Here is a 144,179-nt window from a genome sequence, read left to right as displayed (position 1 = left end):
GTAAACACCATGGCATGCTAATTACAGCATATCCAGCTGAACTGTATGTTAATCAACCGATCCAACACAGTGGAGCTATTCAACAAGCTATAAAGCAACCGTGTAGACTCAGTGCTGGTTTTCCCTGTGAATTCCAAAACCTATTGGAATATAACCATGGAAAGGAGTCTACATGGAAGGAATGTTTGGGGCTGCTGCTGCTTTAATTCATTTGTATGTACAACAGGCTGAAGCCTATGCTGCTGCCAATTGACCTAGTCCAAGAAGGAGAAGAGTTCTCAGGCCCCATTTAACGTTTTACAACCTACATGATGTAGAAATTGTAGAGTGCTACAGGGTAGATTGGGACATACTGCAGGAACTCTGTAACCGTCATCCTCAACTCAAAGCCAGGACCAGCCAAGGGTAACCCATCGCAGTGGAGACAAAGAGATGTGTACCACTTAGAATCTTAGCTACAGGTATCATTCAGAGATTAACAGAGGACATGCTGAGGGTATCTGAGACATCAGTATCCAGGATCCTCCATCAGTTTCTGAATGCTATGCTCCAACATGCCAGTGACCACATATATTTCTCCTGTACCCCTGAGGAGAGGGCCAGAAATATGTAGGAGTTCTACCATGTAGCACACTACCCTGAAGTACTGGATGCCATAGACAGCACACATATATCAATTAAGGCACCACCTGGGGAACAATGTAGGCTCTACATAAACAGAAAGGGCCATCACTCTATTAACTGACAAGTCATGTTTAATGCGAAGGGAAACATCTTGAATGCATGTTCTGGCAACCCTGACAGTTACCACACCTCAGATATCTGGCACCTCTCAACTGTACCAGATGTTTGCTAAGGGGGATATCCCACAGGGTCATCTACTGGGGGGGGGTACATGTCTCACACTAGAACCATGGCTGATGACACCCATCAGAAATGCACACACACCCACTGAAGCACACCATAATGAAGCACATGCTCAAACCAGAACTATCATCGAACATGTGTTTAGGCTGCTGAAGTCATGGTTTCGGTGCCTAGATACATCTGGGGAGCCCTGCAGTACAATCCACAGACATGTACTGAAATATTCACAGTATGTGCCATGCTGCACAACATCATTCTGAGAAAACAGCTTCAGGAGGATCAGCAAGGGGAAGGAAAACACATCCCACCACCAATGCCAAGGTCACCACAGCCACAGAAAGATGAGGAGTCAGAGGGGGAATCACCAACAACTGTGGATGTAGGTAGGTGCAGGCGTGCTCAATATGCCCTCACATTGGCTAAGAGACAATGCACAGCACACTCATTTACCACCTAGGGCCTAAAACCATTCTCCTACACACATACATATAGGAACATTGGTGCTAGGCAACTCTCACAACCTTTACCTTCCCATCTACTGACTGTGTACTGCTTGCATCAGATAGTCAGCCCTGAACTAAAACTGTGGCAACTGTTGCATTTACAAGGTAAGTCTTAAACCTGGAGTGTATTGTGTAACAATGTGAATGAGTGTAATATCCTTGTACTTCATTATTTGGTATTGTAAGCAAATAAAAGTGGGAGATTTGTACAGATATCACATTACAATGTGTCCATTATTAATTAGTAGGCCTCAGGCATTAAAGAGTCACATGGTCATACCTCTCAAAAGTACTGATGATCACTGCATGCTCTCAGTTTAGCACCATATGTTTGTACTGGAAAATCATTAAAAATAGAAGTTAGAAAGTAATGATACAAATTGCATTTTCTGACTTCACAACCCTCACAAGATCATTCACAATAAATCTGTGAAATTGTGATGCTATCAGCTGCCTAACTTTCCAAGGCCAATATAAGTCAAAGGTGCAATTACCAGTTCAGCACCACAAATGCAGATATACTAAACAATAAGTCAGCTATACACCCTGAGCATCAGACAAAAAGCTTATGTATCCCTGAATCCAAAAGGTAGAAAACAGGGATATGGCACAGTTATCATCACTTGAAGAGGGTGTTGTGCTGGGGGGCAGAAAACCCAGGCTGACACAAAATGTCAGTAAATGTGTGTGAGTAAGAAAGAGAAGCAGGCAGACATTTGGATTAACCAACAAATGGCCAGTGAGTCAAAATTAGTTTAAGCTGTACAACTGAACCATGTAATGGTTGTGTGTGCCTACAGGGGTCCCCCAGGTTAAACTGGTGTGTGAGTATCTGCATGAACACAGCCAAGCTCTGTGCTAGCTCTACATCTTGGTCTGTTGGACAGGTGTGAGCCATGCATGGTAGAGGTGGCAGTTCATTGTTGTTGTCCTGAGTACAAGAACTGACTCTGCCAGGAGTTGCACTGGCATATTTACTCCCATGGTCAGATGCACTGCTGCCACTTGAATGTGACTTATGTCTGCTGGGAGAGTTCTCTTCAGGGGGATGCCCAGGACCATGATCCCATGGCCTGCCATGTCAAGGTGTGGACAACTCACCCAGTGATGGAGCAGTGCAAGTACTGCCACTATGAGGGAGTTATCGGGCACAGCCATGTTGGATAACAGCAGATAATGTGGCTGATCTATGCCCATGAGGATGCCGTTCCCCACCCAGCATACATTCCATCACAGACAATGCTCATTCCGTCACAGACACCATACATTTTAACATCATCCAATCCATTGAATCTGCAACATGGTGGAGGCAGTCAAGCATGTCAGCCTGTGCCACATCTACAACCCTGATCATTTGTCTGTAGCAGCTATGGGAATGTGCCTGTGCCTCTATGATGGCCCTAAACATATGTTGAGTGACACAGGAAGAGACACCTGGATCAGGTGGAGGAGGGACAGCAGGCCTACTCTGATCACTCTTAACAACCTTCCCGCATGGCACCTTGCCCACACTTTGGATACAGCCAGTGTCAACAGGCACTGAAGCCACAGTAACCACACTTCCTTGATTGATTGTCTCACCCTCCATCTGAAGAATATATGTGGGCTTACTGGAATGGGTAGGCATAGGACAAGAGGATGTGTCAGATGGAATTGTAAGGGATGGCTCTATATCATCCTCAGTGTGAGATTCAACCTCTGCACCCCCTGACTGTGCCTCTGTCTGTCCATCATCATCATCAGGGTATGCTGATATACTGAAATCAGATGGCAGAAGACCCGCTCGTCCACTGTCATGATCACCTGTGATGAAAAGCAATAAATACATGAAAAAATAATACCTACACTAGTATAGTCCAACATATGCTAACATACTAACAGTGGTGCCACTATTAGAGACAGTACAGCAGTACACACAACAGGCCTGACATCAACATCAGTAACATAAACATGTTTGGCTTATCATCTGCAGATGGTATTCTCCTCTGTAAGCCAGATGGTCCCGGAAAAAGCTAATCATCACAATCAGCAATAACACAAGGGGTAATACCCTATATATGTCAATTAACTATACTTTCAACTAGAACTTGGCTGACAACTCCAAACTAATCCAATCAATCAAAACGTGTTATTAACTGTAGCAATCTTCAATCCACCCCAAAAAATTCTTGTGACACAGAAGTAATGTATTGATTTCAATTGTTTTACTATACAGCAGTATTCAACTGTTGAAATCCAAAAGCTTACCTGGAAGCTCCTCCTGGGACATGCTTGCAGTCCCTGACACTGTGGAACCAATGTCCAGTACATGCTATTCTGCACTCTCCTGGGAGCTGTCTGGATCCCTGACAGTGGCCAGAAACTTTTAATTTGTTGTTAGTGGTGGCTGCTTAGCAGACACCTCCCAGTTTCCAGTTGGTCATGGCCCACTGCAGCTGCTCTCCTCCATACAGATGTGATCATGTCAGTAGCTGTGTGGTGGATCTGCTCATTTGTCCTGCTGTGGCCACCCACAGCATTCACATCATCCACAATGTGGCACTAAATTTGCATTCTGCATGCCATATCTCCCAGTCAATTTTCAAGCAGGAAGGTGCCATATTTCCTAAAGGCATCCACTATCACCTATTTCTCAGCATCGCTGAAGGGAAGTCTCCAATGATTGACACATCTGGGTGGCATATTCCTAGTTGTCCTAAAAGACAGCAGAAGGGTAATAGACATAAGTATCACATAACTACAAAATAAATGTTCCCAGATTAAACAGTAAACATAGTCTCTCAGTTTTACCCACTGGAGAAAGATAAAACAGTCTAGAGATGTGAAATACAAACAGGCTGGATGCAAAAAAGGGGGTCTATATTAGAACATCAAAGTGTCAGAACTTCGAATATTCTAATATCGAACCCAATTCAGTGAATGTTGACAACATCGAACATTCCGAACATTCCGAAACACATACACACAACACAAGCACACCAAACAGCAATCCACACACATACACCTAAAAATCTTACATCTAACCCTACACTAAACTGTACATACACCACTAACTATCCACTTACCTTAACCCAATCCCTAACCCTAAGGTCTGTCCCTATCGCACACTCATCTCACCCGTGCCCTAACCCTAACTCACCTTCCCTGCCCTAACCCTCATGTCCACACAATCGCAAACTTACCTGACCAGCTCCCTAACCCTAACTCACCTAACCCACCCAAAGCTTCACGTCCACACAATAGCACTTACCTGAACCCGACTCATAACATTCCACCACAGCGCTAAAAATAGCGAAGCAACAGAAATGGACAACCAAATTCTTTCCCTGGGAAAAATATTTGGTTTCTGCAGCTTCGCTATTTTCAGCGTTCGCTGAATAGGGTTCGATATTAGAACATTTGATGTTCTGAAACATTGATGTTCTAATATAGACCCCAAAAAAGGAGAGGTGCAATAGCAACATATCCTTGTTTGTGCCATAACAGTAACTCAGCTTTGCTCCTCCCCAAAAAATAGCAGGCAGATTATATATTTTGTTAACAAACCATCTTTGAAATGCTAAAAGTGCTATCAAATGAACTGTCCCTGATATATTTGTACATATTTTTCACAGAGCATTCCATTTTAATGTATCAGCAATCATGTCACCCATGAAATGCCTCGACAAACCTGCCATGGCATCAGTACACTTCTTAGTAATGCATGCATATATAAGTGTAACAACCTTTGTTCAGATTTTTCTTAAGCACATTCCAGCATATGCAGTTTGTAGATGACAAAATGCAGCATATCTTCAGATGTTCAGTAAACTTCTGTGCAGATATATCACAAAGAAATAGCATATGTTCAGTCTTCTCCACATAAGCAAGTCTCCCCACCATCAGTTTGCCTAGCTACATGTTTGCCTTTTTATAATGGTGTAGATTCAGGGATTTTAGCATGGTGAAGATGCAAATGAAGTGTGAACTGATTAAAATTGCTGAATCCCAAATACTTGGATCCATGTAGGAGATGTAAACATAGTGCATGCGCTCTCTCAGTGTTTCTTTTTAATGGGTTGAAACTTTGAATGATTACTGGTTGGGAGATGAAAAACATAACAGCAGTGTAGGTTGCCTTACATCCAATGGATATGTCAAGTTAGATCTACTAAGTGTTAGATGTAAGGTTGGAAATGTAAGTAAGCAGCATACACTTCACAGCTTGGGTTCCTTAATATGCATCTTGCCTCTTTATTGGTTGGCAACTGTATATGTTATTATTTCCAGTTAATATCATCACACATTTTAATTTTTAAGGCCAGTGATATAGAATGTCTTGCAGACTGCATGTCATTACAGGTCAGATAATTGAAGATTGACCAACAAACACAGAGAGGTAATACAGAGCTGTATATTTGCAAGCAGTAATCATAAAAGGTTGTGTGATCACTAAGTGCACTACATCCAAAAATAATAAATGCACCAATAACAGTTGTATGGTTTAAAATTACTATAGATGCTGCAGGTGGTTGTGTGCAGGATGATTTGAATTCCCAGCTGCAAAGCTGTTTGTGTAGCAAAGAGAGATAAGACACACATCCTCTGTTGTGAAGGTTCATTGGAGTGAGAGTTCAAATTCAGATCTATGTAGACATATCTCATGTGAACCATCACTTTCTAGTCTTTATGTCATAGACTGAGTCTTCCTAATTTCAACTACTTGTCCTTTTTCCCCTTTCTGTCTTGCTTGTTTTAGTTATTTTTCTTCTTCTTCTTTTTTTTTTTTTTTTTTTGTGGCCAGTGTTTGCACGATGTGGAGAGTAGTGCAATTGTGGGAATGGAGGAAATGAAATGAATGGCAGGTTTGGGTGTGCTTATCTCATTTGTGCAAAAAGCAGCAGTGTACAAACAGGACAACTGGACCACTCATGAAGCAGACAGGACCCAGACAGCCAAAAAAAGAAACTAGATGCATTCAATTAATTCTATTGGGCACTACGTAAACCCACTAAGTGGCATTTCACAGTAGTTAACAGAGAGAGCTTAAGAATGATTATTAAATTATGGAATGTCATGCAACTAGTCCTTGGGCAGCAGGTGTAAGTTTAGGGCTGAAGTACAGTTAGTCCTGGGTTCTAGTGTGGGTGTGCAACCTTTTTTTTACTGTTGTGATATTGCAGGTGATAGCAATGAACTGAAACATGAACAACTGTCATTTCAACTTTTTTGTGACAACAGGTGTAAATGTAGGAATGCCATACACATGGTCCTGGGTTCTAATACAGAATATTCCATACACATTACTGTTGTTCCACTTCCCATTATATTCACTCTCAGTTATAACACTTTAGACAGTGGAGCTGATCTTAATTATATGTATGAGGGGTGAGACACTATTATTGTTTTATCAGATTAATCTTCCAATTGCCATTATTTCATTCCTTGCTGCTTGGAACTGCTGATTTCTGCTTACCATCACACAAACACATTGCTTGGGTGGGCACACTCTGGAAAACACGATAACTGAAATTGGTAGGAAAGCGTCAGTCTGCATTGCTCTAGATCTGCTGGGAGACAGAGCTGGAATTAGTGAGGAAGGTGCCAGGTTTAGTGCACAGAGATGGGGTGTCCAGGAGTCCAGGATATTTACTGGACTTCTAGTAAAGCACCACAGCCAAAAACTTTTACAGGGGGACTATTCTGGCTCCAAGTACAAGTCTGAGGCATGGAATAGTTAGCCCAGACTGTACTGAATGCCACTAGTATCCTGTGCACTGAAGAGCAATGTAGGCATCATTTTAATGACCTAGAGAGGAGGAAGGGGGATATTCTTGACCACTGGTTGGAGGAATTTAGGATTGAGGACATCCCACATCTGTGTATGTATCAACTACTGAGAGTATTTGTAAGACCTAAAAAAATGAATATAGGCAAGACTTGTATGTATAATGATCTTCTGTTTTATTCTGTTTTTCCCCAGCTGCCAGTGATTTGGATTTCAATATCCGGCCTCGTGGAGCTAGATTGACGAGACTGAGGGGAGCAAGTGGTATGTATGCAGCAGAAGAGAAGTGTAATTGTAGCATTAAAAGTTAACTATAGCTTTTTTGGTATTTTCTAGAGTTTTATCAAACTGAACATGTATATCCCAACTGTAAAAATAAGTATGCTTGCATTAGTCTGTAGCACAAACCAGTTGTATGAGTCCAATATTAGACTTTAGTCAGAGGTTGTGGGTTCAAGTACCACAATTCACAACTATACCATACTGTTATTTCTTCAATAATATTTACATTAAATTAAAACCTCTATACCAGTGGCACAAATGCCCTGCAATAAACTGTAATCTCTATAAGTGGAACATGCATATGTGCAATATATGTACATTTCAAGGATAAATTGCAGCAATCAGTAGTATAGTGTGTATCTGTTAGCAAGTGGACTTAAATGTAAAACGTAAAATAATAGAGTTGCAAAATTGTATTAATGCATTATATGTCAAATATGAATGTACTAATCTTATCTTTTTTTTCTCTCACCCGAACCCTTAGCACTCTTTATTTTTTCTTTGTTTTTATTTCATTTTTTTATTTTTAAAAATATTATTTTATTTTTATTTTATTTTATTTGATTTGATTTTAAAAATATTTTATGTTATTTTATTTCATTTTATTCTATTGTTAAAATGATTTTTTATTTTATTTTTTATTTTATTATGTGTCTTCAAAAATGTGTCCACATCATCCATGTGTACTTCATCACGAAATGCTCCACAGCACATTGAGGTAGGCCAGTCCCATTGAATCAGCCTGCCCCTGATCCACCAGCTGCAGTATCAATGGTCAGCACATCTGGAAGCCAAACTGGCAGCAATGCCTCTGCTGTCCCTGCATTACCTGGACCCTCAGGTAGTCCTGCCCTAGAGGTTGGTCCTCTGGTACCCTCTGGGAGCAGTGGCAGAGGTGATTTTATCATCCACAACAAGTTGGAGAGAGATGGTGCATAGTGTAGTGCACCACACCATTGGTGCACACTTTTGCCGAATGGAGAGGCTGTTCTTCCTCATGTTCCAAGGAAGTGGAGGAGGAGGAAACATCATGAACTACAGCCACCTGTGGAATAAAGTGATAGTGATGACAGTCTGATCAGTGAGGACTTGATTCTCACTGTCACCAAGCTTGACAGCATCATCTGGGGTTATTCCCACCATCATCCAATCATGGTTTCCCCCAACCTTTTGTATCCATCACTGTCCCTGTCTCTTGTCTTTTTGTCTTGTCTGTCTGCAGTTGCTTCCATACCTACCCAACTTACCTGACCCAGGCATACCTACATCCCTTTACCAACATTCTTCTCTCTCTCAAATAAAAAAGGAAATGGGTACCTGTCCCGGAAAAAAAAATTGTCCCATACATAGCTCTCAATTTCACATGTGTCTTCTTGACACACTTGATTTGGTCCAATTGGCTATACAATATGAATACATTGTGATCTCCCCTGTGTCTGGAGGTGGCAGTCCAAATTCAGTTAATATTCTGCACATATTTTCAGTTTATACTGTTAAAAAAATGGATAGCTATGTTTTTTCTTATCTCTCTCCTGCACATTCTTGTCCTTTTTTCCCTTTGTTCCTCTCCCTGCTTGCTCCCAATTTCACCACTTTCCTATGTACCCCATTTTCAATACTTTAATCTGGTCAAAAAATAGAATCACACAAAACACACATAAGTTGTTGCAAAAGCAATACATCCCTTCACTATTTGGACTCCATGTTTGCGTGGAGTTGTGCATTGTGCACCAATGCGCAGCAATGGTGAATGCGGTAAAATGAAAAATTATACAGTTGCTTCATACAATGCTGCTTAACCCCACTGTGCTATGCCAACACACAGCAACACATGCACTATAAAGAATTTGTGTTATTGCATTATCAATGTTTAAATAAAAGTATTTACAAGTATTAGACTTGGATTCGAACACAGTACTATCTGGGCCAAAAAGGAATGTATCGGTTCATTAACACATGCTGACACAGAGTCATTTAAGCAAGAGTTATTTTGCATATACTCAATACTAACTGTCAGAGTTTAGTACTGCAGCTTCCATTTGAGCACTGCATAGCTATGTGCAACCATGTGTGCCTGCATGCATATACACTTTGCCAACCATCGCACAAACCTGCTGCTCACTGTGCTATGGAAAAGTAAATATTATTATGTATTACTGCTGTTTACTGTCCATTTCCTGTCTATAACATGAAATTACATGTGGAAATATTACAACATGAAGGCCTGATCTAACAATATGTCACATATTTACAATACAGCCATCTGTTGCCTCCCACCAAGCACTGCAACCCTGATGTCTCAGTACTTTTTCCGCACATATATTACCTACACTACACTAAGTAATATCAAATGTCATGTGATATGCAATGCATATCAATCTGGTAACATGCAGAACTACAGCTATTGACCCATAAGCTTAAAAAGCTTTATTTGCAAGGCTAGGGAAGGAAACAGCATGGACCTTATCCGCAGGGACATAGGTGACCTTCAACACACTTGACCTGACATATTCTGATTTTTGTCAAGGCTGGATCTTTCATACTGAATCCTGTAGACTTATGTGATACTGACCCCAAAGACCTGGATGAGGGTAACAGGACATACCACCTATGCTGAGATATCCAAGGCCTTTGACACTATCCCCCATTTATGTCTCATAGTAAAGATCTTCCATCTGGGAATTAAGCCATACAGTACTAGATATATAGCCAACTGGCTCACTAACAGAACAAATGGTCTCAAAGTTGGGGACTGCACCTCCTCCACTAGCCCACTTACTAGTGGGGTTGGGAGGATAACCTAAATAGTTAGGTGTTTTGCCTACAAACACAAGGTGGGTTTGAGTCTGGAGTTGTGGGTACAGCTTAAGCTGGCCCAGCATGGCCCACAAGGCAATAGTACTAATCTATGAACCTATGAATACCAGAAGGATTTGTGCTGGGCCTGCAACTAATCACAAACTACTTCCCCAAAGCAAAAATAACAGTAGATGGCCTGTGGTTTACCAAATTTGCAGATGACTGTTATCTGGACGTACACATACAGAGTCTGCCAATAATGGTAAGATATAACAAAAGGGGCTGACACAGACAAATGATTGGTGCCAAACTCACAGACTGAAGCTTAAAGCAAACAATGCCTCATTGTCCCCTTTGTCAGTGAAGTACCCCTGCTAATTATGATATCAACAGCACCATTCTAAGCTCAAACACAGTGTTGTGAGACTTGGGAAAACATGTTAATAGCAATCTACACTTTCATCATGATGTGTCCATAGTCATGAGACATGCATTCTGCATTGCACACCTCATATATATGGACATCACATCCAAGACCAGAGAGGTCATAGCTCTGTTGTGCTCTATACTTATCAGACCACTAACTGAGTACCTTTATCAGACCACTAATTGTGTGCAATGCTCCCTTCTGTCTGTACCTCACCAGACACCTGCAGTAATTGGAGAAAACACAGATTTTTGACTGTGAGAATCCAGGGCTTCCAAACATGACATATATGGCAAGACTGAAGACCTGTCAGTGTACTCAGTATCATGCAGCCTGCTGAGAGTTGACCTATGGCTGGCCTACAGAGCAGTCTCAAACCTTGCCCTGCTGGAAATGTTGGACATCTGCAAATAAAATGGGACAGGAATAACTTCGTCCAGGATTCTCTACCTAACCTGTGACATAAATAGAACATGCTGAGGACACAGATACATCTCCCAACGATTGACACTCTTCAGTAATAGGCTCCCACTGTGTGAAGCAGTGCTCCTCACTGACCTGTTCAGCAGCAACCTTGACAGTTTTTTTGGTGATTGTAAAGTCACCTCTGAGATGGCACATTTGTCCCTCATGGACAGGACCAGTTGGTGCTGCTCACAAAATTGCTCTGCTAACAATGACCATCTAACTACCCCCAAAAAGAGTACTTGTATTTTCACGCAGCTAGGCTTGTAAACAACCTAGGGCCATTAGACTAGTAGCTTCCTATGAATCTATGAAGCTATGAATCTATGCAGGTCTCCCAACATCTTGTCTCCCACACGGCTTGCTAATGTCATCTAGTATAAATTGACCAGCACTCTTGTAAAAATCAAACTTGTGCTGTAGTGCTTGTGTAAAGTACTGTGTTATGTTACTATATATATATACATTCTATTTTCAATGCAGTTGTGTGTGTGTGTGTGTGTGTGTGTGTGTGTGTGTGTGTGTGTGTGTGTGTGTGTGTGTGCTCTTGCTTGACATTACAGAGATCATTTTATACCAGCATGTAGGACACTGCTATTAGCATATTCTCTTCAACAGACACTGCTGATGTTATCAGTTAATCAAATTTGTGGATATGCAATACTCCCGTAAAGCCAGGGTCAGAGACTTGCCTGGAGGCCAGGCAGCTGTCCCCTCATCCTATGTGAGACATTTTACAGTGCCTTTACTTTTAATCTATCCACATACATCATGGCATGGTTTATAGGCCCTGTGTTTTCTTGATGAGAAAGCCCCATGGTCTCTCCATCTGTTGTATGTCTGATGAGGTACATGCAAAAGAGAACATTATACTCTTTAGAGTTCCGATGAGGTTTGAGTACAGTGCTATCATACAATCCTATGATCTGAATATGCTGGCATGACTTTTGATGTGCACAACACAGACTTTCAATTCCAGCGTGGATGCTTGGTCAATGTTCAGATTGCTATCTACATGTGTTCCCAGTGCTTCCAGCACTGTGTTTTGGCATAGCAGGATTGTTGTCAATGCTGTGATTAACAGGGAATTCCATTTTTCAGGCAGACAATATAAAAAGACACATTTCTGCATTTAGTGTAGATTGTGTGCCTTTGTCACCAACAATTTGTCAGTGTTAGCTCCTCCTGTACTATGTTATCATCATTGGTGAACTCAATGATTGCATCCAATATGCAAAAATCAGCAAATTTGACAAGCCAAAAGCCATATACTTTAGCCTGAGCTGTGGAGAATTAGAATCCAGACACTGAATGGTAAAGCACAGATCCCTGGGGTTTGGCAAGGGTGACAACTCTGCTAGTATAGGTTGATTCACCAACGTTCACATTATGTGTTCTGTTGATGAACCAATTGGTTACACATATAGTGACATAAGGCTTAAGCCCCAGCTAGGAGGGTTTCTCAATGATACCTGCATGCAGAATTGTGTCAAAACCCTAGGCCAGATTACCATCATCCAGGCCTATCACATGGAATCAATGGGCTGTGACAACATCACAGATCACATATGGTGCGACTCAGGGCATACACCTTCCTGATAAGGTTAAATGCACACTTCAACACACCCTCTACATGGGCTATGTTTCCAGAGAAGGCTGTACATCAACATGTATCCATTTGAGTTGCAGGGACAGCACCTGATGCATGCATGTATAGAGAAATCCTGACTCTCGTTAACTGTGAGGTAGACCAGCATATCATGGACCTCGTCTTAAGGGACACTAGTAATATTTCAGCTGTGTGCAATAGACCTGTGTGAGTTGTTAATTCTATATTATGTCTGTTACATCTGATAGATGCCCACAAAGAGGTCAAGGGCATGCATGATGACTGCAGTATCATCTTGTGGAACTTGACCAGGTCAAGGCATTTGACACAAATCTACACTGCTGTGTTCAATCAACACTGTCATGTGTGGCCATAAACAGCTATGTCACCAAGTGGGTAGTCCAGCGTATCACATTGGAGACTCCATCATAAAACACACTGATGTCCCTCTCACCAGGCTGAGTAAGGAGAAAGTCATGGTCAGTTGCTTATCAGTGGATAGGATCCACCACATTACACACACACTCAGGTCATTAGACCTACCAATATGATTCAGTCTTAGTCTATGCGGGAGTAATTTACCTGAGATGTACCTAAACTATATGAAAAGAGACATCATGGAACTCTCAGAATATGTATCTCAGGCTGGTATGAGCCTAGCATAGAGTAGCAGTTCACTGTCTCCAAGGATGATGCCACAATGCAAACAAAAGATGATTGACTTTAATAATTGCCCTAGTTTCTGATGTTATTCTAAGGGGGTGCAATACATCTCAGCATGGAAGGAGATGGTCAACAGCCCATGCTGCTTTACTAGAGAGAGTCTGCACCTGTCCCCTCTAGGCTTTCAAATATTAGCTAAAACATTGTCTTCCCCCGTACTGCCTTTTTTAGGCAATGCCAAATGGAAAGTACTTCCAGCATAGCAAATCAAAACCAAGAAAATCAAAAGGTATAATTGCTCAGTACTAGGAGTCTAAACAATAAACTCCACTCTCTAGAAGTTATCTTCACCCTAGAGAATGCTGATGTCTGTTTGGTCACTGAGACATGGTTTAAAGCCATGGAGAGCACACCAACAGTGCAAGGTTATAATGTCTTCCACACATTTAGACCAGCTATTTCACAGGCAGGGACTAAAGGAGGAATTGTCTCTATTTACATCAAAAATAAATGCATTTCAAGGCTGGTCAAACAGGACAATGCACTTGAGCTGCTCCATGCTCAAATCACCATAGGCAAAATCCATTAGGACTTCCTTGCATGCTATAGGTCCCCCTCTATGACCCAGGAAACCCATTCCATGTATTTAAACTTACGATGAACAAGCAAGGCAGGCAAGTCCAAGTACTCCAGAACAAAGCAAAAAGTCGTTAACGTATTTTAATAAGAACGTTTTCGCTCCTGACCAAAACCAAGAGCTTCTTCAGACAGTAATAAAAAAGCGCCAAATCACTTTTATACAGACCCATTCATGATGTCATATCCTTAACAGCTATCAAGTTAAACCAGTAATTATACATTTTTAAAACCTAAATTTTTTAAAAAATAACATAGAAAAATGTCATTACACAGTCTCTTAAACAAGGCGTCCCGAAAAAAGTACCAAATAAAACCTAAACCTCAATCAGAGGCATACAGTTGAAGTTAACCACACATAATACAAACCATAACAAGACATACGTTTGTACTTTCAAATACTTTCAAATACCTAAAGCATTTAAAAAAAGTATCTTCTCAATAGATAGTTAAGACAGTGTCTTTGTATAAAAATAAAACCATATACCCAAACAAATAAGGTGAACTAGCTGTACGCATGGGAACCTAAGATGTTAGAAAGTCCTTAACAACCCTTTACCCTAAAAGTTCCCGACCAGGGGCTTTTTGTATACATACAGTTTCCTAGGAAAATTAATGTTACATTAGACCTAGAACCTAGTGTCAGTTTCTGAGATAACTTTTATATTTTAAAATAACAGAAATGTTACACAGTTCATTTAGGCCAGGTGGAGAGAAAGCATTTAGTAGTAACTGCCATTCCAGTTCTTTTAGTTCAAGTAGGAGCGGTTGGGGACCCCCCCTAACCCCAACCCTCACTGCATCAATTCCCATAAAGGAAAAGCTGTGCCCTACATTATCCAACACATGTTTAGAAAGGGCGTTGTCCGTTTTTTTATTTTTTATGGCATAGTTATGTTGGTAAACACGGTCTCGCAATCTGCGGTCCGTTTTACCAACATAAAATGCCGGGCAACAGTTACAAAGTGCAATATAAATAATTGATCTAGAGTCACAAAAGAACCTCTGTCTGATGTAATATTTTTCACCTCTAATCGTGAATGAGTTCCCTGTTTTTAATAATCTACACCAGTTACAGAACCCACACAGGAAAGTACCAGTCTGTCTAGACAACACAGGGTGTGGGTCCTCAATTTGTAAAAATTCTTTAAAATTCTTACCTCTCTTAAATACAAAACCAGGGGAAACACCCAAAATTTCGAGTAGGTGGGCATTATTTGTAATAAACTCCCAATTTTTCTTAACAATACAACACATACTAAAGATGTGTTTGTTATGTGTAAGAATCTTGAAATCTGAACCCTGGTCTGTGGTAGTGTGTTCAGTCAAAGGGTGATTGACAACATTCCTACTTAAATCAATCTCCAATTCTATGGACGTTTGGGGGTTTTGCTGAAGGGATCCCTGTAATAATGGTTGATAGAACCCTGAATTTCTTTTGAACGAGACCTCATCTATAAGGTTGTCCAATAGTTCCGTGGGGTAACCTCTGTTTTGAAACATGTTTTTAAGAGTATTCAAAGTCAACAAGGGTGCTACACATACGTGTTGCTCTCACTAGTTGACCTTTGAAGATGGACTTCTTTTGTTTCCAAGGGTGGTTGCTGGAAAAGTGGAGGAAGGCATTGCAGTAGGTGTTCTTCCTAAAGATCTTAGAGCGGAAACAATTGTTTTGAACATCTTTAACAAGTTTAACATCTAAGTACTCAATATCACTCGTTGAAAAGTGGTGAGTAAATGTTAAAAAAGAGCATGTTTCATTCATATACTTCACTAGGTTGGTAACGGTGTCAGAGTTCCCCTCGAAAAGGACAAATACATCATCTAAAAACCGGGTGTAAAATTTTGAAGCCTCTTTAAAAAGTGGATATTCAAACAAAAAGTTCTTTTCCCAATAGGCCACCACAAGGTTCGCCACACTACCTCCACATGGCGAACCCATAGCTATACCCCTTTTCTGTAGGTAATGCTCATTATTAAAAATGAAAAAATTGGATGACAAAATAATGTCAAGAAGAGTGGTGACCACATAAATCTCATCCTTTGGTGCCTTCATATCTACCAGCATAAGTTCCACCCATTCCACAGCTTCAAGATGTGGAATGGAAGTATATAAATCCACCACATCGATGGTTAAGAAGCTGTAGGAAGGGCTGAACGGAATGTTGTTGATAGATTTTAAGAAGGACCACGAATCTTTACAAATCTGAGGGAGTGTCTTAAGGTATTTACTTAAAATGTGGTCAACCACCTTGGCACTTGGGTGAGTGATACAACATCTCCCGTCCACTAGAGCCCGCATAGGGGGATCCTCTAAGTTTTTATGGATCTTAGGGATCCCGAACATAGTTGGAACTCTAGGGAAGGATATGTTAATAAAATCAAATGTATCAATGTCAATCTTCCCTTCAATGAAGAGGTCTCTAAAGTAACCTTTAATTCTATTGTACTGACATGTAGTCTCGTTCACAGAAGAACTTTCATAAGCTGGAGAGTCAAGAATTTTAAGCATTTTTAAAATGTAATCATCCTTATCCAAGATGACCAAGCCCCCACCCTTATCTGGCTTGATCACTCTAATAGGTAAATTACACAGATTTTTCAAACAGGTTCTCTGTTCCAGTGTAATATTACTGTTAGAGTCAAACCATCCAATATTCTTAAACAGGTGTCTAAAATCCAATTCACAAGCATACTCAAAAGTTTGCAAGGTAGGGTGGAGAGGAGGGTTAAAGACACTTAACAGCTTAAAGGGGGGTTTTTGATTACATATTTCACCATTAAACAATACTTTGAGGTTCAAACCCCGTACAAAACATTTAAGGTCCATGAGTAGTTTAGGTAAACTAATCCTCTGGTCAGGGACAAAAGTTAGCCCAAAGGCCAAGAGTTCAATCAAGTCTTGTTCAATTTTGATGTCGGAAAAATTGTAAACAAAGAAATCACCTTTAATATTAGTCAAAATTACAGGCTTCTGAAGTGGAGGAGGAGCTTCAGAAGAAAAGGTAGCCTCAATTAAACTTTCTTCGAGTTCTTCTGCTGTTGAAAGTTCTTCCGCCCTAAAAAAGGTTTTGACTGACCTTTATAATTAGGGCGGTATCCCTGGTTGTTATAGAAGGTTTTAATTCTGTTACTTCTTCTCGGTTGATGAGAAGATGGACCCTCATCTCCATCATCAAGTTCCTGATCAGTTTCGTCAAAGGTGTTTAATGGGGGTCCTCCATTACTATTACTGTATTTGTGGTCTTTATTGTGACTTTCCACTTGATTTTTAAGCCCGTTAAGGTTTTTAACCAAGTTAGGGTAGGCTAACTCTTTACAGTATGCTAGTCGATCTCTTACAAGTTTTTTGTTTTTGTTAGATTTTAATTTAACAAGGAGCCCATGTATTTAAACTTATTAGAAACACTAACCTTCCAACCCAATACCATATTCATGGGTGACTTTAATTACCCCACTATTAACAGGAAAGTCTATGTGATACCAAATGTATAGGCACAGTGATTCCTGGATTTTGTAAACACAAATTCCCTGGAAGAGATAGTTCACCAACCAGCAGTGGAACCATACTGGATCTGGTCCTCACTAATATATGAAAGTGATGCACACCCCTTACTGTACTGTCTTCCCTGGTAAGGTCAGACCACAGAAGATCTCCTTTGAAGTAAAAATAAAACCTGGACTCCCAGCTAAACACTGAATATTTAGAAACTACTCTAAGGCTAACCTCCTGCTATTAAGTGATAACCTGGCAACATTTTAAGCCCTTATAAACCCAGAGACCACTGCTGCCTATGCAGGACTGTTCACAGAAACCCTGTACAAGCATGTTAGTAGCTTCATAGATGCAGCTGTATTCACCAGAAAGAAGTACAGAACTAACTCAAAAAACAAGCCACCCTGGTGGAATCACAAAATCAATAGGCTGTATAACAGAAGGAAGAAAATCATGTCAAAAATTAGGAGGCACAACACCCAGAAGGATAAAAGCACTGTCATAAAACTAAACAAACAACTCAGAGGACAAATAAAGTCTACCAAAGCTAAATTTTAGGTAAGTTTGGCCTCCCAGGGCAAAGACAACCACACAGCATTCTTTAGCTGTGTCTGCAACCTCAAATGCAATATACAATTGCGTGCAGAGCTCATTGTAAAGGGAGCCACCAGTACTGACCCATAAGGAATAGAAAACCTCCTAGCTGAAAAATTCAGCTCCAACTTGACACATCTTTCCCCCTCAACCTTCCCTCAGGACATACCATCAAATATAACTCCCCCTACTATCACTAGGGAAAAGATCTTTAATGCTCTCTCTAAGACCAGGAACACTGTATCAATGTACCCAGACAATATCCCAGGATGCCTTCTAAATAGCATGAAACATGACCTATCAGGGTCCCTAGAATTATTATTTAACTGTAGCTTCCAAACAGGCTTCAGGCCTCATGAATGGAGAACAGCAACAGTCATCCCTCTGCACAAAGATGGGCAATCTACAGACCCTGGAAGCTACAGACCCATAAGACTAATCAGTCTTATATGTAAAGCCATGGAAAGAAGTATCATGGAAATGATCAATAATGCTATAGTAAACCTCCATACACTGGAGCCAACCCAGTTTGGTTTTGTCGAGGGGCAGATCATGCCTACTCAACCTGGTGGACTTCTTTGAGAAAGTAACCAAAGCAATGGATGAGGGAAAAATGGTTCATACTGCCTACTTTGATCTGGCCAAGACATTTGATGCAATACCCCACTGGGGCATTCTTGCAAACTCAAGAGGTTAGGTACAAACTCATATGTCACCCGGTGGATAGCCAACTGGCACACAGACAGGAACCAGGAAGTTAGAATTGTGGAGTCCACCTCTACAAAGAGGCCAGTCACAAGTGGAATCCCTAAAGGATTTTCCCTTGGACTGCTCCCTTTGGCATTTACTTCTCTAAATTCAAGGCTACTGTCAGTGGTCTCTGGCTGACTAAATTTGTAGATGATTGCAAATTAGGAGCAGTCATTGAATCCCACACTGACACAAATGTTCTCCAGGAGGGGCTGACACAGACAAACAACTGGTGTCAGAGCCATGGACTAAAACTAAATGCCAAGTAATGCATAATAGTATCCTTTGGGAAGTCATCCACCCCTGGTAACTATCATACTGACAACACACCCCTTAGAGCTGACCCAGTATTTAGGGACTTAGGGACACACATAGCTAATAATCTAGCCTTTGACCATCACATGTGTACAGTAGTGAGGAAATCATTCTATGTTGTGCAACCTATAAGCAGAGGTATAGCATCTAAGTCAAATGAAGTCATTGTTCCACTGTATATGGCATTCATCAGACCTATCATTGAAAACAATGCCCCCTTTGGTGTGTACCTACCCAGGCATATCCATCAATTGGAAAGTCCACAGAGGTTGCCCACTAAAAGAATAAAGGGCATAAGTAAAATGTCCTCAAGGCCCTATCCCTGTATTCTGTCTCCTACAGGATTTGGAGGGGAGATCTATGCCTTGCATACAGGGCATTGTCAGACCCCACTCTGAAGGACCTCCTGTTTATCCACAAAACAAACAACACCAGAATTACCCATTCTAAAGACTTAAACCTTGCCTGTGATATAAATAGGATCTGCTGGAGAGACAGGTATGTATCCCAAAGACTGTCCTGTCTATGGAACAGGCTCCCCATCCATGCAAAACAGAGTTCCTCCCTAATGCGATTCAAGGCAACTTGGACAATTGGATGGGGTAAAGGAAATTCATCCCTGGTTTGGCACCTATGTCTGTAATGGACTCTGGCAACCTGTAAATGGTTCATTTCCCAGGACCCTGCTTGTAAATGTTTCATCCCCAAAACCCCTGCTTACATTTATCAAGGGTATCAGAACTTGTCAGAGATTTGGGATGCATAGCTAGGCTTAAAAAGGCCGTTGTGGTCATTAGCCTAGTAAATACCTGTGAACCTATACACATACGTAGCATCTCACTATGTTGACGTGTGAAGGGACATCTATCTCCGGTCCAGTGATCAGGTGCATACACCAGGGCTGTCTGCTAGACCCTCTCCTGTTCATTATTTAAGTGATGGACATCACAAATTACATAAACATCCTGTTTCTAAACAGCTACCTGAAGGCCTACAGATTGTGAGCAATCATTGACTCCAAATGTGATATTAAAATAATGCAGACAGTATAAACATATAACAAAAATTGCTGGTACAGCCACGACAAAACCTGCAATGACAAGAAAACATGGGGAGACTTTTTAAGTCAGGAAAACAAACACACAACTTAAGTATAATGTGGACATCGTACCCTATAATCAGACCAATAGTTATTTGACCCATGTCCTGGTGTAGAGGGGAAGTGGAATGTCCACCAGCATGCAGGCACAGTGCTGACTACTCCCTTGAATGTAATGCAAGTACTGGGTATTTGAAGGGCATCTACATCAAAGGCCATAATACCTTCATAGTTCCCTGCCTTTATCACACCCATAACTCAGTACAATACACCATTTTTCATGTACCTCCCTACACATCTTCCAAATGTATAACTGAAGTGTACCATCTTTGTTACAGTGAGCTGTCACACAGCTGATGTCCATACGTAGGTATTCTTTTTGTGGAATACACCAGATGCATGTGTGCTACCTGTTCTGCTGATGCACATACTACATACATACAGTAGGTGTTTGACAACATTAATGGCATGTATACCATTCGTAACAGAGTGGATTGTGGCATATATATGCCATGCACACCAGTCAGCTAGTCTGTATTGATCATGACTATGGTAGTGTATTTACAGAATCAGGAAGCTCGCCAAAAGAATATCAAATACACTCTATGTCACAGATAACATAATCCAAAAAAGCATCAGTATCTCTCAGGAGTAAAACTAAGCAAAAATTGAAATTAATAGAATGTTTTGGTATGCTTAAGAAGCAATTAAAGCAAAAATGATTATAATGGCTATTGTTATATATCAAGGTAGTATCCACTTATGTATAGATCCACAAATCAGAATAATGAAGTTTCCATGAAACCCTGGGAAAGTCCTTGATCACTTACTGTAGGCAACAAACAATGTATTACAGGCCTGTCATCCCTATAAATTAGCATTTCAAGTATTTATTTTTTTATTTGTTTATTAGCAGGCATTCATTTCTTTACCTGGAAAGTCTGACTGAGCAATGCCATTCTTCAGCAGAGACCCGGGGAGAAAAGCTCCATTATGCAAACATCATGGACATAATTTGCATTATTTCATCATTTGCATTCAGTTTCAGTCATGAGCAACAGTTCCATTATTCAGACATCCTTGACATCAGATAATTTATTAACAGTTTTGATTAAAAATGACACTTGCATGGGTAGTATATAAATATATATTTTTTAATACAGGGAGGTATATGCAGTGACATTTCAAAAGTATATGTAGAATTTCAGATTTTCTGTAAGAACATTTATAACAAAATGACTTGTTCAAAAACTAGGACATAGGAACATAAGACAAACAATTTGAAATGCATAATAGCATCCTTCGGGAAGTCATCCACCCCTGAGAACTATCATACTGACAACACACACCTAAGAGTTAACCCATAGTGAGACACTTTGGAACACACATAGACAGGATCTAGCCTTTGACCATCACATGTCTACAGTAGTGAAGAAGTCATTCCATGTAGTACAATTGTAAACAAAAGTATAACATCTAGGTTCAAGGAAGTCATTGTTCTCCTCTATTTCTATTTGGCATTCATCAGACCTGTCACTGAGTACAATGCCCACTTTAGCATGTACATAACTAAGTATATCCAACAATTGAAATGTCCACAGAGGTCCCTCAATAGAAGAATACAAGGTATAAGTAACATATCTTATGCAGACCACCTAATGGCGCTATCCCTATTTTATGTCTCCTACAGGCTATTGAGGGGAGGTCTATGCCTAGCATACAAGGCATTGTCAGAGCCCATCTTGATGGACCTCCTACATATCTCCAAAACAAACAGCACCAGAATTACTCATTCTAAAGACCTGAACCTTGCCTGTGATATAAATATTACCTGCTGGAGAGGCAGGTATGCATTCCAGAGACTATACCGTCTCTGGAACATGCTCCCCATCCATGTGAAGCAGAGCTCCTCCCTAACCCAATTTAAGTGCAACTTGGACAGTTGGGTGAGGAACAGGAAATTCATTCCTTGTTTGGCACCTATGTCTCTAATGAACACAAGCAGTCTGTAAATGTTTCATCTCCAAGGCCCCTACTTGTAAATATTTCACCTGCCAAGCCCCTGCTTAAACTTTTCAAGGGTACAAGAACTTGTCAGAGACTTGGGATCCATGGCTAGGCTTAAAAAGGCCCTTGTGGTCATTAGCCTAGTAACACCTATGAACCTATTAAGCAGCACAAAGAAAGGAAGGAGGTAAAGAGGCACAAGAACGATAAAGGAGATGAAATGAGATGATAGAGGACAGTGTAGATGTGATAACAGTGCATTATGTTTTGTGCAGCAGAGAGTTATGGCACAAGCTCATATTGCTACATTAGTACGAATATAACCATGGGTAGCACAGGTACAGAGCTATTTATCTGTCAGATGTTGTTTCATTTGGTATTTAAAGTCTTTCAGGTTGCAGCCTGTTCTCAATTGGAGTGGGGTGGTATTTGATTAGCAACACAGTGTGAATACAAGGAGTACCCTGCTCTGTTGATAGGTTCAGTTATGGAGAGTAATGATTTGTCAGTGGAGCATAGGGGTCTCTTAATAGTGTAGGGTTGACTCATGGAGTAAAGAAAATTGGGAATTTTTCATGGTTATGCAATAGTTTGAAGATTGTAATTAGTTGTGAGTATGGTAGAAAATTATTTAGTTTGAGACAGTGTAGATGTTTTATAGAGAACTGCAGCAACATGATCTATATTGTGGGTTGTGAATTTGGTTGCATTGTTCTAGTTTCACTGACAGAGAGGAGTTGAGATTGGTTGAGAGTGGTTAGGATAAGAGAAGCACATAATAAGGTGGGAAGTAGAAAAGAAGTGGCTATGTTTTGTCTAGTAAAGTCAGTAAGGCAGTGTTTTTCTCTGTAGAGGTAGCCTAGCTTTAGGTGTTTCTTATTTGTGCTTGTTGAAGGTGTAGATCAAATCTCAGGTGACCATCAATAATCACATCTAATAGTTAAGTGTGGGATAAAAGTTCTTTATTGGTTTTGTTGGATGACAGCATATTAAAAGTAGTTTTTTTTTGGAGGAGAGAAAATGTTGGGGGTGAACAGTAGTTTTTTTTTTTTTTTTTTTTGGTTCAGGAGTTGTGAGCTGTTGAGCCAAGTTTCTATGTAGAAGGATTTTGGATGAGTGTTTAGAGTAGGGGCAGTGTCCTAGCAGCACATATTAGAATTAAGTCATCATTATATTTTACTATGTTGGCTTCTGTGGCTGCTTTGTTTAGATTGTTGATAAATAAATTACACAGTAGTGTTCCTAGGATGGAGTCTTGTTAGATTCAGATAAATATAGGAAAGAAAGAAAGAGGAGAAATCATCATGCCATTTCACTGCTTGGGACCTATTAGTGAAACAACTAAGAAACAATTTACGAGAGGAGGATGATAGCCCATAGGATGAAAGTTTAGTTAGCAGAATTCAATGACTGATAATGTTGAATGCCTTGGAAACATCCAGAAATAAGGCTGAGGTTAGAAGACCTGAATTTCTATTGTGATTTATTATATCTGTGAACCTTACAAGGGCAGTGGTTGTACCGTGATTGACATTGAAACCATGCTGTGAGGGAGAGACAATATGAGAAGTTATCTATGTAGTAAGTTGAAAGTGAGTACATCTTTCCAAGATTTTGTATAAGGTTGAGAGAGATAGAAAGAGCGTTATTGGTTCCTGGCCTATAGTTTGTGAACTCAACTGATCAGCCACCTTTATGGAAGGATATTATATAAGATTTTTTCCATAAGGTGGAGGACATCATTTTTTGAATAGAGTGGTTTGCTAGAATTGAAACAGCATATGCAAAGCTATCAGCAGTAGGTTTGAGGTTTACAGATGGAAGCTGACTGGGGCTGATGGCTGTTGTCTTAATAGTGCATAGGTATTTTTTACATGCAGACGTTGGCACTGGAGTGAGTGTGAAGGTATTGTGGTTTCAACGATTGGAGTGGTACGGATGGATTTGTAGTAGCTTTGCAGGAGGGAAGAAGACTGCTGTGTTTATAAAATGTGAGTTAAACTATGAAGCAGTGCTTTGGGAGTTATTGGTTGGGGATGGGCTTGGTCGGGTTGATTTTCAATGCCTGGGTAATGTATTTATTGGTTTCTAGAAGTTTTTTGGATTGTGTAAGGATGAATGCTCAGTGTGGCTATAATAAGATCTTCTGTACTGGTGTATTGTTTGTTGTGGTTTCTTAACTGCCTATATTGTTGCAGGGAAGTTTTGAGACTTGGTTTGTAGCCATGATTTTCAGGCTTTATTCCTAAGTCGCATGAGTTAATTGTTTTTTTTTTAATTAACAAAGGGGCTGGTTTGTTTTTAACACTTGTGGTTCTTAACAGTACTTTCTCTGCCAGGATATTTAGAAATATTGTATTAAATGTGTCTTCTGCTTCATTAAGTGGGAAAGTTTTAAGTGATGCTCAGCTGATCTAGAGCAGGCTGGATGCAAAATGTCTTTATTGAAGTTATTGATGTTTTTGACTTTGTTATAGTGATGAATTTTGTGGGGATCTTTGGAGTGTCTGATAATGTGGTTTGGCTGGTGGTCACTTAGGCTATTGGGTATGATAACACTTGTGCCAGTGTTGTTTGGTGGTGAGTGTTATAATACAGTCTAAGATGAATTATTTAAATCTGACCTTGTTAATTCTTGATTAATTGAGAAAAGCCTTATAGCTGAATTGAATTTGTTGAGTTTTCTTCTGCTGTCTTGCCAGTTGATGTTACTGTCTCCTAGCAAGATGGTTTCCATTTTTATATTGGCTGATATCCAGGAGAAGATCTTTACCAGGATGGGAATGTTGTTTCCAGGTGGTATATATAGATCTGTGATGACTAGAGATCTATGAATATTCATTTGGAAGGGTGAGATGAGAAGTTCAGTGTTCTTGAAAATGGGTATAGTACCATGGTAAGTGGACAGATCTAAAACATTTCTGTAGAAAACAGCAACTCCACCTGATGTTGTTGGTTTGATTTAGTCTGAGTATACTGTAACCAGGTGGGAGTATTTCTGTATTTTTGATAATTGGCTTTAGCCAGGTTTCTGTGACTTTGAAAAGATCAGGGGATTAGTGAGCTATACAGACATGAACTTTTGTGATTTTGTTATAGAGACTTCTTAGGCATCTAGGTAGTATTTTAAGTCCTAGGTGGTTGGAGAAATAGCCTGTTGTTCTTTATGGATGTGTTGGGGATGCTTTGGTGGGGTCTGGCATTAGATGAGAAGGTATGGGATTGGTATGTACATCCCCTCCCAGGATTATCATTCAGTTAGCAATGTAGCTATTGAAGAATCCACTTATATTTGGGCATGAGTTTATACACAATTTTAAATTATGATGGAGAATGTGCTGCTTGCTTGTATTTCAGAGTGATAGTGTAATTAATGAAAAATAGCCTAGAAGAGATATAAGAGAAATGTGTTGTGGTATTTTTTATGTATTGTTGTAGCTGTAGGTAAGTAACAGTGGGAGAGAGAGTGAGACTTTTGATAGTTGAGAATGTGAACATATTGAGAAATGCTAGCGATAGAAGATGAAGTAGTGGCATATTTGGGATTTGGAAGGATGTATGGACAGGTAATAGTATGCGTAGTGAAAGGATTGTGGAGGGATGCAGTTATAACTAGTAGAGATTAATGGGAAGAGTTAAGTAGAATAAGATGATAGGTAGGTATAGTGATTGATAGGTAGGATTGATAGGTAGGTATAGGGACTGATAGGTAGGTATAGGGAAATATTGATATGAATGAGCATAAGTACAATGAAGAAAGCAGATCCTTACCACAGCATACTTCAAGGTTATTTGATTGGTTTCCATTCATAATTATTTTGTAACCCTTACCTTTGTTTCCATTTAGTTTGGCCTCACATAACATCAATATTGAATAACTGATGTTTAAAAAGCATACTTTTTTCAGATATGCTCAATCCTCCCCTAAAATATACAGAAACCTCATCACGCAGCTTTAAGGATAACAGATAATGTAATAGTAAGGGATCGGACTCACGGAGAGCAATACAGGAGATTGATGTAGCTGTCAAACAGATTTTGTCAACATAATTTCATGATGCATAAAAAATATATATAATAAGAGTGTGAGTGTTAGCTGTGACATGTATTCATATTCTGGTTTTAGGAGACGCAATTCTTGTACAGAAAAATAATTATGCTTGTCTCAAAGCCAGAAGATAAGCAATCATCATTAAAAGATTCAAAGAGTGATTTAGTCATTTTCAACTTTTCTAACAAATATTTATGAGACAACTAGCCTCTATAAAAGCTGGTAGCAAATTAAAACTTGTGTGTGGAATCATTAATGGAAAAACTGTTTCGATGACCACAAGAAATTTAGCTATGTTAAATAAATTAGTTATTAATAAAATCAGCTTTAAAATACTATGATGTGAATAAACCAGTTGCTTTGGAGGTAAGTGTCAGTAAAATAGTTATATAAGCTGGGACTAGACAAGAGAATAAACATGTTTTTATGGGCCCAAAACATTTACTGGTGAACAGAAGAGTCTTCATATAGGAAAGGAATGGTTATCAATGGAATATGGATATGTTTGGGAATGACTCTTTGCTGGAAACAGGCCAGAGAGCTTTAGCAATGCATTCAAAAAGTATTTATAAAAATGTTCCTAGACTGCAGGTATGCTGCTTAATTTATATTAGTATGATCTAAAATTGAAACACGTATGACACTAAAATTATTGAATAAAGCATAAGAGAAAAATGGCAAAATAATAGATGAAGAAAAAGTATTACTCTATTAATAGCAATGCTACATAGAACAAAAAAGTTAAATAATTGAACAGATGTGCTGACATTGACTTTCAAATGATATTACTATACGGAGTTACACCGAGAAAAAAGTTATCAGCAAGATTAGAAAGTCAACGTCATTTTTTATCAAAGCAGAAACAAACTGTATCTTCTACTCGATGTTCAAAACTGACAAAATAGTATTCCCAATCAAGTGAGAAGAAAAATGCTTATGACAGCAAACATATCACTAGTGATTATAACTTGCAAATAAAAGAGCAAGGATTGCATTTTATTGTCAATGGAATTTAGCTCATATAAATAAGGACTGCAGAGTTGTGCCAGATGCAATGCCTACAATAATAAAACTGCAAAAAATATGTCATTAATTTATGTATTCCATGTATATCCTGTAAGGAGAAGGAAAAGTTTTTTGATGTATCGGAGTAGGCACAATCTTATTTAATTTCTCACAAGCCATGTGTCTCATATGCATGAATTATTATTAATATTCCATGTACCCTGAAATAATCAAAATGACAAAATAAAAATGAGTTCATTGGTGCATTAAAATTTATATCCTTGAGAAAAGGATATCTGTTATTTTCATGTCTGATAATGGGCCAAATATAGAAGCCAAAAATCAGAATATATGCATATGAATGGGAATTTAAGCACTCATCACATTCTAACTGACGATTTAAGGGAAATATCCCAACAGAGAAATGTCATGAGAGTGATAATTAAAAACTATTTGAAGAGTGTTATTTCACAGTGTTGGAATATTAGGATAATGAATTCAAAAGACTCAGAGTCTCAGAGCCTCAGTTGTTGATGAGCAGAATGTTCAAAGGAAATTTTTTAATTCAAATACATAGAATACCTGATAACTATTAAAAAGTAAAATACTTGGGAAATAAATCAGCAGAGATAGAAACATTTTATGACAGAAAATGTAGCAAACTAAGAGATTTACAGTATGGGGTTATAGTAACAATATATAAGACATTGGAAGATCCATTTAGTTAAGATAATGTAGTTCCTGAAGCAACTAATCCAAGGTTCTGTTCATACTACAGATAGGCAGACATATAGTAAGAATTGCAGATATCTTTGTAAGACAAACACATTGAATTCCAATCAAGAATAGGAAACATAATACTCCACTAGTATTATCCTGCGGAAATACATACTGTGGGAACTGATAGCAAAGAGCTGCAGAGAAAGTAACCTCAAGTGACTTCATTAATAAATCTTACCATCCAGAAGGAAATCTTAAATGTCAAAACTAGATAGACCTATTGAATTCTCTGTGTTTAGATGTCCACTGAAGAGACATGCAGTTCTAGTCAGTCTTGATACTAGAATCAGGAAGGCTGCATCCAAAACAATCCCCCGGATTTGCAAAGCCCTGTAGAGCGTGCAGGATTAGTCTAAGAGCTATTTTCGGTAATATGGCTGACATGCGATCCAGGAACAAGCTCCCAGGAAGTGCATGTGAGCTCTTAGACTAATCCTGCATGGGCCGAACTTCTGTAAGTAAGTTACCCTCATTTGCGGTGAAAACCACACAAATGAGGGTAATTTGTGATCCAGGAAGCCAGCAGCTGTCAGTGCAGTCTGCAGAAATGTACTCGGTTAGTAACCAAGTACATTTCTGCAAACTACAAAACGGAGCTATGACAGCTCTAAATAAAGGCGGCATATTATTGAGGAAGCATGCCAATGGCCAAGTAGAAGGCCATTGGCATTGCAAACTGTTTAAAAAATAAAGAAAAACAACTTTTATTTTTTTAAGTCGATCTCGTCTGTTTAAGCATAGGGCAGTGGCGTGCAAACGGTATCGGAGGAATAATAAAATAAACCTAAAATAAGCATTCTAACTAAAAGCAGTATTCTGCCATGCAAGTCAGTGGCAGGCATAAGATAACCTGACCAGTGAGTAATGGTTGGTAAGGGGGGAGGCTCAGTGTGGGACATGTAACTATGGATTAGCAGGCAATCCTATGCAAATGAGGGGAAGGATTATGAATCCCAGATTTACCCAGAGTGTGAGGCAGGTCTGAAGAGTATAACAGCATAAATAGCTGGGTGCAAGACTAGGATATAGGTGACATCATGGGGGGGGGGTCAGGCATACTGTAAGTGGATTGGAGCCCTGTGGCTCGAGATTGCTTCTAGCTTAGCACAGCTAAGCTAGGGGTGTGTCCAAACCTGCCTACCACTCTTTATAAAGTGTAAGCAGGTGTGCGCGCCACACACCGGGTTTTACAGGATGAAAAAGGAAGTTAAACCAGGAAATAGCAGCTCTGTGCACATTTGAACACTCCATTTGTATGGCGTGCACACAGGCTTAAACAGAGAGGTAATGGGAAGGGAAAACAGCAGTAGGAAGGTAATCATATAGAACTAGCTTAGCTGGCAGGTGAAATGTATCAGTATCAGCCAATTACACAGACAGTAGACCAGCCCAGCCCAGAACACAACTATAAACTAAGCAAACACCTTCCCCTCTGGTTTTTTGAATGCTGCCGAACAACCCACAGTGAGGAGGCAGAGAAGAGTGTACAGACCCAGGGTAACCTACCAGGGGCTACATGAGCTGGGGATAGTGGAGCACTATAGGGTGGACAGAGACCCCCTACAGCAAATTGTTGAGCTGTGCCGTCCACACCTGACACACCAAACTTGCCGAGGGGAATCCATCCCAGTGGATACCAAGGTATGTGTAGGCCTAGGGGGTATACTAGCCACAGATACCTCCCAAAGAACAACTGGGGATATCATGGGGATCTCACAGGCATCAGCATCCAGAGTATTCCACCAGTTCTTGGATGCCATGTCAGCAAATGCCAGTGAGCACGTATATTTCCTCAACACACATGAAGTGTTGACCAGCAATATGCGTCTCTTCCACCAAATAGCAGAATACCCTGGGGTAGTGGGTGCTATAGACTGCATGCACATATGCATCAAAGCACCACCCGGTGAGCAGGGTAGGGCCTACATCAACCACAGGGGCATCTCCTCCATCAATTGCCAGGTCATATGTGATGCCCAGGGCATTATAATGAATGTGTGTGCTGGCTGCCTTGGAAGCTATGACGATTCACACATATGGCATCTGACGTAGCTGTACCAGACATTTGCCAATGTGGACATCCCCTACGGTCACCTAGTGGGGATGCTGGGTACCCACTGGAGCCGTGGCTGATGACACCCATCAGAAATGCACACACACCTGAACAACAACGCCATAATGAGGCACACACACAGGTCAGACATATAATAGAGAGTGCGTTTGGGATGCTCAGGTCATGGTTCCAGTGTCTGGACACATCCGGTAGAGCCTTGCAGTATTCACCAGCTACATGTCCCCAAATTGTTATGGTATGTGCTATGCTACACAATATGATCTTGTGGAAACAGCTACAGCAGGAACAGCATGGGGCAGGGCCACACAACCCCCCACCAGTGCCAAGGCCTGTACAGGCACAGAGTGACTCAGAGGAGGAACAACCTGAGCCTGCCCCAGTAGGCAGAAGGAGGCATGCTCAGTATGCCCTGGCCTTGACAAAGAGGCAATGCATAGCACATGCACTGACACAGTAGGGACCCAGGGAATGACACCTCTCTCTGACTCATGCAGACAATAAAAGGGATGCCAAACATGACACTACCTGTGCTCAACCATGTATAGGGAGTGTACTATGTGCATCCAGCATAGGCAGCCCTCCAGCACCATCCTCAAGTCTGGCACTCCCTCAAGGTAAGTCAATCAACCTACCAATTGCCAAATGGAGTAGAATGTGTTGGTACCTGTAGCAATGGTATGGATGTGAGCATGCAAGGTAATTGGATGGCCAAATGTTATGGCAGCAGACAGTAGACATCCATAGTGGCACCATGACATCTGTAATACATACGGGTGTCAGCATAGTAGCCAGTACTACACAGGGTGACAAAACCCACTGCAGGAAATGGTCTGAGTGACATGTGTGTGCATAAGACCCACACATGCCAGTCAGGAAGGTTCACATACCCAACAACAGTCTCAGCCAGCAGGACAGGTGTAGACAAACACAAACAAATGCTGTACTACGGCCTCTGAATGAGCCCTATTGGTAACCCCTCCCCCAGGCCTACACAGACAGACTACAGCACACCAGGCAGTTGGATGTAAGTTGAGAAGGCTAAGAAGTCAGAAATTAATATGTAGGTAATTAAAGCTAAGATCTGAAGTACACTGTCATGCCTCTAGCCAGCATGATAGGTAAGACTACAGACTGAAATGAAGGACCTGATATATCAGTACAGTACTAGCAAATGTGTACAAGTGTCAGGTGTGCCCCCCATCCTATGTACACTTATCGTAACAGTCAGGTGTGCCCTCCCCCACTCCTGTGTAGAAATGTAAAAACAGTCAGGTGCTCCCCCCCCCCGCTATGCAGAAATGTAGCAACAGTCAATGCCAAATGACCGATGGATACCTGCAGACACAGCATGCTACCTGTCAGTGTACAACACAAAGGTCAGCACCGCAGTACAAACTACCTGGACTTGATCCACACATGCAATACAGATGGCCATACTGGGCATGCTCACACACTTAGAGGAATGAAAGCAATGTCAGTCAACAACATACTGAAAGCTCATACTGGGCATGCTAACATATGTAAACACATAAAGGCCATGTCTGCAAACACCAGTGGACCAGACATATCTGGCAGTCGTAGTTCTTAGTGCAGACACATGTCAATATGCACCACTCCTGCCTTTCACACACAGTGGATAGGAATACAGACACATATGTAAGGACAACACACTACAATAAGCCAAAGGTAGATGGACATAAATGTGTGGAAGAGGGTGACCTTGACAAGGTGCAATCCAGGCCTGTCCCACCCAGCACACAGCCAAAGAGCCCCAAACACATGAGGTGCAGATGTCACTCACTGCAGATACTATCCACCAGTATCTGTCAATATGACAGAATATGTGGTGCACGTGCCAGCTGTGCAACATGACTGTACAAGGAAGTAGTCATCTAGTAGTTGTATACATGTACCGGTGACATATGACCCCATGTGTGCCCGCATGTGACATGTCAACCTCTACATGAATGGGTTATGGCCCATGCACACACCACCCTCCCCATAGCAGTATTATGACAAGTCTGCTGAGGTCATCCAATGTGAAATACACCTTTGGGAGAGCTGTAGCTCAGTAATCTCCATGGCTCGTCCCATAACTGCGTACTACTGTACTGGTAAACTAGTTGGGTAGTAGTTCTAACCTCAGACTTGGCAATTGTGTGAGTGTGTGTTTGTGTGTGCATCTGACTGTGTAGAAAGAAATGCCTTTTAGGCTACTCACACTCCATACAATTCATATATTCAACTTTGGCAAGGCTGCTGATGTCAGTCACCTAGGAAATACACCTCTGAGAAAGTCATAGCCTTGTAATCTCTGTAGCATGTCCAGTAACTGTGTACTGCTGTAGTGTGATAAAGTAGTCAGGTAGATGTTCTAACCCCAGACCTGGTAACTGTTTGTGTGTGAATCTGTGTGTGTTTGACTGAGTAGAGAACAATGCCTTTTTAGGCTACTCACACTCTGTACAAATCATATTCTCAACTTTGGCAAGGCTGCTGATATCACTCACCTAGAAATACACCTCTGGGAAAGTCATAACCCACAAATCTCTGTAGTGTGTCCTGTAACTGTGTACGGCTGTAGTGTGATAAAGTAGTTCGATAGGTGTTATAACCCCAGGCTTGCCAACTGTGTTTGTGTGTGAATGTGTGTGTGTCTGACTGAGTAAAGAACAATGCTTTTTAGGCTACCCACACTCCGTACAATACATATACTCAACTGTGGCAAGGCTGCTGATGTCACCCATCTAGAAATACACCTCTGGGAAGGCTGTAGCCCAGTAATCTCTGTAGTGCGTCCTGTAACTGTGTACTGCTGTAGTGTGATCTAGAACTGTGGTAGGGTTCCATCTACACACATGGCAGTTCTGGATGCTTTGTGTGTGTTCCAATGTCTGTGTATGGAGCAATGCATTATAGGCTACTCACTTGCAGTACATGTCAAATGCGCTACTTTGGCAAGCCTGCTGATGTCATTCATTCTGAAATACAACTTTGTGGAAAACGTTCTGTGGTATAAATAACTACTCCATGCTGTATTGTGATATAGGCCTTGGTCAGGGGTTCAATACCCACACATGTCAGTTGTGGATGTTTTGTGTGTGTCTCACTGTCTGTGTAGGGAGCAATGCATTTTAGGCTAGTCACTCGCAGTACAGTTGAAATGGCCTTCTTTGGTAATCCCGCTGATGTCATTCAATGTGAAATACACCTTTGGGGAAAAAGTGCTTCAGTAACATCTGTGGTGCGTACTATAACTGTGTAGTGCTGTAATGTATTAAGCTAGTTAGATAGTTAGTTAGGTAGGGGTTCAACTCCCAGACATGACAGGTGTGTGCGATTGTAAATTCAAATCCTGTATGGAGGGAGTTGTGAGTGTGTGACACCTGTGGGCAATGTGGAGGGGCTTTTGCTTATTTCTTTTATGGTGGCCCTACTGTATATCACAGTGTCAACCATACAGGGATAACAGATGTAAATTAGTTGAGAGGCTGGGGTGCAAAGCTATACCCATAAATGTGACATCAAGGCTAGTCAATCACAGTTAGCAACCCCAATACTACCCAGAGCACACACTCAGCCCATGTGTCATATGCACACACATGCCTAGGCAACAGCCAATATGTGGGTAGTACACTGCATAGTGGCAACTGATAGTAACTATGCAGTGATAGCAATTGGCTACAGAGGACATGTCACCCTGCCCATCTGTCCAATATGCACATACATGCAGGCAGTGCACCTCCACCATGTTCCCCAATGGACACCTGCACCAGCTATGGTGCCTTCACATGTGACTCACAACGGACATACCATGCCTGACAACATGCCCTGTATGGACAGATGACACTGACATCAGGGAATGCTGTTAGCATGCTATCAATGTAGGTGCAGGGTAAGCCTGCTGCCCATTACCAGTTCCTGCCACAGGTGGGCAAGACTTGCACATCTGATGATAATCTGTGTTCACAACATGGGCCAGACACTCCAGGTACAGTAGCACATGTCACTGTACATGCATATGGGAGGTGTGCACATCCCAGACACCATCCATGTCATGGACTAAGGAACACATACATGGCAAGTGATGCACAGCATTGGCCACACACAATAGTCACCCAGGTGACTGGATGGGGGATGCAATACCCACCTGTGTGGGCAAATGCAAAAACTATAGTCCTAAGCTACAATGCAGACCATTGTCATGTGGTCTGCTTCCAAGGTATATTCATAACCTACCCTTGTACAGCCTGCTGGCACACCACACACCTGTGGAGACATGCACCCATGCATGTCAGAAATGGCACCCTGTGTGTTCGTATGTGTGTTGTATGGTGCGTATGTCCACATCCACACTCACTACAACCTCCCAGGGCATACTGAAGCATGCTGTCTGATGTCTGACACCTCCTCATACTCTTTGCCCATACAACCTCCATATGGCCCATGTGGTGCATGTGATACCTGCGCATTGATGTGTTGTGGCAATCTGACTAATGATGAGTTGCACTCCTGGCCCTGCTCAATGTCTTACTGGGGCTGGTCAGGGAGTTGTTTGCATCCTTGGATTATCCTTTTTTTCTTCAACAGTGTCTACCTTCTGTTGGATACACTGTTAATGGCAGGAGACCACCAGACTGGCTTGCTTATTTGGGAGGTGAGCATTGTTGTTCTATGTGGGATGACAGGAATCATGCTCAAGTGGATGTGCTCATACAGTGCCTTAGTGCAGGATTCATCAGTTGAACTGTCAGATCCTGTCTCCATGGATGTCACAAACATTTTCACTTCTGCCTTGAGTAGCATGAAGTTGGCTTTGGAGAGGTCTTTCATGGACAACTGTATATACATTCCTTTCACATGTTCAGTTTGATTAGCCTATGGTGGAATTACTTTGGTGGAACTACAATCTCATGTAGTGGTGTAATGGCTTAGTGGTTAGTTATTGTGACTGTAATGTATAGGGCCCTGGGTTCGCGACTTGCACAGGCAGGTTATTTTTGTTCTGGCCAGAACAGTGGTTAATGCATACAGACTAATTAGGGAAATTTAGGTTAGTCACACTCAATACAATTCAAATGCCCTACTTTGGCAATCCTGCTGATATTAATCACTGTGAAGTACACCTTTGGAGAAAGACAACTCCAGCAATCTCTGTGGTGTGTGTTATGACAGCGTAATGCTGTAGTGTGATACAGAACTCTGGAAGGGGTTCTATTCTCACACATGGGAGTTGTTTACACTTTTGTGTCTGTTCTTATGCCTGTGTAGAGAGCAATGCATGTTTGGCTAGTCACACTCATTACAATTCATTTGCCTATTGTGGCAATCCTGCTGATGTCACTCACTGTGAAATAAACCTTTGGGGAAAGAGTACTCTCTGTGGCGTGTTGTATAATTGCATAGTGCTGTAGTGTAATTAGTTAGGTAGAGGTTATAATCCAAAATGTGTGTGTCTTAATGTGTTGGTGGTGGTGAATGTGTAACAACTGGACTCAATGTTAAGTGGGTTTTTAAATTTTCTTATATGGTGACCCTAGCATAAATCACAATATCCACCATACAGGGATAACAGATGTAATATCAGTACATAGTCAGTCAGGTGTTCAATACCCTGGACTGGTAGGTGTGTGACACAAACATGCTTACCTTTTACTATCCCAACCCACCCTGACTTATCTTTGCCTCTGTCTGCCTCTCTCACTCCCACTCTGGTGGATGTGGAGACTTACACCTGCTTTGCTTAGGCAGCGGCATGTGTATTGTCAGTGATGCTCATGATCAGTTGATGGCCTCTGCACAGATTACAGCCCTCCTCTAGCTGATTGCATGTGGAGCAGCTGTGGTAACATTCCCATAGCCAATTGCATGGAAGCACACTCCAATATCTAGAAACATCATGTTGGTATTGGGCCTTTTCATTCACTGTGAGCATGAACTTGATCTGTTATTTGGCAAACAGCATCACATATGGATTGGGGACTTATCTCTGACAACATACACTGTGGAAACAGGCCAACACACAGGAGGGGGATGTGCCTGTCCTGACTACAGACTGTAAGTGCTGCTATACTGCATTTGGGGTAATATTGGATTAACAGGGTGTGTGTGGATATGACTGTCCTACATATTTTAATACTTGTCATGTCAGTGCTATGTTTATGAGGAATCCCCATCTGTAGGGTCATCTGCAGACCGGGCAGTGTCTGGTGCTTTGTGTTTCTTGTGTTACCCACAGAGCACCTATCTCTCAACTGCAGAAGGTAGTGTGAGGATTGCAGTCAGTAGATGGTGACAGCCGGGAGAGTTACTGACATCATATCCCTCATAGGACATATGTTGCATCAAACCCTGTTTCAAGAGAAAATGTATGAGGTTATCACAATGACATATCAATATTGGCTCTGTTTTTGCGCCTCCAGCCATAACTCTGTCAACCTTTGTACATATGTCATGCAGTAGAGGGTACATATGTTCTGTACATCATATTAATTGGCAGCATATCTGATAACAAGTCAGTGAGATATCAGACTGCTACACATGTTATGTATAGCAGGGGTTATATTTGAGGACATAGCCTGGGCATTCTGTGGTTGTGTGTACAGTACTGAGGTATGTGTAAGTCTGGTAATTGTTGACAGTGTGTGTATAGTGCATATGTACCTTGGCCTGTGTAGAGACTGTGGTAGATGTCATTGTTCTTGGTCCTGTTCTATTTGATGTTACATGCTGCTCCACTGTATGTCACCCTATCAGCTTACATATTTGTAGGGGCGAACACACACATGTCCCAAACCACAGACAGCCATCAGACCACATTGTGTAGCAGCCCAGTATATGTAGGGTTGTTGTGTGAGTGGCTCATATGAGGATGGTGTACATCAGATAGTCCATATACTGTAATAGTACGCTAGCTTACCATATGTGGCTGTGGCTGTGTTCACACTGGTTGTGGTTATGCACTTTCACACAGGTGTTTGACACTCTGTGATGTGACATGCCTGTAGAGCCTGCTGTATATGCAGGTACATGTGTATTCCCACATAGGAGATGTAGCCCAGTCTTAAGTCAGTCTGCCTGTAGCCTGCGCTGTGCTTTGTTACATGCCTAGCAGCTTACTGTACTTATCCAGTGAGATGTCATGTCCAGATTATAACCTTTTTGGGCTTTCAGTTCTAGGTCTTGTGATACGGAAGCATGAGGGGCTTTACGGATAAATAACAACGACTCATTTGACTTGTATATTGCATTACCAATTGGTTTAAATTACCAGGTTGAGCTATTATTAAGTGTTAAGGTTTTCTTTTAAACACTTATGTGTGTGCAATGTAATTTGAAATACCGTTTGGTTTTAGTCACTTTCTCTGGCCTAAAAATTTATATACTATATTAGGACCGAATATTTATATGGTGACGTGTATGGCATTTATACACAAATCAGGTATTCTGGGTTACATTTACAAGTCTGTATGGGGTTCATTAATGCTTGCGTCCTTTACACTAGGCACAAGTGTTTTGGTATACTTTTTGTACTCATTTGAGTACAAGATAACGTGGTGACTGTGCTTCTGTTGTTATTACACTTCTAGACGTACCCAGATTTCTATATGATGGTGGTTGGTCTTTGTTTGATTATACAAGTTTTGTGATAATCTACCATCAGATTTGCATGTAGGCCATTTTGGGTTTTATGGTATACCCTGAATTGTGTTGGTGTGTGGTCCCTACCAGATGTTTTGGTGGGATTATATTAACACTATTTAGGGCATTTCATACAAATTTAGAGTTTAGATCATTTATCTACAAGTTTTTCTAATTAATGGCATACAGGGCCAAATTATGGTTATAATTCTGTCTATATAATCATAAGCTTATTTTTAGGGGTATTTTTGTACCCTTTTGGCATTATCTTATGATTTGTTAACTTGTGTTTGAGAATCGGCTGGTCTGTGGCCCTTTGATTTGCAAATTGTCTACATTATATCGGATAGATTTTTTGTGATATCTAAGTGATTGTTTGGATGATGATGATGCCATATAGTTGGATTTCTACTTTGGTAGGGTCCAAGGAGGCCCTTGTAGTGTAATAATATTTGATTTGATATCACCCTTACAGGGTGTGTCATATATCTATGATTAGACTATGGATATGTAGGTGTGGCTGATAATATAATATCATATAGGTATTTTTTATGCCTTTTGATTTCTATGATATTGGTACAATATATTATTATCAGTCTTATTACAAATATTAAGATATAAGACTGTATCTTTTTTTACTTGACACCAATATTTTGGATCTTTTGCATTACCTATATTCTATTGTTTATTTTGTTAATACTCATACTATGTTCTTATGAACTATCAGATGGGAGTGGTTAGCTGATTTTTTGAACTGAATTTATTTTCAGTCATCTGGGCATTGTGATATAAGACTGTATCTTTTATTAGACATTTATATTCTGTACACTTTTTGTATTATCTATATTCTGCAGGTCTGAGATTGTTTATCTTGCTAATGTTTAGACTAGGTTCCTAAAAACTATTTGATTGGATTTGTCATACAATTTTTTGAACTGAATCTACTCATTAGTTATTATTATTATTCATTTATTGGCCATTTTGTAGGTCCTAAGAGGTGCTTTATTTACCTTGGATTTTGTGTCATTTGGCCAACATTGGTTTTGGGATTTAGCTGGACTTAGTGTTGCTGGTGGTTCCCCTGAGTTACTGGTATTTTTATATCTAATTGATTCCATTCTAATTGGATATAATTTATTCCTGCCTGATTCTGGCAGAGGTTCTTAGAGGTTGTTTCCAGTTTTGGCACCACGTTCTTTCCTTTTTGGTTTTTTCCTTTTGGGTTTTGCTGGGACAGTTATTATGAATCTGGATAGTATATTGCAGGGTATGTGTGCTGATAGAGAAGATATCCATGTCTTTGGACTGGAATCAATCTCAAGCAATAGTACTATGGATCAACAGACCACTCTTTCTAGTGATGGATGCCAATTTGCATTTTGTAATTTGGAGAAAGCCCTTAAGGGGCTGAGAGCAAACATTTGGCATCTACGCCTTTTTAAGGCTTATTTACATAAAAAATTAGTACCACGTGGACTTAGAATTAAGTTAAAGCCCATGGTCAGCAGATCTGAAGAGGCTGACCAATGAGTGGTTTGAGGCAGTTCAAGAGGGATCCATGAAGTTTGTACAAATATTGACAGACTATTATGAAAGGACAATAGACTCAAATATTGTTGAGATTAAAGAGTTAAGCAATACTTGTAAACAATTTGAATCCAACACCAATTATGGTACGCTTGTTGCCAATTTATCAAAGGAACTGACCCAGTATGACAAATTGACGAAAGATAGAAAAATTAAAAAATTTCATAGGGACGTTAATGATTATGCCAGGGGACGTCCTTTTGAGCTTCAGAAATCAGTGAGATTTAAAGATATGTCGGTGGGTAAGAGTGGTGCCAGAACTAGGAAACGACCTAGACCAATTCTTAAAAATAGGGAACAGACATATACCAGCACCTCAGGTGATGAGTCTTCCCCCACTGATAGTGAGGGGATTACCTCTGACCTCTCACCTTATAAGAAATGAAGCAACATACCTACCCCTTTTGGGGTAAGAAGAAACGACGCGGGGGGAGGAAACACCGTAATAGGTTCAGATCTGGAATCAATGGATGGAATAGTGCAAGCTCTTCTAAAATAGATGTAACTACTTCCAATACAGATGAAACTACTTTTCAAAATGTGCTTAATTTGTCTAAGGTTGAATTAACATTGGAACAAGAAAAAATATTGAATAAAGGCTTAGGGTTTGTACCTGGATTTTTTTGTGATCAATATCAAACTGTAAATGATATTTTGGAATTTTGCCGTCGTTTAAACCTTAAGATATTTTTTTCAGATCAGACAAATAATACAGCTCAAAGATCTACTGACTTTAGGTTTCTCAAATCAACATTTCAACCTCCTGCTAATATGCATGTTACAGCCTTTCAACAGGCAGTACTTAGGGATCTACATTTTCCGCCATATGGCTTTAATATTTTGTCAGATAATATTCAGCAGACTGAAAGACAGGCACTTGAGGAATTAAAAAATAATAATGACATTGCTATTGTCAAGGCTGATAAAGGTGGGGCAGTAGTGGTTTTGGATATGGATTATTACACACAGGAAGGATTAAGACAATTATCAGACCGCAAATGTTATATGAAAATGGACATTGATCCGACCACTACATTTAAAAAGGAGATTGATGAGTTCCTGAGTAGTGCAGTTGAAAATGGTATTTTGTCCAATACTATTGTGAAACATTTGACAGTTAAGGATCCTAACAAACAGATACTTTATCTATTGCCAAAAATACACAAATCCCTGACTTCCCCACCTGGCCGTCCAATTGTGTCTGGTCATGGTTCCTTGACGGAACCACTTTCAGTGTTTTTGACTGAATATTTAAAACCCTTGTTAACTCAGGTAAGAGCTAGAATTAAGGATACCACACAATTTTTACAAATCATAGCAGAGATGGAACTTGAACCAAATTGGTTACTTTGCACTTTGGATGTAAAATCTTTATACACAAGTATCCCCCATCGGGCGGGTCTTCAAGCATTACAATACTGGCTTGAGAAATCCAACTTATATCGGCCTGGATTTAATACTCTTTTGATTTGTATGTGTGAGCACGTTTTGAATAAAAATGTATTCTTTTTTCAAGGCGACTGCTATTGGCAGTTACAAGGCACTGCCATGGGGGCATCTTTTGCCCCCATATACGCAGATTTATTCATGGCGTACCTAGAAGAATACCTAATTTATGATACATCTCACAATATTTACATCATTGAAATAGATATCTGGCGCAGATATCTTGATGATTGTTGGATGGTGTGGCGGGCGGATGCGGAATATCTTAAAGAATTTGTGGACTACCTTAATAGTAATCCTTGGGGCATCGAATTTACTATTAATAGCAGTAGGTCCAGTATTGAATTCTTGGATGTTAGTGTATATAGGAAACAAGATAACACACTAGGCACAAAAATATATAGGAAATATCCCGAATATAATACACTGCTACATGCCTCGAGCATGCACCCCCGCCACACTGTCCGCAACATCCCGAAATCTCAATTCTGCAGGATCAAAAGAATCAATTCCAGTCAGGAAGACTATGAGATAGCCAGTTTGGATCTTGTCAACAGATTCTATGATAGAGGGTATGCTGTGTTTGATATTAAATCTGCTAAATATTGGTCTGACAAAAAAACTAGGGACCAGCTTTTACAATATCAGGACCATCATCAAGACAAAAAAGGGGATGAGGTCTTGAGATTGGTCACTACATATGGCAGGAATAATCAGGTTATTAGAGGAGTGGTGGATAGAAATTGGAATATCTTGATGGCTAATGACATTCTTAGACAACACCTTGGGACACGTTGTCAATTTTCTTATAGAAAGGGTAAAACTTTAGGCTCCATGTTTTCACATTTCAAACATCATGGCAGTGGAGGGGCACGGTACAAACAGCTCACCATTATGGGCAAAGAACTGATTGGCACTTTCCCTTGTGGACATTGTACGTCCTGTTTAGATATCAATAAATCTAAATCTTTCAGTAGTGCTAACACTAGTAAAGTCTATGACTTAAAATTTTTTGGTAATTGCTCGATGAGTTGGGTTATATATCTTGCCACTTGTCAATGCTCAGCATTTTATGTGGGCAAGACCTCCAGGCCTCTTAGAATCAGAATTGGGGAACATAGGAGTAACATCAAAAATAAAAAATCCACTAATGCCCTTTATTTACACACTGTTAAACATCCAATGGCAAAATTTAAGTTCACTATTATTGACAGGATTGTTGGTGATAGAAGTCATCAACAAGGTTGGGAAAATATTTTGACACAAAAAGAGAAATATTGGATCATACATTTGGGTGCATTATTTCCGCCAGGTATTAATGATCATCTATAGTACATTTATTGGGTTATATATCCCTATATTGTTATGATAGATATGATCTTGTACAGTACCAGATTATCATATAACTATTTATCAATGTTATATTTATGTAGATCTATAACTACTTTTGCTGATTATGTAATACACTATTTATCATTTTGTTTTATATATATTCAGATTTGTGTCTTATTATGTGATGGATATTCCTGAACACTTTATTTTTATTTTTATTTTTATTTTTATTTTTATTTGTTTTTATTTTAGGTGTGTATATATATTATTTTTGATGTATTCAGGCAGGTTATTGTACCATGCCTATATTTGTTTATATAACAATTTGTTTTTTCACAATATGGGGTGCTGGTCCCACTCAATACCAAGAACTTCTTTTTGGATTTTGATTGGTTGACTGTGTTGACTGACACTATAAAATGGTATCAGATGTTGTGTTTGGCTTTCTACACATTTTTCAACGCTCCACTGAAGAAGGGTAACCGAAACCGGTTTGGAGCAGGATATATTCTTATATCCTATGTATATTTTTCAATAAAATGCTTTTGGAGCAGAACTTGCTGGTCGTTGTGTAATTTGCATAGTTTGGTTGGCCGTGCATCGCTCCACGTGAGAGGTTTGGCGTGTTTGGATGTCCAGATACTTGCCAGATGTACTGCTGCTGGGCCAGCATAGCAGTCATGTATGTCAGACAAAGCAGTGGGATGCTGTTCAGATGTATGTCACTAACTAGTGGATAGTATGTGGCCATGGCACCTCTGTACCAGTGGTTATTATGTGTCAGGACAGACAAGGGTGTATGAATGCATAACCTATGGGGGCAAATGTATACCAGTATGTACATGTTATACCCATCTATATGGCTGTTAACATCCACATTGACAGGCCTGGTCCACATGTCTTGCATGAAGGGGTTCTGTGTATACCCCTGGACTGACTAGAGTGTGACAGACTGTCCACATATATTAGACATATCACAGCTGTAGTCCACAGGGGCGTTACTGTGCAAGCATTGGTACTATACTATGCTGACCTTAGGATGTCGGTAAGTAGCCAATGTCGCACATGTTAACAGCAAATGTGGCCTCCCACACGGACCATTTATGTGAAGACAATCCCTATTACAGTAGCAACAGTCTACAAATATACCTGCACTACATACATGACATCCCCTTGCACTGAGAGGTTAGGACTATTGGGGCTGAGGTAAGGCTCCACTCCATGTTCCAGACATATGGTGAACATATATGTATATATAAGTATACATATATCCATATAGATATATACACATATACATATCTTGCTTACTGTATGACAGCAGTTTTACACATATGAGACTGTGTTCCAGCCTCTGTCCTCCACTTACATACCAGGCTTTGCACATATGACATGCTGTCAGGGGCCATTACGTTGTGGGCTCTGTGTATGTCATGCTGTCATTCCTGCCATCACTCCACTGCTGCTGTGTCCCCCACACATACTGAGGGGCCATATATGTGTGGGCTTCATCTACACAATATATGTGTGCCCTAATGTACTCCAGAGGCCAGTGTATGTAACAGTGGTATATGGCCCAGTATTAGTGAGTGTAGGGGGTGCACCATGACTAACCTAGGCTGTTACAACATGTGTGCATATCTGGGATAAGCTGCCTTAAGGTATTAGGCTGTACTTTACCATGCAATCCACCTTGGGTAAATGCAGGCTTACTGCCTCCTGCCATACGCAATGTTCTGTTTGTCAGTGTGATTGTGATGGTGTCAGGTAACCCTTGTTGTGTAACAGATACATCCCATTGTGTCAACAGGGGTCTGTACCCCCTAGGTATTGAGTACAGAGTGTAGATAGAGGTTGCTAAACTATACATCTGCATTACATACTGTTGATTGTCTGGTATGCTGTGGCCTAGTCTGTCATAACTATTGCACTACTTGAAGGCCTCGGCCTGGACAGCAACATATGTCAACCATTCCAGACTACTGTCTTAGTATAACTGTTTCACAGTTGCATTACACTGTCCATGTGGATGTCAGTATCTAAACAGCTATATGATATGGCATATACAACTGTCATAGTACACAAATAAAGCTTTCACATTCATTTATGCACACCTGTGTGTGGTGTTATACCCTTTGATATCTCTGTGGGTATATGTTGCAAGCTATGAATGTTATTTGTATGGATGGCTCATACAGTTTCCAGTTGTTAAAGTGGTGACTGTAGGAATACTGGCTGCTCCATATTGTGTGCACATACTACATATGTATCTTACTGTACATATATATATATATATATATATATTTACCTGCTGACATATATATAACCTACCATATATATTTAGTCATGTAGATGTGGTAATATATATCTATACATGTAGGCATTTGCATGTTTATATGTTCATATAGATTTATAGATTTATATATATATATATATATATATATATATATATATATATATATATATATATATATACATATATCAATATGTTGCACCTGTTTAGACATTAATATATTTACTCACACACATACATCTACATGTTGAAATACATTATCTGTACTGTTGAATGACTGGGCTGGATATGTTTGTGAATACATCAAAGGTATATATATATCTGAGATGACTTAGTGAAAGCTCACTGTGGTGCGCAGGGTCCTGTGTTTGATCCTAGCAGAGGCTGTTTATTTTGTTTCTAGGCAGAACAAGGGACATTAGATACAGTGTGATTAAGGCACTTTTGAGCAGTTGTAAGCGGGTTTGCGTGGGTTTGCGTGACAGTAAGCACTGCTAAGTTGTGGTTACTGTTTCTTCTACTCAGTTAGCTCCTGAATTGCTTAATCTGTGTAGGCATTGCTTACACCCGTGCAAACAGATTTATTCCCACTTCCTGCTGCTTAAAAGTGCTTACTCCAGCTTACCCCCTCACTAATTCCTTTAAAAGAAAAGAAAAAGGGGTTGATAGGAAAGTGGTGAAGAAAGGGGCACAAAGAGGGAAAGACAGTAGGGAAAATAGCTAGGGGATGTGCAGGAAGGGTGTAGGGAAGGTACATAACTGCCCATTTCTTCTACAGCATCAGCTGTGCATATACACTGCATATGGAGGTAGATTTGGACACTTGAACCCCTGGGAGAAGGGTGAGGTCAAAAATAATTAATTGTGATGCCATTTAGACTAGATTACATGTGTCCTGTGGACACGTGTGAAATGGACAGCTATGTATGGGGTGAGATTTTTTTGTGGGAACAGATTGACCTTTTTTTTCAGGAGGGAGTGGGATGTTGGGGAGGGGTAGTAGGTATATTTGGGGAGGTAGGTTGGGCAGGTTAACAGACAAGACACACAAGATGCATACAGGGGCAGTATATGACACATGTGGGGGGGAAACACCTTGATGGTTAAGGGTGTTGGGATATCGGAAGCCCACAAGCCCCCTAGTGGTAACAGTGGGACTGAGGTCTCCACCCATGGGCAGTCACCACTGTACCTTCACAGCCCTGAAGATGGCCAGACTGACTCTCTAATTGTGACACGTGGCCCTCAAGCTGGTGTAGAAGATCACCGACCTGGTCGTTGATCGCTCTATGCACCACAAACCTGACCTGGCCACAGGTACCTGTCCGTGCCCACTCTTGGGGGGGTAGGCCCCATCCCCTAAGGTGGTTCCACCCGAAGGTGGTGCAGGACCAACAGACAGGGAGATGCGGGGTTGGGCCCCAGACATGCTGGTGCCCGGTGCCTCGGTCAGCTGAGGTGGGACAGGTGGGTCCACTGGGACCGGCCTTCCCAAGCGTCCTATAGTGTTTAGATTTCAACATCATATATGGGTTAGTTATAGTCAACACATATCAGGGTTAGGTATAACAGCATGCATAGATATTCCCATTAACCCAGATGACAGATATAAACATAGCAAACAGAACACATGCATATATGGGACCACAGTGGTAATACGAACAGCATACAGGTACGTTGATGGCACCGTGCCAACAATGTTGGAGTAATTCAATATGGCACATGCATGGGAACCGATAGAATATTTCTCAAATGACTGGCCATTATCAGAGTCAGTACATACCAGTTGGGGTGGTTATGTTGATTATTGTTGGAGATAAGGTGGGGAGAGAAAGTTGTCAATTAACAAGTAGTATATTCCTTTACTCCACATTACTTTCCTAGTCAGTGCTATCTATACCTTACAAGTGTTACTACACTACCCTATAGACCTATATTGGAGACTGATATGGCTTTCAACATCATTACACATGAACCGGTTTTACCTGCAGTATAGACCTCTTACCTGGTTTACCTGTGGAGGGAATGTTTGTTAACACTGACTAACTGTTTGTACACATACGGTGGGATTCCGGGTTGATGTTTTGCACTATCCTATCCAACTCTTTCTGCACAGACTCTGGCCATGTGTTGCCCACATGCTGGCATGCCTGTACATATCTAGACTATTGCCGTCTTCTACCTTTAGTGACCTGACACACACGTGTGCATGCTTTCCTACACCATTATATTATGTAGCACAGTTTAGCTGACAGTGACCACTGATACTTTATTATTCAGAGAAACTGCAACACTCACAATCCCCTACAATACCAAGATGGACGGTACCAGTACAGGTTATATTGGTCTGTATTTCACAGCACAGTGTTTGTATCCAACGTACCTGTGGGAGCAATGCTTGTTAGCACTACCTGATTGTTGCCACGCAAGGTTCAAGATTACACATTAGCATTATGCACATACATCTCACTCTGTTGCTGTACACACTCTGACCACAGCTTAACAGGTTGGGGTGTTAATGGGACATACGTGGCTTCTTAGTCACATAAGGTATTGGGGAGTTGCTAGTGTGCCAGGTTTGTTGTCATAGATGTGTGTCAATCAGTTGTATTTCCTGTTTGCTGCCTATACGTCTGAGATCATCCCACTGATTTCCCAGGGGAACATGTTAATACGCATTCGATATGGGCTCCTTTAATAAGAAAGTCTGGACATGTCTGTACAGTCATGGCGTATAATTCTGTATGCAGACTACTACCACTGGCAGGATTCAAACTGTGGCTGTGTGTGCTAATAAAACAACAGTTCACATATCAGTCGCATGTGCTATTCAGGTTTTGCTGTCTGCAGTTCCCCTGTTTACTGTCTATGTGTCTGTCAGTTGTACTAAATGACCTCTGGGGATTACACCTGTCATATACATGCATTCCTACACATTCACATTATGGTGCATGGCGTGGGTAACAGTGCTTAATACTACAGTAGTACTACATGATTGCAAATCTACATTACCATATGATATCAGAATATACGCATACAGTCCAGCTGTTAGACCTGCTGTGTCAGGGTATTACACTTTTATTGCCATACTAACAATAATAGACTCTTCCTGCCATATTCTCTAGTGTATGCAGTACTTGTCTTGAACAATACAGGTTTAATACTAGCAATTACTTTACTACTACTTTTAATTTTAATTCCTATGACAGTAAAAGCATGAGTATTACTGACCTGCCTCGCATCGCAACCGCGCCAGGTGGCAGATGTGGGCCTCCTGGTTCACAGCCTACTCCATTGCAGCTGTGGGAGACATAAGAGGAATATTTAGCCATACCTATCCATGATATACCTGAGCTGGCCATTATTAAACAGGTAGTGGACTGATACTTACACACAGCTGGGACATCCCCTGATGCTCTAGCCTCTTGGAGCCACTTCAGGTGGGCAAAGTGGTGTCTGACCTGCTTACCAGCTCAGGGTATGCCAGTGGCACTGGTGAGATTGTGAGCGAGATGGTCCTAGGCATCCGCCTTATATTGGGAGCCCTGGTACTGGTCCTGCAGCAGTCTCTGTGCATGGTCTTTAACTCGGAGTCCAGCCATGGCCTTGGACTCCTGGATGCACCAGCACTGCACCCGGAAGCGCACTCCTTCTCCCCTTACTGCCATAGTGTCTGCAAGGGGAAGCTCCAACCACTTTTCCATGATTGGCTGGTTTTGAAAAGACTAAGCTATGGGCAAACCTGCTTACCTAAGGTTGACATTGTTTAAAGAGGTATACCACTGGACAGATTGAATTGGTTTCCCTACACATTGCTTACACATACTATGTTGAGCTGTGCTGCGGTTAGCATTGCTTAATAGTTAATTAGCACTATATTTGCCTTTTGCAGTGATTTATTATTCATTGTAGGTTATATATGAGTTTGGTATCCGTGATTCATGTGTACATACACTGTATGGGGACCTGGGGACTTCTAGACTTTATTACAATGACACCTCAAATCTATGCTTATTGCAGTACTCCAGTTCACATATTTATGTTCTGTGGCAGGTTATACAACATCACACTGTACATAGATTCAGTTCACATGTTTGATTTGATTTTCCTGTAGTGAGGATTAGTTTGTTGATACCTTATTTATATGTATTGCTATGATGGCTTAGTGGTTAACTACTGTGACTGTGGTATACAGGGTGCTGAGTTTGTGCCTTGCAGAAGCTGTTTATTTTGTTGCTGGGCAGAACACGGGCTGTTGGATACACAGTGATTAAGGCACTTTAAAGCAGTTGTAAGTGGGTGTGTGCGGGTTTGCTCGGAGCTAAGCAATGCTAACCTCCGGTTACAGTTTCTTGCATTCAGTTAGCTTCTACTTTGCTTAATCTGTGTAGGCAATGCTTACCCCCAAGCAAATGCACTTAAACACGGTTACTAGTGCTTATATATGCTTACTACTGCTTATTTGTGCTTAAAGCTGCTTACTAGTGCCTTATTCATTATGACACTGATGCTTCACATGTGCATTTAATGCAGTATTCCAGTTCACATTTAAATGTTATTTAGTAGGTTATACTGCAAAAGAATGTCAAAAAATGTTCATATACAGATTACAGATAGAAAATGGAATGTACTGCAGTGGGACTCGAACAGGGAATGCCTGTTTGTTGGGCAGATGCTCTGACCACTACACTATTACTGTGCTGTTTCATTTGCATATATCTTCCTTGTTATCCTCTTCAGCCTTTTAAACTGCTTTAACCATAGTTAAATGATGGGCAAACCCACGCACCTATGGTTAGCTGTACTTGGGGTTTTAAAAAAAAAATAAAAGGGTTTCTTTATTTTATTTATATGTACTGTATCTGTTGTACACATGGGGAACTGTTAGTGGGGAAATGCGGACACCTATGAGCTGTCTCGCTCATTTATTTACAGTTTCTGCTGTTCTACTTTGCAGGGACGTGTTTATTCTAAGAGCTCTGCTCTCAGACACGCCCCCTGCACTTGTCCACACTCCGTGTAGGATTAGGAGGTCAGGCCGCGTGCCTTCATTAATATGCATGGCGCGCTGTCATCCTCCTCCTAAACTGCTGCTTGATTAGTAAATCCAGGGGAATGCCTTTTGAATGTGCATATTAATAAATACAATAATTCCATGTTTTGCAGAGAGTATATATATATATATATATATATATATATATATATATATATATATATATATATATATATATATATATATACATATACATATATATCTGTTTCAGTAGATCGAACATATTACAAGTTCGAACCAAGTATGGCCGAGACCAAATGTTCAAACTTGTAATAGTTCGAACACTGAAGGAAAAAAAGAAAAAACAAAATTAAACTGCTGTAGCTGGGGGCTACGCCCCCCCCTGCACCCCTCACAACCCCCCTTACTTAAATATACCAACTCCGAAATTGCACTAAATTGCAGAAATGGGAAATCTTCCCATTCTGCTCTGACCGTGGATCTCTATTCATTCCGTTCGGACTTTTAAATGTTCGAAGTTATGTTCTCAGCCATATCGTCTTCGAAGATTTAAAAGTTCGATCTACCGAAGGGGACCCATAGATATATATATATAGAGAGAGAGAGAGAGAGAGAGAGAATGAGAGAGAGAAAGAGAGAGTTATATCAGACATTTAGCTTTAAATATGCTAACACTGATGCAGGAAGGTACATGTCATATGGTGCAAATGCCTTCTACAAGGCAGTCAGAACATATGCCTCAAGGAGTTTGAAACAACTACACAGTGTACATGTTGCATAAGGAGCATTTTGACAAGTTTTCAGATGTTACTACAAGTATCATTTTAAATCAGCATGAAATGGTAGATTGGAACTGAAGAATTTTAGGTTCAAACAACTTATTCTTTCTGTTTTAAAACTGTTAAATATTTAGCTGTTGCATCTAATGTGCAGATGAAATATTTACCTTAAATTAATGTTTTAGAAATAAATCCAAATGAAGTTGAAATTTAGGCAACATGCTATTTAGCATGCAGTTTCACTTTTCCCTCTGTTGTATTGCAACAGGATAAGGCTGGCTAATCTATAGCTTGTTAGTATGGAAACAAAGCCCTGCAACTTATGCCAGTGATTATACTTGATATCCCACCATCCAATGAGATTTTAGTAAAAGAAGGAGGAGGCCGGATCTTCAAGAACAGCCTTCTATTGCAGTTTAAAGAAAAAGAAAGTGAAATATTGGCAAGACTTAATATAAGTTGTGAGAAGTGTTAGAACTACACACACATTGCATATAACAATAAATGTTTATTTATTAATTTGATTATTTGCTTGTTTGCTTCTTCATTTCTGCAGCTATTTATTTATTTGTTCTTATAATCTTATTTTTTAACTAGCATTTGTGGATGAACAACAAAAAGAAACTTCTGCTCAACATAGACCAGGTACTGACTACTGACAAATAACAGAGGCATAGACAATCAGAAAGTGTTTTTTATAGGGGAATGTGGAAACAAGGTTGTCACATTCTCACATGTTACATTTCCCTTAGTTTCCATTACAGTTATTATATGATGTCCTTTCAGTGTGCGGAATACAGTACATACCCACTATATGTCTTTAGTTAGATACAATCATATCAAAAGAAAAAAATGGTATTCTTCTCTATAAGAGTGAATATTTCTAACTCTGGACTTAGGCTTGCCACACAGATTTAGATTTGAGTACAATAGCACATATTACATAAAAAGTGGTATGCATTATTGCAACCAGATTTCTAACATAGTATAATTCATAGTGTTATCATGAAATTACTTTATTTTAAACTGAAAAGGGGAGTGTGAACTCCAAATCAGTTTTGTATTACATTGTCTGTGAAACAGAAACAGGAATAATGGCAAAATCCATCTTCCCGGTTAGTGTCCTTGAGGGACGTAACTTAATGCAAAATAAAATGAACAGGCCTGTTCCTAGAAATATGGTGTTAATGTCATGACTTACTAAAGTTACCTGTAAAGGTAGTTGTAAGTAGATAGTTGAAGTTTTCTCTGACAAACAGCCAAGACAGTCTTATCTGCATACTGTAAGACAAAAGGAAGATCGGTTAAATCCCTCTTCCAGGTTACCGTCCTTTAATGACATAGCTTAATGCAAAATAAAATCAACAAGGCTGCACACACACATGCCATTAATGTCATAACTTAGTAAAGGTATTATAAGTAGATAGTTTGTTTCCTCTAAGAAACAGCCAAAACACTGTTATCTGCCTACTGAGGGAAAAAAAGGTGGTTTACAGTATCATGTCCCTCCCAACCATAAAATCCAAAAGGTCTGTTCATAATCCTAAACCTATGTATGAAAAGAGTTGATCGAGGTGTGTTTGGTGGGAAAAAAGACAACATACTGGAACTTGTTTAAGTGAAATTTTCAGTTTACGTATAGAGAGTGCCTTCTCACTGTTCATCTTTGTCACCAAGATATTGCTACAATGTGCATTTCGGTACGTAGGTAAAAACATTTCTTTATATTTCCTTAGAGTGAAAATAACCACCTAACATGCGCTCAGTAGATTTGTTAATGATTCAGAAATATGGTCTCATACTTGTAGATACTGCTATGAGGTCTCTATACTTATTAGGCTGATCTGTCTTGGTCAATCAAATCTCAGTGAACGCATATGCATTTACAGTTTGTTCTGCCTAACAAATATGAAAATCATATTATTATGATATCAGAACTAAATATAATACTTATTTTTTAAAGGAGTCACATTGATTGGGCTCAATTCCAAAAGACTTGTTAAGTGACCACATTAACTGAGAGCAGGCTGAGAACAGATTTTTGGATTCTGGACCTCGGGTGTAAGCCTGTTTATAGATAGCAATTACACTGAAGTAAATCACTTACACTGACAGCAGGTTTTTCTAAATAAAGAGAGACTTACACTGAAAGCAACTCCTGGAATCTGTCCCTCTGTCATGTCAACTGTTACAGCAAAAAACAGGGAACAACTTCAAAGTGTTTTTTTGCGATGTTGCATTTAATACTTTTGACTCATACAATTTGTAATATAAATTCATACCTCTCAAACTCTTAGAGTAAGAAATCTGGACAAAGCCATGAAAAAGTGGTACAAATAGGGACAATTTTTAAATATTGCTCTTACAAACTTAGAAAGTTGATAGTATAACAGGTTTTGCATTAGCAAGAATTTTCTGAAGGGTATGAAGTCTAAAACTCAAATGTCTATCATTAGGCAACATGCTATTTAGCATGCAGTTTCACTTTTCCCTCTGTTGTATTGCAACAGGATAAGGCTTGCTAATCTATAGCTTGTTAGTATGTAAACAAAGCCCTGCAACTTATGCCAGTGATTATACTTGATATCCCACCATCCAATGAGATTTTAGTAAAAGAAGGAGGAGGCCGGATCTTCAAGAACAGCCTTCTATTGCAGTTTAAAGAAAAAGAAAGTGAAATATTGGCAAGACTTAATATAAGTTGTGAGAAGTGTTAGAACTACACACACATTGCATATAACAATAAATGTTTATTTATTAATTTGATTATTTGCTTGTTTGCTTCTTCATTTCTGCAGCTATTTATTTATTTGTTCTTATAAAATTATTTTTTAACTAGCATTTGTGGATGAACAACAAAAAGAAACTTCTGCTCAACATAGACCAGGTACTGACTACTGACAAATAACAGAGGCATAGACAATTAGAAAGTGTTTTTTATAGGGGAATGTGGAAACAAGGTTGTCACATTCTCACATGTTACATTTCCCTTAGTTTCCATTACAGTCATTATATGATGTCCTTTCAGTGTGCGGAATACAGTACATACCCAATATATGTCTTTAGTTAGATACAATCATATCAAAAGAAAAAAATGGTATTCTTCTCTATAAGAGTGAATATTTCTAACTCTGGACTTAGGCTTGCCACACAGATTTAGATTTGAGTACAATAGCACATATTACATAAAAAGTGGTATGCATTATTGCAACCAGATTTCTAACCTAGTATAATTCGTAGTGTTGTCATGAAATGACTTTATTTTAAACTGAAAAGGGGAGTGTGAACTCCAAATCAGTTTTGTATTACATTGTCTGTGAAACAGAAACAGGAATAATGGCAAAATCCATCTTCCCGGTTAGTGTCCTTGAGGGACGTAACTTAATGCAAAATAAAATGAACAGGCCTGTTCCTAGACATATGGTGTTAATGTCATGACTTACTAAAGTTACCTGTAAAGGTAGTTGTAAGTAGATAGTTGAAGTTTTCTCTGACAAACAGCCAAGACAGTCTTATCTGCATACTGTAAGACAAAAGGAAGATCGGTTAAATCCCTCTTCCAGGTTACCGTCCTTTAATGACATAGCTTAATGCAAAATAAAATCAACAAGGCTGCACACACACATGCCATTAATGTCATAACTTAGTAAAGGTATTATAAGTAGATAGTTTGTTTCCTCTAAGAAAAAGCCAAAACACTGTTATCTGCCTACTGAGGGAAAAAAAGGTGTTTTTTCAGTATCATGTCCCTCCCAACCATAAAATCCAAAAGGTCTGTTCATAATCCTAAACCTATGTATGAAAGGAGTTGATTGAGGTGTGTTTGGAGGGAAAAAAGACAACATACTGGAACTTGTTTAAGTGAAATTTTCAGTTTACGTATAGAGAGTGCCTTCTCACTGTTCATCTTTGTCACCAAGATATTGCTACAATGTGCATTTCGGTACTTAGGTAAAAACATTTCTTTATATTTCCTTAGAGTGAAAATAACCAGCTAACATGCGCTCAGTAGATTTGTTAATGATTCAGAAATATGGTCTCATACTTGTAGATACCGCTATGAGGTCTCTATACTTATGAGGCTGATCTGTCTTGGTCAATCAAATCTCAGTGAACGCATATGCATTTACAGTTTGTTTTGCCTAACAAATATGAAAATCATATTATTATGATATCAGAACTAAATATAATACTTATTTTTTAAAGGAGTCACATTGATTGGGCTCAATTCCAAAAGACTTGTTAAGTGACCACATTAACCGAGAGCAGGCTAAGAACAAATTTTTGGATTCTGGACCTCAGGTGTAAGCCTGTTTATAGATAGCAATTATACTGAAGTAAGTCACTTACACTGACAGCAGGTTTTTCTAAATAAAGAGAGACTTACACTGAGAGCAACTCCTGGAATCTGTCCCTCTGTCATGTCAATTGTTACAGCAAAAAACAGGGAACAACTTCAAAGTGTTTTTTTGCAATGTTGCATTTAACACTTTTGACTCATACAATTTGTAATATAAATTCGTACCTCTCAAACTCTTAGAGTAAGAAATCTGGACAAAGCCATGAAAAAGTGGTACAAATAGGGACAATTTTTAAATATTGCTCTTACAAACTTAGAAAGTTGATAGTATAACAGGTTTTGCATTAGCAAGAATTTTCTGAAGGGTATGAAGTCTAAAACTCAAATGTCTATCATTATTTTCTAACTTCAGTCTTTAATGGTTTGCCATTAATTTGCCAGAAAGTCACAATTATATGAAAAATGGAACAAAAATATAAGGCAAAAAATCTGGACATTCTGCGAAAATCTGTACAGAAGAGAGGTATATAACCCTGAGTATTCAGCTGTCATATCCTGAAAAAATCTGTTAGACAGATATAAAGCAATATAATGATACTGACATTTGTAGCCAGGTTAATTTATGATAAGAATGGCATTTAGAAATTGACAAACTGCAGTATTTGTAAAATTTTAACAAAAGACTAGCTACTAATTTTTTTCTAATGTAATGAGTATAAAAGTCATCTAACATTCAAATATATACACACACGCACGCACACACACACACACACACACACACACACACACACACACATATATATATATATATATATATATATATATTTTTTTATGCACACATATATATATATATATATATATATATATATATATATATATATATATATATATATATATATATATATATGGTTCCCCTTCAAACCATCGAACATTGAAAACATCGAAGTTCAGATCATCGAGACCAGAACATCGAATTTGAAAATGTCGAAGATTTGAAGGGGAAAAAAAAGGAAAGTGTAGGTGGGAGAATGTTTGTGTTTTTGCAGGGCACCAAGGTGCCCTACATACTGTGTGTGTCTATGTGCCATCTGTGTGATGACACTACAGATAAGGTACAGGAAATCTCCCATTTAGCGCTTGTGCATATAATGCTAAATGGGAGATTTCCCTTTACTCCACTGTAGTGCAGTCTCAGAGTTGGAATATTTAAGTAGGGGGAGTGTGGGGGATGCAAGGGGGCAAAGCCCCCCTGTATACAATTGTTAAAATGTATATTTCTTTTTTTTTTTTTTGGTTACACTTGTAACCCTCAACATTTCAAAATTCGATGCTCTGGTCTCGATGATCTGAACTTCGATATATATATATATATATATATATATATATATAGAATATTTTATTTTATTTTATTTTTTTTCATTTTCATATTTTGCTTTTGTTTTTTTTGTTTTGTTTCATGAATAGATATTAATAATTAAGCTTTACTATGTATGAACCTCTAAGCTTTTCTCTCCCCGGGCCTCTACTGAAATGGACATGTATCCAGTTAGACTAGCAATAAATATATATATATATATATATATATATATATATATATATATGTATATATGGGTCTACTATACATGATCAACATTTCAGAATGTCGAAGATCATATGGCCACGATCATATGATCAGCATTCGAAATGTCAACCATGTAATAAAAAAAAAAAAAAAAACACAGCAACAACTTACCTTCACACTGCTAGCAGGGGGGCTATACTCCCCTGCACCCCCCCTTAACTTAATTATACCAACTCCGAGATTGCACTGCAGTGCAGAAGATGAAAATGTTTCCATTCCGCACTGTGCAGAGATGCAGGTTCCGCATGATCGACATTTTGGATGTCAATCATATGTTCTCCGACATTCTGAAATGTTGACCATGTGTAGGGGACCCATATGTATATATATATATATATATATATATATATATATATATATATATATATATATAAAACTATATAACTACATCAGGCCAGGACTCTTATGAATTTTTATGCAAAGTGGCACTTTTTTAATAATATATCATAAACATTTTGTTAAAATGATTTTTTTCATTACAATTGAAGATGTAGCTTCTTGCTTAAGTTTGAAGCTTGAAAGATTATCTATGGATATTTTACAGCAAATTATCTATCATTTCTTGCATATGTACAAAAATGTTTGCGAACATTTTAAAGACACACCTATTTGCAAACTGGGCTCAAAACAACCACAAAGCCAATTCAGTTATTTCACATGGATGAAACCCTGAATATGACACAAGTGATCCATTATCAGTTAGTGGTGCAAGTGCTTGACAGAGCTGGTAGGGAAGGATGGCTGTTCCATCTTCAGGACAGGAGAGGACAGAACAGGATTTACAATGTTCCTTTGTCTTAGAGGATGGGTAATGAAAGTGTATCTGGTACAGCATAGCCTTTCAGCTCAGTAACTTACATCTTGGTGGTAGCTTCAATGGAGGACAGGAGTGTATGCTTGCAAGGAGAAGGCATTGTAGGTCTACACCGACATATAGTAGCATGTCCTGCCACCAGAGGGTGGGATTTTGCTATATTCAAAATGTCCTCATAGCCAGTATGTCAGGCTATCTGAATGACTTCACCTCTGTACAGCTCTCACACCAACATTGGACAATCATTTTCACTACACTGCAGAATGAATGGGCACGGCTGCATGTGTGAGGTTTCTTAGCTGATAAGAATTGGATCAAAAAGGCTGCTGACAGAATAGCCACTCCATAACAGCTGATAATTTGAGGACAGTCTTTAAGTAGGAAAGAGGTTGAATCAACTCATCTGGTTTATTAATAGCATTCCTAGCCTCTCTAAAATATGTAGGTGGGCATAGGCTGTATGTACACACTCTCCAGACTTGTTCATTCAGAAGACATCTATAGCAATGACATTGCACCTTAAATTACAATCTACTAGGAGACGCGGATGAGTAATATTTGCTTTTTTCTTTTTGACTATAAAGAGTGGTGGCAATCTTAAGTATGCCAGCATGGTTAATGAGTCAGAAACTGATCTTCGCTGTTTGCACTATGTGGAATGCATTCTGTGTACATTTGCGTTATATTTTTAACACAGGACATTTATTAAGTCCTTTGAAAGGTGTTTAACAAATTCAATGTTTTCTGCTCTTGGGTTGTCATACTAGCTGATGATAAGAGGTTAATTATGAGCCCTACATATACTCAGTTCTCCTTAATGAACTACACACTCCTCACCCCTTGTAATATGATAGAACAGATGTTGTTTCAGCACCAGTCATTTTATTTATGGAAAGCAACTTACTAATTAGTTAGGGTTTATAACAAATACCTAGTTAATGGACTCACCCCAGTTAGACTCGACTATACCATTGTGTCTATTCTGCTTTTTTGTGGATTTCTTAGATTAGGCAATCATTTCACTATTGTTGTTTGATCCACTCCACATCTGAGCATCTTGACACCCACTATCCACTACTCTGACTGTTTTTCTCAACCAGGGACAAAGTGCCTATAGCTTATGTATTCCTTTAGGGACTACAGCAAATGTGCTGGGAGTGGTGCAGTCATTCATAATGCAGACTGGTATTTTTGTTATATGGCCACAAATTTATCTACACATATTCACAGACATCCAATGGTTAGATGTTCAGTGGGAATACTACAACTCTTAAAAACCCAAACTTCCACTCACCAGTTGCTTCCATATACATTAAAGTCTTTACCGGGTAACCTAACACAGAGCATTACCACAGACATGCTCACTCAACCTTTCCCCACTGAGACAGTGAGCAGGCAAAGCCTCTTTAGTCCTGTCTCTTTCTCCTCTATTTTCCACTCATCTAGTGCCTATACCCTAGTTGACCCCAGATCATCTGGATCTTTTTGAACTCCATCCATTTGCACCATGAAGTCATCCAGTTATCCCACTTGCAAGTTTTAATGTAAGTTGATTCTGGACAAAGTGGCTGCCAAGAGGTGAAAAACTTTATTAAATCTGCAATGTTTCTTAAGAATTGTACTGCATAGTACATTCCATAGACAGTGAAAATGTAGTCTCTTCAAAATGCATCTTCAGATATGTAGGATAAACTTAAGATAGTACTTATGAGGAAATGATCATGTGGTCTGACAAAAAAAATAGAAGAGTAGATGAAACCTTGCTTAAATAAAATATGCATGTATTAAGAAATATTATCTAAATGTACAGGATCTGAATGTATATGTTGTTTTACCTGGATCTAGCAAGAAGAATTAGTAAAGAGAAACTGAGAATGATTACTGGAATGATTCTATTATGAATAGACCCATAAGAATTATGTAGCCATCTAAAGTAAATATGGTCTTGTAACTCACTTGAAACAAATGAGTACATGACTCAAATTGCCTTTCCAAAACTGTGACTGGACATGCCCAGAGTCAATTATGGGCCAGTCTTGCTTTCAGTGCTGCAGCTGATGATGTAGATATAAAACTTATATATAATTAATCTATGTTTTATGACTCTACTGAGATTTATATATGGTTTAGACAAATATATTTATCTTTGATGTTATGTGGTAATTAATACAGTTATTAAACCTTTGGTTATGCTGTCATCCTGGAAGCAGTCTTTTCTGAAGCTTTTATTTAAAGCAAACTAGTTGAGTTCCCAATCATACACAGATGAAGACTACACATGGTTTGCAATGATTTCTGTGGCCTGTTCAGTGAATATCTTTCTGAACCTGATAATATTGAAAATAGTTTGCTTATTCTTCTTAGAGGTGATCTCTGCTTGACTTACAAAGCCATGTCCAACCCAGCCCTACTTGAAATACTACACCTAAAGAAATCAAAATCCCCCCATGCCACACACTCCAGAGATCACAACCGCACTACCACAATTAACAGAATATACTGGAGGGATAGGTTCATCTCCCAAAGACAGACCATACTCTGGAATTAGCTTCCAATTCATGTCAAGCAGAGCTGGTCCTCTTCAAGAGAAATTTTGACGAGTGAATGGGTTCACTCCAGGGATTATTCCAGTTCCCTTACTGGATATGGGTACTGTAAACTAACATTTGGTGGCATGGTGCCTGGGCAATTTTTTTTTTCGGCTAGGCTTGTAAAGGCTCCAGGGCCATTAGCCTAGTACACACATATGAACCTATGAACATATGAACAGATAGGCTTATTTGCTGGGCATTGCCAATGACACTAGTGCTGCATTAGTATATGTCTACTTGCTAAATGCACATGGATTTTCTTAGCCTAAGGTATTTTTGAGGAAGTACTGAAGATGTTATACCATGAGTCAATGTTAAATGATTTGTGAGATCTATGATCAAATTCCTCTATAATGGAAAACATTTTAATGGTTTCCCACTTTAGAAGCCACTTCTTCTGTATATAGTGGTGCTGGCATTAATTGCTAAGGATGATCTAGATGCAAGGATTTCCAAACTCTGTGCAAATTTCCATTTTTGTATAGATGATGTTTTGTTGTTTCTTGTACCTTCATCAACTGTATTCCTGCAGTGTCATCTCTAGATCCACTGTCAATTTTTGAAAAAAAAAGACCCTTAAAGTGCATTTTCACCTTCTTCATTGTTTAGAAAAGACTTGCACATTTACTTGCATGTGTGTGTTTTAAGTAATAAAGTTAGGATCTCTAAACCTGGATCTTTTATTAGATGAGGTAAATTTTTCAGCATTACACACAGATTGCAGAATCACTTTTTTCATTCAGGTTTGACTAACCTTTATATATAATAAAACAACCTTTAAAAATGGACAAAGTTTCTTAATGATTTATATTGCTGTCAGTCAACAGCTATACATGTCCAGTCTATACACATTTGCTCTGGGGAAGGATTAACTCAGAAACTGCTTTCTGATGATAGGTTAACAAGACATCTAAAGGAGTTTTAAATCCCTGGCCATCAGCTGCATTCTCTCTCATCTTCAAAACGCATGGCCTCTTGTTGGCTCTTTTAAGGTCTAAATGGCATTTTTCCAAAATATTGCTATTGACTGTAATATCAAAAGTCACAACAAGCAGAAAAATAAACATTATATGTATTTGGAAGTAATTACATCATACAATTCATGGCAATTCATTCATAAGATTATACAACCATTTTTGCCTAAAATCATTTTACTAACTATAGAGAGAGTAAATAACTATTTATAATAATGTCCTCTACAAATATGACATTTGCTGTATATAAACATAAAACACATCATCCATTCATTTAAATGGCATGTATAATATGCTGGATTTGCAAATTATGAAGGAATTTATCATAATGAAACATTACTTCGCACTAAATGGAACTAACTCTGTAAATCTGCCAATGCCAAAGACTGAACATTACAGGGTAAAGCATTGCACAACAGTAAAAATCATAGTTTATGTGGAGTCCTGTAACATCCTGAATGCTCTAATGTGGGTGCTCAACAACGACACCCTGATCTTTAGATATGATAACTATGTGACGTTGCAAGCTTTGAGAACATTAAAAATAACTCATACTTTAAGTTTACTCAGAGCTGCTTGGCAATATACAGTATCTGGACTAGAATCTTTTGTTAAATGTTACTAATGAGGCAATTTGCTTAAAGTTACATGATGCTTTAAGTTTTTAGTAACACCAGAAATTAAATTATCACTTGTAACATATGCACATTTACATTTATATAAAAGTAATCAAACTACATTAACAAGTTAAAATTAACAAAAATTAACAAACATTATGCTTCACATATATTGCTATATATAATATGACCTAAGCAACATTACATACATTATTCAATTCCTGTCCCTTGTTTAAATAAAAACATCTTTATTAGTAAAAAAAATTGTAGCACTTCTGGGAAGAAATGATCTCTTGGTCACTTTTATATCTCAAAATGCAACACAAGGTTTTTGACCATTCTGAAAAAAAAATCATACTGCAGGTTTCAGACTATTCAGGAGTATGTCACATGTAATTTTTTTATATTCTTATGTACTACTTTTATGTTCTTTACTAAATGTGAGTACTGTTTTGATTCAGCTGGTGCAACTGCTTTGGGATGGTACTACATTTATGGTTTCAAGCACATTTCACTATCACAGTCTGCCATGTTGCATTACTCTTGGTCAGTAGTTTGCGGAACTTATATAACTTATGCTAAGGCTGGGCTAGACAGCATCATTGAATAATATATTCTTAATGAGATGTCATTGCATCTAAAGTAAAACACATATGTATTTCAAAAAATATGTTTAATGACTGCAAACCTGGCATTAACAAAACTTCATATGCTATCACAGATAGTTTGTTGACATAAAATATGTCAGTAAGCTGCACGGAAATCCCTTAGTGTAGAAGCTATGTGCATTTTGTTGCTGAGCAACATTTTGCCATTGCTATCAACTTTTGGGAATGAGGACATAAAGGTTGAATGACATTTGATTGAGGGTTATAGCCTTAATTTCCCTAAACTGGCATTTTTCATTATGTTTGTTGCCATCAGATGTATATGAAATAAGATGAAATTGCTCTTTATCGCATTAGTCTATAATAAATCTTCAGTGAATTGTCATTGTTTTAGAATTACAGTTCTGTGTATTTATATATATATATATATATATATATATATATATATATATATATATATATATATATATCTATATATATATATATATACATATATTTTTTATCAGTGGAAATATACTATGGTTCAAACTCCATGGTTTAAAGCAACCAAGATATGTGAGGTGAAATTCAATACTAAAATTCACTGAAATTATTAAAGGTAGAATAGACATCTTAGTTTCATTACTCTAGCTGTGTATCCCTTTTCTGTGTCTAAAATTTTGCAATGACATCTCAAAGGAATAATGTGCAGTGACTGAGACCTGGTTCAAGGCTCCAGATAGCACCCCTGCACTACCAGGCTATAACTCATACCAGACTTTTCGGCCATGTAACCTGGACCGGAACGCCAAAGGCAGAGGTGTGTCCATATTCATTAAGGATATCCACACCTCCAGGCTAGTTGCTCAGCATAATGCAGCTGAGCTTATCCAAGTGCAACTAACTCTGGTCAAAACTGCAATCCAAATTGTAGCTTGCTACAGATCACCCACCATGCCCCAGAATTCCCACGCCTCTTTTCTTGATGTACTGGAAAATATTAGGGTTCAACCAAACACCCTAATAATGGGCGATTTCAACTACCCCACCATTAACTGGGAAAACTACTCATGTACCAACTCCTTTGCTCAACGCTTTCTGGAATTCATAAATTCCAATGCCCTGGATCAACTTATCCACACCCCCACCAGGGGCAACAATATCCTAGATCTAGTCATTACCAACATGAGTGTCTGGTGTTCCACACCTGAAGTCAACACCTCATTGGTCCGATCCGACTATAAGCTAATTACCCTAGATATCCACATCCTGCCCCCACCCCCATTAAAGAAACCATAGTAAAAAATTTCTCCAAAGCCAACTTCATGCTTCTTAAGACAGAAGTGGTGAACTTCATGACACCCATGCAGATGGACAATACAGTTACGACTACTGAATCCTACACAATTGCACTTTATAAACACTTACATGAGTGCATGGATCGTGCTATCCCAAACAGAACCAAGATGCTATCCTCCAAAAAAAGGAAGCCAATCTGGTGGTCTCCTGCCATAAACAAACCATACAACAGAAGGAAGAAACCGTTGCAAAAGAGAATAAAATCCCATGAATGGAGGAGCTTCCTGGTCAGCCTCAGTAATCCCTGATAAAATCCTCCAAAGCTAGTTAAGAAAACAAAATTGCCACTGATTCTAAAGACAACCACAAAACATTCTATAGCTATGTCAAGAATCTCAATGGCAACACTCAGATCTGCTCTGAGTTACAGCACAATGGCACTAAGTATACAGACCCAACTGATATTGCCAACATCCTGGCAGATAGATTCAGTGCTAACTTTACCCCCCTTTCACCCCCTAAAGAGCCCATCTCTATACCGGAAAAATGCAAACTTCCTGTAATCATGGCTGCACAGGTGAAAAACACACTCTCCAAAGCCAAGAACACAGCAGCCATGGGACCAGACAACATCCCAGGCTGCGTTCTACACAAACTACAGAACGAACTGGCACCCCACCTAATTACCATGTTCAATCATAGCCTCACCTCAGGGTTTGTGCCTGCTGAATGGTGCACAGCGATGTTTATCCCACTCCACAAGGGGGGAGCCACCATGGACCCCGGGAACTACCGCCCCATTAGCCTGACGAGGGTGGTCTGCAAGGCCATGGAATGTATCATTATGGAACTTATAAACAAAGACATTGCTAATCTCCAAACTCTGGACCCCACCCAGTTCGGGTTTGTAAAGGGCATATCACGTCTCCTAAACCTGATAGACTTCTTTGAAGCAGTCACCAAAGCTGTAGACAAGGGAAAGGTGGTTCACACATCCTATCTAGATCTTGCCAAGGCTTTTGCCACCATCTCCCACTCTGGAATTATAAACTCATTAAACTAGGTATGAATCTCTATGTCACAAGATGCGTTGCCAAGTGGCTCACTGACAGATCCCACACTGTGAAAGTAGCAGACTCCAAATCTGACTTCAGACCAGTGACAAGTGGAGTACCACAGGGTTCAGTCCTGGGTCCTCTCCTGTTTGGTATCTACTTCTCTGAAGTACAGGCTAACACAGAAGGTCTTTGGCTAATGAAGTCCGCAGATGACTGCAAACTAGGAGCCATAATCAAAACTCCTAACGATGTGGACATCCTATAAAAGGGCCTCACTGAGACAGATGCCTGGTGTCAAAGCCATGGTGTCAAGCTCAATGCCAAAAAGTGCATTGTCTTCCCCTTTGTTAAAAACTCTGTACCCATGAACTACAACATAGGTGGTAGTATACTTAACACCGAAAGTGTGATAAGAGACCTTTGGACACAGGTGGACAGTAGTCTCTCCTTTGATAATCACATTGCCACAGTGGTCAGGAAATCCTTCTACGTGGCACACCTCATCACAAAAGGTTTCTCATCCAGAGAAAAAGAGGTCATTGTTCCCCTCTACTCATCACTCATTAGACCCATTATAGAGTACAATGCCTCTTTTGGTATGTACCTCACAAGACATCTACAACAACTGGAAAGGCTGCAGAAATACCTCACAAAAAGGATTACCGGGCCTCAAAAATTTGGACAAGGCCCATGAAAAACTCCAGCTTTACTCCATCGCATATCGCCTACTCAGAGGTGATCTCTGCCTAACATACAAAGCTATGTCAAACCCAGAGCTGTTGGACATGCTCCACTTAAAGAAATCCCAATCTCTCTGAGCTACACAATCTAGGGACCTAAATCTTGTCACCACAATAAACAGTACATGCCAGAGGGATAGATTCCTGTCCCAGAGACTTCCCATACTCTGGACTAAACTACTTATCTATATCAAATAAAGCTCCTCATTAGCACTCTTCAAGAAAAATCTTGATGATTGGATGGGAAATAGGAAATTCACCCTGGGGATCACCTCTGTGGCTCTGCTCGACAGTGGCACAGGAAAATAATTTTCTTGGGTGGCAAAAGCCAGGGTACCTTTTTGGCTGGGCTTGTATAGGTCCCAGGGCCGATAGCATAGTACCTGCCTATGAACCTATGAACATATGTTATACATAGGTACCAAATGCAAGGGTTCTCAGACTTTCATTATCAAAGCCCAACATTTCCCATTACAGTCTATTTCCACTTGGGAGGCTACACTTCTCCTTAAGATAGAGAATCTAGCAGAGGTCCACAATATACCTGTAGTAATGGTTTTATACATCAGATATAAAAATCCTGTATGTTTTATCAGACAGTGACACATATGCACAATAAATATGTCATGATCTAAATTCTGTATGCTGAAAAGAGCAATGTGCTGTGGACAGAGTTAGCAAAAAAGATGCAATGGATATCAAAACAAAATGGCAATCATAGGCACACTGTATGAAATTATCTAATGATAATTCTGTGTAAGGTTTATCAGAAACTCTCAAAGGGTTTGGTATGCTGTATTACAGATATAGGCAGTCACGCTCTTTTCATGTTACAGTCTGACATTTTCATTATAGTCAGTTTCCAATCGCAGGAGAATATGATATTTCTCAGGCAGGGCATTTCTCAGTAACACCCATCCAGACATATAGTTGCTGAGTCATCATGTCAACAGTAGCAAAAATCCTAAATATATCACAAGTAATTATTTTGCAACATGTCGACTTCATGGTGTGAAACTGTGAAAATTGTGGGATCAAATGCATTAAAATCCTTAAGTATAGAACAGCAGCAGACTTGGTTATATTTTGCAGTCATATACCATGCTGTGAAAGCTTTAAAATGTTCTAAAACAGTCTCAAGGAAGACTTTCAGAAATAGCAGATACTGTGGTTTTTAAGTCTTCACTCTTATCATGATACATTTTGCATTATTCTAAGTTTCTGTGGGATAGTATATAACTTCTGCTTATGCTGTACTATCCAGTGCAAATCCGGAATGCACACTTACTGTGATGTACTTTGCACTAAAAGTAAAAACCCTATATATTTCATTGTGTGATTTTTTTTTTTCATTTGTATATGCATTGCTCAAACTTCATGGTCTGAAGCGTTGAAAGTGATAAGATTAAATTCAGTAATGAGTTGCGTTTAACTCTCCAAAGGTGCAATTGAAGTATTCAGTTAATTTTGCACCTGAAGGTTATTTTATAAATTCCTGACAATATTATTATGAACATTTAAAGCAAAGTTGACAGACGGCCTTTCATACATAAGAAACAAATTCATGAATTCAAATCAATTTGCTAGCATAGTCTGACATGTTATACTCATATGTGTGTGTGTGTGTGTGTGTGTGTGTGTGTGTGTGTGTGTGTGTGTGTGTGTGTGTGTGTGTGCTATCTGTGAAACTGATATCTGTTTTATTGTTTTATCGATACTCTTTGGTCGACAAAACAGATAGCCAGCCAATGTTCAAGACTGCGCAATCCCAGTGGTGGGTGAATACACCTTTTCCCAGGTATTGTGCAATGTTGGAGTTAGTGTATATAATTAGCATGGAATATAGGGGATGCAGAGGTCTTACCCACCTTATAAAAAACTTTTAGTTATGTACTTACCATAACTTTAGATGTTTGGGATCCATCTCGCCTACATTCTGTACTGATGGGTTCGGAGCCGATCCTCGGCTCCGACTCGGCACGCTATACTATAGAGCGAAGTCTCTAATTGACTGAGCTATTCTACATCCCAGGATGCACCACCACTACTTCCCCAGATCTTGTTTGTCCGCACACATGCACACAGTCATAGACAGTTGAAATAACATTGCCAGGTGTTTCAAGATGAAACGGCTAAACTGAACCGTCCGGTCTCTTCTGATCTCCAAGGCAGGGGGAAGGAGGGTGGGTTATTAGGAATGTAGGCGAGATGGATCCCAAACATCTAAAGTTATTGTAAGTACATAACTAAAAGATGTTATGTGATCCTATCTCGCCTACATTCTGTACTGATGGGACAGCGCCCCTAGCACCGGATTCCTGGGTGGCTCACTGGAAAACACTCCTGAGAACTGTGGAACCGAAGGAAGCTTGCCCCCGAGATGCCACATCCAATTTGTAATGAGAAATAAAGGTGTGAGGAGAAGACCAGGTAGCCGCAGCACAAATGTCACTAATGGCAAGCTTGGAATGAAAGGCTGTCGAAGTAGCCATAGCCCTTGTAGAATGAGCTTTCACAGAGGTTGTAAGCTCTCTATTAGAAAGAAAATAAGTATGACTGATACAGTCTCTGATCCACTTGGCAATAGTGACCTTCGTGACGGCTTTGCCCAATTTATTGTCCGAAAAGGACACAAACAACTGATCTGTTTTCCGTGTTTGGTGCGTCCTATCTAAGTAGAAACGCAATTGCCTGTGAACATCCAATGAATGGAAGATATATTCCACTCTGTCTGAGTAATTGGGGAAGAAAACTGGGAGTTCCAATGACTGTTGAAGACAAAAACTAGAACAAACTTTGGGAACAAAGGATGGATTAGGCCTGAGGGATACTCTATCCTTGTGAAAAACCAGGTACAGTGGTTTGACACATAGGGCTTGAAGTTCCGAAACTCTTCTGGCTGATGTAATTGCCACCAAAAAGGCAGTCTTCCAAGAAAGAAATTTCAAGTCACAAGTTGCTGCCGGTTCGAAGGGGGAAGAGGTCAAAGCACCTAATATGAAATTAAGATCCCACGGTGGAGCGGGATGAGAAATCGAAGGTCGTAGCAGCCCAGCACCTTTCATGAAGGCTTTACGCAACTTACTGCTCATTAAAAGTGGGTCTATACTTTCATGAAAATTAGAAATAGCTGCTAATTGAACCTTAATGGTAGAGACCGAAGAACCTTGATTGAATAAGGAAGCTAAAAATTTCAAAACTTCAGACACCGGGGCAGTAATGGGCTCTAATCCCCGGAGTTGGGCCCAAATGGCGAATCTCTTCCATTTGCTGTTATACATCTTCTTAGTCGAATTCTTGTGGGCCGAGGACAAGATATGTATGACTTCGAGTCCAAAACCTGGTTCCTGACTATAGTTGGAAGTGGAAGAGCCAAGCTGTTAACCTCAATGAGTGAAGGGACTGATGAAGCTGTCCTGACTGGTGGATCAAGAGATCTGGAACCTGGTCCAGGAACCATGGACCGTCCAGTGCGTATTTCCGAAGAAAGGGCAGCCAGACTTGACGAGGCCAGTATGGGGCAACTAAAATCATCTTGCACTGCAAGTGAATCACCTTCTGGATCACCCTGGGAAGAAGGGGTACCGGTGGAAAGGCGTACAGTAGGCCGGTGGGCCAAGCTTGGACTAGGGCGTCCTTGGGAAACCCCCCCAGAACTGGGGTGAGAGAGAAGAACTGTAGACATTTCGTGTTGAGGGGAGTTGCAAAGAGGTCGCAACAAGGAGTTCCCCATCTTCTGAAGATCTGAGTTGCCACTCTGTCGTTCAGAGACCACTCGTGCGGGGAGAGAATAGTTCTGCTCAGTCTGTCGGCTATCACATTGGATCTCCCCAGAATGTGTGTTGCTACCAAGAAACGGTTGGTTGCAATAGCCCAATCCCATACTTTCATGGCCTCTCTGCAAAGAGGGTAGGACCTGGTCCCTCCCTGCTTGTTCAGGTACCAGACTACTGACATGTTGTCGGACTGAACGGCAATGATGCCCTGGGGGTAGTAACTGTGTAGTGCTTGTAGCGATAGAAGCACCACCCTCATTTCCAGTATGTTGATGTGTAGGGAACTCTCGTTGGGGTGCCACTTGCCTTGGACTGACCTGCCCAGGGAATGTCTCCCCCACCCCATCTGGGAGGTGTCCGTAGTCAAAGTGGCCACTGGAGGTGGAGGAATGAAGGGTCGCCCCTGATCCAGGTTGGAGGACAGAAGCCACCAACGGAGGTCCTGTTTGCACGTCTCCGTGATTATAATGAGGTGACTGAGAGGGAGATCCTGATACGACCACTGGACTGACAGGAGCCACTGGAGAATCCTCATGTGCAATCTTGCTAAGGGAACTAGGAGAACGGTAGCCGACATGGAACCCAACAGTTGTAGGACCATCCTTGCTGGGGCTCGGCGTTTGAAGAGCAATGCTCGGACTTGAGATTGTAATGTTTCTATCCTCTCTGTAGGAAGATAGACCCGCATTTGCTTTGAGTCTATCTCTACTCCGATAAACCGTATGCTGAGATGGCAGCAACACAGACTTTGCCCAATTGAAGGTGATTCCTAGGGAGTTGCCTAGAGAAATAGTGGCTGCTAGGTTTTGTAAGAGTAGACGCCTGGAGGTGGCAGTTAGGAGCCAGTCGTCTAGGTATGGAAACACCTGGAATCCTAGACTTCTCAGGTGAGCAGTCAACACCGCCAAACATTTGGTGAACACCCTGGGGGCTGTGGTGAGACCAAAGGGCAGTGCACGGAACTGGAAATGACTGTCTCCCAGGCTGAAGCGCAAGTGTCTCCTGGACGCCTGATCTATCAGGATGTGATAATAGGCGTCCTTGAGATCTATGGAGCACATCCAAACACCTTTCTCCAGCAATGGGAGAATGGATTGTAAGGTGACCATCCGGAACTTGGACTTCTTGACAGAACGGTTGAGCTTGCTGAGATCCAAGATGGGCCTCATGTCCCCGGTCTTTTTTGGCACCAAAAAGAATCTTGAGTAAGTCCCTAATCCGGTCTGGTCTTCGGGGACCGGTTGGATGACTCCTTTTTGAAGCAGCTTTGAAATTTCGATGGCTACGAGATCCCGTTGACTGGGTGGTGGGCCCGGGATTTTCTGGGATAGTGGGGGGGGGGGCTGAGAAAAGGGGATGTTGTAACCTCCGGCAATGATCCGGAGCACCCATCGGTCCTGAGTGATATTCTCCCAGGCCTTTAGGTGCCTCGAAAAATGACCCCCGACTGGCTCTGGAGCGGCGCAGTCGGGCAATCCTTCAGGGATGCTGGAAGGTTGAGGAGCCACGAAAGGACATGCGGTCTCCAGTTTTGCGGGGGCCTCTGCCACCTCTGGGACGGCGTCTTCCTGAAAAATTCCCCCCCCCTCTGCCTCTAGAAGGGGGATCATCCTGCTGTGAGGGGTAAGTCTTCTGAGATTTGCGGAACCACATTTTCCCCCCTCTTCTAGCCTTGGGATAAGGCCGGATGGGAGTGGAAAACCGTGCCCCTACGGCAGTCAAAGTCTTACCCTCTTGTTCACAGCGGGTCAAGGTGTCCTTTACCTTGGGTCCAAACAAGGAGGACCCATCAAAGGGAGCGTCGGCAAAGGAAGACTTGAAGGCCTCCGCAAAATGACACAGGCGGAGCCAGGCTTGTCTCCATAGAGCAACACCTGTACCCGCCGCTCTACTCGCCCCTTCGGCCGCATATGAAATGAGCCTCATGGATGAGTTCGATATTGATGACAGGGTAGCCAACTGAGAGCTAACCGTCTGGGCCAACTGCTCAGGTAGGTTACCAGGGAGGGTATCTGAAAGCTCCTTGACCAGATCCCTCTGAAATCTGGTGAAGTGCGTTAGGTAATTCAGAGACCTTAAAGTAAAGGCTGCTGAAGTAAGGGTGCGCTTCCCGTACCGATCCATACTCCTGGACTCTGTATTAGGAGGATGGACGGACGTCGAAGCCTCTGCCACATCTTGCTGGGTAGCAGATGCCACCACCAGGGCACCTACAGCCACACCTTTAGATAAGAATTCCTTTTCAGGGGGGGCTGACAGAAATTTATTCGGGCGAGCTGGCACCAGTTCCACAGAATCCGGGTACTCCCACGCCCTTAGAGAGATCAAATCCAGGAGCTCATCGAAGGGCGGAGACACCCAGGAGGCGGAAGGCTGAGCCCCGAAGGCCTTGAGGAAGACCGACTCCTCAGCGGAAGGGGGTTTGGACTGCCAGTCGCCTCGTTGCTTGCGGATTTCTAAGATGTCCACAAAGGAGACATCATCCGAGGATGACTTGGGGGACCCCTCTGCATCATCGAGGTCAGTGTCCGAGGTGAGAGACTCATCAGGCGAGTCAACGTGCTTCCTCTTACACTGTCTCTTCCTGGGAGGTTCCTCCGAAGAAGCCTCGGAAGGACCCCCAGGAAGGGAGGAATCCCCAATGGGGGTGACCTCAGGCCCCAGGGCTCCGCTGTCTTGAGACAGGGGGACAACAAAGGAACAAGTCTCCATGCCAAGGGAAGGTGTTGGAGAGATGGTGGAGGTAGCCAAGGAAGATTTGGCTAAAGCACTCCTCATGGCCCTGAAGGCCAGACCCCCCGAGTCCTGGGAAGGTCCGACCCCCGAGGCCATAACAGTAGAAGGCACTCCTGCAGCCGACGCACCGAGAGGGAGGCTTGGAACTGAAAGCATCCGACCCGAAGCGTCACCCCCAGGGCCGACCGAGGAGGTCCGTGTACCGAACTCCGACCCGAAGGTCGGGGTTGGAGTAAGGGTCGGAGCCGACCCAAAAACCTCCACCGGCTCCACCAGCACCGACTCCAATGGTGCCGAGGCTGTTGGAGGAGGAGCCAAGACAACAGGGTGGACAATCGGCTCCGGAGCCGACTGGGCTGGAGCCGAGACTAACTTTTGGAAGACTGGAGACTGAAACAGCCTTTAAAGCACCCTGTCAATATCCGAATCGGACATCCTCGAGGACCGAGAAGAGACCGATTGGGCCCGAGTTGACTTCTCTGCCGGTTCTGAAAGACTGGGGGACCGGCTCCGAATAGTCTCAAGTAGTATCGGCGCTGAGGGAGATCCCACCAGCACAGCAATTTCCCGCAGAGCCGACGGGGACTTTGGGGCCGAGGTAGAAGAGTCTGAGTGTGCGACCCTTCTCGGCTCCTAAACCATTGGAGCCGAAGAAGGTGACCCACCTCTCGATGCTCGAGCGCTCGGCTCCGAGGACAGAGGAGTCGAGGCTGGAGGCACCGAGGCAGACCGTTCCGACCTCGGCTCCGAAGTCCGTGGAGCCGATGGAGAAGCCTGCCTTGATTTCTTTGCTGTCGGCTCCGACGGACTGGTCGGAGCCGAAGACTTCTTCTTCCTGGAAGGAGAGGGGGAAGAAGATAAAGCCTCCTCAAAGGAAGGGGTGATCATCCCTTTCAATATCAATTTGTTTTTCCTCTCTTGGAGGACACGGGAAGAAAAAGCGTGGCATACACTGCACGACTCTTGAAGGTGCTTAGGCCCTAAGCAATAAACACATAGCGAGTGATCATCTGTTATAGACATCTTGTACCCACACTTGGTACATTTTTTAAAACCCGAAGGTCTATGTTCTTTTGACATCACTAGAAAGACACCAAAAACCAACTAGGGACAAAAACTAAGCACTCAGAGAGCCAAATCCCTCTAACTTAAACAGGATTCGACCTATAAGCTCAGAAACAGACACACAGGTAAAACTATAACAACGCTCTAACAGAGCACGAGGGCAAGGCCCCTCTAACTAAAACGGGACCTAGATGTTAGAGGAACAAGTACCACACACAAAATATTTAACAAGAATTTTAACACAAAAGCCTGAACTAGAGCGCGAGGAAACCTCTACCAGTAAAAGCGGAAACCTAACGTTACGAAATTCACACAACTTTCCTCACAAAAAACACTCAACAAGTGATAAGTAGCTGTTAAAACAGCTTTGGGTGAAAAATTTGAGAAATTCTGACAAAAAACTTGTCAGTAAAGAGTACTTAGCCCAGCCAAGTCGAGACCACATCTATTGCTATCAAGCGGCAAACGAGATCTGGGGAAGTAGTGGTGGTGCATCCTGGGATGTAGAATAGCTCAGCCAATTAGAGACTTCGCTCTATAGTATAGCGTGCCGAGTCAGAGCCGAGGATCGGCTCCGAACCCATCAGTACAGAATGTAGGTGAGATAGGATCACATAACATCATTGGGTTATTGTATGTTCAAACGTTATGCCTTGGAGCATGCAGAATGATAATTCAACATTTTTTGTTGCCGATTTCTGTGTGTTGACCTTAATGACATCAACATTTACTTGTTCAGATTACTTTAAATATGTGCTGTGTGTGTGTGTGTGTGTGTGTGTGTGTGTGTGTGTGTGTGTGTGTGTGTGTGTGTGTGGTGTGTGTGGTGGTGTGTGTGTGTGTGTGTGTGTGTGTGTGTGTGTGTGTGTGTGTGTATATGAACAGCAAAGGAGATGCTGGTCCAGAATATTTCTTTACTAAGCTGTTAGTTCAACACAGGTAAAAACCCTATGTAGTTCATCAGCAAAATGACACATTTTTTCAATTAAAACATATCACGATAAAACTTGTTTTGAAGCAGACAAAGTGGTAGAGTGATATTCAGAGCTAACGTATATTGAAATTATTTAGGATAGAAATGAAGTCTTGGAAGCATTTTATACCTCTTAATCCTGTTGGTGGGAACTGAATGCTCTGTAATTAAATCTTAAGGCATGATTGACAAATGGCCTTTTTGCATAGGTGTCAAATACAGTTCATAAAACGTTATCTGCATCTGGCATGTAACTTTTATTAGTAGTATATGACTTATGTTGCCTTTGGAGTATGCAGGGCTTTTCCATTAAATATCTTTATTAAATATTTTGTCACTGCATTGGAGGTAAAATCCATTTCTCTAGTAAACAAGATTTTCTTTTCAGACGTATCCTTGATTCAAACTGTGAGTCATTTTAAGCAGTAAGATCAAATTCAACACTGAGCTGCACTGATATCCATAAAGGTACATTTTGCAGCTGGATATATCATTGAGATGATCTGAATGTATTATAACAAAGGGTAAAAGAACCTTGCCATATATATTTTAATACAGTAGTACCAAATACAATATTTCAAAAGCTATCACTATTACTTTGTATCATTTTACAGTGTATGCTGTCCAGAATATCTTTCTGTTGAATTGTCGTTATATCAGAATTAAACAACCTACATTTCTCCACTGAACAGAGAAGGTTTTTGACACTAGAATGATAATTACCTCAAGGAAAAAAGGCTCACATGTTGTATAAAGCATATCAGGCATGCTTATTTTATTTATTTATTTATTTGACATTTGTTTACTGGGAAAGTCCTGTTAGGTATGAGCCCATTTTCAGAGGAGGCCTGGGAAACAAGCTCCACAGTACACATTAAACAGAATTAAAAAACTGAGCAATGGTTAAAAATATTAAGACAATAACAAAGTAGTATAGTATGTGAATACAATAAAAGAAAATAAGCAAAATAGGAATTTAGTTACTGTATCGAATGAAGTATTACAGCATTGTACTTTACCATGTAACAGATATAATTTCGTACATGGATAGTAGTGCCACTTTCACTCACCTGATAACCCAGCAATGTTTTAAGTTTAAGGTTATGGCTGATTGTTTAACTGAATGTGTTGTTTATTTGGCCAGTTGCATATCCTGTACTGCATTTTACATTGGTAAGACGAACAGGAAGTTGAGATCCAGTATTAATGCCCTGTTGAAACATGTATTGGAGACCAATGAACAACATTGTTTCAGATTCCTAGTCAAGCAAGTTAATACTCCCAGCATACGGGGGGGGGGATGTCTGGAATTTTACTGAAAGATGTGAGTTGACAGGCTCAGAGCAGACAAAGAACTTGGCCTGGATGATAAGGTACCTTTAAGACCTGTTTTTAAGAATAAAAAAGTGAAAGTTAAATATTGAAAGTTGTTTATATTATATATTTTTATATTTCAACATCATGTATTATGTATTTGATGCATTTTAACATATATATATATATATATATATATATATATATATATATATATATATTATATTTCTATAAAATTTTAGAATGCAGGATACGATGTAATAATTTCAGCTAATTGCTTAATTAATAGGTGTGTGTGTGTGTGTGTGTGTGTGTGTGTGTGTGTGTGTGAGTGTATATATATATATATATATATATATATATATATATATATATATATTTATTTGTGTTTCATAAGGAGAAGTGTTTTTTGTCTGAAGAAGCCCTGTTGGGTGAAAGCACTTACCAGTTCTGTATTATAATAAATCAATTTGAATTTTAACAACTAAACTTCCTGTGGATTTTGTGAATTAGACTTGGTCACTTTGCTCATGTGGATCATTTTCATAAGCTTTGGTTTGCTCCTGTGCTTATTTGTGTTTCGTTTTACTTGCTAGAATAAGTAATAGGTTACAAAATCTATATACTCTTTCTGGTAGGAGAACTAGATAGTAAATTTCAGTCATAAATTCTGGGATAGATAAAACTGAGTGCAAGAACATAAAGAAAACATTAGAATGCTAAGGAATTAAAGAGAGGTGAGGCTAGAAAGTAGGTAAAGCAGGAAGGGAAGTAGAATATATCAAGAGAAAGTCTATTGAGTGGGGAAGAACGGAATCGAAAAGAGTACTAAGATGGCAAGGAGCGTAGGCAGATCCAATTATTGGTTAGATTTTTTTTTAACCTAGACTTGAAGCAATAGAAGTGGGGTATAAGTCTGATTTCTTCTGGAATGCTATTCCATGATTTCGCAACACAGTGAGAGTACAGTCTAACCCTTTAGATCTTTGAGGTTTGTAAATAGATAGTAGATACTTGTGAGAGGAGTATAGGTCACGAGATGGAATATAGTGTTGAAGTAGTGATGATGTAGTTTGTGTAGTTTGCGAAAATGAGGAGTTGTACAGTATTTTGTGAGTTAATGTTGGTTGATAAAATGTGCAATGGTGGGGTAGATCGAGCCAATTTAGAGACTTGAGAACAGAGCAATGGTGAGAGTAGTGGGCCTGCTCTATGCCAAATCTAGCTATTTTATTATAACAATGACTATGTTTTGCTTTGAAGGAAGAGTGAAGATTGGTTAGGATAGGTAAAGCATATAGATGGGAGGGTAAGAGATAGCTTGTGGAAAGTGTTACTGTTGTGGAGTTGGAGATAAGTTTCATAGCCCTATACATCATGCCCAATTTTTGATTAGTTTTTTTTTTTTTTCTGTTGTTGCTGATATGTAGGTCAAATTTAAGATTGTTGTCAATAGTTACACCTAAGAGTTTTGTATGTGAAACCACATTGATTGAAGTATTGTTCAGAGAAATAACAGCAAACTTAGTGGCATCTGGAGAAAATTGTTGTGGTAAAAATAGTAGAAGTATATTTTTTTGGTTAAGTAGTAAATGGTTGTTGGTGAGCAAAGACTCAATGGAATTGAATGCTTCTTGCATTAAACTCTGTAGAAGAGAGAGAGTCCTGGCAGAGCAGATTAATTTAGAGTAATCAGCATATTGAATTAGGGTGTCTTGTTTGATGGCAGTATTAAGATGGTTAATAAAAATGTTAAAGAGAAGTGGACCTAGTATTGAGCCTTGAGGTACCCCAGTGATAACAGGTAAGTAAGGAGAGAAGTTAGAGTTCCATTTGTCAGATTGGTATTTGTTAGAGCGATAGCTAGTGAACCACTGTAAGGATGTTTTATTTATTTTTATTTATTTTACATTTGTTGACCAGGCTAGTCTAGCTGGATATATGTCCATTTTCAGTAGAGGCCCGGGGAGAAAAGCTCCACACACATAAAAATGTTTTATGAATATAAAACTGTTCTTGCATTTTACACTTACAATCATCAACTTAACTTAACGAATTTTGTGAGTGAGGTCTATGTTATATTATTCTAAAAATACACTACAATACTTCAAATGCTTTCATAGGTACAGTCCTATATTACTATGTACTATGAGAAATCACATTTAGCCACTTAGATACCATGATTTGCCATTTGATTTGCAACAAAACACGCACTTTTCAATTGTACCGGCTGAAAAGTCTTGTATCTTTGAATGATCGTATTACTGTGTAATGAAATGAGAAAAAAAGTTATTTTCTCAAAAAGTAATATTTCCCTCATTTGAAATTGTATACATATGTAATATTTGAGATTATGTTGTTCCATTTCTCTGATTACGTTCAGATATATTTAGTATGGTGGGGGCATCAAGACATCTTATCCTGAACATTTCAAAGCATATCTTAAATAAGTAAGAATGCATTGCTGTCTGTAGGTAGGGCAAATTAATTATAGAATGTCCTTTTGAAAATGCTAAACTGCAACATTCACAAAACAATTGGTTAAACAACATGTAGCCTCCAGTCCTCTTCAGACTAGCAAATATAAAGGTTTCAAATTATGAATATGTACTATTGATAATTTAGGCTCAAATCAATTCTGTACAGAAGATATATTCTTTATTTTATATGATGAGATATAAACGTGACACTAATTTGTTTTTAATGAAAATGCTGCGGCTGGTCCTTTATCTTTCAGGGAAAGAGAACTAGCCATGTGTGTTTTATATATCTTGATGTCATTAACCATCTTTGAATGTCTTATGACAAATATCAAACTGTTTTGGAGACAGAGGCATTTCTACACAAAGACCAAGATGCATAGAAAGAATAGTTTAGGAAGAGTTCTCGAGAAACTGGTCTGCAGTAAAAAGAATAAAGCTTGGATGATCTTTATCGGTGTTGAAAAAGCAATAAAATAGAAATTAAATCAATTATTTTGAGATAAAATATAGAAAGGCTGCTTGAATATTGATCATTTACCTCTTTCAAAAATAATATGAATATTTTTTAAGACACAAAATAGTTATGACATATTATTAACACCATATTGGGGGAATTCATAAAGATTACCACAATGTGTATACCTTGTGTATATGTCATAGTAACCATTTTGTATTCAGACATAACCCTAACAGGGTACTGTATTGTGCTCCAGCAGGAAGACATGCATCACTGTGTGGGATTGGCTTCACTGTCATACTGTATGCTAATAAGGCAGTCCAGGGGGAGGCACATGCTAATTTGCCATGCAGTCTCACTCCAAGAACTGCCTGTAGAAAGGCATCAATGTTTGAGTAATTCATGAATTCCCTCAGATGTTTGGATTAGTATGGCAGACCCTACCATATCACAGTAGTGAACACAACAATGGTTGTGTTCACCTAACAGCACTTAACCCAGTATGGGCATCAGGGAGGTGGAACCACTAGCCACAGGTGATACTGCACTTATGCCATAAGGTTACCTACCCCAGTACAAGGATTGGAGTTGGTACCAATAGCCACTAAGGATACTATACTTGTGCTGTAAACCCACCTAAACTAGAATTGGGATAATGAGGTGAAGTGGGCTACTAGCCACCAGGGCTACTACATTTGCACCTTAATGGCACTTAAACTAGTGTGGCGTTTGGAAAGTGGGGGAACCACTAGACACCAAGGAGAACTCTAAACACTTGTGCCAGTACAGCATAACAGCATTTAAACCAGAAGGGGGAACAGGGTTTGGGGGGAACCAATAGACACTAGGGATATGACATACAACATGAAAGGGTAGACAACTCAGAGAAAGGTACAGGTACTATGGAGTGTATATATGAGTCTGTGTGTGTGTGTGTGTGTGTGTGTGTGTGTGTGTGTGTGTGTGTGTGTGTGTGTGTGTGTGTGTGAAGTGATGATGCCTATGCCTACATGCTGTGACCGCAGCAATTATCTACTGTGGCATGCAGATTATTTATTATTTATTTATTTATTTGCATTTGTTTACCGGGATGGTCCAACTGGGGCAGAAGTGCCCATTTTCAGTGGAGCCCCAGGGAGAAAAGTTCCACATGTAAGACATTACACATACAATACAGAATTTACATTAATAAAGACATTTAGTACATATTATTGGCAGCTTATACAATTGGTGAAAAAACAGTACATAAGTAAGCATACTCTGCACATTGCAATAGTTAAGTACAATTCTGAAAAAAACAGGATCCAACCAAGAGACACACTGATGTGAACTTCTTCAGAAAAACAAATAATAACCACCTAACCACCTTTTAAATGATTCATTACAGGAAATGATGTCATAGTCTTTTTATGTTAATGACTTCATTAAGCCCTGGGTATGTATCAGCCCCAAAAAGAAGCTGCCAAAATTTGAATTTTTCGTTTTAGATCATGTAGAGAAAAAAATGTTTGGTGGTGACATTGACAACATATTAGAACAGAGGGAAGCATTTTGGCAGCTCCTTTTTGGGGCTGATACATACCAGATAAATTATTTTACATAGTATTACTTTATTCCAGCTTAAGTACAATTCTAATACATGAAGATTAGCCAGTAATGAGGTGTTTCCTCATCTCAGCTAACATGTCTCTGAATCACAAAATATTGCATTATGGGAGCAGGTGCTTTTTAGCATGAGTCATACGGCTCACACTGCAACCTTTGATGAATCCCTGAAATTGTTTGACACGGTTTAGAAACATACTTGTTTTTGAGTTAGCAGGTTAATTTCATTTTGATGATTCTTCTGTCTCAGTTGATGTAGCATATCATTGCTTCTGTTATTTTTATTTGTGCACATTATTTTACCTTTTTTTTATTTTGGTGTACATCTAGGATAGTATTTTCCCCAAAATATTACAACATGAACTCATAGAAAATATGTATATATTGATGCAGTAAGTAAAGATCTTGAGTAACTTTGTAGTGTGGCATTTTGCCTTCATTAAGTATTTATTTCATGTTTTTGTTTATTTGGTTGTTTCTTTGCTTATTAAAATTTTGGGGGTATTCATATATGGCTAGTGCCTTATTATAGTGGAAATTAAAGGAAGCCAGAGTCTTTCTCCCCAGAGACATGTAATGAGGTTAAATATCATCTGAAATAAATGCACTTCACGTTTGTCAGGTGCATACATAACCCTGTTACATGAACATTTATCAGGTGCATACATACCCTGTTACACGAATAACAGGTTGCTCTAAAGCCAGTGCATGTTTTGTTGATCACAAATGTGGGATCCAAATGTTTGTTCAAATGCAAATTACTCAAGTAATAGTTTTTCACACTGATTTTGCTGAACATAGTAAATTCAAATTTGAACACTAAACTGGTCTCAAAAGAGTACAGCTTTTACTTAGGTGTAGTAATCCCAGTATTAGATTTATATAGTGGAAGGAAGGGTAGTTCATTTATGGATGGTTCAATGGCTGGTTTTCTTTACATTTTGTTTTCTGTTAAGATGCACAGACTGCAGGTTGTTGTTAAACTCACAGAAATATAATTCTCAGTCCCAGATGTGAGTAACATTCAAATGATGCAAGAAAATTGACACAATGGTTGCAATGTGAGCCTCCACAGACATATAATGAAATGTGTGACTCATAACATATAATAATGTACTCTGAGGTAGTGAATTATACAATGGTGGGTCATTGTTATTTATAAACAAGCATGCTAACTGGGCAGCCCAACCAATGTGTCCATTGTAAATTGAGTAAATAGTATACCAAAAGAGAGGCATACCTCTCAAATATATAGATTTTCACTGAAAGTCCTGATTTTGGCCTCATATATTTGGTCTGTTCCTCATAAAATTTTGGGTTTTCTGACAAATTGCTGAGAAATGAAGTCAGTAAATAATGACATGCGTTTGGGTTTCAAATTTCATATCCTTCAGACAATGCACACTAACACAAATCTTGTTATTCCAGCAGCTTTATAAGTTTATAAGAGCAGCATTTACAATCTGTCCCTATTTTGTGAAATTTGTCCCTAGTTATTTAGGGATCTTTCCACATTCCTTGAGGTAAGAGGGTAAGAAGTCTGTACTAAATCAACATATCGGATTTTCCTTGTATTTCTGCACTGTCTTGGTAGACTCAAACCTCTGAACTGCCTGAATTCCAATTTTATACTAATAAAAAAAATGCAACCCCCAATTTTATACTAATAAAAAAAATGCAACAGAGATTCTTTTTTCTCTGTTGCTTCTATTGAACAGCGCTGATGTACTGTGCAAGCATGGGAACATATGTCCGATATGCATGTGCAGTACATCATCAAATATGGAAGAACAGTAAACAATGAGGAGAAATGCTATGGTGAAATTATATAAAGACATTAGTTAAGAAAGGTAAGCGATTTCTTTCTGAAATAATGTCATTGTATAATTGCAATAACCAACACGTTGGAGTCTGTATATGAGGATTTACCTATGGTTGGCTTTGTTTAATCACTTGAGTTTCATCTTCACAATCAAACCACACCAACTGTGGGTACATCCTCATATACCCACCCACTCACCGGATATTGCTCAAGTATGTTATAATGAACAGTTCAGTATATGACAAGATTAGAAATACAGAAATATGAAATTATATTGGAAGATGACACAATACAAAAAATATGGTATACAATATGCATTTTGGGAGTATCACATGTATGGTAAATAAGTCGTAGTAAAATATTCAGACTTAAGAAAAAAATTACACAACCTGAGAACAATGAAATCAAGCATAGATGAATATATGTTTATACAGTTTGATTAATGAAATGATGCTGATAGTGGCAGTCACAGAGTGCTTATCTGCTCTCTGTGATTGGCTTTTTTCTGTATTGAGAAAGATAAACATATTAGGTGACTATTGTAAGAATTAAGAATAGCTGTTTGCAAGGGCTACAACAATTACCACTGATTTTTATGGTATACACAAGTGTCTTCTGAGCTCACTGTATCAAGTACTGTACAATGTCCTACTCTAAAAATGGCACAAGTGGTCCTATTCCTTTGACCCACCTATATGATATTTAAAGGGAAACAAATGCAGCATGTCTGTTTTGGGGCAAAAATTATCTATTATAATGATTGCAATGTCCAAAATATGTAACTGTTCTTATATTAACATACACATCTCACTTAATATGTCACCGTTGTATATTTACCTGCAAGCACGCTTCTTTGTGATATATTTACAGCTATGCATCACACTGTTTTCAGCACCTCAGTCATAAAAAATTAAGTTGATGACTGGGAATTCCATTGTGTTTAAGTATAAGTAATTTTCAAACATTATGGCAAATTTCTTCCTTTAGCCATCAGATGTGTGTTTCACAGAACACATCTGAAGTGGACATCTGCTGTTTTTATTTGTTTCAGCCTTGCTATTTTTGATCAATGCTTTACAGCATACATAGGCCAGATGACTTGCAATTTTGGGGTCATTTGTTTCTATATGACCCTTAACTTTACATTCTATAATATTACCCTTATCTGTACTGCCAACAGAGTTTTACAATAATAAAATAAGGATATCCAGCACATCTAATGTTGTTTACTTTCACTTTGGATTTCCACTTTCTGACCATTGCTGGTCTCACGTCACTGTAATATATACAGATGATTTGCGTAAAAACGTGGCTTGAAATTCACTTAAGAAGCAACAGTTGTTGTTGTTGTCTTTCGGCTTTTCCCAGTTAGGGGTCGCCACAGCGTAACTCCGGTCCGCTAATGATTGGCAGTAGATTTTCACGAACGCCGAGGTGCCAGCTCGACGTTCAAACTTCAATGAAGGCATGCCCATTTATGCATGTCTTTCGAACACCCACCCAACCGTGGGGAGGACATGCAGACTCCACACAGAAGGCACTCCCCACACTCCAGCCGAGAATCAAACGGGAAAACCTCTTGCTGTGAGGCAACAATGCTACACTCCAGAAGCAACAGTATATAATATAAATGCTTTATTAGGGAAATGAAGTGTGCTATGGGCTGCCAGTAATTTCTCTGAAATTATTGTATGTGTTTTATAAAATCAAAGCTATTGTTTGCTAAAACATTTTGATAGTTTAGAGAGTGATTTCTTTCCAACCACTTATGCTTAAAAAGTTCACATTGAATTCAAAACCCTAACTGAACTTGAATCACTGAATTAATTTGAATTCCGATCCCTAACTGAATGTCCTTCATGTTACTTGCTTGAATCAACAAATAACATATGTGGTTCCACTGCATAAAACTGAGTGACTGTATGCTTCAAAGGAAAGAACTGTGTGTTTTACAAAATGTAGCATGATAATGTGAATAGTATAGCAACTGAGGTTACTTCATTTGAGATATTAATCTGACATTGACTGCATAGCACACTCATATCTTCTAAGCTTTAAATAACATGTGAAACTTAGATGTGCTTAGACTGCATGAAAATAAATTTACCATCCTTGATTTAAGATGCAACAAGATAAACCCGACTGAGAATTTCACATTTTTGTAGATAATCTGGTCAGTTACAATGGTACATGTATTCTTCGGGGAACCGGTTTGTACATAGAAAGTACTGGACAGACAAAATGCATTTTTTTAAAGCATCTATGTTTTATTTTTTTTAATACTTTTTTAAGGTTGTTGTGTCTTTCGGCTTTTCCTGGTTAGGGGTCGCCACAGCGGAACTCCGGTCCTCTAATGATTTGCAGTTGATCTTTACGTGCTGAGTTGCCAGCCCTAATGCACAACCTTCAACGAAGGTACAATACTTTTTTAAGGTACATTTGAAAAAAAAATGTCACTGCAAGACTGAAGCAGGCAAGTCTGAATTTTGAAAAATAACCTCATTGCATTAAAGTTTTTAATTCTCATAATCATTTGCTGCAACATCTCTTGATAAACTATTCTAGTACCATAGAGTTACTACACTGAAATAATGGGTCTGATTACATAAAGTTTGTTGAATGTATTTATGGACAGCAAGCACAGCACACCAATAGAAAACTTCAGTTTACCAGCTGTGGACATGATTTCAGAAAACATGCTGAACACACTCCGAGTACTTAGCTATTAAGTGTAGGATAATTATGGATTTTGCACGGGCCCATCCGATTTTAAAACACCTCCGGTGAATGCACCCAATGCAACTTAAGTGCAACAAACTGCAATGTCAACTCTGTTTCTGAAATCCTCACCATATGCTATATGGCCCACAAGGAACAGAAGCTACTTCTAATAATTCTGGTATTTTCCATAACCATGCCAAAAAATAAATAAAACAAAAAATACAACCAGCAGTTAATGAACTGCAACAGACTGTAGTGATTCAAACCATAATGAGGCTGTTGCTGTGCACCCTAGAAGGCAGCCAGCAAGAGTCAGAGGAAGGCTGAAATGAAACCAGTTGTCAGATCAGCAAACCATTGACATATATTGGCTAGACAGGCAAGTAGTAATAACTGTCTGCAACATATGTGTCTCACACATGCCTGTGTGTACCCTGTGAGAAAATCCCATCCTCCTTGAAACCAAAGTGTGTCTCATCCTGGGTATACTTGCATCTGAAACATTCCAGAGACACATGGGGTATGCTGTGGGAGTGTTGCAGACAGCTGTCAGCTGTTTCCTGGCAAAATTCCTGGCAGCAATGTGCAGCAATGTGGATGACTGGAAAACTGTAATACACCAGCTTTGCAGCATTGAAAGCATCCCCCCATGTACTCAGTGCAATAGATTGTACATGCATACCAATCAAGATACCAGTACATCCTGAAGCAGAATGATACATAAAGAGAAAGGGCTGGCCACCTCTGAACTGCCAGGTTGTGTGTGCAGTAGATGGCAGCATAACATCAGGGCAGCAAACATCATAGAAAAACACCCAGGTAGTGTCCATGATGCTGCCATTTGGTGGTAAAGAGGACTGAGGACTGCATTTCAGCAAGATGAAATACCTGAGGGACTGCTACTGGGTAAATACAGAAACACAGCAAGGATGTAAGCTAAGATTATCCCTCCCAAAAATAACCATACTGACCAAATGTGTGCTTACTTCTCACAACAGGTGACTCACACCATGGCTAATATCCCCGTACAATGAACCATCCAACCTTGCAGAGGAGGTGTACAAAAGAGTGCATGCAACAATATGAAAAACCATAAAGTGTGTCTGGTGTACTGAAGGCTAGGTTCAGATGTCTTGACACATCTGGGGGTGCACTGCAATACACACCTGAGAAGGCTACATAGATGATGATGTTATGCCCCATGTTGCACAACATGCTGACTAGAGCACATGGCGGTCTCCCAGTTGTAGGTGTTGGTGAATTACCCCAAGATCCAGAGATCTCCAAAGATGAGATCCCACAGGTATCAGAGCTGGAGCAGGAGGACATAGGTGGTAGAAAACACAGGCATAGGCAATGTAGGGTGAAACAACAAGTGCAGGACCAGGCAACATGGCAGCGTCTGACCCACAACTTTGAGTCATGACAAGCCAAAGATACATGAATACACAGGTGTTACCAATCACAGCAACAGCAGCAGCACAGCTTGCATTTAATGGCAATTACCCATTAGATGTACATACTGACCATCAGACATAACACCATAATTATAACATATATCATTATGAACATATACAAATCTGTCACAACAGGGATCATCAGCTCAGGGCACCACTGAGACAGTTATGCCTACAGACCCAGGTAGTTGTATCAGTGTATGGCACATAATAAGGGACACACATCAATGCAACACATTCGTATTTTTCACTGTAATAAGCAACAAACAGGTAAATAACTCAGGACATAATGCAGAACTGTTAATATTCAAGCAAAACATATCACTGTACAGTATGGATAAAGTAATGTAATAAATGGCATCAGCTATAGTTAGTAGAACTGCTGAACTCACATGGCATCAGACATGTCAATGAACACAGACAGATGATATTGTCAGTATCCTGCACAGCAATTATCTTCATCACAAGGTTAGAATGACAGTACAGGATAGAGTTGATCAACTGTCTGTGTTACTCTTATGCAGTCTAGGGCAACCACACTGACAGCTTACACCATGGTCTGGTCTGTCCCTACCATGTATGGAAAAATTTGACCTGAGGAGGTGACACCACCATGTGGTGATGAAGGAGCATGACTGTGACTTGGCATGACTACCAGTCCCGCAGAAGATGAACCATCTGTGGGAATGTGTGCATGTTGGAGCATAGACACTGATGTCCAATGGGCAAGCTTGGTTCTGCTGAGAGTGGGCCTACCTCCCCCATGTGGCATTTGGCTACAAAATCCTGCTTGTACTATGGCACTGGTGTAGTACCATATAGACCAATGATTCTACTGACCATTCCACAGACAACATACTGTCATTCTGAGCAGCCAATGACATCATCACCTCACTGTGTCTGTGCTCCTGTCATTCATTCTTCACAGCTAGCTGGTGTGCTACATGATCTGTGGCACAGCAAGTGCATGGATGTCAGAGCCACAGCATTGCTGGGAATGCTCTTTTGCTTGTAGGTGTAGACAGGCAGTCTTTGGCACCTGCCCATTCACACCATCTGCATACCTATGTCTACTGTGATGGCCGATACTAATGTGTTGTGGTGAGCTGCCTCCATCAGCTGCAGTCTCAATTTGGGTGTGTTGTTCACTGGCCTCATCCTGTCCATTGTCCAATGTCCCCTAGTTATCATAATGGCTGGGCAAGTTTTATTCCACATCTGAGGCTACAGCCACATCCAAATGACTGTCATCATCTTGCCCAGCCTGTATCATCATGTAATGTCCTGTGTGTCAGGGTCCATGCTACAATACTGAGACACATCACATCCCACATTATGATCACTGGATGGGTTAATGGAGGATGCAGATAGTTGATGTGCTAAAAGAAGTGACAGATGACACAGACCGGGACAATGTACTTACATTACATGATGGACATCATTAAAGACATATGACATATATATCTCCTGACTTACCATTAGGTCTTGTCTATGTATGGGGCATAAAATCTACATAACACGGAGTTGACAATTAAGTTACACAGCCAACATATATAACATATGGGATGAATACAAAAATAACACTCCTGACATGTCCTCCTTGGAAGATGATGTGGTAGAAGAGGGATGCTCTTCAACTAGTGTAGAGAAAATTGTCACTTTTATTAATTACATCTTTGCCAGCATGAACCATTACAACAGCATTAAAACATGCAGTTGGTTTTAGATAGACATACCACCTGACTGTGCACTGGATGATGATGCAATTTGTTTCATGAATGGGTAGAAGGACACAGTATTAATGGAGGACAATAACAGGAGTAACAGCAATGACGTGTATGAAAGATAAGTAATATCAAACCACTGAGCGACTCCAGTTATTGTGATTGTGTGCATGTGTTATTCTGCAGATCCTACAGTGGGAAGGTAAAGAGAAAGACAACACAGCCATGTATGAGGGCAACAGAAGACTGACAGCATGACATATATGACACAGTAACAGGGGCAGCAGATACTCACAAAATGGATGTTGCACCTATTGGTCAGATGTCCCTGTCTTGAAAACCAGTGACATTAATGTCATGTATCAGAGATCTGCTATACATTGCTGGAAACTATGAACCTGTTGCTGTAACATGGCTGGACTGTTTGTACTTGCACCTGCATGGCTTGGACCCCCACTGAATGCACCTGCAGTGTACAGTGCTATGGAAATATCAGTATGACAGTAAACAGCAGCACTATGACATGAGGCTGAGAAAATAACAGGTAGTGGTTACAGTAACACAGTATGGAAACACTCACCTTCCCCTCCCTTGTGTTGTCCAGAAATAGAAGGACCTGTGAGTATTAATGCAGACAGAATTACACATGTTGGTTGCATTGTTCTGTCTGTACTGCAGTTGTATGAGTACATGTCATTACACTTCGTCATCACCCTGTATAAATCTGTGTGCATGGTTAAATTCTGCTGCTGTAAATCAAAAATGACATTACATGAATGTGCATGCAATAGCAATATGTGATTATTTATTCTATAGTTATCTATTTAATGCAAAGTAAGACATGCATAGTTTGGCCTGGAACTTTTGCTTCTATCCCACCCCCCCACCCCCCCAGGGATGCATGACTGCCCACTAGCTATATGCAGTGAGGCAAGAAATATTGCAATCTCATCTGGGGGGGGGGGTCAATGGCTGTCCACCACTGGTGGCATCTCTCAATCTCTCATACCATCTTAACCTGTTGGCTGCATGGAGGATCAAGTTAGATCACATCATCGAGAGGCCTCATGGGATCTGTTGTGACATCCGACTGCATTACTCATATCAGTGATGCTGGCCCACACTTCATTCCTCCATACTGTATTCCCAGTGCATCCAAAGAGTTTCCAACCATGTTGCCACAGACCTTGTAGTATGATGTCATTTTCCTGTGGGGAGAAATGTTCATCCTCTATGCCTTTTTCCGTTTGAAAGACAGTGATATGCACATGTCATGATCATATTCCTGTGGAGGCCCAGTTATGCAGATGATTATGCGGACAGTGTATGCCACCATAAACAGTGTGCATTCTTGTACATGCAAAAGTCTGTGAAACACTGACTGTGACAAATAGTAATGTGACATATAAAATGTAACACTAATGCTCACATACATAACAGCTGTAAAATGAAAATAACATGGAATATCAGTAGAGGCTATCTGTGGGATTTAGACCTCTATCCTACATATCTGTCCATTGAAAGAAAGTCCAAACACGGGTCTATATTAGAACACCAAACTTTCAAAATTTCGAGTGTTCTAATATCAACCCATTTTCAGCGAACACTGAAAATATAGAAGAAACAGAAAACTGATTTTTTTTCCTAGGGAAAGAATTTGGTTATCCGTTTCTGTTGCTTTGATATTTTCAGCACTGTGGTGGAAAGTTACAGGTCGGGTTCAGGTAAGTGTGCAATTGTGTGGACGTGAGGGTTGGGGCAGGTTAGGTGAGTTAGGGTTAGGGCGCGGGTCAGGTAAGTGTGCGATTGTGTGAATGTGAGGGTTAGGGCGGGGTAGGTGAGTTAGGGTTAGGGCGTGGGTGAGGTGACTGTGCGATAGTGATGGAACTTAGGGTTAGGGTTAGGGTTTGGGCTAAGGTAAGTGGATAGTTAGTGATGTATGTATAGTTTAGTGTAGGGTAAGGTGTAAGAGTTTAGGCATATGTGTGTGGATTGCTGTTTGTTTGGTGTGGTTGTGTTGTGTGTATGTGTTCTGTATGTTCGATGTTTTAAATTTTCGATTAATAGGGGTCGATATTAGAACACTCGAAATTTTGAAAGTTTGGTGTTCTAATATAAATCCTCCAAACACAGCATTATCGTGCCACATGAGCCTGTATGTATTTCACATTCAAATACTACTCAAATTGTCATTTGAACAACTTACAGAAAGTGTCAGAAGACCTTAGTATCCATAAGCAAGCCACTGAGAGTATGGATACTTTTTATATTGAGTCAGTAGTTAAAAAACTTGTGTTAAGAACCATCAATGAATAAATATATGTAACAGCAAAAGGATATAGTACATACAGATACCGTCAGAATTTGTAAGTTTGCATATGTACACCACAGAATGTATGGAGTTACCAGTAAGACATTAAGATGATCTGTAAATACATCTTTATTTACTGTTCACTTTGGCTATGTATATTTATCTATACAAGTGCAGATGGCAACACATTTAAAAATAAAGATAAATCAGACAGAACTTACGTAAGTTATAATTGTCTTAAAGCACACAACTTTAATAAAAATAACTCTAAACAGGTACATTTGAGAATTTATAATATTAACAGAGGTAATATTCCTCAAAATAGAAATACTAGAAGGTAGCAATTTACCTTATCAGCTAACTAAGAGGTATTTTGGCATAAAAGAGGGAGTTTAGCACAATGATTAAGATATTTGCCTTACAGACACAAGGTACAAAGTTTGATCCACATATGTGTTAATTGGCTAGGCATAAAATGGTCCACAAGTGCAGTTAGCCTAGTACTAACTTATGAATCTTTGCTCTTGTATGTCCAGCTATTACATGATAACATGTCTTTGACTTATACCTCCTACCCTCATCACGAGAGAGCAGGTCTTTAATGCCCTGTCAAAGGCAAAAAAATGCAGTCTCCATGGGACCTGATAACATCCCTGGCTGTATCCTACATGAACTCAGGCATGCGCTCTCAGCTCCATTAGGCACACTATTCAACTAATGCCTGGGCACTGGCTTCATCCCAGCTAAATGGAGGACATCCACTATTATCCCTCTACACAAAGGTGTAGTGTCCCCTGACACAGGCAATTATATGCCCATCAGCCTAACTAGCCTGATCTGCGAGGCCATGGAATGCATTATCATGGACCTTATAAACAAGGACATTGGCAACCTCCAAATGCTTGATGCCCCCATACAGTTTGGTTTTGTCAAAGAGAGATCATGCCTGTTAAACCTGGTTGACTTCTTCAAAACAGTCACTCAAGACATGGATGAGGGGAAGATGGTGCACACCACCTACCTTGACCTAGCCAAAGCCTTCGACACTATTCCTCACTCAGGCATAATAGATAAACTTTCCCAGCTAGGCATCAACCCGTATGTTACCAGATGGGTAGCTAAATGGCTCACTGATAGAACCCACTCAGTCAAAATAGAGGAAGCCACCGCTAGTAGTAGACCGGTAACAAGCAGTGTACTCCAAGGATCGGTCTTGGGGCCTCTACTGTTTGGGATATACTTTTCTGAGGTGCAAGCCAAAAACCAGTGGTCTGTGGCTGACCAAGTTTGTAGATGATTGTATGCTGGGCACTGTCTTAAATTCCCCTAGTGATGTGAAAATCCTCCAAGAGGGCCTTACCCAAAATAATGACTGGTGCCAGAAGCATGGCCTCAAACTGAATGCCAAGAAATGTATCATTATCCCTTTTGGGTAAAATCACATCTCCACAAAGTATGACATTAATAACAATGTACTAAGCATGCAATCAGTCATGAGGCACTTGGGCACCCAGGTTGATAGCAACTTGACTTCTGCCCACCACATTGCCGCCATTGTATGGAAGGTTTTCTACATGGCCCACCTCAAAAATAAGGGTATTTCATCCAGGAATAAGGAGGTCATAACATCCTTGTACTCCTCCCTTATCAGACCCATTATCAAGTACAATGCTCCATTCGGCATGTTCCTTGCCAAGCAGATGCAGCAGCTGGAGGGACCATAGAGGTTCCTTACCATGAAACTCCAGGATCTCAAACACCTATCCTAATCAGATAGGCTAAAAGCTCTGTCGCTCTACTCAGTTTCATACAGACTGCTCAGAGGTGACCTGTACCTGGCATACAAGGCCATCTCAGACCCAGCCTTGATGGAGTTGCTGCATAACCATAAGTCAAACTCCACTCATGCAACATGCATGCAAGGCCTTAACTTGGTCTGTGACATTAACAGAACTTGTTTGCAGGAATAGAGTTGTGTCCCAAAAACTCCCCCATCTGTGGAATAGACTACCTCAACATGTCAAGCAGAGTACCTCTCTAGCCATCTTTAAAAGGAGCCTAGATGACTGGATGGGAAACAGAAGATACACCACTGGGATCCCAGCTGTGTCCCTGCTGGACAGGAAAAACAGGAGCTGACTTTGAGGGAACATGGGTGTAATTCTTGGCTAGGCTTATAAGGGGGTCCAGGCCAATAGCCTGATATCATTCTATGAACCTATGAACCTATGAACTAAGACTCTGGCATCACTGAAAGTGAGAGCACCTAATGTGCACCTATCTTTAAGTATCATTTGTACCATACATAATTAACAAGGTTCATTAAAATTCCAGGTTTTGGAATCCATTTGCACACCTCCATGTAAGTCTTGAATTAAGGTACATTAACTAATAGTTTGGTGTAATAGGCATGTGCTCCATGCAAGTATCCAGTAGGTTTTGAAAAACAGTACCATGTGTAGCATGTGTCTATTATCTTTCAGTGATCTGATAACATGACATAAGTGCCACTTTTAAATATTGAGTCTGATACATTTACAGATTAGACCGTTGCTAACTGCATACTGAGTGGGACCTCATTGAGCATTTTTCTATTTTTTTTTTCATTTCAGCTATATTTTTCATGGGAGTTTTCAGATGGCTACTTTCAAGAAGCTGTAAGTTGTCTGGGTGCCTAATTGGAATGGGGAGGAGACCACACAGATACTGACCATCTACACTGGAGTGGAGCATTGGATGACAACGAGGCTAAGAAACTTTGTGATGACAGACATCTGGAACTGGATTACATGGAAGCATTGATGACATATGAGGATCTACCTGACTGGATTGCAGGTTCACCACCACTATGATTACCTGAATCAGAATGAGACAGAGGAGGTTTTTTGGAGGATCATCAAGGTGAAGAGACAGCCTGTGAATCCCTACAGTAAGTGTCACTATCCTACGTATACCTGAACATTCTTAGGGAATTTAGAGATATAACTGTGTCCAAAATATATGACAGATGTTTTTTTTATAATCATTAAGTAGCTGTTCAGACAATTATTTCATCAGGACTATTAAGCAGGCATGGTAACTGCTCTCCATATATGTATGGGTTCTATTCCTATGCTGTTAATTTAGTTAATAATGTTTATAATATACCTAATTCAGAACTTTGTAGATGTACATCTGTTGTCCAACATATAATGACATCACTTCATCCATCCATCGTACTTATGTATCACAGACACCTATAGCACCTATGCTGCTGAGGACTGTGCATTTCGTAGTTATCTGTTATAGTATGGCAGTATCACCTATTGCAGTATCACCTATTACAGCTGTATATGTCTGACTAGTAACTTGTACATAACTTACTTACTTCCTTATTCTTAATAAAGTGAACATACTTACTACAGTCCCATTTATTAAAGCCAAAAGGAATGCCTGTCTGACTGCTTAGACATATGTTTTCATTTACATGTTGATAGCTGTTTTTCTTTAGATTTTAATGGCAATTAGTGTTCTGAAATTTATATATTCATCCATTATCTTCAGGAATATGACTTAACACAAGTAGTACCTGTTGTGAAGCAGAAATGGGTGCTGTCTGTTAGCTTGCCCTGTAAAGAAACCATCCAACATACTTACAGTTTGGTGTGCTGTGAGTTCAACTCCACATATGGGGAAAAATACCACTAAATTGTTATCTTGGTTTATTTCATACATACTTGGATCTTCTCTACACAACTGCTTATTGATAGTACCATTTATTTTCTGCATGGTTATGAAAAACGCAGTCACTGAATTCCTATGACTATGGTTATAATCCATAATGGTCTGTTAACAGGATCCCTTTTAAGTGCAGGTTTAGTAAAGCTTGCTGCTGACTTATATGTCTGACAAAGTTTTGTGCAATATGTTGTTATTTTCAAAAGTGCTATCAAGTCTTGTTTTATCATTCATTATTAAATTCACTTCAACAGCCATCTCATCCCTTTCTTTCAAAGGAGTCACAGGGAGATACATTGATGTGTGCATTTAATTTGTGATGTGCACTTTGCCAAGGAATATCTTTAAATGTACTCCTCCCACATACCTTACTACATTCCTGATGTACAGCACCCTTATGTTTCTGTTAACAGAATCTCTGTGATACATGACACCATCTCATTTTCCCACTGTCTCAGGAATGTAGGTTTTCCATTGCCATTAATGGTTGTGACCATAGTGCTGACACAAATTCATTCTTGCTAAGCATTTACCTACATGCCCAGCTGGTGTTCCTTTTTTGAAATACTAAGCCATGATCCATATTGGTAGCCCAAGTCCCATCCGGGTGATGTCACCACACCAACCCCCGGATTCTCAAAAGCTTGCATGGAGTGCAAGATTGGTGCAGGAGCTCAAGCAGGCAATATGTCTGCCGTGTGATACAGGGACAGCCTGCAGGGGCATGCACGAGAGCTCCTGCACTAATCCTGCACGGATGAAGGCCTTGTATGCAAACCACCCTATTTGCAGGAGAAATCCATGCAAATGAGTTGATATTGTGATCCAGGAAGATTGCGACCGTCCATACAGGACAAGTGCAATCAGCAGAAATGTACTCAGTTAGTAACCGAGTACATTTCTGCAAAATCCAAAACGGAGCTATGACAGCTCCAAATAAAGGCTGCATATCATGTAGTATGCATGCCAATGGCCAAGCATAAGGCCATTGGCATTGCAAACAATTCAAAAAATTTAAAAATCAACTTTTACTTTTTTTTAGCCGATCTCGGCTGTTTAAGCATAGGGCAGTGGTGCGCAAACGGGATTGGGGGGGGGGATAAGAAACTAAACCTAAAATAAGCATTCTAACTAAAATCAGTATTCTGTCATGCAAGTCGGTGGCAGGCAGAAGACAACCTGGCCAGTGAGTAGTGGTTGCTAAGGGGGGAGGCTCAGTGTGAGACATGTAACTATGCATTAGCAGCAATCCTATGCAAATGAGGGGAAGGATAGTGAATTCCAGTTTTCCCCAGCATGTGAGTCAGGTCCCAACAGTGTAAGAGTAGGAATAGCTTGGTGCAAGCCTAGGAGGTAGATGACATCATAGGGGTGTGTGTTAGGCATACACTAAATGGACTGGAGCCCTGTAGCTTGGGATTGCTCCTAGCTTAGCACAGCTAAGCTAGGGGGTGTGTCTAAACCTGCCAAGCAGTCTTTACAAAGCCTAAGTGGGTGTGCGCGCCACACACTGGGTTTACAGGAGGAAAACAGAAGTTATACAGGAAATAGCAGCAATGTGCACATTTGAGCACTCTGTTTGCGTGGCGCACCCTTGGGCTTAAACAGGAAGGCAATGGGAAAGGAAAACAGCAGTAGGAAGGTAATCAAGGAGTACTAGCTTAGCTGGCAAGTGAAATGTATAAGAACCAGCCAATTACACAGGCAGCAGACCAGCCCAGCCCAGAACACTACTATAAACTATGCAAACACCTATCCCTCTAGTTTTTCCCACACTCTACACCACCGGTGTATACAAGCAGGGAAACTTTAACAAACAAACCTACAAAATGAGAAGGGCTGCAGCAGACAACATAGAACAACATGTGCAAGAGGCAGAGGGTGGTGAGAATGTGAATGCTGCCGACCAACCCACAGTGAGGAGACGAAGAAGAGTATACAGACCCAGGGTAACCTACCAAGGGCTACATGAGCTGGAGATAGTGGAACGCTATAGGGTGGACAGAAACTTCCTACAGCAAATTGATGAGCTTTGCCGGCCACACCTAACATACCAAACTGACCGAGGGGAACCCATCTCAGTGGATACCAAGGTATGTGTAGGCCTAGGAATATTAGCCACAGGTACCTCCCATAGCTCAACTGGGAATATCATGGGATCTCACAGGCATCAGCATCCAGAGTGTTCCACCATTTCCTGGATGCCATGTCAGCACATGCCAGTGAGCACGTATATTTCCTCAATACACGTGAGGTGTTGGCCAGCAATATGCATCTCTTCCACCAAATCGCAGAATACCCTGAGGTAGTGGGTGCTATAGACTGCATGTACATATGCATCAAAGCACCACTTGGTTATCAGGGTAGGGCCTACATCAACCGCAGGGGAATCACCTCCATCAACTGCCAGTTGTCTGTGATGATGCCCAGGGCATTATAATGAATGTGTGTGCTGGCTGCCCTGGAAACTATGATGATTCTCACATATGGCATCTGATGCAGATGTACCAGGGATTTGCCATTGGGGACATCCCCTATGGTCACCTAGTGGGGGATGCTGGTTACACACTGGAGCCGTGGCTGATGACACCCATCAGAAATGCACATACACCTGAACAAGAATGCCATAATGAGGCACATGCACAGACCAGCCATATAATAGAGCATGTGTTTGGGATACTCAGGTCATGGTTCCATTGTCTGGACACATCCCATGGAGCCTTGCTGTACTCACCAGTTACATGCACACAAATCATTATGGTATGTGCCATGCTACACAATATAATCCTGCAGACACCGCTGCAGAAGGAACAGCATGGGGTAGGGCCACACAGCCCACCACCAATGCCAAGGCCTGCACAGGCACAGAGTTACTCAGAGGAGGAACAGCCAAAGCCTGCCCCAGTAAGCAGATGGAGACATGCCCAGTATAACAAGGCTGCAGCAAAGAGACAAAGGCATAGCACATACACTGACACAGTAGGCACCCAGAGAATGACACCTCTCTCTGACTCACACATACAGTAAAAAGGATGCCAAACATGGCACTACCTGTGCTCAGCCATGTATAGGGAGTGTACTATGTGCATCCAACATAGGCAGCCCTCCAGCACCATCCGCAAGTGTGGCACACCCTCTAGGTCAGTCAGTCAACCTACCAATTGCCAAATTGGATAGATTGTGTCATTAGCTGTGTCTATGGTATGGATGTGAGCTCGCAGGGGAATTGGGTGGCTGAATGTGATGGCAACAGACAGTAAACACCCATAGTGGCACCATGCCATCTGTAAAACATATTGGACTCACCATAGTAGCCAGTACTACACAGGGTGACAAAACCCACTGCAGGACATCTGCTGAGCAACATGTGTGTCCATATGACGCACACATGCCAGTCAGGGCAGTTCACATTCTCAACAACAGTCCCAGCCAGCAGGACAGGTGTAAACAAACACAAACAGAGCCTGTGCTATGGCCCCTGAATGTTGGCTAAGGTTAACCTCCCCCAAAGGCCTACACAGACAGACTACAGCAGGTCAGGCAGTGGGATGTTAGTTCTGAAGGCTGGGAAGTCAGACACTAATATGTAGGGCAACCAAAGCTATGATCTGTAGTACACCGGTAGTCAGCATGATAGGTAAGAATACAGAATGAATTGGAGTACCTGACATACCAGTACAGTTATAGCGAATGTGTACAAGTGTCAGGTGTGCCACCCATCTGACGTAGTAATGTAATAACAGTCAGTTGTGCCCCCCAATCCTGTGTAGAAATGTTGAAATAGTCAGATGTGCCCCCCATCCTACATAATAATGTAATAACAGTCAGGTGTGCCCCCCAATCCTGTGTAGAATGTAGTAATAGTCAGGTTGCCCCCCCATCATACGTAGAAATGTAGTAACAGTCAGGTGTGCCTTGCCTACTCCTGTGTAGAAATGTAGAAACAGTCAGGTGTGCCCCCATATCTATGCAGAAAGGTAGTAACCGTCAAAGCCAAATGATCAGTGGATACCCTGCAGAGACGGCATGCTACCTGTCAGTGTACAACACAAAGGTCAGCACTGCAGCACAAACTACCTGGACTCGATCCACACATTTAATACAGTCGGCCATACTGGGCATGCTCACAAACTTAAAAACATGAAGGCCATGTCTGCAAACACCAGTGGACCAGAAATATCTGGCAGTTGCAGTTGTTAGTGCAGACACTTGTCAGTATGCACCACTCATGCCTTGCACAAACACTGGATAGGAATACAGACATATATGTCAGGACAACATACTATAATAAGCCAAAGGTAGACATACACAGATGTGTGGAAGATGGTGACTGTGACAAGGAGCCACCCAGGCCTGTCCCACCCAGCACACAGCCAAAGGGCCCCAAACACATGAGGTGCAGATGTCACTCACTGCAAATACTAGCCACCAGTATTTGTCAGCATTACAGACTATGTGGTGCACATGCCAGCTGTGCAACATGACTGCACAAGGATGTAGTCATCTAGCAGCTGTATACACATACCTGTGAAATATAATCCTGTGTGTGCCTCCATGTGGCGTGTCAACCCCTAGATGAATGGGTTACGGCCGATGTACACACACACACACTACACTCCCCATAGCCCTACTATGACAAGCCTGCTGAGGTTATCCAATGTGAAATACACCTTTGGGAGAATTGTAGCCAGTAATCTCCTTGGTGTGTCCCATAACTGCATACTGCTGTAGTGTGATAAACTAGTTAGGTAGGAGTTCTAACCCCAGACTTGACAACTGTTTGTGTGCTTCTCTGACTGTGTAGAGAGCAATGCTTTTTAGGGTACTCACACTCCCTACAATTCATATACTCAACTTTGGCAAGGCTGCTGATGTCACCCACCTAGAAATACACATCCAGGAAGATGCAGTCCAGTACTCTCTGTAGCGCATCCTATAACTGCATATTGCTGTAGTGTGATAAACAAGTTCGGTAGGTGCTCTGATCCCAGACATGGCAAGTGTGTGTCTGTCTGTATAGAAAGCAATGCTTATTATGGCACTCACATTCCTTACAATTCATTTACTCAACTTTGGCAAGGCTGCTGATGTCACCTACCTAGAAATGCACCTCTTTGAAGGATGTAGCCAAGTACCCTTCATAGCATGTCCTATAACTGTGTACTGCTATCGTGTGATAAACTAGTTAGGTAGGTGTTCTAATCCCACACAAGGCAAGTATGTGTGTGTGTCTGTCTTACATTGTCTGTGTAGAAAGCAATGCTTTTTAGGGCACTCACACTCCTTATAATTCAGGTACTCAACTTTGGCAAGGCTGCTGATGCCACCCTCCTAGAAATAAATGTCTGGGAAGTTGTCGCGCAGTGCTCTTCATAGCATGTCCTGTAACTGTGTACTGCTGTAGTGTGATAAAATAGGTAGATGTTCTAATCCCACACAAGGCAAGTGTGTGTGTCTGTCTGACTCTATCTGTATAAAAAGCAATGATTTTAGGGCACTCAAACTCCTTAGAATTCATGTACTCAACTTTGGCAAGGCTGCTGATTTCGCCCACCTAGAAATACACCTCTGGAAATGTTTTGGCCTAGTACTCTCCATAGCACATCCTGTAACTCTGTACTGCTGTAGGATGATAAACTACTTAGGTAGGTGTTCTAATCCCACACATGGCAAGTGTGTGTGTGTCTGTCTGGCTCTGTCTGTGTAGAAAGCAATGTTTTTTAGGGCACTCACACTCCGTATAATTTATGTACTCAACTTTGGGAAGGCTGCTGGTGTCACCCACCTGGAAATACACCTCTGGGAAGGTTGCAGACCAGTAATCTCCATAGCGCATGCCATAACTGCGTACTGCTGTAATGTGATTTAGAACTGTGGTAGGGTTCCATTGCAGTTCTGGATGTTTTGTGTGTGCTTTGATGTCTGTATACGGAGCGATGCATTATAAGCTAGTCACACTCAATACATTTGAAATGGCCTACTTTGGCAATCCTGCTGATGTCATACATTGTGAAATGCACCTTTGGGGAAGGAGCTCCCCAGTAATCCTCATGGTGCATCATATAATAGCCCCATGCTGTAGTGTGATATAGACCATTGTTAGGGGTTCTATACCCACACATGTTGGTTGTGGATGTTTTGTGTGTGTGTCACTTTCTGTGTAGGGAGCAGTGCATTTTAGGCTAGTCACACTCAGCACAATTTTAATGTCCTACTTTGGCAATCCTGCTGATGTCATCCAATGTGATATACACCTTTGGGGAAGGAATGCTCAAGTAATCTCCATGATGCATGCTATAACTGTAGAGTGCTGTAGTGTAATAAACTAGTTAGGTAGGAGTTCTACTCCCAGACATGACAGGTGCGTGTGTGTGTTTGTAATCCATATTCTATGTGAAGGTGGTTTTGAGTGCATGGCCAATGTGGAATGGGCTTTGCATTTTACTTAAATTGTGGCCCTACTATATATCACAATGTCCACCATACAGGGATAATGTATGTGAAATAGCTAAGAGGTTGGTGTGCAAAGCCATACCCATACATGTGACATCAAGGCCAGGCAATCAGAGTTAGCAACTTCGGTGTTACCCAGAGCACACTCGCAACCCATGTCTCATACATGCACACAGATGCCTAGGCAACAGCCAATATGTGGGTAGTACACTGCATCTTGGCCACTGATAGTAACTATGGGGTGATAGCAGTGGGCTTAAGAGGGCATGGCACCCTGTCCATCTGTCCAATATGTATGTACATGCAGACAGTGCACCTTCCCTATGTTCCCCAATGGACACCTGCAACACCTGTGGTGCCATCACATGTGACCCACAAAGGACATACCATGCCTGACAACATGCCCTGTATTGACAGATGCCACTGACACCAGGGAATACTGTTAGCATGCTATCAATGTAGGTGCAGGGTAAACCTGCCGCCCATTACCAGTTCCCACCGCAGGTGGGCAAGACTGGCACATCTGATGATAATCTGTGTTCAGAACATGGGCCAGACACCCCAAGTACAGTTCCACATGTCACTGTACATGCATGTGGGAGGTGTGCACATCCCAGACACCGTCCGTGTCATGGACAAAGGAACACATACATGGCAAGCTAGGCACAGTACTGGCCACACACAATAGTCACCCAGGTGACTGGATAGGGGATACAATACCCATCTGTGTGGGCAAATGCAGACACTACAGCCCTGAGACACAATGCAGACCATTGTCATGTGGCCTGATGCCAAGGAATACCCATCGCTCAGCCTTGTACAGCTGTCTGGCACAGTTGACCAACACACATCCATGCAGGCATGCACACATACATGTCAGTACTGGCACCCTGTATGCTTGTGTGTGTTGTATGGTACATATGTTCACATCCACATTCCCTACAACCCCCATGGGCATACTGAAGCATGCTGTCTGATGTCAGACACCTCCCCATACCCTTTGCCAATACAAACCCTGTATGACTCATGTGGTGCATGTGATACCTGCACAGTGATGTGTTGCGGCAATCCCACTACTGATGAGTTGTAATCCTGGCCCTGCCAATTGTGTCAATGTGTGTGCGTCCCTGTGAGAGTGTGGCTATGTTGATGCTGACACATGTTCATGTGGACAGGCACGTGTACGTCACCTACTGTATAGCTACCGTATCCTTGTTGCAGATGTCACACACCATCACATATATGTTCTTAGGGCTCCATAACAGGTAACCTATGTGGCACATCCAATAACTGCCTAGAACTGTTATAGCACTACATAGTTGACAGGGCTTTGATACCCTGGGTTGGTAGGCGTGTGACACAAGCATGGTTGCATTTTACTCTCCCATCCCTCCCAGACTTGCCTTTGCCTCTGTCTGCCTCTCCCACTCCCTCTCTGTTGGATGTGGAGACCTACACCTGCTTTGCTTAGGCAGCAGCATGTGTATATTAAATGATGCTCATGATCAGCTGATGGCCTCTGCACAAATTGCAGCCCTCCCCTAGCTGATTGCATGTGGAACAGCTGTGGTAACATTCCCATAGCCAGTTGCATAGAAACACACTCCAATATCTAGGAACATCATGTTGGTGTTGGCCCTTTTCATTCACTGTGAGCAGGAACTAGATCTGTTGTTTGGCAAAGAGCATCTCAGATGGATTGGGGATTTACCTCTAACAACATACACTATGGAAACAGGGAAACACACAGGAGGGGGATGTGCCTGACCTGACTACAGAATGTAAGTGCTGCTATCCTGCATTCAGAGTAATGTTGGTTTAACAGTGTGTGTGTGGGTATGGCTGTCCTACATGTCTCAATACCTGCCATGTCAGTACCATGTTTATGAGGAATCCTCATCTGCAGGGCCATTTGCAGACTGGGCAGTGTGTTGTGCCTGTGGTTTCATGTGTTACACATGGAGCATCTATCTGTGGACTGCAGAAGGTAGTGTGAGAATTGCAGACTGTAGATGGTGAAAGTCGTGACAATTACTGACTTCATATCCCTCATAGGACATATGTTGTAACAAACCCCATTACAACAGTAAATATATGAGGTTATCACAGCAACATGTCAATATTGGCCCTGTGTATGTGCTTCCAGCCACAAGTCTGTCAACCTTTGTACATACATCGTGCATGAAGTGGTGCATATGTGCTATACACCATAATTAGTGTCATCGTATCTGATAACAAGCCAGTGAGATATCAGACTGCTGCACATGTTATGTACAGTAGGGATTATATTTCATGACATAATCTGGACATTCTGTGGATGTTTGTATAGTACTGAGGTCTGTGTACTTATGGTGAATGTCAACAGTGTGGGTATTGTAAATATATACTTTAGCCTGTTTACAGACTGTGATAGATGACATTGTTCTAGTTCCCGACCTGCCTGATGTTACATGCTGCTCCACTGTATGGCACTGTATTGGCATACATGTTTGTAGGGCCATACACACACATGTCCCATACCACAGACAGCCATCAGACCAAACTGTGTAGCAGCCCAGTATATGTAGGGTTAGTCTGTGAGTGGCACATATGAGGATGGTGTTGAACAGATAGTCCATATACTGTAATATTATGCTAGCTTAACATATGTGGCTGTGGCTGTGTTCACACTGGTTGTGGTTATGCACTTTCACACAGGTGTATCTTACCCTGTGCTGTGACATGCCTGTAGATCCTGCTATATATGCAGGTACATGTGCATTTTCCCATGGAAGATGTAGGCCAGTGTTGAGTCAATCTTCCTGTAGCCTGCACAGTGCATTGTTACATGCCTAGCAGCTTAGTGTACATACCCAGTGAGATGTCATGTGCAGATACTTGCCAGATGTACTGCTGCCAGGCCTCCCTTAACAGTCATGTATGTCAGACAGAGAAGTGGGATGCTGTACAGATGTATGTCAATATCTAGTGGGTAGTATGTGGCCATCGCTCCCCTGTACCAGTGGTAATTATGTGTCAGGCCAGACAGGGATGTGTGAATGCATAACCTATGGTGGAAAATGTATACTAGTCATTATGTGTTATACCCATCTACATGGCTGTCTACATCCATATTGTCAGGCATGGTGGACATGTTTTGCACTAAGGGGTTATGTGTATACCTCTGGACTGTACAGAGTGTGTCAGAATGTCCACATATATTGGCCAATATCTGTGCTGCAGTCCACAGGGGCATTACTTGCTAGCAGTGGTACTATACTATGATGTCCTTAGGATGTCTGTCAGTAGCCAATGGCACACATGTTATAAGCAGATGTGACCTCCCACACACACCATGTCTGTGAAGACAATCCCAATGACAGTGGCAATAGTCTACTAATATACTTGCTATACATACCTGACATCTCCTTGCACTATGACTTTGGGACTATAGAGGCTGGGGTAGGGCTACACTCCATGTCCAGGACATATGGTGGAAATATATGTACATATAATTATCCAGATAGCCGTGTATATATGATTAGACATGTGTAGTGCTTCAAATTACCACTGTTATGGCAACCACCTACTATAAATCCCTTCATCATATGGGTGTGGTCCCTTTACATTTCCTGTGTGATGGACATCCTTCCTGTGTGTGGGCATCAGTGTTACAGACATCAGGTAGCGATACCTCTTACAGGAGAACCAGCACACTCAGGGCAGCCACATATTTGTAGGAGGTTCAGTAACTACAGACAGAGTGTGAGTAGAGTTGTGTTATGCTTTGTATATTACTGGTGTTACAGGGTGTGTGTGTGTATACATACTAGTTTACCTTGGAATGCAGTCTGTCTGCATAGCTCACAACTGTGGGCCTATCCTCTTGCTGGCCAGCGGTATGCCTCTCATGTTTTGTCTGTCCAACACACATGTTCTGTGTCAGATATTTCACTGGTGGTGTGTGTGTTGAGTGCTATCAGTAGATGGCTACAGCCATTTCTGTTTCTAACCTCAATACCCTGCATAAGAGTATGTTGCAGACTATCTTCTAACACCAGCAACTTGCTTAGTGTATGGCAACAGTTTTCCACATATGTGCCTGTGTTCCAGCCTCTGTCCTCCACCTACAAACCAAGCTTTGCACATATGACATGCTATCAGGGGTTGTTCTGTAGTGGGCTGTAAGTATATTACACTGCCATTGCTGCCATCAGTCCACTGCTGTTGGATCCCCCACACATACGATGGGGCTGGGACCACATATGTGTGGGCATCACCTACACAATGCATGTGTCCCCTTATGCACTGCAAAGGCCAGTGTATGTAACAGTGGTATATGGCCCTGTATAATGAGTCTAGGGGGGGAAGCATCATAAATGACCTAGGCTGATACAAAATGTGTGGGTATGAGGGGTGAGCTACCTTAAGGTATCTGGATGTGCAGTACCGTATACTTCACCTATATGTACATTACTTATATAAATTTTGTTAATGCAAGCCTACTGCCTCCTGCCATACAGACTGTTCTGTTTGTCAGTGTGCTTGTGATGGTGTCAGTTATGCCTTGTTATCTAACAGTTACAACCCGTTGGGTCACATGACATCTTTACCACATAGTGATTTTGTACAGGGTGTAGATAGAGGCTGCTGAAATATACATCTGCATTACATACTGTTGATTGTTTGGTATCCTGTGGCCCAGTCTGTCTTCACTGTTGTACAACTTGAAGTGCTTGGCCTGGACAGCAACAGTTGTGAACGTTTCCAGGCTACTGTACTAGTATAACTGTTTCACTGTTGCATTACTCTGTTTATGTGAATGTCAGTGTCTGAACAACTATATGCCATGGCATATAGAACTGTAAGAGTACACAATTAAAGGTTTTCCATTTCTGCAAACCTGTGTGTGGTGTTTTTCTTATGACCTCTCTGTGGGTTTATGTTGCAGGCAGCGATTGTCATTTGTATGGGTGGCCCATACTGTGTCCAGTTGTTCAGGTGTTAATTGTAGGCATGGTGGCTGTTCCATATTGTGTGCACCTTCTACATATGTATCTTACTGTACATATATCTGAGTGTGTATGTGTAGTCACATGTATATCTATATATATATATATATATATATATATATATATATATATATATATATATATATATATATATATATATATATATATATATATATATATATATATATATATATATATACATATATATATATACATATATATATATCCGTATCTGCATATCTGTGTCTGCGTATCTGTATCCTGGGGATGTTGCTGGCTTACACATTTTACATTTCCTATGGGAGGCAAACTGTACTGCATGATATGTTACCAATACCAGCCTGACATCATACAGGTGGGATGTATGACTGTTAAGATCTTGTGCCCATGTCGTGTCAGGTCCTGGTTATGGGATCTGCAACAATTGGTAATGTATTGCAGGGCAGAAGCATTTGGCTGTGGGAGGGTGCCTATTCGTAAAAGACGTACAGTGTTTGGGGCCTCTCAACCCCATTAACGTTGCATGTGGACATCTGTGTTTTTGTTAATCTGCCAATGCTATCAACAGATGTATGGCCATATATACCTATATATATATAGATATATATATATATATATATATATATATACTTACATATATATACCTATGTCCGTATATACCTACATAGATATATATCTGAGTACACATATGTAACATGCTATGTATATGTAGACATATATAAGTGTCGATGTAAGCATTTGCATGTATATATGTTCATATATAATAATATATATGTATATATTGTAAGAAATATATATATAAATATCTACATATATATAGATATGTTGTATCTGTTTAGATATTAATATAATTGCGCACACATACTTCTAGATGTTGGTATGCATTCTCTGTACTGTTGCATGACTGAACTGGATGATATGTTTCCGAAAACATTGGATTTATGTATATCTGGCATGGCGTAGTGGTAAATCACTTTGTCTATGGTGTGCAGGGTCCTGGATTTGAGCCTTGCTGGAGTTGTTTATTTTGTTGCTGGGCAGAACATGGCCCATTGGATACAGAGACATTAAGGCACTTTAAAGCAGTTGGAAGCAGGTTTACACGGGTTTGCACGGAGGTAAGCACTGCTAACGTCTTGTTACAGTTTCTTATACTCAGCTTCTAAATTGCTCAGCCTGTGTAGGCAGTGACTACCCCCGTGCCAACAGGCTTAAAACCACTTACTGCTGCTTAAAAGTGGTTACTCCTGCTTACCCCCACGCTAATTTCTTTAAAAGAAAAGAAAAAGGGGTTGATAGGAAAGTGGTGAAAAAAGGGGCACAAAGAGGAAAAGACAGTAGGGGAAAATAGCCTGGGATGTGCAGGAAGGGTATAGGGAAAGTCCATAGCTGCCCATTTCTTATATAGCAACAGCTGTGCATATACACTAAATTTGGAGGTAGATTTGGTCACTCAAACCCCTGGGTGGTGGTGAGGACAACAATAATAAGTTGTGATGCCAATTAGACTGGATTACACGTGTCCAGTGGACATGTGTGTGAAATAGACAGCTATGTATGGGGTGAGATTTTTTTTTTTGTGGGAAAAGATTGACCTTTTTTCTTTTTCAGGTGAGAGTGGGCTGTTGGGAGGGGTAGTAGGTATATTTGGGGAGGTAGGTTGGGTAGGTTAACAGACAAGACAAACAAGATGCATACAGGGGTGGTATATGACACATGTGGGGGGTAAACACCTTGGATGGGGAGAGGTGTTGGAAAGTCGCAAGCCCATGAGCCCCAAATGGAAACATTGGAACTGAAGTCCCCACCCATGGGCAGTCATCACTGCACCTTCATGGCCCCAAAGTTGGCTGTGCTGGGTAGGAGAGGCAGGCTCACCTTCTAATTGCACCACATGGCCCTCAAGCTGGCATAGCTGGTCTCAAAACACCCTGTTGAGCTCCCTACGCACCAAGGCCTGATCCTGATGGTGGGTGACAGGTACCTTTCTGCACCCGCTCCCAGGGGGGCCATGCCCCATCCCCTGCATTGGTTCTACCTGAAGGTGGTGCAGGACCAAAGGACAAGGAGGTCTCAGGCTGGGTCCCAGATGTGCTGGTGCCCAGTGCCATGGCCAGCTGAGGTGGGACAGGTGGGTCCGCTGGGACCGGCTTTCCCATACGAGCTATGGTGTTGTATTTCTAAGAAATATATCAGTTAGTCATAGTCAACAGCATTCAGGATTAGTTATAACAGCATGCATGGGTATTCCCATTAACCCAAGACATCAGTTTACAACAGTTGCAGATCAAGCAGAACACATGCGTATATGGGACAACAGTGGCCATTACAACAGCATGCAGGTTTCATTGATGGCAACAGGCCACCGATATGGGTGTATTTTAACATGGTAGATGCATAGAACCAAATGTGAATATTTATAAACTAATAGGACATATGCCCCAGCAAAAGTCTGGATTGTACACATACCCATTGAGGTGTGTAATAAAGTTATTGTTGCACATATGGAGGGGGTGAGAGAGAGAGGTCAATTAACAACTATTATATCCCTGTAGTTTTCACAACTTTCTTAGTCACTGCAGTGATCTGTCCCTTACATGTATTATTACACTACCCAACGTCCTTACTTTGTACAATGGTATGTTTGTAGATTAGTATATGCGTGGACTGTGTCTTACGTATAGTCTACACCTCTTACCTGATATATCTGTTGAGAAATTCTTTGTTAACACTACCTGACAATTTCTACACATACCCCCAGATTCCATGCTTGTAGACAAGTATATATGCTTGACCTGTGTTGTACCTACAGTCTACTCCTCTTACCTGTTATAGCTGTGGAGAAAAACTTTGTTAACACTACCTGACAAATACTACACATACGCCAAGATTCCATGTTGATGTTATACACATACCTAGCAATCCATTATTGCACACACTCTGGTCAATGCTTGACAGGATGCAGGTGGTAATGTGACATATTTTGGAATTGCTGTTATACACTTTGGGTGAAATGCTACAATGACAGGTTTGTTTCCATATACATTCTCTTTTTATGTTTAGGTCTGACTATCCATTATATGTCAGTATACGCTGCCTACATTTCTTGGATCATCACACTGATTGTCAGGGGTACAGGTTACCAGGCAGTTGATTTGGGCCATTTATCTGGACATGCTGGACAGATCAGAACAGTTGAGGGGTATGACTATGCATACAGCTTACTACCTGATCATTCTGCCAAAGTCTGTACAGTTGTTGGGTCTAATTATGCATACAGCATTCTATCTGAACATTCTCGCAAAATCTGTACAGTTGTGGGGTATGATTATACATACAACTTACTACCACTCCTGGGATTTGAACCCCTGCTGTGTGTGATAAAATTATTACAGTTGACATCAAGGTACACTGTGCTATCAGGGGAATTGGTGTAAAACATTCCAGTGGTTTCTAAGTCTCCCTCAGTTTTTCTACATGACTGACCTCTTGGGACTTCCAACATTGTTATACTGACCTTCCTACACATTTTACCTGCATTCAGCAGTGTGGGTGACACTACTTAATACAACAGTACTATTTATAGAATGCAACACTACAACAACATATAAGCAGGATGTCCACAAGCACTCCAGAGGTTATACTTTTACTCACAAGATATTACACCTTTATTTCCACGCAATCTATATTGTCTGGTCTATTCAGTATATCCCATGCACAATACATTTTTATACTGGTAAAACACTTTCCAAAACTGTTATATTTATTTGTCATGACAGTACATGCAGGAATATTACTAACCTGCCTCGCGACACAGCCTTTGCAGCCTTGCAGCATGGGCTTGCTGGTTCACAACCCGCTCATCTGCAGCTGTCAGAGAAATACAGTGACATTTAGCCTTTACCCATCCATAGTATACACAAGCTAGGCAATAATTATCTATGTAGTAGAATGGGTACTTAGTGCTGGGGCATCGGCCATCTGCCTTGCTTCTTGGATCCACTGGTCCAAGAGAACACCCCTCCGCTGCTTCAGGTCAGCATGGTGATGCCTGACCTGGTCACCAGTCCGGGGGATACCAGTGGCACTGGTAAGGTCACGGGTGAGACTGTCTCAGACCTCCACTTTATACTGAGAGCCCTGGTACTGGCCCTGCAGTAGTCTCACTTCATGGTGTTTTACCAAGAGCCATACCATGAATCTGGACTCCTGGGTGCCCCAGCGCTGCGCTCTAAATTGAGTGCCTTCCCCAACTCCAGCCATTCTGCCTACAGTAGGGAGCTGCAACCAGTTATGGGAATTATTGGCACCTGTGGAGTTTAAATACACCCAATTTCCCACACTTTCCTGTGATTGGATGGTTTTGAAAAGGCTAAGCTATGCGCACACCTGCTTACCTAATGTTGGCATTACTTAAAGGGGCATACCACTGGACAGATTGAGTTAGCCAGCCTGCACATTGCTTAACCTAACTAAGCTGAGCTGTGCAATGCTTAGCATTGCTTAATATGTACTTTGCATTATAATTTCCTTTTGGCATTGCTGTATTATTTGTTACATGTTATATATGTGTCTGGTATCCGTGATTCATGTATACATACACTGTATGGGGTCCTGGGGACTTCCACACTTTATTACTATAAGACCTCACATCTGGCCTTACTGCAGTACTCCATTTCACATATTTATGTTATGTAGCAGGTTATACAACATCACACTGTACATAGATTCCTTTCACATGTTCAGTTTGATTTTCCTATGATGAGGATTTGATTGTTGAAACCTCAATGTTATGTACTGCTATGATGGCTTACTGGTTAACTACTTTGACTGTAGTGTACTGGGGTTTGAGCCTTACAGAGGCTGTTTATTTTGTTGCTGGGCAGAACATGGGTCATTTGATACAGTGGTTAAGGCACTTTAAAGCAGTTGTAAGCGGGTTTGCGCGGAGCTCAGCAGAACTTACTTCCGGTTATAGTTTCTTACACTCACTTAGCTTCTACTTTGCTTAATCTGTGTAGGCAATGCTTACCCCCACACAAATGCACTTAAACATGCTTACTAGTACTTATATATGCTTAATACTGCTTATTTGTGCTTAAACCTGCTTACTAGTGCCTGATTCATTATGACACTAACACTTCATATGTGCATTTAATGCAGTACTCCAGTTCACATTTAAATGTTATATCATAGGTTATACAGCAAAAAAATGTTAATATACAGATTTTACATGAAAATAGGAATGTGCTGCAGTGGGACTCGAACCAGGAATGCCATCAGGCCAGTGCTCTGCCCACTACACTATTTCTATTCTCCTTCATTTGCATATATCTTCCTTGTTATCCTCTTCAGCCATTTAAGCTACATTAACCATAGCTAAGCGATGGGCACACCTGCACACCTACGGTTAGCTTTAATCAGGTTTTTAAATAAAATAAAAGGGCTTCTTATTTTAATTTATATGTCCTGTTGCTGCTGTACACATAGGGGACTGTTGGTGGGAGTATGTGGACACCTATGAGTGATCTTGCTCATTTTTTCACAGCTTCTGCTGTTCTCCATTGCAGGGGCATGTTTATTCTGAGACCTCTGCCCTCAGACATGCCCCCTGCACTCGTACACACTCTGTATAAGCCTAGGAGCTCGGGCAGCGTGCCTTCATTATTATACATGGCATGCTGCCATCCTGCTCCTACACGGGCACTTCCATGCAGGACTAAGTTAGTCCTGCACGGCAGATTAGTGAATCCAGGGGCAAGTCTTTTCACTGCACTCACAACACACACTCTTAGTCAAGATGCATTAGTTAGACAGCTAGGTATCAAAGTTAGAGTCTGGATGTGTGTTAGAGATGCAGAGATAAATCTCATATCCTCCAGTCTGTGATCAAAGATGTAATATTGCAAAAGATTACGTGCTGTTCTTCAGAAGTAAGTTTTCTGTAACCTAATCTGAGCAACATATATCATTGTTAGTTGAGGAAAATATCATTCATAGTTGCTCTTTTCCTTTTTCAAGTGAGGAAGACCAGATATGGATTTGAGCCCTGTGCATAGAGCATATACACATCCTTGAGAAGCAGGACAGGGAGAGAGGTGTGTTGATTAATTTTTCTGTTTAGATAATGAAATGCATCTGATCTTTGTTGCATGCCTGTATTTTTACAATACCATGCATATTGCTTAGAACACATGAGTACACATCGTGTATCAGTAAGGTAAGTGCAATAATCATGGGTGTATGTTCAGCCATCAGATTGACTAAACATCAAATGGCTGAACATATAACTGAATTTAGTGAATGCCCATTCAATGAATGTTCACTACACTGAACCTGTGAGGCAGAGAAAGTAAGTTGCTGTCCAGAACTTCCCCGTCTCACACATGGCAGTGTTTCAAACCCACCCAGGTGGGTGGGGGCTTCACCCTCTACACCACCACACCCCTTTTACTATATATATATATATATATATATATATATATATATATATATATATATATATATATACACACCAAGTCCAAGACTGCACTACCTTTTCTCCACTGTAGTGCAGTCCAAGACTGCACTACAGTGGAGAAAAGGTATTTGAACACTGGCATGTGTGAGATGGGGAAGTGTTGGACAACTAAATACTTTCCCCATCTAACAGGTTCTATGAATTGAACACTCGCTGAATGGACATTCACTGATTAGTGATTGACATTCAGCCATTTGATGTTTAGTCCATTTGATGACTGAACATAGACCCAATAATCACACTATACCTGTGCTTAACAGACTGATTCAAATCCATATATGTGGAAATATCATTTAACATCAAGCCATGTTTTCTGCAAATAGTGTTTGAAATTTAGGCCACAGAATAATTGACAATCAGGTTTGTGTATCTGTCGCACATATTTTAAGGTTGATAATTTACATACAAGTTTGTAGTGCTTTGACTGCTGCTTATAATGTATGGATTAGCACACTTATATGTGTCCCTACTGAATGGTGCACTGCAACAGTCATCCATCTCCATAAAGGGGGAGTGACTACAGATCCTGGGAATTATTGTCACATTATCCTGATGATTCTGATATGTAAAGCTATGAAGCACATCATCATGGACCTAATTAACAAGGATATCATCATGGACCTAATTAACAAGGATATAGGGAATATCCAAACTCTAGATCGCATGCAATTTGGTTTTCTGAAAGGTAGATCATGTCTGCTCAACCTGGTTGACTTCTTTGAGTCAGTCACCAGAGCTGTGGATGAGGGCAAGGCAGTTCATACAGCCTACCTCGATCTGGCCAAGGCATTTGATACCATTCCCCACTCAGGAATTATTAATAAACTCATCAAACTAGGCACCAACCCCTTTATCACTAGGTGGGTTGTATTGGCTCACAGAAAGAACCCACAGTGTGAAAGTAGTGGACTCCAAGTCAGACTGCCGACCAGTCATGAGTGGAGTATCACAGGGATCAGTCCTGGGTCCTCTCCTGTTTGGCATCTACTTCTCAGAAGTCCAGGCCAACACGGAAGGACTCTGGCTGACCAAGTTCACAGATGACTGCAAGCTGGGAACCATTATTAACTCCCCTAGTGAGGTAGACATCCTACAGAAAGGCCTCACTGAGACCAGTGACTGGTGTCAAAACCATGGCCTTAAGCTTAATACCAAAAAATGTGTCATCTTCCCCTGTGGGAAAAACTCAGTTCCCACTAATTACCACATTGATGGGAGCCCACTGAACACTGAAGGCATTATAAGAGATCTGGGGACACAGGTTGACAGCAACCTCTCCTTCAACCACCGCATTGCCATTGTGGTCAGAAACTCGTTCTATGTGTCACATCTCATTATCAAGGGTTTTGCATCCAGGAAGAAAAATGTCATCATCTCTCTCTCTACTCTTCTCTCATTAGGCCAGTGATAGTATATAATGCCCCATTTGGCATGCACCTCACTAGATGCATGCAACCACTGAAAAGGCCACAAAAGTACCTCATGAAGAGGATTCTAGGCTGTAAACACATGTCCTACATAGACAGACTCAAAAAACTCGAGCTATTCTCTGTTTCATATCGTCTTCTAAGAGGTGATCCCTGCTTGACTTACAAAGCCTTGTCTGACCTAGCTCTGTTAGAAATGCCACATCTAAAGAAATCTCAATCCCTCCACACCACATACTCCAAAGACCTCAACCTCTTTATCACAATCAACAGAACATGCTGGAGGGACAGGTGCATAACCCAGGGACTGCCCATGCATTGGAATAGACTTCCCATACATGTCAAGCAGAGCACCTCACTGGCCCTCTTCAAGAGAACTCTTGATGTGTGGATGGGAAATAGAAAGTTCACCCCAGTAATCACTCCAGTGACTCTACTTAATAGAGGCACCAAGAACTAACGTCAGGGGGCATGATGCCAGGGTACTTCTATGGGCTAGGCTTGTAAAGGCTCCAGGGCCATTAACCTAGTACACACCTATGAACCTATGAACCTATGGATTGATCTGTTTTGTACTCCTTGCCTATTCATGGACTGAGTGTCTGTTGTGTCAGTGTTCACACTGCAATTTTCAGACTGTGTGGCATGCTCTTCAGTTGAACATTGTTTTTTGCATCTGCTTATAACACCTTGGATGTCTGTTACAATATTTTTATATCCAGTGTTTGTGTATACTTGTGCAGATAGATTTCATAATCGGAAAGCATCAATCATCAGGATGTTTGCATTTTGCAGGCTACTGATTGCTAGTTATTGTAATTATGTCATGCATACAGTCATACATATATCACACTGTTTGTACAACATGTGTTAGATTCTCATGTGTCACAGGCTGTGATGACTGAACATTACAAGTTTTTCTTATTGTTGTATTCATTGTGCCATTGTCAGTTCAACCATGTACCATGATGCCTGGTCAGATGTTTGCAATATGGCTTGCCTAGTTCCCACAATATTGTCATGTAAAAAGTGTCTTCATTTAACAATGTCACATGGTGGAGGTTCATATGATTCATTACATGCTGAGATCATAATTTCCATTCACACACAGACATATCTGTTCAGAGAAGACATGCTAGGGAAAAAGGAAAGAGAATAATGATATGCTGACAAACAGATGAACAGTTTAGTGAGGCAGACAACATTATTAAACAGTGCAGGTCCCAATAATAACATCTTGATGTGTACAAGCTTTTATTTTGTCAAATTTCATTTATGTTGATGTGTCACGAGGCAGTGTTGCTTATGATTCCATTCAAATGCCAGGAAATGTTACATGTGCATGCTTTGTGTATGCATACTATGCTTCATGCTGACCGATATTCAAATGTCCAGTTGATGTCATGATTCCCACTGGTAAGCTGTTGCATAGCCTTAACTGAACTGCTCACATTGGTGATGGATATATTCTCCCTAAAATGTTCTGTTATTTGATATGTCGAGAACTATAGATAAAGTGCCGTACGGAAGGTGCTGTGTGCATTGGGAACCATTCACTCGTAGCAATTGTATTGATAATATTCATTTACAACATTTTAAATTGAATTGTGTTTTAAACAGCAATTTTAATATATGTTACTACACCTCAGTATAATATTTGCATTTGGAGAATTCATGAATGGATTAAATGTTAATTAAATATGTTAGATTGCATATGTGCACATCAGTTTCATGTTAAGATCAGCTATGATGTTCATAGGAATGTGTGGCATGATAGACATTTGTTTTTCATTTATGTTTTACATTTCATCTTGACAGAACTTGGGGCCCATGGATGATCACTAATCAGATGGAGATGACGAGTACATGCCAGGCCACTGCTGCATTCCAGTGATGATGATGGTGATGATGATGACAAGGAAGCTGGACGATGACATGTTCATGGTATCATGTCTGCTGCACACAAACAGAGACGATGCCGGGAATGAAGCAGAGAAAATTATTGGGAATATATCCAGGGGCTTATGACCCAATGTGTTTTGAACACAGATAAGGGACATGATGAGGACCTTCTTCCAGGATATAGCATAGGCTATGTGTGACTTGTTCAGGTAGATATTCTGTGAGGTTATCCTTGAGGCTTAGCCCTATCAGAGTAGTCCATCAGGTCCATAAGTATTGTCAGTGTGCTCTGTATTGTGTTATGCTGTTAACATGCTGATTGCATGTAACTAGCTGCACTGTATATGCACTATTAGGCATGCAGACCATGTAGCTGCCATGCTTATGTGTTATCATCATGTGACATTTAATTATGTTTCAATGTGTGTATGACACACAGTAAGACACTGCACTTTCATCCTACATTTAGCTGTCCATGCATTGTGGCAGTTAATTCGCAGCTACTACTGCAACAATAAGCTTGCAGACATGTGTTATACTGAGGGAAACTGGCAGACAACAGATGCTGTACATAGTCCAACACTACACTGTGGTATGTTTCATATTTGTGTATTGCCGTATCATGTATGTGTGACAGAAGGACATGTCTTTTCCCATTTTTTTTGGATGACAGTTGTCATGCTGTCCTACTGGCATGATGTGGTGTTGTTTGCCATGTGCTTGCAATGCTGATACCATGTGATGTCAGAGATAGGTATGTCATACCACCTATGCGCAGTCCTCCTTTTATGACTGGATGTAATGTAGCATTATTGTATAGACTATGGTAAGGATAATTTATTCTGTAACAGTACATTATGCCATGTTTGCTGTATGTTGCATTTCCACATCCATTACTTATTCATATAGGTTCACATCTTACACCAACAGTTCTGCACAGGAACTGATGATTGTACATGTCTATGCACGTTGTCAGATCCATACTCATATAGAGTTGGACCTTTTATGTGTGAGCATTCACTGACTTATTGTTGATGTGCTGTAATGATGGTCACAAGAATATCCTCTGCTCAATAATGAGCAGGGTGCATGACATACACCTGTGTTTTTTTATTCAACATTGTCATTACAGAATATGTGTATGTGATTAAAAATGTTAGCTTATTTACCTATGCCTGTTAATGGTACATGATTGCACATTAGTGTGACTTATACATGCCCACTTCTGTGGACATCAGCAATCTGTCTGTTCATGTAACATACATTTGCCATTTGCTTAAATGTATTTTGGTTTGGCTTCAACTGCATCCTGTGTGCTGTACACATACATTTGCAATGTGTAAACTTATCTTGTTGTCCTGCTTTTCCCTGATGTGGGCCTAGGTTGTCCACCTTATGCCCACCTTCATATTTACATATTATATTTTGCAAATATGTTTGCCTTTGTTGCAATTATTGATCATTGTCATGTGTTACACTGTTGACATGATGAACATGCACCAACTGTATGGCCATTTTACAGATGCAGGACATCTGCACACAAGTTGCAGGCTACTATACATCTTTGTTCTTGTTACACTTATATGTTAATCAGTGTACTTTGTTGAAATTCATGTGCATAACATGATATATATTTTTAAAATGTAGCATCAGATTTTTACAAATATTCTTAAAGGTCATTGGTGTGTATATGTGTATTGCCATTGCTTTTAAGTACATTCTGTTAGGTCACTGATAGTCATATGTACACTCCTACACCTGTGTGTTGCCTTTGACATGGTATATGTGTGTGACATATATTTATTTATAGGTTCATAGGTTCATAGGTTCATAGGTTACATTAGGCCACCCTCCCAACCCTTTTATTTATTTATGTATTTATTTATTTATTTATTATTTGTTCGACTTGGAACAAATCCAATTTTTAGAGGAGGCCCGGGGAGAGGCACTCCAGACACATGCTTTTGTAAAATTGTAACAATATATGCATTCCATTAAATGTTTGTTTGGGTTGTGTAGACCTACTTGTTTATTTAGCAGCCATTTTACTGCTTCGCTGCAGTATTTCTGTTTGGTTCTTTGCCTGGTTGTTTACCTTTCACATGCCTGGTCAGAGGTTCATTTCTGTTCTCTGATGGAATTATCTAGCATTCTCAGATCTCTATGTACTCTTCAGTGATGTTGCTTGACTTATACTTGCACTGCTGACAGACCACTTGGATATGTGTTTCTTTATTCAATATATACTTTGATCCATATTTATTGCTTTCTAACACACATCTATCATTGGTCATACACATCCAGGTATGACTGCCACACAGTTTGCAACATATTGCAACTTGACGATGCATAGGTAGATGTGTTTTTTTCTGCATTTCACTATGACTGTTATGCATCCCCAGCCTGTTTACCAGCTTTCCATTGCCCAAATTATACAGTAAACTCTTTGTGTAACTTATTTGTCCTTACTGTATTTTTCAACCTTTGTCTGTCATATGTTCATATCTATTCTATGGGTGTACCTGCTATTTTTATACTACTGGAGTTAGGGTGGTATTCCATAGTTGTCCTTAAGATTATTGGATAGATTCTGTTTTAGATATGCATTTCAAACTGCCATGATGCTTGAATTGTTGTAACTTTGTTTATGTACATCACAGCTTGACAGCGATTTTTCATTAGTTATGGATTACTTGCAGATATTGTTCAGTGTGCTGTTATTACTGAGATACTTTTTTGTGTATCACTGTGATATATTTACATATTACATTGTTATCTGCAACTTCAGCTCTGATATTGGTGTAATCTGCTAGATTATGTAAACTTTATGGAATCTGGGCCATTGTTTTTGTTCATGTTTAATATATTTAAAACCTGGGATTTTACTTTGCAGATCTTGGGAACAGGAAACTGATTTACTTTTAGGTATCAAACAAAAGAGAAAATTAATTTACCTTTAGAAAACAAACAAAAATATTTAAGAAAATCATGTGTGAAACTTTCATATTATATGTTAGTGTTTTCTAATTATTGTATACTTCTTTAAATGCAGAGTGAGAGACCAATATTATTTAAATATAATTAATGCAAACATCTAACATTTCTCTTGTTTCTAAACATTTACTATTTTCAAAATGCTTACATTTTTTCTTGCCATAAAAATAATGCAAATTGTCAGCTTTATAAATAAGATGACAAATTTCTTTTCTGAATGAGTCTAATCTGCATTTAGCAAAACCTGATTTGTACAATCAGAATAACACAGCTCTCTCAAGAATATCGAAACAAGTATGGAAATAATTTAAAAAGGATTAAATCAATAACTCAGTTAATTGAGAAATTCTTGTCTCACATGCACCCTTGTTGCTTTTTACATGCCTCAGCACAAATGCTAATAGATAGCAAACAAGCTAATCCACATTCAATTGGATATGCTGCCTATTACTAATTGTTTAATTCCACAAGTCTGTTTATTGCTGCACATGGTTAGAACGTGTTTTTTTCTAGGAATACAATTGTCCTTGACTTTTCTGATGCTTGAGAGTAATCATGGCACTGTTCTCAGAGTTGAAATGTAACAGCTATTGAAGAGCCTTCACTTAACTATTTTAAATCCTGTGTCCTTTAATTTAAAAATAATTGACTTAATCTGCAATACATGTTTTTGTCAGTGGCATAAAATTACATTTCTCCCTCATTAATCATGACCATTTTTTGTCTGCTTGTAAAATATGAACATGCCTTGTACATGAACATGTACTTATTAATTTCTGGCTGTTTATATCACTTGATCAGTTGTTTCCTTTAGTATTTCTTCTGCTTGTGAATATGCAATCATGTTTTAACATGTCTAACTTTTATGCGTTTGCATTAGGCTGGTATGTATATTTGTATCTTCTATCTGTATTTGCCTCTGGACAGAATAGTGGTTGAAAACTGTCTTTGGTTCAGCAACCAAGGACACAGGCAACAAACTTAAATAAATAAAAATAAAAATAAACACTTTCCTTATTCCTTTTTTCTCCACTACCCTTTTCACATTTCTGTCACCTTCCCATACAGCACTGATATTTTTGTTTCCTTTTTTTTTGCTAATAATGTCATTTCAATCTCTCCTCTATTCCATTATATGGCTTCCACCTTTTCTTTTCTAATTTTGACTTGAACTGCCTTTTTACTATCTCTTCCAATTACTCTTTCATCTCCACAGTTTTCTCTCCAATAGTACTCATGCAATCTCGTTCCATTTTAATAACAAGACTGCCTTGTCATGATCCTATTCCCTAATCATTCCTGTTCATCACAAACACACTGTTTGATATATATTGTAACTATCTTAACTGCTGTATCACATTGCATTTACTTAGATTCCCTCTCCATCTATTGTATTCCTTAGATCAGCTCACCTTTCCAAAAACATTAGAGCTTAATCTGATACTCCTCTCTCCATGCTCTTTATCCCATACATTTTCTATCTTTCTACCTTATCTACTAACATCCTATTCAGTTTGCTGGCTAGTTTCTTTTACATGAAAATTGTCTTTCCAAATCCAATATTTCTCTCCATATGTCCATAAGTCTTAATCTACCTATAATTTCTCTTAGTACCTTTTAATACTTTATATAAAACTCTGCCTTACTATACAAACTGTCTTACTTGAGAATCAGAATTATACTGAAGCACCCCCCCACTACTATTGATCCCACTGGGAACATGCCATTACAGTGAAGGCAGCTCAGTTGAATGCAAATCAGTACAAACACTTTAGCCTAATGTACTTTTGCCAATAGTGTAATATTTTCTTGTATTCACTGTTGCACAAACTTAGACTATATATATATATATATATATATATATATATATATATATATATATATATATGATCAAATATATATATATTGACAAAAATAAACCTCACATACTAGCATACTAGCCCTTACTGAAACATGGCTACAACCCAGTGTATAAGACTAGAAATAATACTTCCAATCTTTGCAATAACCAGAAGAGACAGATATAAAAAATGGGGGAGGGATAGCACTTATATATCCCTCTACACTCAACATCACACCCTATACCATTAATATACCCATGTTTTCCAAAACTGAGGTACTAATCTCCTTTTTGAACCTCAATATATCAAAAATAATTTGCATAATAGTAGTATATATCCCACTAGGTAACAATATACCAGTGTTGTAAAATATTTTATCCTGGACATCCCAAACTATAAACCTTGAAACAATAATCTTAGGAGACATAAATATAGATTGGCAAGCCATAGCTTCCAACTCCCCCACAAATAGTATAAATTTGTATGTTTTTTCTCAGCTTATCAATGCTCTTGTTAGAGTGTGCTCAACAATATATTAAGGTTGAAAGTAACTTTGCTACAAATATGCAACATAAATAAGGTATAAGATAAAGCTTGCTTAAATGTAGAAATAGAGTTTAGCAATATGTGATTAGCATCCATACTAAATGACTGTGACTTGGAAAATAAGGAATCTGCTGAATGGACATCTTTCCTTACAGACTTAAAAACAGGATGTATGCATTTCATTGTCAGTGAGAGCAAAAATGTAAAATCTGTTTTTTGTTAAAGAATGGACAACAGGACATGTTTCTATCATATGACACTGTTGCAATATTTCCTTAAAAAAATATGCTTTCCTGCACTTATCAGCATTTGCACAAGAACAGATGTTCTTATACAATGATCCAAATAGAATACTAAAGACAAAAACAGGATGTTCACACTGTCAGAAAAGCTGGCCTCTTACAAATGCATCAAAAATGTGACAGGACATTGTTAAACAGGGAAGCTTGAACATAATATCATTAAGCCAGCATTTGTGTCAGCATCTGCAACAATCAGTATTGTTTCTACAGGATGAGCAATTCTCCAAAATAGAATACCAAAAGGAAATGTATATGTGTGTGCATGACTAAAATTGTATATGAAGATCTGTATTAATCCAGTTATGTTAGGGGTATTGGTAGGGACACATTTGTCCAGAAGTAAATGTTATAACATCCATGCTGATTGAGAATTAAAGTAGAACAATAACTAAAAGCTGCAATATTAGTACGTGTAGTTTGTTATAAAAAGCTATTTGTTACTGCTCTGAGTTGGGTGCTGCAAAGTATATTTTTTTATCAGTGTACATTCTGCAAGCTTCTGTGTGCAACAAGACTGTAAATGCAATTATAACCAGACTTTGATTTCAGCAGAAATCAGCCAGCAAGACTGAGTGTCTTAAGAAGACTTCAGAGCCATCACAGTAACAGCACCCTGGTTTAGAACCATAAAATAAATTTTTCAATGGCGACGCCAGTTGGTCAAGTTAAATCACCAAATACTGGGTCATACAGGAACTGATATGTTATGGGCAGTTGTAAAAGAAAAGGATTGGAACCCAAATTTAAAAAAGGTCTGCAAGCTGATTGTAGAAGATTGTTTAATCTGTCTGCAGGTGAATGCTAAAAGCAAAAGGCCTCAGTTACATCAAGTACAGCCAGCGGATGGGCCATGGTATGCAGTTCAAATAGATTATGCAGGTCCATTACCAACAACAAAGGGAGGTTACAGGTATCTACTAGTAGTAGTGGACGTCTTTTGAAAATGGGTAGAAGCAATTCCTACCAAAAACCATGATAGCAAAGGCAACAGCAGAAGCCTTATGGAAAAATATTTTCTGTCATTGGGGATGGCCACGGGTCATAGAGTCAGACAATGGCCCACAGATTATTAGTGATCTCATTAAACAAATGTGTAATTTGTTAGGCATATGACAAAGGTTTCATATACCATACCATCCACAATCTAATGGCATTGTAGAACGTATGAATCACATGTTAAGAGAACGTCTAAAAAAGGCATGATTGGAAAAGGGCAATACATGGGTACATCATTTGCCTGGTATTTTAATGGGTATTCGAGCAACACCAAACAGCAAAACAGATATTTCCCTGTATGAAATAATGACAGGCTGCAAAATGCCCATACAATTACCATTTGACCCAGATTTACCTAATGGTAAGCCCATGCTAGAAATCAGCAAACATCAGGAATGGCTAAAACTACTTACTTGTATATGTGACTACAATGCAAGGGAGCAAGTCTTCCATCTATGGAAAAAGGTGCCAGTATTACCAGCTGAAGAAAACCTTCCCTGTGGAATTAAAGTATTGGTAAAAACATTCCAAATGGAAGGACCACGGGCTAGCAATTGGCAAGGCCCTTTTGAAATAGTGAAACAAATTGGACCATTAGTGTATAAAATCAAAGGAAAAAAGAAAAACAGAACAATGTTGGTACATAAAGATCAACTAAGAATGATCAAAAATAGTGAGCAATGTAAATCTGTTTAAATGTATTCTCTTGTAGGTTTCCATAAGAGAAAACAATAATGAAATTGACATGGTTTAAAGTGCATCCTTTTGGAAATCCAGTTTTGGATGACCAAAGGCAAAATGATTCAGCAATGGACTTTCTATTTAAAGGATATTTTTTAATTAATAATAGCTATCATACTAACTATTATTGTATTGCTTAGTATTAAATTATACTTACAACCTGTTGAGCAAACTGTAAAGTTACATAAGAGAGAGTAAAGAAATGTGGAAAATGAACAAGATTGGTCACCATCTTGTATCACATTTTTGGCAAGATAATGTTGGTATGCAAAAAGCATGAATGTTTCTAATCGTTGAGCATGTAGTTTAATACCAAAAATAACAGAGGTAATGCCTCTAATACCTTTTCCACTAAATTCTCTTAGTAGTTGGAGGGGTATTAATAAATGAAACAGGAGATCAAGTCATAAATGTACAATTACGTAAAGCAAGAGTACAGTTATCTGCTATAGTGCAGGGGATCACATGTTTTCAACAAAATGGAACTGTTCCAGTGGGTAATAACAGTTGTATTCAAACAATTGAAATGATACATTTTCACAACTACATACCAGTATATGGAGTATTTTCTCATGGTTTTCCTGTTTTAATACCAATTAAAGGTCTGTTAATATTAAGTGACACAGCAGTATTTCAGTTTTCACAAAATGATAAAAATGAGTGTAAAACTAATATTACATGTTGGCAAAGTAAAACAGAAAAAAACTTTACAGTTGTACGTGATAAAACTCCTACTATGGGGCAAGTAAATGGCAGACTAGTAAATAGCAGTGTTGCTCTATCAGATGGGTTATATTACATCTGTGGTAAATATGCTTATAAATGGTTACCAAAGGGATGGGATGGCACCTGTTACATAGGATTAGTGGTACTAGTAATGCATCATGGAAAAGAGTTACCAAAAGGAAGCATTAGAAATGCAAAAAAGAAAAGGGATATATTACCTGTGATTGAAAGTCCAGAAAATCCAATAGACACCTTAGATACATCATGTATATATCATCACAATCTTGATTATATTACATTAAAAGATATGGATTTAGGAGATGATGTAATCTCTGGAGCAGGTATTTTTCCTTGGTAAGGGGCTGCAAAAGCCATCTGGGAGCTGAGAAAACTAAACTAGTTGAGGTATTGGCAAATGCCACTTTCAATGCAGTCCTTGATAATACTGTTGAAATGACAGCTATACGAACTATGTTTTTTCAAAATTGAATGGCATTAGATTACATATTAGCATCCCAAGGGGGCACATGTGCTTTAATAGGAGAACAATGGTGTACATTTATTCCAGACAAAACAGAATCTGTAAAAGCACATTTAGAAGTGATTGTAAAAGTGTCTCAACATACTAGAAAAAAACAGGAATGATGATTGGAGTGAATGGTTTAGTAATCTATTTACAGGATGGACAGGGAAAAAATCACTGTATTTTTAATTTCTTTTATTGTTATTGTAGTGCTTGGTTGCATATTATTTACATGTATTAAAGTCTGCTTAGCAAAAGCTAGTCAGGTTACTGTTGTTAATTGTCATGATGAAAAGGTATTATCAAATAATGCTGAATTTATTTCCCTGGTTTAAAATAAAAAAGAGGGTATTGTTAGAGTGTGCTCAACAATAAACTAAGGTTGAAAGTAACTTTGCTACATATATGCAACATAAATAAGGTATAAGATAAAGCTTGCTTAAATGTAGAAATAGAGTTTAGCAATATGTGATTAGCATCCATACTAAATGACTGTGACTTGGAAAATAAGGAATCTGCTGAATGGACATCTTTCCTTACATACTTAAAAACAGGATGTATGCATTTCATTGTCAGTGAGAGCAAAAATGTAAAATCTGTTTTTTTTAAAGAATGGACAACAGGACATGTTTCTATCATATGACACTGTTACAATGTGTTTCCTTAAAAACATGCTTTTCTGCACTTATTAGCATTTGCACAAGAACAGATGTTCTTATACAAAGATCCATATGGAATACTAAAGACAAAAACAGGATGTTCACACTGTCAGAAAAGTTGGCCTCTTATTAATTCAGCAAAAATATGACAGGACATGGTTAAACAGGGATGCTTAAAAATAATATCATTAAGTTAGCATTTGTGTCAGCATCTGCAACAATCAGTATTGTTTCTACAGGATGAGCAATTCTCCAAAATAGAATACCAAGAGGAAATGTATATGTGTGTGCATGACTAAAATTGTATATAAAGATCTGTATTAATCTAGTTATGTTAGGGCTATTGGTAGGGGCACATTTGTCCAGAAGTAAATGTTATAACATCCATGCTGATTGAGAAGTAAAGTAGAACAATAACTAAAAGCTGCAACATTAGTACGTGTAGTTTGTTATAAAAATCTATTTGTTACTGCTCTGAGTTGGGTGCTGCAAAGTATATTCTTTTATCAGTGTACATTCTGCAAGCTTCTGTGTACAACAAGACTATAAATACAACTATAACTAGACTTTGATTTCAGCAGAATCCAGCCAATAAGACTGAGTGTCTTAAGAAGATTTCAGAGCCATCACAGTAAGCATCACAGTAACAGCACCCTGGTTTAGAACCAAAAAATTATTTTTTCAGCTCCAACAACATACAGCAAATATCTTACCTGCCAATCCACCTTAGACTGGATTCTAGTAACCCACCCTGCTAACTACCCCTTTTCTGCTACACTGTCTAGCTCCCTGAGCGATCATCTGCCGGCTTACTTCCAACAACTAAGAGTACACACTATAAAATCAGTTAGGAACTCAATTAATTTTTGACAGCATAAATTCAACAATCTCCTACAGGAAATAGACTGGACACCCCTTAAACATCTACCCCTTAATGATGCCGTACTATACTTTAATAACACCTTACTTCACATACTTAATACACTAGCTCCCATTTGTTTGAAAAGAATTAATAAGAACCCAGCACCATGGCTCTCTAGGAATATAAACATATGAGGAAGCAAAGGGACCTATCCTGGTCAACCTGGAAAAAAACAAAATGAACAAAATCATGTTAATTTCAAAACACTATGTAACAAAGTGTCAAAACTAATCAGCAGAGATAAAAAGTCACATTATTCCCAGCTTCAACTCCAGCGTAAAATCAATCCCAGTAAATTTTGGCACTCCATATCTTTGCTACTTAACACTGGAAGAAATGTAGAGCACACCCTATCACCTGATACCACTCCATCACAAATATCCACAAAAAAAACACTTTATAAAATCAATTTCAGACCTACTAACACCCCTAATGCTGGACCCCCCCCACCCTTCAACCTATTCAGACACTCACCCCAAGCCATCAACTACTTCTAACCCTGTCATTATTAACCCGCAAACTCAACATAATGTCATACAAACCCCATTCACATTTCAGCCCGTACCAACTGACACCATTAAGAAATTGCTACAAAAACTAAAACCCTGCTCTACTTCAGCTGACAATCTCCCCCCATACTACCTCAAACTGGCTGCTAACTCAGTCACCTACCCAATCAGTATCCTTATAAATAGGTCTTTATCTGAATCAGAAGTACCTACCATATGGAAACAATCTCACATCACCCCATCCACAAATGAGGCAACTCTCTTGAGCCATTCAATTCCCATCCTATATCCATCTTGTCACCCATATCCAAACTTCTCGAGAGAAGTATCCATCAGCAAGTAATGCAATATCTATTGCAAAACAATCTTTTAACAAAAACCCAACATGGCTTCTGACCTAGCCACACCATGGATACAGCCCTTTTATATTTTACAGACACCATGAACAAGGATGGAGATGCAGTATGCTATACAGTCTCAGTATTCCTTGATCTCGCCAATGCCTTTGACACAGAGTCTCCTGGCTAAGAAATGCCCAACTCTTTCTTAATCCAAAGAAGACAAAACTAGTACTCTTGCATCCCAAAAACACCTCCCTTGTCACTGATCATTTCAACATCCTTGCATCTGACAACACTGCCATAGAAATAGTGCAGGAAACCAAACTTCTAGGTGTTATCATTGACAATAAACTTTCATTTGACCCCATATACAGTAAAATATAAAGAAAACTCATTAAAAACTGGGACTCTTATATAGAAACAAACATTTATTTACTACAACAACCAAAACTACCCTAGCAAAAAACATTTTCACTTCCCTCTCTTCTTTATGGTGCCTCTATCTTAACTAACTTATAAAATTCTACCCTAAGCAAGTTGGAACAGTGCTACAACAAAATTACAAAGTTTGCCAAAAACTCTAAATATCACACACACCACTGTAAATCACTCCTAGAAATAAACTGGCTTGAACTTCCCAACTAACTTGCCTTTATTCAGCTGTCCACCTTGCACAACCTTATTTTCAAGCCTACTGCCTGCATTTTACTAGCCAGTCTAGTCACACTTTACACACCAAATTGATCTCTACAATCAGAAGACAAAAATCTCTTAGCTATCTCAAAACCCATAAGAAAACCTTGTCACTCTCTGTATTCGTACTCTGTCTCTACACATTGGAATTCACTACCTCTGACTATCAGGTCTATACCAGGCCTATCCCATTTCAAAGCCTCTTTAAAAAAATCATCTAAAAAATACATGGCTCTGCTCCTGCATAAAGCCAGCCTAGTGCTCAGGTCTTCGTCTTCAGTCACATTTCAATCCCTCACAGACTGCAAGATTCTAAAGCTCGTCTTAACTCCTTCTCTGCTTCTATACCATATCCTTAAGCTACTGCTCAGGCTTTATTGCATCTATTCTTCTTAACTCTCTCTCACTATATGTCTGCATCACTAACTTTCTGGTTGCTATTTTCCTAACAAGCTAACATTCTATTTTTGCATGTACTACAACAGTCAATGTCACATATTGCACTACCTATGTACTTTTTTGACACTATCTGCACCATGTATGATGACAGTGATTATTATCATCTTTAATGTTTTAACTGTATAGAATTGTCTAGCTGTGTAGTAATATATTACAACATCTTGTAGCAGTTTGTTCTTTTATTTTATTTTTTGTATAGTATTTCTGATGTAATCTTTATTCTTTTGGATTATATTGTATTTGTATTGTACTGTATGTAGAGCTTTTCTCCTCGGGCCCTTTTTTGAAATGGGAAAGTACATCCCTACTTAAGCGAAAGTGCACTTTAAAGAAAGTGCAGTTTCGCTTAAGCTCACTAGACTGAACCTACCGCACCACAATGGAGGACATTGAAAAATGGGCTATGTCCTCCACTGTGGTGCGATAGTCATGGACCATAGGGTTAGGGCATGGGTCAAGGAAAGGGGATAGCACTACTAACTATCCCCTTACCCTAACCCATGACCTAACCCTAAGGTCCGTGACTATCGCACCACAGTGGAGGACATAGCCTGAATGGAATGTCTTCCACTGTGGTGCAATAGTCACGGACCTTAGGGTTAGGACACGGGTCAAGGTAAGGGGATAGCCCTACTAACTATCCCCTTACCCTAACCCGTGCCCTAACCCTAAGGTCCATGACTATTGCATCACTGTGGAAGACATAGCCCGATTTGGAATCTCTTCCACTGTGGTGCGATAGTCACAGACCTTAGGGTTAGGGCACGGGTCAAGGTAAGGTGATAGCCCTACTACCTATCCCCTTACCCTAACCCATGCCCTAACCCTAATGTCTGTGACTGTTGCACCACAGTGGAGGACATAGCCCGATTTGGAATGTCTTCCACTGTGGTGCAATAGTCATGAACCTTAGGGTTAGGGCACGGGTCAAGATAAGGGGATAACCCTACTACCTATCCCCTAACCTTAACTGGTGCCCTAACCTGAAGGTCTGTGATTGCTAGCCCGTTCGGTCTCGCAGGTTCGCGAGAGTGCACTTTCGTGAAAGTGCACGTTCGCGTTAGTGTGAGTGTACTTTTGAAGTTTGAAGTAGTGAACTTTTGTTCTTCAAAAGTACACCCAATACATATATATATATATATATATATATATATATATATATATATATATATATATATTTAAGTTTGAGGAGTGTAGTGAGTGTCCTCTCACACAGGGGAAACAGGGTGGCTTGCATTCTGCAAAAAAAAAAAAAATTATATTTTTGCTGAAAATGCTTTCTACTAAATATGTTCAGTAGATATGAGATCACTGGAACTACCGCTGCTCTAGCTGCATGAATCTGCTCCCACCTCCCTTGCCCTTTCTTCCTTTTATCCACCAACCATAAAATCCTCTGTATTATCCTTATTTGTTCTTCACAATGATACTCACGCTACACCCTTCTGTATTGTCCTTGTTTGTCCTAGACAATGATACCCACACTAAGCCCTTCTATATTGCCCTTATTTATTATTCACAATGAAACCCACACTAAACCCTTCTGTATTGTCCTTGTTTGTCCTAGACAATAATACCCACACTAAGCCCTTCTGCATTGTCCTTGTTTGTCCTAGACAATGATACCCACACTAAGCTGTTCTGTATTGCCCTTATTTATTATTCCCAATGAAACCCACACTGCACCCTTTTGTATTGCCCTTATTTGTTCTACACAATGATACTCACTCTAAACCCTTCTGTATTGTCCTTGTTTGTCCTAGACAATGATACCCACACTAAGCCCTTCTGTATTATCTGTCTGTTATACACAATGATGCCCACACCACACCTTTCTGATTATACAAACCTCTGCACACCACCCACCTCTCTATTTCATATATGGTATTTTCTCCCTTGCCATCTCCCTTCTTATAAAAATAATTGTACCTTCATTCTTTCCCCATTTAATACAGTACAGACCTACTGACTGAAATGCTTACTTCTCAGACATGCATGTCTTAACTCTTTTAAGCTTCAGCTCATGAAGATGCAATACATCCAGTCTCTATATTTTCAACCTTGTCAAAATCTGTTCTCTTTTTATTGGCTTGTTGACCCGTCTATGCTCTATATCACTACCCTATAATACTCATTTCAGCTGCCTTTTTGGCCTACCACTGCTCAACTGCAGCTAGGCCTAGAAGGTCCTTCCTTGTGTGTCAGAGATTCAACAATGTGTCCAGTATAACAATAGTTCCAGCCTCTTCAGACCATCAACATAAATAGCAGCTCTCCGGCATTGCTAACAGGCAATTCTAATCTCTCCTGGTTACTATTTATTTTCAGCCTGGTCTTCGCATACCATCATGTCACCTTCTTAAATCCCAATTTACTATCCCATTTAGCTATTCCACCTCTCTGTTAGTTCCATCTCATATATTCAGTCATATTTGATGCCACATCCAGTTCATTTTACATAGTTTTCTTTTCATAATACAACCATTAGCAGATTTCTAATTGCTTAAATGGTATACATTTAATACAGAAAAAATTAACAGAAAAACATGAAAACACAAAATTATCCACTCTCCTCATTTAAAATAGTTTGGCACTGACTGTTGTTATCATGCCCATTTACACCTGCCCCCATTTTAATCCCCCTTCCAATGTTTACCATGTAACAGTCCCCTTCTCTTCCTCTTAGTTTACTTTGTTAACATTTGTCCTGTGCAGATATGTTCATCAAGCTATATCAGTAGATGACAATGTCTGTATGCAAGTTCTTATACATCTTTCATTACATTAATGCCTTCTTTAGTATAAAATTGCAGTTATCTAGCTGCCTTCTCTTCTTACTATTTTAAGCAATAATTATCTGCTTTAATGTGGTAAACTTCCATATCTAACATACCCATTCCCAACAGTTTAATAGCAAAGAATTCAAACATTACAGCTAAATTTATACCATACCTTTCCAAATCTACAAATGGAAAATATATATATAATTTAGCAGTTAGTATCAAAAATGTACAGAGAAATAACATTCAACTCAAAAAATAAAAGACTCCTTGACCCCCATACCCAAAACAACAAATAAATAACAGGATAATATGTTGCCCATAGCAATCTTCATCTGGCAAGCTAAGGGGAGTATCCACCATCACCTTAACATCTTCAAACATTTGTCTTTAGTTCAAAACACACACACACGCATACAGACACACACACACACACACACACACAAACACATGCACACAAGCAGAGATAAAATACATGGTTATATTGATACCTCATTGGCACTTCATTCTCTGTGTCTTAAACAGATCTTGTCATACTTTCTTGTCTGGTCATCTTTACCAAGCCTTCCCTTAAATATTCACCATCTGTTATGATATCAAAGGCCTGAAGCACTCTATTCTTCCCCTTTGCCCTGGCCAGAAACCAGGACACACAGAACAGAAGATCATCAATACAGGCAAATGACTCAATGTCTCATAAATATTCACAACTCTTTTTTATGTATCAATTGCTTCAAATCTGAATCCAATTTCTACATTGGGATCATGGGATGCAGCATTTCACCCACTTGGTGATTGCTTCAGAACCAACCAGCCCCCTTACTTCTTTAAGGGTAGTTATTCTTTCTACATGGTTCTTCTTGTCTTTAAACACTCAGATTTTTCTTTCTACTTGATCTTCCATCTCTTACTCCTTCTTCCTGGATTCCCATAGGCTTCTTTTTCTGACATCTTTTAAAGGAATTTCTCTCTCACTCCTTCAATTGTCCACCAAAAGCCCCATCTATGATATAAAGTCCTTGTGCCACTTTGCTAGGACACACTAAAATACTTGGAAATGGGTCCATCAGCTGAGTCTCCTCAACCACTTCTGTCATGTGAGCCACCTCTGTCATCATAGTGCACATCACTAGTGTTACAATGAACCACACAATTCTCCTGCACATTTGTTGGTCCATTTGCAGCAGTTTCACTTGTACTAGACAAAGTCAACATGGAATAGTACCTTTCTTATAAAAATGAAGAACTCCCTCCACTGTTTTATAATGGAATACCTTCATTTTCCAGGATATCTTCAGTACCACAGTCAAAAGTAGCCACTACAAGCCCATTTTTTTTCAAGTGCTAAATAGAAAATGAAAATGTCACTTTTTGTTTCTGCTATCCTCACCCAATCTTCTACTAATATTAAACTCCTGCTGCAAACAGCTTTTTCTGATTTTCCAGTCCTTAATGAAAAACCTATGAATTTTCTATGATATGTCATGGTTTTGATGTGGATCTCTGCTAATCAGTTTCCTCATTTAAACTGTCTTCTTCTTTAATACCCAATCCTCAATAAGTTTCATAATATCTGTTCCTTCCAAGCATTTACTTAGCCCAGTGATCTACATATTTTCCCTGTGAGACCTAGGCTGGTATTCATTGGCTGGGACTTCACAAATGCCTAGCAGCATTTGCTATCAGTGGCACTTGATGAATTTGTAAATAGGCTCAGTCTAAGCCATTTATCATGTGTATAAATAGAAAATGAAAATGTCACTTTTTGTTTCTGCTATCCTCACCCAATCTTCTACTAATATTAAACTCCTGACCCCTTATATATACACACACACACACACACACACACACACACACACACACACACTTTTTTATATTTATTTATTTATTGACATTTGTTGACCGGGTTAGTCTGACTAAGCAGAAGTCCTTTTTCAGTAGAGATCAGGGGATAAAAGCTCCACACAAGTATTAACAATTTGAGAAGAAATTAAACATCAAATGGAAAAAGCATCAGCAAAAAAAGATACACATTATTTACATCAAAAAATTATATACAAAGCTTTACAGATGAGTTAAGTGGGATAACCAGAGTATATGAAGGTGACATATTTAGTCCATAAGGTGAAATGATGTATAATGCTCTTAAGTAGGTTACAGGTAACTATAAGTAGAGGTATTCATCTGTCAAATTGTTGTAGGAAGACTGATTAGCTGGAGTTGAAGGAAATAGGTTAGGAGGGAGGGGAGGAAGAGTAGTAGTAGCTATTTTATGGAGGTTGAGTAAAGTCACAAATCCATGTTCTGTTAAAGAAGCTTTTGATAAAAGTCTTGAATTTTTGTGGATGTTTGATATTTCTAATTTCCAGGGAAGTTTAATTCAAGATTGGGCAGGGGAATGACTGTGAAGATTGTGACCTATTTTACTTTTAGATTTATAGATCTGGAAAAGATTTTGGATAGAGCTTCAGACGGTCCTTTTGGAGGTGTAAGAGGAGATGAGAGAGGCTATGGCAGGACAGAAGGAGGGCAGGTACAATATATAACGAAGGATATTAAGTTGTGAGATAAGCAGTTGATGAGGAAATTCCAGCCAGTTTAATTGTTTCCAGCCAGTTTAACTGTTTAAGAGTAAGGCCGTGGTGTGAGAGGTAGGTTTATTCAGCAGAAAATTTGGCAATTTTATTGTAGGTAGATGCTAACAGAGAGAAAAGATTGTTCTGATTGTTGATGAGGATTTGTGAGCCAATGAAGAGGGTCGGGAGAAGATATGTATGGAATAGAGAGATTTTAGCCTTGTTTCAGTATCGAAGTTCAAGTTTTTGGTGGGTTTTCTTTATATTTTTGAAAATATGGGAGTCGAATTTGAGTTGGTCACCTATGATGACCCCTTGAAGTTTGGTGTTAGAATGGACGGTGATGGAAGTATTGTTGAGGGAGGAGATGGAGAAGGACGATATAAGATCATTCATAGTTTTGGAAGTAAAAAGCAGGAGCTTGGCTTTATTTGAATTTAGGATCAGCTGATTATTGGTGAACCAAGTTTAAATAGATAAGAAGAATTTTAGTCTGATGGAATTTAGTTCAGGGAGAGAGTCAGCTATAGTGATGACTGTGGAGTCATCTGCATATTGAACAAGTGAAGACTGTGGACAGGATGTATACAGTTGATTGATAAACAAACTTTACATAAACAAACTTTACAACAAGAGGAGAAAGCTACTACAAGATAAAGCAAAATCCCTAAAAGGGAAGACATCTCTGATCAATACTAGTAAAAAACTACGATCACTCATAAAATCATCCAAGGCCAACTTTGAGAGAAAAATCGCCAAGGACTCAAAAGACAATCATAAAGCCTTCTTTAGCTATGTTAGAAATCTGGGTGGAAACTCCCAGATATGCTCAGAATTAGTCCAAAATGATACAAAAATCACTGAACCCACAGACATTGCTAACATACTGGCAGACAGGTTCAGTGAAAATTTCTCCCCTCCCTCCCCCCCAAAAGGAGAAATATCTATCCCAGCAGAGTGTAGCCTCCCAATCATCTGAAATGCCCAGGTGAGAGCTGCTCTCTCTAAAGCTAAAAACACAGCATCAATGGGACTGGATGGTGCCCCCAGCTGTGTGCTACACGAACTTAATGAGGAACTAAACCCACACATAAGGCTGCTGTTTAATCTTAGCCTTACCACAGGATACGTACCCAAAGAGTGGCGTAGGGCAACTGTGGTCCCACTCTACAAAGGCGGTGCTTCTATGGACCCTGGTAATTACCGCCCCATAAGCTTAACAAGCCTGGTCTGCAAAGCTATGGAGAGGATCATAATGGAACTCATAAATAAAGACATAGGGGACCTACAGACATTGGATCCTACCCAATTCGGCTTTGTCAAGGGCAGATCATGCCTCTTGAACTTGGTCGACTTTTTTGAAACAGTCACCAAGGCCATTGATGAGGGTAAGGCAGTTCACACAGCCTACCTTGACCTTGCAAAAGCTTTCGACACAATACCCCACTCGGGAATCATAGAAAAGCTCACCAGCTTAAATGTAAACCCATATGTCACAAGATGGGTTGCAAACTGGCTCAAGGACAGAACCCACAGGGTTAGAGTTGCTGGTGCCATGTCAGACTCCAAGCCGGTCACAAGCGGTGTCCCACAGGGCTCAGTCCTGGGCCCCCTCTTGTTCGGCATCTACTATTCAGAAGTGCAGGCAAACATAGGAGGATTGTGGCTGACAAAGTTTGCAGATGACTGCAAACTGGGCGCCATAGTTGAAAATCCATCAGACACGGATATCCTTCAGAGAGGTCTCATAGAAATGGATAACTGGTGCCAGAGCCATGGCCTTAAGCTAAACGCCAAAAAATGTATAGTCATACCCTTTGGTAAAAACAAGGTAACCCCAAGTTACCACATAGGTGGCAATCCATTAAGCACAGAAGAGGTTATCAGGGACCTGGAGACCCAAGTTGACAGTAACCTTTCTTTTGACACTCACATTGCCAAAGTGGTTAGGAGGACCTTCTACATTGCCCACCTGATTATGAAGGGATTCACATCCAGATCAAGGGAGGTCATTGTTCCCTTGTACTCTTCACTTATCAGACCAATGATTGAGTACAATGCTCCATTCGGAATGTATCTTACCCGACACCTGCAGCAATTGGAAAGACCCCAAAAGTTCCTCACCAAAAGGATAAAGGGGCTCAAAAATATGCCATATGCTGCCCGACTGAAGAAACTCCAGCTCTATTCAGTCGCATACCGTCTGCTCAGAGGTGACCTGTGCCTGACATACAAGGCCATGTCCAACCCGGAATTAATGGAAATGCTCCACCTCAAAAAATCCAAATCCACCAGAGCCACAAGAGCAAGAGACTTAAACCTCAACATGGATATAAATAAGACGTGCTGGAGGGACAGATTCATCACCCAGAGACTCCCTATGCTGTGGAACAGAATCCCGGTCCATGTGAGACAGAGCACCTCGCTGGCTCTGTTCAAGAGGAATCTTGACCAGTGGATGGGAGATCGTAGGTTTACCCCGGGGATCATCTCTGTATCACTGCTGGACAGAGGCACGGCAAACTAATGGGTATAGTATTCTTCATCCTAAGGGGTGGTGAAAGCCACACAACTCTGGCTAGGCTTATAAATGCCCTAGGGCAGATAGCCTAGTATGAACCTATGAACCTATAAAAATGTTAAACAGTAGAGGGCCAGGACTGGATCCTTGATGTACACCTATCTTAACAGGTAGAGCAGGGGAAGTTGCTGAGAGCCATTTGACTGATTAATGTTGATTAGAGAGGTAACTAGAAAACAAAGAAATACTGGAAGAAGATAGGTTTAATTATATGAGTCTGGCCAGCAGCAGGGCATTAAAAACAGTGTTGAAAGTTAAGAAAGATCGAGAGAGACTAGAGACAAGTTTATTGTTGTTTCTGGCTTGGGATATGGTCTGTATGAATGATATGAGGACAGTGGAGGTGCTATGTTTTGGGCAAAAGCCATGTTGTGAAGGGATTGTAATATATATATATATATATATATATATATATATATATATATATATATATATATATGTAGATATATATATATATATATATATATATATATATATATATATATATATATAGATATATATATGGGTTCATATGAATCCGTCGACAGCCGAAACATCGACGCTTACCTCATCGACACCAAAGCATCGACCGTTCAGAACATTGACAATCCAGGTAAGCGATTTTCCCCCTTACAGGACCCATGGTAGCACTTAGGACCCATGGTAGCGACTGTTAAGAATTTGCGTTGTCCATAGCGTCGCACTAGCGAAACAAGTGCTACCATGGGTTCTATATACATATATATATATATGTATAGGGTTCCTATTGCATGATCGCAGTCGCATTTTGTCGAATGCATCTTGATCAAACCTAAAAGAATGAAAATGCAAAATAGCGAAGTGGCTTTTCACTGAATTCTTTCCCTGGGAAAGAATTTGCTTGGCCGCTTTCGTTACTTTGCCATTTTTGGCACTGTAGTACGATCTCAGAATTGGTATATTTAAGTAGGGGGGTTGTGGAGGGCGAAGCCCCCCACATTATGTAATGTTTTAAAGTTTTTTTGTATTTTTTTTATTTTGCAACAGCAATTTTTTTCCCGTGGAAAAAAATCGATGTTCTAAGGTTTCAACGTTGTAAGCTTTCGCTTACATGGGGTCGATTAATTATCATTCGCTTTTGTAAGCATGCGATAATATAATATAAACCATGTGTGTATATACATATATATATATATATATATATATATATATATATATATATATATATATATATATACATATACATATATATATATTTAGTGATCTACTTCTAAATACAGTAATTTTAAAATCCTGAAGGCCAAAACACAGAGACCAGAATGCCAAAATCTTTAAATACTGAAAGTTTAAACGTCGACTCTCAAAAAACTGAAAGTTCAGATTACCAAGTGTCTTAAGACTGAATGTTAAAGTGACAATTTCAGAATATCGACAGTACCACAGAAAATCCTTATTTACAGTTTGTAAATATGGTATGTCTCTTTAAATTTATATAGGAAGTATGTTAACAAATAAGGCGTACATTGCGTACACTCCTGGCATGTAGTGGATGTGTGTACCATACTATAAAGTAAATAGAAGGCATATTCTCTTTTCCCCACTGTAGTGTGATCCTGGAGTTGGTATATATAGGGTGGGGGGGGTGACGTAGCTCCCCCCTACTTGGGTGGGTTTGCAGAGGGAAGGTAGTAAGAAGTTATTTTATTTTTAGAAGTGTTCATGTTTGTTTTCAGATGTATACAGTATTGTTTTGTTATTGTGTAGTGCTGCTTTGGTGTATGGAGTTGTATGTAAGGTTTGTGCATTAGAAATTGGTATTTTGGGCATCAGTGTTTTAAACTCTCAGTGTTTTAGGATTTTTGCATTCTAGTCTCAGTGTTTTAGCCTTTGGATTTTGAAATTATGGCATTCAGAAGTAGATCCATATATTTATATACATATATATATATATATATATATATATATATATACACACACATACTGTATATATAGGGTCATAGGATCATAGGAAGTTAATAGGCTATTGGTCTTGAGGCCATCATAAGCCTAGTCAAGAGGTTAGCCCATGATTAGATAAGTCAGCATCCAAAGTCCCTGTCCAGCAGGGACACAGGTGGAATCCCAGGGGTGTATTTTTAGTTTCTCATCCAGTTATCCAGGTTGCGCTTAAAAAGGGATAATGAGGTACTTTGCTTGACATGGAGCGGGAGTCTATTCTGCAGATGGAGGAGACTCTGGGACAGAAATCTGTCCACCAAGTCCTATTGATATCACAGACCAGGTTGAGGTCGTGCGTGCAGGTTATTTGAGTGGAGCTTGACTTAGCGATATGCAGCAGTCCCATCAAGGCGGGGTCCAAGATCACATTATATGCCAGACAGAGGTCACCTCTGAGGAGTCTGTATGAAACTGAGTAGAGGGATAGGGCTTTTAGCCTGTCTATGTATGGTAGATGTTTGAGGCACAGGGTTCTCCTGGTGAGGAACCTCTGTGGTCTCTCCAACTGCTGCATGTGCTTTGCGAGGTACATGCTGAAAGGGGTGTTGTACTCAATAATTGGCCTTATAAGGGAAGAATATAGGGATGTTATGACCTCTCTGGATGAGATACCCTTACTTATGAGGTGGGCCATGTAGAAAGCTTTCCATACAATGAAAGCAACATGGTACCAAAAGTCAGATTGCTAGCAACCTGGGTGCCCAAATCCCTTACGACTGATTGCATGCTTAGGACATTGTTATTAATGTAATAACGTGGGGATGTCACTCTCCCCAAAGCGGATGCTGATGCATATTTTGGCCTTCAACCTGAGGCCATATTTCTGGCACTAGTCATTTGTTTGGCTAAGACCCTCTTGGAGGACATCCACATCACTTGGAGAATTGATGACCACACTCATCTTGCAATCATCTGCAAACTTGGTCAGCCATAGCCCACTGGTTTTGGACTGCACATCAGAGAAGTATATCCTGAATAACAGAGGCCCCAAGACCAATCCCCTATTTGTATTAGGTGGGTTCTGTCACTGAGCCAGTTTGCTACCCATCTGGAAACATATGGATTGATGCCCAGTTGAGAGATTTTATCTATTATGCCAGAGTGGCCAACAAATTAATCTTGACAAAGGAATAAGAAAGGCCATAGGATAGTAACTCCACAGATATTGTAAAACCAGAGAACAAATAGCCCTGATTAGGTGCCAGTTATGTTGCTGGCACCCACTAGAAAGCCTTTTCTGATTACTAATATATGATTTTCTAATAGCAAGCTTTTTTGCTTCATTAGTACCTGCTACACATCCTCAGAAAAATTTGACCCTAAAGGGAATAAAGACCATATCATCCAGGCAGTCAGTTGAAGCTGATTGATGTCAGAAAATATCTAAAAGTCCTGTTCTTGTGTGAGCAGATCCATCCTGTGAGGAAGATTGTGGCAATTGTCCCTGGCTATTTCCAAAGGAAGGGAGAATCACAGATCCCTGGCCAGAAGAGAGTAACCACAATGATCTTGGTGGATTCCTTCAGAATCTTCAGAAGTACCCTGGATATTAGTGGAAAGGGTGGAAAGGCAAACAGGAACATTTCTGTTCAAAGAAAAGAAAAGCTATTTGTCTTCCAGGTTTTCTTGCATGCAGTCCAGGACCAAAGCTTTTCTGGTTGATTGTTGAGAGGTGTCAAGGAGGTCTATTTAAGGAACTCCCACAGATGGATCAAATCTTTGAAGACCCCGGATTTAGTTTCCATTCGTGAGGTTCTTCCTGGTCCTACTTAACTTGTCTGTCACACAATTTTTGTCTGATGGAATATAGGATGCTTATAGAGTGAGATTTTGCTGTAAAGCTATATAATAAGCTAATACGGCCAGTTTGCACAGAATGTATGACCTGTTGTCCCCTTGCTTGTTGATGTACCGCATCATTGTGGTGTTTTCTGTATCCAATTGAAGAGGTCCCGGGGACCAATGATGGTTTAGAGGAATTAGTATTTTGATAAAGGCAAGCATCTCCTTGATATTTATCTGCTTGCATCTATCCTTGATTTCCCCACCAATGCACTTTTACCTTTCCTAAAACTGCTCCCCAAGCAAAGTCTGAAGCATCTGTGGTAACTGACTGCTTTGGAGCAGGGAAGGAGAAGTGGAGACCTGGACTTAATAATATCTGTGTTCTCCATCAAGTGATTTCCCTCCTGACAAACCCCAGTACTAGGATCTGAAAAGATAAATGATGTTGATGCTGGGAGCAAAGGGATTTCAAATACCACTGTATCTTTCTCATGTGGAGTCTTGCCAGTGGTATCATAAGAATCATATATGCCACGAGACCCACAATTCTGAGGTATTCCCTCACAGTGATTGAAGTCTGTGTGGAAAACCATAGAAACACATCTAAATAAAGATCTATTTCCACTGTATCTTTCTCATGTGGAGTCTTGCCAGTGGTATCATAAGAATCATATATGCCACGAGACCCACAATTCTGAGGTATTCCCTCACAGTGATTGAAGTCTGTGTGGAAAACCATAGAAACACATCTAAATAAAGATCTATTTTTTTCCTGTGATAGAAATGCTCTTTGAAGTCAGATGTTTAGTTGACATCCCAGTAACACAATCCTGTTTGACAAAGTCAAGAAAGACTTTTGAATGTTCTCTTGGAATCATTTAAGAGAGAGATTCCTGACATTTTGAAAAAGACTCTGCAAAGATAAGCAAGTTGTCTAAATTTGGAAAACTTTGGATACCCTGTAGTCTACAATGAGCTATAACTGCAGCTAGACACTTTGTGAATACTCTTGGTTCACTGAATAATCCAAATGGTTAGGCAGAAAATTGATGATGTGATTTGGGACACACGAATCCTTAAGAAATGCAAGTCTGGATGAATAGGAATGTGATGATAAACATTTTTTATGTCTAGTTATAGGGAAACCTGAAAGAGGAAGAAGAGATAACATTTTGTGAAGTGATATCACTTTCAATTTGAGCACCATCACAAACATGATTAGAAAGGAACTATCCAGAACTGATCTACAAACATGTTCTTCTTTTAGGACTATGGACATTCTTGAATAAACCCTTTCTCCACCTGGGAAGGAGGAACTGCCTCTGCTGGATGATGAATGACCCCCTAGAAAGGAGGAATTTCCCCTACTGCCATCTGTAACCCTTATGAATGATTTCCCAGAACCCAATTGTATGAAACAATCTGTTGCCAAAGAGAAGACATGGAGATTCAAACTTTCTGGAAGACAAAAAGGGTCAGGGTGAGAGGGGGGTAAGTTTCTTGAATAGTCATTTAGACATGTTGGAGTGTCCTTGGGTTTGGGAGGTTTGAAACTTCATTTTGAAACCACTTTGCCACTTCTTCTTAAATGTCTATTTACCTGAATTCTGATGAGACTGTTTATTATATTTTTTGCTGAAAATGGATGAGGACAAATAAAATGTATTCAACATTTTGAAAAAAGAAGATTGAAAAATGTTACAGAGTCATATGTTCATAGGATCATAGGTGTGTACTAAGCTAATGGCCCTAGAGACTTTACAAGCCTAACCCATAGGATTACCCTGGCATTGTGCCACCCAACCTTAGTTCCCAGTGTCTCTGTAAAGCAGAGCCACTGGAGTGATTTCCGGGCTGACTTTTCTATTTCTCATCCACTCATCAAGATTTCTATTGAAGAGGGCCAATGAGGTGCTCTGTTTGACATATATGGGAAGTCTATTCCATAGCTTGGGTAATCTCTGGGTTATGAAACTGCCCCTCCAGCACATTCTGTTGATTGTGGTAATAAGGTTGACGTCTCTGAAGTGTGTGGTGCGCAGGGATTGAGATTTCTTTAGATGTAGCATTTCTAACAGAGCTGGGTCAGACATGGCTTTGTAAGTCACCAGAGATCACCTCTAAGTAAGCAATATGAGACAGAGAATAGTTGGAGTTTTCTGAGTCTGTCCATACAGGACAAGTTTTTAAGGCCTAGGATCCTCTTTGTGAGGTACTTTTGTGGCTTCTCCAGCTGTTGCAGGTGTCTAGTGTGGTACATACCAAATGGGGCATTTGTGATCAATATCTTGAATAAACAAAGATTAGACACTTTGGAATGAACTATTTACAAATGGAAAATACATAATATAAAATAAGGAACTAATGAGATATGAACATGTAGATTAAATATGAAACTTGCATAACATAATAATATCTTTTGTAATGTGCAATTTTTCATTATGCTGTCACTGTGGCTGGTAGAAATGGCTACACATATTGGGATGACGGAATCTTCTTTCATCCCGCCTTTTATCTCGTTTTTTAATCCGCTTCAGTAACAAACTGAAATAAAAATAAAAATATTATTATTTTTGAATTAATATAAATTTTTATATCTGTTATACCATTGAGGTTATAACGGGATATTTATATTTATATTTGTATTTGTTCTTATGGTATATTAAATAATACCTTAAAAATATATCATTGAATGTAATTAATTATAATAAAGCCGAGTTGCTTAAAGGTTGATAGTTTTATTAGGCATAGAGTTTAGTAGAATGGTGATGCACAATTTCTATGCCTATACATATATTTTCTTAGCTTTTCTTAGCTTTTCTTAGTTTTAGTTTTTCAGCTTTTATTGGCTGAAATATTTTTTAGTATGGGTCTTCAGTGGAAGAATGTTTCATGAATATGCAATATACTATGAATATTTTTAATATTTATAACATTATAGTATTACATGATAATACTTAAGTTATATAGTTTTATGAATGACATAAAAACAGGAAAGCGTATACTTGCTCTTCGCTGAATTTAAAATGTTACATGCAGGACTAGCTATCTAAAAGGGATCTCCTCCCATATATGGGCATGACTTCCTTGATAATTATAATAACAGCTTTGATTGTATCAATTATAGGTGTAACCCATATTATTGACTTATATGAATTTATATGAGGTCATGCAATGAAGATTATGTGTACTTTAAAAGTGTTTTAACTTGTATATATTTGTCTTCATCACTGAATGTATGCACATCAGCGCTATTTTGATAAATCATTTTAATTGTATTTGATTTGTTTGTTAATTGATTGAATAATTGGCAATACCTTTTAGTATAAAAATAGCAGAAATTTTAGTGAAGATTGTAACCTGATGAAGCGCACTCTGCGTGAAAGCGCTCGTTTTTATTAATAAAAAGATTAAAACTTTGTTCCTCGTGGTGGTTTCAAGCAAAATTTGATCTTCAGTCTTCTGTTTTTGGTGCAAGGAACCTTTGGATGATCGGCTTTTGTCTTTTGCTATTGGTATTTCTTCTTTTGTGCTTAGCTGATCAACACACGATGGAAATGCCGAACATTGAATTAGATTATAATCCAGTAAGTACTGTGACAAATGATAGCTGGAACTGTCTGTTCTATCAAAAAGAGAATCCGCTATTGCGAATGGACATTAATGGTGATGCCCATGCTAGTCCGTCTAACAGTAGTGAGAACCTATATGAATTTTTTGGAAGCCTAAGAAACCTGGAAAATGATCTTTACCGCCTGCATAGGCTGGTCTGGCAGAGAAGACATCTACAAGCCTGCGTACATTTCAAAGTCATCCCCCGTGGCATGCGGGTTCTGTGCATGCCGACCTACGGGGATAGTCATCCAGAATTACTTCGTCAATGGCAACAGCTGAACATTGATTTTGGGAACAGATATATCCAGCTGCTGCTGGACTACTTTACACCGATTGAAGCGGAGCTCCTTGTGAAGGTAGAGGAACAATATAAATTTCTTACTGCTAATTACCAGACTGAGTTTTGTAGTTCAAAGTTGCAAGCTATGAATAGGCAATTAGCATTATATAGTAATAAATTGGAACAGATAAAAGTTAGAAAATTAAAGCGGGACTGTGAAGATTTTCATCTCGGCCGTATTTTTGTTTGGCCGAGAACCAGTTTGAAAGACAGTTCGCAACCTGCACATGCATCAGCAGCCTTACGTCCTACTAATAATGATACAGTGACTGTGTTGAATGATTCGATGAGCACTAGATTAATGACAGAAAATGCTACTAATGGAGAACTCAATGTGTCTGATACACCTGGTGCATCCTTGCCCTGCAATCAGCAGGGCTTAGCTAACCAAAATACCTTGGGTGCTAAATCTAAAGTCAGTAGCTCGAACTATAGGTTCATGGCACCTATACCTTTAAATTTTCCTCTCCCTTACAAAGGTGCAGTACGCGCTCGTTCCAACAGCCGGGGAAGGGGAAAAAGGAAACTATCAGGAGAAACGCCGGAACGAAGAAGAAAAATGAAAACTTGAACTGTTTGTTTTTTAATTTAACAACAAGGACGTTTACATCAAATGAACAATATATCTTAAATAAGGGCCTATCGTTTATCCCCTCAAAACATAGCATTGTATCTGATACTTTGATAGGCCTACGTTTGTTTTGTAGAAAATTATCTCTCAAGGTTTTGTTTAAAGATGTTTCATCTAATAATAATGATATTGGTCAAGGTACCATAATCTGTAAAAGGAAAAGTTCTTTTGTACCTCCATTAATACAACCTATTGAAGGTTTTATGAAAACATGTGAGCTTGATTTTTATCACTATTATGACTGTCATGACAACAAAGGTAATTTTGTTAACCTAAGTTCTATAGAGAAACGTGAATTAGATGGCCTCTGCAATGATACAAGTTTGGTATTTAAACCGGCAGATAAGGGAGGGGGGATTGTTGCCATGGATACAACTTTTTACCAACAACTAATGTTAAATATGCTGAACAATGACAATGCATATAAGATAATAGAGAAATCGGAAGTCATATCAATAGTGAAGTATGTACATGACACCTTTTATGATTTATTGATGACAAGATCTATAGAAAAATCTCTCTATGATTTCCTAATGATAGAACTACCCCTGATACCCTTAATCAAGGGTCTGCCTAAGCTACATAAGGACAAGTATCCACCTCCATTACGTCCCATTGTATCAGGTGACCATTGGGTCACACAAAATGCATCTTTATATATACAAACCAAACTGGGAATACTGGTGAAAAGAGTACCTACTATACTACAGGACTCCTATGAATTATTGGATGACCTTAAATTAGATATGGTTAAAACCAAGATCAAAGCTGATACTCTATTAGTCACGCTAGATATAGAAAGTCTTTTTACAAGTATTCCTAACGATTATGGTATAGATGCGGTAAGATCCCATCTGACTGAAATAAAAACAATGGATAATAACGAGATTATGAACATCTGTTGTATGTTGGACTTAGTTTTAAATAACAACATTTTCCTGTACGACCATACGGTATATGCACAGAAATGGGGGGTGGCCATGGGCACCCCCTGTGCTAATGCATATGCCAACCTCGTTGTTTACAGATGGGAAAAAGAAAACATCTTTAATGATCCTAGGTTTAGCAATGTGGTTCTATACAGGCGATTCGTAGATGACGTTCTATTGCTCTGGAATGGTGACGTTGACACTTTGAATGATTTTATTATTTTCATGAATACTACTACATCGTTCTTTAGATTTACACATGAGTATTCTCCATTAAGTGCTAATTTTCTAGACATTACTATTACGAAAAGAAATAACAATGATTTGGTCACCACACTTTATAGGAAATCCTGTTGGAGGAATGGTATCCTTCATTTCGACAGTCTACACCCACGTCACAT

This window comes from Protopterus annectens, chromosome 3.part0, assembly GCF_019279795.1.
Source record: "Protopterus annectens isolate FY-2018-M chromosome 3.part0, PAN1.0, whole genome shotgun sequence".
Taxonomy (NCBI): Eukaryota; Metazoa; Chordata; order Ceratodontiformes; family Protopteridae; genus Protopterus; species Protopterus annectens.
This window is presented reverse-complemented; position numbering follows the sequence as displayed.